The 121,896-nt window shown below is 45.4% G+C and overlaps 5 protein-coding genes across 12 annotated transcripts in view; 3 read left to right on the forward strand and 2 right to left on the reverse strand.

The window, feature by feature from the left end:
* The window catches only part of CCND3 (cyclin D3), an 81,409-nt gene extending 65,992 nt beyond the window's left edge, over positions 1-15,417 (forward strand). For all 3 annotated transcript variants that reach the window (XM_075910084.2, XM_006130428.5, XM_006130426.5), the window contains 3 exons: positions 6,081-6,240; positions 7,935-8,077; positions 14,909-15,417. In XM_075910084.2, the coding sequence (XP_075766199.1) occupies positions 6,081-6,240; positions 7,935-8,077; positions 14,909-15,079 (474 nt within the window). In that variant the 3' untranslated portion in view covers positions 15,080-15,417. The remainder of the gene's footprint in view (positions 1-6,080; positions 6,241-7,934; positions 8,078-14,908) is intronic.
* Positions 15,418-23,775: 8,358 nt separating this feature from the next.
* BYSL (bystin like) lies at positions 23,776-34,204 on the reverse strand. The gene is made up of 7 exons (XM_006130425.5): positions 33,825-34,204; positions 32,206-32,368; positions 30,599-30,737; positions 28,816-28,949; positions 27,366-27,526; positions 25,983-26,085; positions 23,776-24,481 (listed from the first exon to the last, which is right to left on the reverse strand). Exons 1-7 carry the CDS (start codon positions 34,111-34,113, stop codon positions 24,133-24,135), a joined length of 1,338 nt encoding a protein of 445 aa, XP_006130487.3. The 5' UTR covers positions 34,114-34,204; the 3' UTR covers positions 23,776-24,132.
* Positions 34,205-35,016: 812 nt separating this feature from the next.
* MED20 (mediator complex subunit 20) lies at positions 35,017-49,253 on the forward strand. 2 transcript variants are annotated; one of them, XM_006130439.5, is made up of 4 exons: positions 35,017-35,222; positions 38,390-38,544; positions 43,908-44,161; positions 46,391-49,253. In XM_006130439.5, the coding sequence occupies exons 1-4, from the start codon at positions 35,209-35,211 to the stop codon at positions 46,604-46,606; spliced, it is 639 nt and encodes a 212-aa protein (XP_006130501.4). In that variant the 5' UTR covers positions 35,017-35,208; the 3' UTR covers positions 46,607-49,253. The 2 variants fall into 2 exon arrangements, with proteins under 2 accessions (XP_006130501.4, XP_075766201.1); XM_075910086.2 differs by lacking the exon at positions 35,017-35,222 and having other exon boundaries at positions 38,409-38,544; positions 43,913-44,161.
* A 3,117-nt stretch (positions 49,254-52,370) lies between these two features.
* On the forward strand, positions 52,371-117,506 carry USP49 (ubiquitin specific peptidase 49). 5 transcript variants are annotated; one of them, XM_075910353.2, is made up of 8 exons: positions 52,371-52,945; positions 79,375-79,502; positions 92,872-93,019; positions 94,329-95,742; positions 98,765-98,969; positions 103,313-103,421; positions 106,025-106,230; positions 106,937-117,506. In XM_075910353.2, exons 4-8 carry the CDS (start codon positions 94,357-94,359, stop codon positions 107,125-107,127), a joined length of 2,097 nt encoding a protein of 698 aa, XP_075766468.1. In that variant the 5' UTR covers positions 52,371-52,945; positions 79,375-79,502; positions 92,872-93,019; positions 94,329-94,356; the 3' UTR covers positions 107,128-117,506. The 5 variants fall into 5 exon arrangements, with proteins under 5 accessions (XP_075766468.1, XP_075766470.1, XP_075766469.1 ...); XM_075910352.2 differs by lacking the exon at positions 52,371-52,945 and adding an exon at positions 53,071-53,137; XM_075910356.2 differs by lacking the exon at positions 52,371-52,945 and adding an exon at positions 53,071-53,137 and having other exon boundaries at positions 106,025-106,079; positions 106,937-107,109.
* TOMM6 (translocase of outer mitochondrial membrane 6) lies at positions 117,504-120,619 on the reverse strand. The gene is made up of 3 exons (XM_075910357.2): positions 120,459-120,619; positions 119,345-119,450; positions 117,504-117,851 (listed from the first exon to the last, which is right to left on the reverse strand). The coding sequence occupies exons 1-2, from the start codon at positions 120,578-120,580 to the stop codon at positions 119,354-119,356; spliced, it is 219 nt and encodes a 72-aa protein (XP_075766472.1). The 5' UTR covers positions 120,581-120,619; the 3' UTR covers positions 117,504-117,851; positions 119,345-119,353.
* Positions 120,620-121,896: the final 1,277 nt, after the last annotated feature.

Below are 121,896 nucleotides of genomic sequence, written 5' to 3' on the forward strand. Positions count from 1 at the left end.
TTTGTCCTGGCCATTCTGACTGCTACTTCTCCAGCCCTTGCAAAACCCATTCATAAGTCTTGAGCAAAAGAACTTGCTGGAGTTTCTGCTGTTTCTTCAGCCTAGGTGGCAGCAGTAACCTTTCTTCCTCCTCCTCTCTTCCCAGAATCCTATTTAACTGATGCTTTTCTCCAGCCGCCATCTTCAAAGAAAGCTCAGATCCTGCCATCTAGTATGGTACACTTGAGATCTTCTGAGCTTTGACCTTACTTGCTAGTCTGACTTCCTGACTGCAAGGCAACTGTGCTCAGAATTCACACGAGCTCCATACCCATTTCGGCATCAAAATAAGTGGCCAGATTTTCAGCAGAGCCTAGCACATTGGGTGCAGAACTTCTAAAAATCTATCTGCAGCTGTTAGGGTGAAGCCTGTGAAAATAAGGCACTTGGAGGGATAGAGATATTTTATGTAACACTATTTGGTGTGCATGGTGCTCTAGAGACCCATAGAAAGGCAGCTTGCTCTTTTGGTGGAGCAACTCTCTTAGCTCAAAGAGTCCCATCTTGTAAGGTGCCAACCATCCTCCACTTAAGCTCCCAAGCAGGGTTGCACCCTTAGATAACACAGTGAATGGTGCCAGCAGCCCAAAATGGGTAGAGATAGGGAAAGAGAGACAACAGTAGACTCTGGAAGTGGATGATTGCTTTTGGCAGAACATTTCCAAGCCAATGAGGCAAGTTTTGTTTAAAACTTGGGTGCAATTGATGCGACTGTCCTACGTCTGGGAAGCCGTAAGGGGGCAGAAATTGTTCCAGCTTTTGCCATAGACTTCAGCCTGAGCTCTGGTCCTTTGCAGGAGACAGAATCAACCCGTTAAGCAAAGTTTCCGAATTGCAAATGGACTTTCATGTTCTGCTCATTTCAGTAATTCTGCATCCGTTGCAAAGTAGGCTGGGTGACCACTGTCAGCTTTGGAGTCTTTTCCCACCCACTTTTTGAGTCAGCCGTAGAGGAAGGAGGTCAAAGCAGCTCAAACCTGCTGCTTCAGATGTCAAGTGTGGGGCTGCTGTGAAAAGTGAATTTAAAATGGTACTTTTCCGCTAACTTTAGTGACAAAAATTAGCATGAACTTTGTCTCCCGTTACTCCTGCTGAGCCAGCACAGTGATGCAAAAGCAAACTGGATTCCATTCCTCCTTGGGCATCTTGCTTCCTTACGTCCAGCCATTTAAACTTATGCAAACTCATCAAAGGCAATGAGGTTGCAAAAGTATTTCTGAGGATAGAATTTGACCTGCAGCATCATTATTGTGAATAAAGATCTGCAAGAAGGAAAGGACCCAGCTTGACAGTCAGATCCAGGTTGAGTTTGCAAGGCTGAAAATCAGTAGAAACCACTTTACACTAGGTTTGTGAATGGTTAACTAGTAAGCATCACACTTAATGGTTAACCGGTGGGGACTGGAGCAGGCTTGGCTGGAGCAATCTCCTTGCCCATCCTCCCTTTAATCGGTTTACCAGTTAAAGATTACGTTTAACCAGTTAACAAATTAAACAGGATTTTACATCCGTACGTTATGCATGTAGGCACAGTTCACTTGTGCTAGAAATCAGTGAGACACAATAAACACAGGGTCCCAGGAAGCTCTGTGTCAGAGTAGAACCACACTGTGGTGTCATCTTGGCAGGAGAAGAGGTGGTAACGTATAATAGAAACTGCCTTACTAAAACCAGTGCTGGAAGCAGCAGGTGGAGATCAGAAGAGCAGATTTGCTAGTGAAGGACCGATGGTGTGTGCTCTGCATGCATGGTAATCCTAGCCAAGTGGAGAGAGGTTCTGCACAGGGAATATTTTTGCAGGATCGGGGCCTGACTTTCTCCCACTATGCAGAGCTGCAGATGGACTCTGCAGGCTACAGAAACAAAAGACCATTTCCTATTTTTAATTATTTTTTTAAACCACTCCAAGTGAGTCAATTAGATGCCAAGGAAACTCCAGGAAAAGGATGTTTGTGATCTTGAGACCATTGTTGCATGGGTGTGCTGCTCTTCTCTCTGTTGCAGCCTTTTGTTCTGCTTCTTCTGGTGATTAAGAAATTCTGACATGCAGTTCAAAGGTGGAAGCCCAGGGAGGGGAGGGAGGGAAGAGAGAGAGTAGTGAGAAGTTGTTATTAGACGGGGTGGCGCGAAGCTTCCCTGTGCCCGATCCTTTGCAGTTCTGAGAGTCTGCTGCTCCAAGACTGTTTTGAGCGTCCCTGGGACAAGCTGCTTCTTTGTCCATCTTGAAAGGAGGGTTTGGCCAGATCAAGGTCCATGCTGCTGGGGGGGAGGGGCGGGAATAACCCTCCATGCGCTTTCAGACTGGGTGAGTTTCCATGTGCTACCCAGCTTTCTTAGCTTGGCTACAGTTTTTCCTGGCGGGAAGGGAATGATCTCCATGTGCCAAACATGCCCTGCAGTTGGGACAAGCTTCCTGTGCCTCTTGTTTGCAGTTGGCGTTTCTTGTGTCTTTTCGGTGCTGGGTGGGAGATCCCAGACTGACCATCTTTGGCTTCAGTCTCTTGTTAGTAGTGTCTTAGGCTACATCTACACTACGAGTTTTCTCAGCAAACAATATGCAAATGAGGGACTCCTATTTTCTACCGATCCATTTTTGCGCTGGAGTTTGTGCACAAAAACAAGCTGTGTGGACGTTCTCTTTTTGCGACAAAACCCCTTTTTCTGCAAGATCCTTATGCCCCAAAAAAAGAGGTTTACCAATCTTGCGGAAAAAGGGGTTTTGGTGCAAAAAGAAAACGTCCACACTGCTTGTTTTTGTGCACAAACTCCAGCGCAAAAACGGATCGGCAGAAAATATGCAAATAAGATGACAAATCAAGCAAATGAGTCCCTCATTTGCATATTTTTTGCCAAGAAAACTCATAGCGTAGACGTAGCCTTAGAGTTTAATGTCCCCTACGGACCATTAGGTGTTCTAGTCTGATCTCCTATGGCAGAGAATAACTCTGGTAACTTTTGTGTCAAGCCCAGTAGCTTGTTTGACTAAAGCGTATTTTGTTATCTGCTGAGCGAGTTTGCTTGCTTTCCCATCAGTGCCCTCCCCCCCCAAAGGGGCCTTGAGCCTGACCCGGTTGGTCTGCGTATCGGGGCAGGAGGCAGTGTCTCCGCTTCGCCTCACCCAGCCATCCTGGTGGCGTTGGCAAGAAAGGTGCTAATTGTTTGAACACCGATTTCCTAAGGAGCCAGCCATCAGCTGGTAAAAACTTTTGGTCGTGATTCCCTGGGGCTGTTCTAATTAGCGATGGCGACAGGAAGAGCTCTTTATCCCATTCCCAATCCCTGCACCCTGCAAAAGAGGCCTTTTCCTGGCTTCTCTTGCTGATCTTCAGCAACTCCAATCCCCTTTCTGTAGCCCAGCCCAATGTCAGTTCTATATTCTCCTGTAATTGGGTGCATCCCAAACGACCTTTACCTGTGATCTTTGAGGCCTGTCATCTGCCCTCCGTCTTCGACTTGCTCCTTGCTTTTCCTCGCCTTGTTTAATTGAAGACTGCATAGGAGACATTATCTCTCTGCATTTATTAGGAAGCTGAAGTTCTTATGTGCTGGGAAGATAGCCCATAAGCTGATCAGTGTTAAAGACCAGGCAATCCATCCATGGGCGCTTGGGAGGGAGAAACGGGACTCAATGCCCTAAAACGTCCCCGATTCTAGCAAAATACCATTCGCTGGCTGGAAATCGAGGTGGCCTTGCAGCCACAAAGTGATGACACTGTGCGCTGTGCCCACTGGGCGATTCGGAATAGGTTGAGCAATGCTGCTGTTTTAACAACTCAGAGCTGGTACAGTTGTGTAAGGGGAAAAGGTGGGGTTTGGTTTTTTTGGTTTTTTAAAATAAGCTAAGCCAGATCCTGCTGAAAAACCAATCTCACTTCTTCAAAACTGCATATGTCGGCAGAATTGGCTGCCTTGTCGGCTTCCTGGGGGGCAAAATTACCCCCCAAATCCAACGCCATTTAAAGGGCTTCTGGTCACGGGAGCTACACTTGGAAAAGGTGTGACCTGGTCAAGGCCAACTGATCTCACAAAGTTGAGACTCCACTTTATTGGTTGCACTTACGTGGCCTTCACCCTCATAATATCATGGTGCTTCACACAAGCTTTAATATACCTGCTTTAACAATCTTCCTCCGCCTCTCGGGACTGGCTGAGCACTGCTGCTCTCCCCGTTACAGCGGTCACCTTCCCTGCTGATGTGGCTATGGAACGAAACAGCCAGTTGTTTTAATAAAAGGAGGAAGTGACACCTAGTGGCTACAGGCGATCCCGGGTTCTGTTCCTGGCTCTGCCACAGACTTGCTGTGTGATCTCAAACAAGCGGTTTTGGCCTCTCTGTGCTTCACTTTCCCCCACTGCTGCAGGGATCGTGGTCAGCGAGCTCTTTGGGAGCTCTGTGGACAAGATCCTGAGAGGGGCGAGTAGCTGCCTCACCAGCTGAAATCAACGGGCGCGTGCTATGGCCCCGCACCTCTTGGGATCCAGCCCAGAGTGTGTGAAGTGCTTGGAGATGACTCAGGGAAGGAGCTATAGAAATGTTGCTGGTTAGCCTTAAACAGGGTTCCTGTCATTCTGTCTGCTATCTCGTCCGTTGCAACAGCCTCCCACGCTCCCAGTGATGTTTATGCGGGACAGCACAAAGGTGAGCGGAGATGGGAGTTAGGGATGTAAGAGTGTAGCCGTTTAAATGGGTAATCGATATGCATGAGCTTAACCAGACGGTTACACGCCAGCTCCTGGTCCCGCTCCTGGGGAGCCAGCTGCTGCCTCTCCCCAAGAGTGGGATGGCAGGCGGGAACAAGTATGTGCTGGGAGCCGGCTTAAAAGCTGGCTCCCTGCACACACCGGCTCCCGGCTGCCACCCTGTGCTGCTGACTCTGTATGAGAGTGCAGCATAGGGCAGCTGCTGGCTCCCCGGGGGTGGGACTGGCAGCTTGGAGACACTGGCTGCCAGCCCTGCTCCCGGGGAGCCAGGGTGTAACTGTGTAATCACTAACATTTTTAGTGGCTACACGGTTACAGTAATAACCGTTTTTTAACATCCTTAATGGTAGTGTCCATCTCTCCCCTAACCCCAAAAACAAGGGTGAATCATCCCTCGAACGAAATGCTGGTAGAGAGCCAGAGATGGGAACTCACCTGGCCACTTCCTGCAACATATAAATGAGAGGGGGGCTGTCATTTCAAATTGTCAAGGATCCTTTTTCTACTATGGCCTGAAGCCATCCTGCCGCAGGCTGGGAACTTGCCAGATCTTCAGAGCCACGTTGGGTCAAGTTGGTAGGACAAGAGACCCTTCCGGACAGGTGTCGGAGAAGTGGTGCGGTGACGGGGTTGTGCTCTTCTTTCTGAGTTGGTAGGGAGCCGGCGGCCCAGCTGGTGCTTGGGGGCATGGGGCTGTAAATAAATTCTGGGATTCTTATTCTGGTAAGATGCCCATTCCCATCAGTAGGGAGGTTAGGTGGAGGGAGGACTGAGCCACAGGGCCCTTGGGTCGGCTTGGTTTAGCTGTACGCTCATTTTGTATGTCTGCTTAAACTCCATCCGCTGCCAGATTTATTCAGGGCCTTGTAAATGACGGTGAGCTTTCTTAGATGCAGAACCCATCTGTACACAGTAGCCCGTTCGTGCTCGGCAGGGCACCTCCTGCAAGCCCAGAGGTAGGGTGCCCATCTCTGCTCCCAAGCGTGCTGCTAGACATTCTTGGAGCAGAGAGGGAGAGTGATCAGGCGGTCCCTACACCCTGGTTATTCTGCACCATCCCGTAGGTGCTATTGCAGTAAGTTTGCAAGACAAGGAAGCCTTTAGAGCTAGTGGACCTGAACAAGTAGAGGAGAGGCCTGTTACCAATGTGGGCACGGTCACAAAGTGGGGAGGGGAGGGACGGCATAGGTGAGTTTTGCAGGAGCTTTGCTTCCCCTCTGTCTGTCCTGCCTCCCAGCCTCTCCCCCGTGTGCTCAGCTCTCACTAACAATCTCAAAGCACTCTGCGTACAGAAAGGTCTGACCTATGTGTGTCCCGCTCCCACTCTGTTCCCCATGCAGGACTGTGAGTTGCTAGTTCTCGAGAAGCTAAAGTGGGACCTGGTGTCCGTGATCGCCAACGACTTCTTGGCTCACATCCTCCATCGGCTCCCTCTGCCTGCGGACAAGGTAGAGCTGGTGAAGAAGCACGCCCAGACCTTCATCGCCTTGTGCGCCACAGGTACGGGGCTGGGCATGGCAGAGCTGTCTTGCTGGGACTGGCCAGGCTAGTCCCAGCCGCCAGGGTGGGCTAGTGGTGACATCACAGGACTGGGAGCCGGAACACCTTGTTCTGATTTCTGCGTCTGCCATTCAGACTTGCTGGGTGACTGATTTCCAGACAGGATCTGCACCCTCATAAATCAAGGCCTGTAGCTTCTCCCTGTCTGAACAACTGGGGTGAGAACACATGGGGTTGCCAGCTAAAATCGCCTTAGGCCCTCGGCCGGAAGCCGCCCCAGAAAGGCAGAGCCTCAGCCAGGGTATCATTACAATGGCTAACGCCTGGCATGATGCAGTCAGCTCTCTGTTAAAGTTACCTGTGGTCCGCGTACAGCCAGGCCTCTGGTGTGGAGAGAGCCGCACACGCACACCCCTGCGGAGCGTGCGCGTCACATCTGCTGGGAGTTCTAATGCATGAAGCCAAAAGCCGGCGAGGGCAAAGTCTTGCTGGTGCTTCCTGAGGGCATGCAGCATTGCTGTCTGCTGGGTGCTCCCCAGTCTGGGTCTAACCAGCCAAGCAATGCGGTTTCCAGCACTTTCTCTGCGGACGCTGTTCCACAGGCTAAGAGAGCTCCATGCTTTCCTGACATCCAGCCAATGCAGGGAAGGGGGAACCTTTTTTGGGTCAGGGGCTGCTGACCCACAGAAAAATCAGTCGGGGCCACACACAAGTGAGAAACAAACAAACAAACAAAAAAAACCCTAACCCAAACCCACATTCATCTCACACCAGAGCTTGGTGGGGAGGGATAAGGCTAGTAGATTTTGTGGGCCCCCCTATGCTCTGGGGTGGGGCAAAAAATGGAGTTTGGTGTGTAGGAGGGGGCTGCTGGGAAGCAGGTTTGGGGTCTGGGCAGAAGGAGGATACAGGAGTAGGTTGCGGTTGGTGAATCTGGGAGGGTGCACAAGTGGAGTGGGTGTGTAGGGTCTGGCCAGGAAGGGGGTGGGGACACAGGGATGGAGCGCCAGCTCCCCATGCTGGGGGGAGTGCTGAATCTTGGGGGCCAGATTTGGCCTCCGGGCTGTAGGTTCCCCACGCCTGGCTTAGGACTTGCCTATATGTGGACTTACTCCAGAGCAGCTGTAGTGCTTTAAATTCACACTCTACCTTACTGCAGAATAACTTAGGGTACGTCTACACTGCATCCCTAGTTCGAACTAGGGATGCAAATGGAGACAACCGAAGTAGTTAATGAAGCGGGGATTTAAATATCCTGCGCTCCATTAACATGATCTCGCCGGTGCGCTAGTTTGGATCACAGCTGATTCGAACCAGGAAGCGCGCGCCGGGATGCGTTAGTTCAGACTAAAGCCCTTAGTCCGAACTAATGTTACTTCTCATTTTTTGAGGAGTGATTCGAACTAGCGCGCCAGTGAGATCATGTTAATGGAGCGCGGGATGTTTAAATCCCCGCTTCATTAACTACTTCGGTCGTCTCCATTTGCATCCCTAGTTCGAACTAGGGATGCAGTGTAGACGTACCCTTAGCTCTTAGTTTTACTCCTTGTTTGCTGGTCCTACCAACTGCATCACTCTACACCGTCCCTCTTCCTGCCTTGGACTTGCTAGTTTTCCAAGGCTGCTGCTGTAAGTAGCCCCATTCACAAGGGCCCTTGCTAACACTCCTTACCGTTCCCTGCTTGGCTTTGTAGATTACACCTTTGCTATGTACCCACCATCCATGATAGCCACAGGCAGCATTGGGGCGGCGATTCACGGCCTGTCTGTCTTAGCTGACTCTGTCTCCGATGAGGCACTCACCGAGATGCTGGCCAGCATTACCGGCACGGAGGTGGTGAGTACTGGTGTGGGGGCAGCATGGCACAGAGGGCTGGGAGTCAGGAGACAGAGGATGTGGTTACTGGACTCCCTGCGTGCCTGTGGGCATCCCAGTTCCCCGCTCCATGCCTCCGTGCCCTCTTCTGCGACGCCAGAACGATGCCCGTCCACCTATGGGAATGGCCCAGGGATCGTTAGCTGGAAAGAGCTTTAGAATGCAAAATAGCGTTCGTTAGCTCTGCCCCAGCCTGCCAAGCTCATCAGGCCAAGCTGCTGCTGTGCTGGAGTGGGGCGGCGAGGAGGAAGCTGTTGTGGGATAAAGAGCTGCAATCAAAGTGAGAAGGCAGCACAGGGGCTGAGTGATGATGCCAGGGAAGGTCTGTCCCCATCATCTTGTTGGTGGATCTAGAGGTGGGGATGACCCATGCCTGCATGTGCTCAGTACAAACCAAGCAGCAAATCTAGGGGGGCATGTGACTCCCCCTTTTCCCTCCTTCCACATCACCTGTGTCTAGAGGGTTCCAGGGAATTGTGCTTTTTTAAAGTCTCCCAGTATAGGGGCATGGGACGGATCTGCAGGCAGAGCAGAGGCTGCAGGCAGAGAAGGTGGTGTCAGGAGGGGCGTGGGATGGGGCTGCAGACAAAGAAGGGGGTGTCAGGTGGGGTGTGAGACAAGGCTGCAGGCAGAGAAGAGGCTGCATGCAGAGAAGGGGGCGTCAGGAGGGGCGTGGGACGGGGCTGCATGCAAAGAAGGAGGTGTCAGGAGGGGCATGAGATGGGGCTGCAGGCAGAGAAACGTGGCATCAGGAAAGGCCAGGCAGGGATCGGGGAAGTAGCTGCTCAAGCAGACAACTGCCAGGAGGTGTTACAGGCTGTCAGGGTCCAGGCCCTAAGTCTCAGGTAGCATGCTGCAGGGAGGGAGGGATAGTTCTCTCTCTCTCAGAATCAATGTGGGGCTTAGGTCGCCTTGATTCACCAGCCTCAGATAGAGGGGTGCTTCCCCCCCTTTTGTGACCTTTAAAAGTAAAGAAAGGACAGGGCCCTGCCATAATGGGATGCTATGAGTTTCAGCTCCCAGACTAAGTTGGCTACTTGCTGCCTAGTATCCAGGGTCTCCCTAAGTCCTGGCCCAGATTCCACAGTCATGGAAGGGATGCTGGCTATTCTGTCCCACCCACATATCCAGATTGTGGTAACCTTCCGTGTGTGTTTGTTATTGGCGTCCCCAGTCTCACCTAAGCATCTGGTTTCCCCGCCCCTAAGTGCTGCTTCAGCTTCCCTTGGGCATGACCCGCAGTCTGCTCCTTGTTCCCCGAATTACAATGCCAGGAGGGGCAGCCATGTGGCCTCCTGCAAACTGCTCTGTATGGCTGTCATCTCGTCAGCACCATCCCCTCCGCCCCAAGCACTCCTGAGACCAGCCCTAGCTTCTGATGATACTAAGCCGGGAAGGGTTGCAAGCGCTTTGGAAGAAAGGATCATTATTGAAAATGATCTGGACAAATTGGAGAAATGGTCTGAGGTAAACAGGATAAAGTTTAATAAGGATAAATGCAAAGTGTTCCACTTAGGGAGGTACCATCCGTTTCACAAACACAGAATGGGAAGCGACTGTCTAGGAAGGAGTACTGCAGAAAGGGATCTTGGTCTCATAGTGGGCCACAAGCGCAAACACGATTCTAGGATGCATTAACAGGAGTGTTGTGAGCAGGACAGGAGAAGTCATTCTTTTCTCTACTCTGTACTGATTAGGCCTCAGTTGGAGTATTGTGTCCAGTTCTGGGCACCACGTTTCAAGAAAGAGATGGAGAAATTAGAGAGGGTCCGGAGAAGAGCAACAAAAAATATTAAAAGTCTAGAAAACATGAGCTATGAGGAGAAACTGCAAGAATTGGGTTTTTTTAGTTTGAAAAAGAGAAAACTGATGGAACATGAGAGCAGTTTTCAAGTATCTAAAAACATGTTACAAGGAGAAGGGAGAAAAATCATTCTCCTCGACCTCTGGAGATAGGACAAGAAGCAATGGGCTTAAACTGCAGCAAAGGAGATTTAGTTTGGACGTTAGGAAAAACTTCCTGTCAGGGTGTTAAACACTGGAATAAATTGCCTAGGGAAACTGTGGAATCTCCATCACTGGAGATATTTAAGAGCAGGTTAGACAAACAGTCAAGGATGGTCTAGATCAGTGGTTCTTAACCTGGGGTGCAAGATGCCCTTTCTGGGGGTGAGAGACATGCTAGATTTTTATGCTATATCTTAGGTTTAAAGAACTGACCCACTTCAACAATTTTTAATAAGGTATGCGAGAACCAAAGGGGTGCAGGCTGCAGTAAGATTAAGAACCACTGGTCTAGATGGTGCTTGGTCCTGCCGTGAGGGCAGGGGACTGAACTCGATAACCACTCGAGTTCCCTTCCAGTTCTAGTGGTCTGTGATTCTCCACACACTGGGTTGGCTCGGAAAACTGAGGCTAGGCAGAGACTTTTTTTTTTTTTTCCTTTTTCCGAGGCTGTACAGTGCCTAGCACAATGGGCTCTGGGCGTGGGGCGGCAGCATAATACAAATAATTAGTAATAGTAATACATCATGCTGGCTCCTGTAGGCACAAGGGGCTGTGAAACTTCACTGCCCAACAGTAAACGGCAGGATATCCTGGGAGGAAAGATCCCTCTCCTCTCTGCTCCTTGCCCCAGTTACTTCCCCGACTCCAAGCTTGTAGCGAGGTGCGTGGCTGCTGAGTGCCGAGGTCTGTTCCCCGGCTGCCCTGTCGCGTGATGGCCGGGATCACTTTCTCCTTTTGTCCCGCATGAGGAGGCCTTTGAAAAGCAGACACAAAAGGGAGCCACCCGCTCACCTGAGCGGACAGGTGCTAACGGGATTGGGTTGACGGCGCTGGGTGGGGAACAGGCTGGGCAGCTGCTCACCTCGGCCAGTGTCCGATTGCTGCTGCTCCAAGCGTGGGCGGGACGGGAGCCAGACGGGGGTGGGGGGGCATTCCAGAACTCGGGAGAAAAGGCAGCCAGGCTGCACAGGGAGTCCTAAGGTGGGAATGAGGGGAACTGGTCTCTCAGCATCTTTAGGGAGAGGGTGGGAGGCTTTCACTAGGCTGGTTCTGGGGCCCTGGGTTCCATCAGCACTTGCTCTGAGCATGGGACCTCGGGAACCCTTGTTCCCCCCACGGCTCCTTTGATCCCCGCATCTGCCCAGGCTCCGAATGCTTGAACTCAGAGTTAGTTCCACTCCCCTTAGCAGCTCCGGGCTTTGGGAGGCTCGGGGCTGCCGTGAAGCCGGGAGAGGGAGAATTACAGCCTGGCATTGTCAGAGGGGGGCTCCCTTCATGTGCTCAGCGTTTTTTGTTGGAGCCTTTAAAAAGTAACTTGGAATTGCCTGCAGCCAGCTGCTTCCAAGCTGCTGCAGTGAATAGGGCCGCAGCTGAATGCTGCCCTGTGAGCAGAGTGAATTGAAGCCGGCGGAGGAGAACAGGTGGGAAGCAGAGGAGATTTCAAAGGCCTGCCAGGCGGAACACAAAGGAAAGATTAGAGGGCATTGGAGTCGCCAAGGCCCAAAGCTGTTACTAGGCTGCCTACCTTATGTAACCCCATCGGTCTCTGCACTGAACGCGGCCTTTTCTCCCAACCCCCTCCCCGTTTCCTTTGGCTTCACTACTGCTGCTCCACACCGCCCCTAACTTCAGGCCCTGTCTCCTGAACTTCCGCTACTGTTATTGAGTTTTGGTATTACTGTAGCATCGGGAGGCTCCTTACTGGGCTGACCGCCCCCCCTGCCCCCCCGTGCAAAGTGCTGTATAGACGCAAAGCAAAAAGATGGCCTCTGTCCCAAGGAACTTACTGTATAAGGCAGGGGTGCCCAACCCATTTAAGAAAGAGAGCTGAAACAGCAGCAGAAAAAATGCGAAGAGCCGTACCAGAATTGTCATGCAAAAAAAAAAAAAAGGAGGCTGCCCCGTTAAGAAACAAGCTTAGGCTTTTTGGCCATATCAGGCCCCCATTGATGGCCGCCATCTTGGGTGCCATTTTGAATTGCCGCCCCGGGGAGCTGGGGGTGGGTGGGGGCGCAGGAGCAGCTTTGTGAGCTGCACTTTTTGGGGGCGAAGAGCCGCATGTGGCTCATGAGCTGCAGGTTGGCCACCCCTGGTATAAGGGTACAACACGAGACCGCCATGTCCTCTCTAACCTTTCTTTGGGGAATTTCTGCTGGATGGAGCCGGTGGGGCGGGGAGGGGGGCAAGGATTCCATGCATGGATTCCTGGGTCCCAGCTCTGCCCGATTCCTGGGACTGGTCTCTTCCCCTCCCTGCAACTCAGTGTCTCCACTGCTGAAATAGAAGAGGATGATAACCTTCTTCGGTGAAGCTCGGTTCGTGAGTGCTGGTGATGCCCCCAGGGCATTGAGGACATGCGATGACTTGCCAGTACACAGACAACGCCGCGTGGCTTTGTTCTGCCTCGGCTCCCAGGCTGATCGATTCCTGCCTTGCGTATCTGTATAAGGGACTTGGGCCTCATGCATCTAATAGGCTCATTAATCCTGGTTGTAGTAAGACTTGCTCTTAAGCGTGTGACCAACAAGGAGCGAGGTGCTGCTACTCAACAGGTCTTTGATCTCTGGTAAACATGCCCCAGACAAGGTCTGATTGCGAACCTCCCCGTTTCCCTGCAGATAGACATTTCCTCCCCCTTTCCTGTAAGGCATGGGACCGGACCTCATATTTCCAAATAGGCATCTGGGGGAAGGTGACAGCCCTAGGTTCTGGGCTCCTTGCAGGGCAAGCATACTCAGCCTGCGTGCAAGGCCCCTCCCCAGAGTGAGAGAAACATTCCCTCTCCATGCCTAGACAGTCTGTAGCATCGCTGCCGAAATCACCCGCAAAGGGGCTGGTTGCGGCAGTGGCTTTTATGAGATGCAGACCTTTGTCTCGGTTCCTAGTAGCCCTAATAGCTGAATTCAGAGAGGCCACGAAGCCGCGGCAGCTTCTGGTGACTGCCGCCCTGGACTTGAAGAGGTGTCTCCCTGCCCATCCTCCCCCACCCCTGCCGTCCCAGACATGGTCTGCTGGCTGTCCCCTGTCCTCCTCCTGCCCTGGGTACAACGCAGCAGGGAACTAGCCAGGAGGGGGTTTAGAATGGCCGTTGCCGGGGCCCCGTGTACAGCTCTTTTTGCCTTGTTGCTGCGGGTAGAAGGCTAGAAGCTCTGCTTACTGGAAATGACTGGGGAAGGGGAGGTGGGTGTTGCTATTTTTGCTTGCCACATCCTCTGTAAGTTTCTAAGAACCAGTTGTGGATTCCTGGTAAGAGGTTCTATGTGTGACACAATCCCGTGAAGAGAGACGGCCCGGGGTCCAGCCCTGGCTCTGGCCAGAACCCCAGCCCGCCCCGATGCAAAATGCCACCATCTCTCATCAGACGCTGAGGGCAGCGGGCGACCTCTGCCCTTTACAGATGCGAGAGGCCCCAGGCTCGGCTGCATCTTGTGCAGGCTCGGGTGAGTCACTGCAATCTAGTGTCAAAGTGGAGGAGTTTCCTCATCCTGCTGCGGCTCTAGGGGGATTGTCTTCGACAGAGGTGGTGTTCTGCTAAGGCTGTTTCCTTTGCACCAAGCACTGCGTTGAGCCTGGAGGCCAGGAGATGCAGAGGTGGGCTCCCGGGGCATGAAGATTCTAGGGAACATAAGATGAAGCTCTCTGATGGTATAGAAAGTTTCAGAGCCTCTGAAGGCGCGTATTTCATCATGTAGCTATGCCTGCATCTTAACTCTGCAAAAGCTGATAGGATCACTCTGTAAGCCCGTGGTTAGATGCTTGCTTAAGAGAGGGGAGATCCTGGGGGTTTCCTGGTTCAATTCCTGCCTGCGTCCCTTTAGAAGAGGCTTGAATTAAGATGTCCTATTTCTCAGGTGACCAGTGATATGGGAAATTCCTGTTTTGATTGAGTTGGGGCTGGTTCTGCTTTGGGCAGGGGACTGGACTCAGTGACTCTTGAGGTCTCTTCCAGCCCTAGGATTCTAGGCTAGGTTGGCATGAGATAGCTGACTGGAGACTGGGAGATCTGGGTCTAACTTTCAAGGAAGGCATGGAGTTAAGATGCAAACTTTTCCCAAATGTTCTTCGCTTGACTAATTTTCCCCCAGCAGCACAGCTTGGCCCTCTGTAGGGAAGGAAGGAGCAAGCACTGTGGGTTTAACTTTACGGAAGGTGCTGGTTCCCATGGTGATTTGGGGCCCAACAAGAACTTAGGCAAACCTGTCAGGGAGTGAGCTCCGAAAGGAAGGAAATGGGAGAAAGAGCAGGCCCGTGGGCCATTGTTAGAAAGGCCGGGCGACTCCAGAAACAAGCATCTCTTGAAGGTCGGAAGAACTTCTCCGTGAGAGTAGGCTAACGGGTCTGCAGCCTGACAAGCCCATGTTAATAGAGGTAAATATGAGTGCAGAAGCTGTTTACTTCCCTTGAGAGAGGAAATGAAAGTGGGAAAAGCCATGCTATTGCAGAGAAGAAATGTCTAGGGAAATTACCTTTCCAGCATCTCCCAGTGGTCCAGGACAAGCTGCACCTCTCCTTAGTGCTCCATAAAAGTGACCTTTGTGAGAATCCAGCAGAGTGGGGAGAGGAGAGGGAGACGCTGCAGAGCACTTTCTTAGCGGGGGCCAAAGGATAAACTCAGATAATGAAGCTGGAGACGCTCTGTCTAGGCCTGAGCCCTGTCCATCCATGGAGATGGTCAGGCCTGAAACAGAGGCCAGCACCTGCTCAGAGACATCAGTAGGGCTGTCTGATTACTGAGTGTCAGAGTGGAATTCAAGCCTCCGGTCTTGTTTCTTTCCTGTCTCACAGGACTGCCTGAAAGCTTGTCAGGAGCAGATTGAAGCTGCCTTAGCCGAGGGCCTGAAACAGATTTCCCAGTCCCGACAGGAATACAGTTCCACCAAGAGTCCAGACTACCCGGCCAGCCAGGACCTCAACATGACCAGCACGCCTACAGACGTCACAGACATCAACCTGTGATGAACCCCCCTTCCCCTCAGTCACCCAGCCTCATGAGAATGGGACCTCGCGCTGAAGAGGGAGAGGCCTTGGGGGAACCTGCTGCCCACTAATTCCATCTGTCTGAAACATACCAGGACTCAGTCCACTCACTGGGGAGGTGGCAAGGACCTATCAGCTGTCCATCCAGTCACACCAGAAAGGGGTAGGAGGATAGACGGTGGTTGATTTCTCAAGGGGTTGTCTGGCAGGAGTTTGCTGCCCATACTGCTAACCTGCCTCACCAGATGGTAGCAGGGGGAAATGTTCATGTTGGGCAGGAATTAAAATACAGCGGGGGAGGAAGTGAGAGAGCCTAACTTCAGTTTTAAAGAGTTTTTCAGTTGGCATTTGTCTTAAACATAGTTGGTGCCCTGTTGCTGTTTTCTGTGTCCTAAGGTACCTCCACCTCAACTGCAGCCAACCCCTCTGTGCATGCACTCCATGCACGTTACATGAAGGGCTAGCTCTTATATTCTCTTGGCTTCTGTGATGAAGAAACATTCACCCAGTGACTTGTGCAGTGGAGTAGTCCTGAGTCTATGGTGGCTTGGTTTGGGACCAAGATGGGTTGATGGAGAGCCATACAGAGGGAAATAAGCAGGTGAATCCATCTCCTCGCTGCTCACCACCAGGCTGCTTGTGTTTTTCCCACTAGGAGGGAATAGCAGGGTTGTTTCTGTCACTATTCATTTTTTGCATTTGCTCTGTGCAAGCGCTCCATTTTAAGAACTGATACCTGAGGTAAAAGCCCTTGCAAGAAGAGGACCTTTTGTGTGGGGCGCACTGGGCATATGGTTGGCACTGTACTTACTGCATCTCACCTCCCTTAAATCCCCTTTGCTTTCAGCCATTCGACAAGGGAGGATGAAACGGAAGAATATTGGGCAACTTTTTGGCAGGAAACTGGGGGCTTGCTTCCCTCCCCACCTCCTTTCCAAACCAGTGCCTTTAGCATCCGTCCACAGGCCTCCATCAATCCGCTGAGCCTTCAGGGCTCTGCCTTAGAGAAGAGTTAGTTCAGACGCCACTCTGATGTTAAAGTATCTCATGAATGTGCTGCTATAGTCCTACATTTCTATGAACTCTTCCAGAGGGTCTCAAATCCAGCTGGAAAAATAAAAAGCAGGAGGGTGATAAAAAGAGAGGGGGGGGCAAATATAAAGTGTTTTTATGTGTTTTATATCCACGCACCCAAAATAGGCCATAAATACTTGCAAGCACTTATGGACCGAAAAAGATGTGTTAGTTTGTTGTTCCTGTTTTTAGGTTTTTTTTAAAGTTTTAAAAAAAATGCTGCTTTGATGAGAGCCTCTTACACATTACTATTTTATTAAAAGGCAGAAGCCAGCTGGACTTTTCGTCTGCTGAGATGGGAGGTACAACACTGCTGCTTTATATTGATTTCTGGGCCCTGGTGGCGTTTTACTCTGTGACTGTTGCCAGCCAGAGGGAGATGGTTGGGAAACGTCTCTCTGAGAATGCCACTGGAAACCAGAGTCTTTGTCAGGTGGATAAAGCTCAGGCTGCTTTTTACTTCCACCTCTGTCCCCCATCGTGCTTAGCCTGATTTGCCAAAAAGGAAAGCTGTCTGCCACTGGCTTCTGCTAGCTGTTAAAGGTAGGAGGGGATAGAGATTACCTGATGTTTGGGGGCTGTTTGTATAAAAGGAAAAATAAATATATATATATTAATGAGTTAATTTAAAAATAAAATTGTTTGTATTATCCATATGCAGAAATCCCAGTGCTGGGAAAATCAGATGAGAGCATATGATGTTGCAATAAAAGACTTTTAAAAAAAGTTAAAGCATCTGAAGTTTCCTTTAGAAAGACTGAGTCAGATTCGATTTCATTTTTTGAGAGCTGGAGAGGGGCATGGCCCTATATACAGAGATTGATCTAGCCTGGTTCTTATACTTCTAACAGAAAAAAACCAAAACATTAGGGCTACGTCTACATTGGCAACGAGTTCTTGCTCAAGAACACTGATGTTCTAATGCAATAAATCAGTGCTTCTTGCGCAAGAACTATGATGCTCCCGCTCAGGGATAAGCCCTCTTGTGCAAGTGTTATTGTGCAAGAGGCCAGTGTAGACAGGTAACATGAATTTCTTGTGCAAGAAAGCCCGATGGCTAAAATGGCCATCGGTGCTTTCTTGTGCAAGACAGCGTCTACACTGGCACGGATGCTTTTGCGCAAAAGCACATCTCTTGCACAAAAGCACAAGCCAGTGTAGACGCTCTCTTGCGCAAATACTTGAATGCAAAAACTTTTGCGTTTAAAAGTATATGTGCAAAGTCTTGCCAATGTAGACGTAGCCTAGCTGTCTCATCCTTTCTGATCCCCAATCCAGATTACTCCCCAGTGAAATGCAAGCGACCTTGTTCAGACGCACCTGGCTCCCTGGTGAGAGATACACAATTTGGCTCCTCAGCTGTGGGCTTGTTTGTTGGGTCCATGAAGTGGGTTGTTACTGGGGAAGCAGTGAGTTTGAAGGAGGCGGCACCAAGTGCCTGTAGGAGTCTCACGGAAGAAGGTAGAAAGCGGATGGGGAGGAGATGAGCAGGAGGTGGGTTAAGAGAAAAGTTGGGGAAGGAGGTTGGGTGGGCAAGGCAAAATCTTGAAGCTGAGAATTCAGCACAGGTGAGAGGGCAGATGGGGGTGGGGGAGAGATTTCAGTGGCGCATCCTGGCCTTAAATTCATTTGGGAAGTGGCTCAACTAAACCGGAAGTCTGTCTTTGAGACACTCCCCTACCCCATGATCAGAATCGCAGCAATAGGCCCTAGCAGGAGATACGGAGAACGCAGGAGGACTCAGACACTCCAGTAATGGAGGGCCCTTCATAACACGCAGGATTCTACCTTTCTACAGCCTGGAACAAATTCCAAGTCGGATCTTTTAACTTGCTTTCTGGATGCACCTGTCTGAGGCTTCACAACCCCCCTGCTGTAACGCCATGGATAGCTCCCCAGCTTGAGAATGGTAGCAATATATATTTAAAAGCTTTTATGGGGGGGCAGGATGCCTGGCTCAGGATGACAAAGCTGGTGGGCGCTTTGTTATCCATTATCAATTATCTACTGCCTTGCTGAAGTGCTCTTTGCCAAATGGTTTTCAATGCAGCGGATACAACTTAGAGCCCTAGTAGAATTCTACAACTGTTGCATTTGGAGGTGAAGTAGCAGAATTCCCCCAGGACGGGCGCTTGCTAAGGAAAGCAAATTCAAACGTCAGTAGGAGAGTCTCGAGTATCTATCTTACCTGCTTCTTATGGCTTTAAAGGAAGGAGATAAAATCCAGGAGAGTAGGAAAAGGGGCAGCTCGAAGTGGATGGGCTCCAGGCACGTTATCTAATTTCACAGCTTTTGGCTGAAAACATGAGTTAAAAAAGGCCCTTTCGTTGTCACCAGTCCTGCTGCGAGGTGAGCTGCAGGTGGCAGAAACATTATTCATGGTTAATACGGTAAGTCTGACACGGTCCCAGGAGCGAGGTGGAGTCTATCGCCAGCAGAATATTCAGCCAGCTTTCAGGGACGGGGCTAATTCCTTACACATGCCTGAAGGGCTGTACAGGTGTCACCGAGGGACTGACAGCTAGAGTAGCCATGGCGGAGGGCAGGATGTGGCGTGCAGAACCCTGAGTAGTGGCAACGCATAAGGAGGAAACCCAGCTTGACTCTCAGCCACCGCGCTGAGCTTGCAGGTTGTCACATTTCATGACACAGGGAAGGGAAGGAGCTTTGTACATGTACATTCTTGACCTGGACAAACCTGGAACCCCCACAGTGGCAGAGTCACTCTTCAGAGCTCCCAGGGGGTTGCAAGCTGACAGCTGAGGGGTGCCCGTCCCCCTATCTCAGGGCTACTCAACTTTGGAAGCCCCGGGGGCCACGATACCCACAGCACATGCCGAGGGCTGCAGCTTAAATGTGGTTTGCATGTGCATGCAAATATATATGCAAATATATGCAAATAGCTTTTCACACAATGCCCCGGCACTCCCAGCACCTCCTCCCTGGAGGCTAGAAACTCCCAGGGAGGAGGGGGACCCTGTACCCATCTCTTCCAGCCAGCCCGTCTGCTTGCATCTTTCAGTGCTTACCCCCACCCCCTGGGAGACGCCTCGCTGTTGTAGAGCGTGTTTCCAGTGGCAGCCATGTTCAAAGGCTGGCCTTTGAATCCCAATAGTTGGGCTTGGTCCTGCCTTAGGCAGAGGGCTGGACTTGATGTCCTCCTGAGGTCTCTTCCAGCATTATGATCCCACTCGCGGGCCGCGTGTCGAGCCCTGCGTGAACCCAAACTGCACCGCAGGCCGCAAACCAACGGGCCGCACGTTGAAGAGCCCTGCCCCATCCGGTGCTAAACAGCAGGAGGGGAAATCCCAGCTGCATGGGAGACGCTCCCGCCTGGAAAATGCTGAGTCACTGATGTAGAGCAATCCTAGCAGGGAGCATTTTGCAGGGGTGTGATCTTCCTGCACAGCTAGTGGGAGCAGCTCCCCGGGGAGGCGGAACGCCAGCAGGATCCCAGCTTGTCGCCGAGCAATCGCCCCCACAAGGCGCTAGTCTGACAGGAACTTTGGGCTGGAAAGCCAAGCAGAACATGCACTCACACGGCTTGGGAAGGGGTAGAATAGCTTGTGCTTTTTGAATGGCTCAGGGTGTCTAGCAACGCAGCTCCATAGGAGAGGGCACTAGGGCACACTGGAGGTGGGGGGGTGTTCGCTGGCTGGTCTGGCAGGAAAGGGCCCCACCACAGTGCGTCAGAGGGGAGCAGGCTGGAGAAAAGGGGTGCCGGGAGCTGGGTGCATGGCTGCGCTCTGGAGCGACTAGTGTGGAGCAGTCAGCACCACAAGCTGACACACGGCGATTTCCCCCACGCTTGGCTCTTTGCATTTGGGGATTTCCCCCCCTTCAAAGCCACCGCCGCCCCATGCTGCTTTCTCACACTCCCCTCCTCAGCCCGGCCTGCGGCCGTTGGGCGTACTTTCCACAGAGCGACGGGAGAGCCTTGCCCCTCTTGCTGGCGCAGAGGCTGATGTGGGGCTGGCTTAGCGCCGTGGTTCCTCCCTGCCCATTCTGACTGGGAACGGCTGAGCCCTCCAGCAACAAGAGAAACTTTTGTTTTGACCCATCGTGCTCTTCCCCAAAGGTCATGGCCCGGGGAACCTGGTATCCGCCCTGCAAGAGAGGGTCTTTCCTTCCCTCCTGCGCCAGCCCCTGGCCCAACGGGGCAGCCAGCAGCTCAAAGCACAGAATCCCTAGATGGTTGTTTCCTGTTCTCGGCACAGGTAACGGACTGGGGGGGAGGGAGAACAGGGGGTCCTCACAGCAGGTGATTCTACCAGGACATGCCCTGGCTGGCACCACAGCTGCCAGGTGTTAGCTCAAAGCATTTTTAAGCCTCCCTATTCCCTAGCAGATCTGCCCCTCCCACATAAGCGTAAGGCTCGGTGTGCTTGCAGGCAGAGGGGGAGTTAGCCAGCAGATGTATCCCACCCTTCCTCTTGCAGTCAGGTGAGGGCGAATATCCTCCCACTGCCCCATCTAGAGTAAGGGTTACACTGAGCCAGCTCCGACAGCTGGACTGCCTGCCCCATTTGTTTGCCTGCTGTGCTCCGCCACCTGGTGGAGGACCGGAGCTAGAGCAACTCAACTTCCTTGAGCTCAATAGGGCACCCAGCCTCTTTGCAGCAGCGAGAGCAGAGTTACCCATACAAGTAGCTTGCTTAATAGGCGAGGGCAGCGACTTTAAGCCTCCGTAAGACGTCAAGGCTACGTCTCCACAGCTGAGTTTCTGAGCAAAAACTGACGGAGGGTTCACACTACAAGTGCGTTTTTGCGCAAGGAAAAATACAGTAGATCGCCAGAAGACAGGGCTTTTTGTGCAAGTGTTACTCCTCTTTCCACGAGGAATAAGCCTTTTTGCACAAGAGCTCCTGCGCAAAAAGGTGTGCATGGACAGACCACAGGGATTTCTTGCTCAAGAAACCCATATCGGAAAAAACACAGGTACTCTGATGGCCATTCTTGCGCCGAAGCACATGGCAGTGCGGACGCGCTCTTGCGCAAGAAGCCTGCAGTGAAGATGTAGCCCAGCCTGCAGATCTACCTGCACGAGGACTGGACCCTGAATGTGCAGAGGACATAGGCCCGGTTCAACTTCTGTTAATTATTCCTAGGGCACTATTAAGTAGAGGCCTCACTCAGGGATCAGGCCCGGACCTCTGTGCCCCAGCTGCACGTTAGTACACTGGACCCTGGACAAAATAGGGGGTCAACAGTGAGGTGGCAACATTTCCAGAAGATACGAAACTGCACAAAAGTTAGTTAAATCCCAGGCAGCCTGTGAGGCATGACAAAAGGATCTCACAGAGCCAGGTGACTGGGCAACAAAAAAGCAAATGAAATTCAATGTTACTAAATGCTAGGTAATGTACACTGGAAAATATTATCCTAACTCTACATATAAAACGATGGAGTCTATATTAGCTGTTACCACGCAAGAGGGAAAGCTTGGAATCATTGTGGATAGTTCTCTGAAAACATCCACTCCATGTGCCACGGCAGTCAAAAAAAGCAAACAATGTTAGGCATCACTAAGAAAGGGATAGAGAAGAAGACAGAATATCTTATTGCCTCTGTATAAATCCATAGTAGGCCCATCTTGAATTCTGTGTACAGATGTGGTCGCCCCATCTCAAGGAAAAGACTATTAAAATTGGAAAAGGTTCAAAAAAGGGCAATAAAAATGATTAGGGGTTTGGAGCGGCTGCCATATGAGGAGAAATTAGTAAGACTGGGACTTTTCAGCAGGAAAAGAGACCAAAGGGGAAATGTGACAGAGGCCTATAAAATCAGGACTGGTGTGAGGAACATGAACAGACTCCTTCCCATAACACAAGAACTAGGGATCACCAAATGAAATGAATAGGCAGCAGGTTTAAAACAAAAGAAATACTTCGCACAATGCAGTTAACCTGTGGAACTCCCTGCCAGAGGATGCTGTGAAGGTCAAAACTATAACACAGCTTCAAAAAAGAGCTAGCTAAATTCATGGAGGACATGTCCATTTATGACTACTAGTAAGGATGAGCAGGGATGGAGTTCCTAGCCTCTGTCAGAAGCTGAGAATGAGCGACAGAGGAGGGATCACTTGAAGACTATCTGTTCTGTTCATTCCCTCTGGGGAATTTGGATTGGCCACTGTCAGCAGACAGGACACGGGACTTGATGGACTTTTGGGCTGACCCAGTGTGGCTGCTCTTAGGTTCCTCGCCCATTTTAGAACATATGGCCCATAGGCCGGATCTGGTTCGTGGCTTGCCTTGACTGGCTCGCTCTCCTTCCTCCTCAGCTCTCAGCTGCCACTGTGGCAGCCCCAGGAAACAGAGATAGAGGGCACTGCCGGCAGGAAAGGAGAACAGGTCCCTCTAAAGAAGTAACAGTTTTCAGGAGCCAATGGACATCAGTGGGAATTGGGGCTGTGTGGCAGCGCCCATCACCCTGCAGCCCTCAGTGGCTGAGTCAGATCAGCTAGGGGCCTCTGGCCTGGGAGCTAACAGTGCACATATCGTTTTGCTGGGGGTGTCCCACCGTCCATCCCGCCTGGGGGGTGAGGAGAGAAGCGGCTGCCAGTTGGCCGGGCGGAGAGAAGCAAAGCACCAACCTGCTTTCTGGCTCTCAGCACATCTACAGGAAAGGACGGGCGGCCGATGCAGGGTTAATACTTAAACAGGGGGCGACCCAAGGACCCAGAGAGGCAATCGCTGCCCCTTCATTACACCCGGAGTGGCCAAATGACAGCCCCGTGGTTTCACTGAGTGATGGTGCCCAGGAGTCCTGGCTCGGACATCTCCTGTCTGTGGCTTATTCCCAGCTGCCGCCCAGCCAACGTGCAGCACAGCTGCCGACTCCCTGCTTGCTTCTGGCTTCCTCTTGTCCCCGCCTCTCCTGGCTGTCAGTCACATTCCCGCTGCTCGCCTTTCCTGGAAGCGGCCCGGAGCAGCCTCCGTGTGAAGCTGGGTTAATTACAGAGCAGCTGGTTCCCCTGGGATCGTTCCTGCTAAATGCCACGGAGCGGACGGATGGGAGCGCTGCAAATCGAGCCGGCGTCTGCCTGCTAGCGAGCGGCTGCCCAGAGGGAGCCGGCTCTCTGCAAACAAACCCACGGCTCCCCTGGAGCTAAACACTCTGCAAGCGCATTACTCTTCCCGGCTGCAGAAGCATCTGGGCACCGACTACAACGCGGGCGGGGGAATGATGGATTCCGCTCACAGGGCAGAAACGGCTGCAGCTGCCAACCCAGACAGTGATCCTTCCCCGGGGCATCCCCTGCTAGCAAGCGAAACATACGTGGGAACGTGCGATCTCATTGCCTGCCACGCAGGGGAACCCCGGGCCGCCTGCAAATTTATCCTTGGTGCAATGAGGCGCAAGGCACAGAAGGCAGGGTCCCTGCCTGGAGAGAAAGGGAAAAGATCTTCATGCACCAAATGGATCGCTGTGTTAGAGGGGGGGGACTGGAGTAGATCACACAGGCCCTTACGCCCCATCTCTTACAGGGCGGAGGAGGATGGGGGGGGAAGGGGAGAGGGTGCTGCCCCCCCCCCCCCGAACATCCCTCTGAAAGGGCTGCACCTGTATCCCTTTCCATTCCATTCCATCAGACGCTCGGAATGCCCCAGGTTTTATTCTCAGACAGGAGCAGCCCCGTGCTTTCCCCCCTCCCAGAAGTGCCTGCTCGCATCAGGCCAGCCTCTGATCCGTGGAAGGCAGCTTCCCCCGCTCCCAAGGGAGGTCCAGCTGAAGAGCAGCGCTTGCTTCCACCCCTGGGCTACAAGGCAGGAGTGGCGGGATCTTAGTGACAGGCCCGCGCTCGCTTGTCCCGGCCCAAGGGCTAGCTCAGCCACTCGGCCTCATCCAGCGAAGGCAGCAGCGATGGTGCAAGGGATGACGCGCCAGGTAGTTCTGGGCCGCAGCGTCTCACAGCCAGCGTCCCCTCCGCAGTCCCCGCCTCTCGCCTCCCAGCCTCACTCCATCGCCACCGGCTGCTGCCCCTCCACGTCCCGCGACTTGGAGTTCGCCAGCTCCCGCCTGATCTCCGCTGAGATCTGCGGGTGGCAGTGGAACTTGAGCAGCTCCAGCAGGGACTCCTTCTGCTCCGAGGACAGGTCCTCCTTGTAGCGCTGGGTGAAGGTGAGCAGGCACTGGTGCCACAAGACGGGCAAGGTGCGCCGGTCCGCCCGGAAGGCCAGGAAGTGGAAGACCAGGGCGTCCACCACGCGGAAGGGCAGGGCGTACTTCTTGTCAATGAGGAGGCGCAGGAAGATGCTGTTGGCGCCGCTGTACTCCATCTCGGCGATTTTCAGCATGGCCGCACTGCGGAGGGAGAGCGAGTCCCAGTGGGTCGGGGGTCTTGGGGCAGGAGCTTTGTCTGTCACACTCCAGAGCTATGCCCATGGGGACTGCATTCGCTCTGTTACGTTGCATGACATATCTACTCTCCTGTGGTAACCCTAGGCGCGTGCCTCAGTTTCCCTTGGGACTGCCCCAATACCTCTAGATGGGGATGGCCATTCCAGGTACGACTCCTACCAAGGGAGGCTGCCCCAGTCCCAGCATGTGCACAGTGGCCCAGGCTTTCTGTAACATGAGCCTGAGAGGTGCAACCGGGTGACACCTTTGGGCAAAGGAGGCGGCGAGGCGGCCTGCAGGGCTGGGACCGGTTGCCGAGTGGGGGAATTGGTCTCCGCTGGCTTAGGATACAGGGATGGACTGTCCTGGCTGGTTCCTGGGCTGACAGCTCTGTGCTACACTGTATCCCTGTGAATTAATAACCCTTCTGCTCTCCCTGCCGGCTGAGAGTCATGTCTGGCTGGGGATGGGGGTGCACGGGATGGGGGGGCATCCCTTATCTGGCATTCCCAATGGGGCAGCTAGTGCTGGTTGCGGTAATGCTCCCTGGGTGGGCAGGGTTTGAACCCTGGGGTCCCCAGGCCTATGCCCTAACCCCTAGGCCAGTAGAGAACCCACCCCACCTCCCTACTTTAAGAGCATCACTTATCCAGCCTTCCTAATGGGGCAGCTGGTGGCTCCCCCACACTCCGTGACAGCCAGTGAGTGGGCAGGGGGTGGCTCTGGGCACCTTCCAACACCGTGCTGCCCCCAGGACCTCTTCAGGAGAGCCAGCTCTGCCCAGGGCTCCCCTGCTCCCAGTTCAGAGGGTGTTTGTGGCCGGAGCCTGGGACCAAGCAGCCTTCCAACTTCCCCACCAGCTCAACCGGGGCAGACCAGGCACCAGAAGGGGACTTGCGGAGCAGGCAGGACTCTCCTCCTCCCCCCGTCCCCGGCTTTCCCACTCAGCCACAGGCCCCTTAAACAGCAGCGCAATCTGCTCTCTAGCATCTGGCCATCTCGCTACATGCCCAGCTGTCTTGCTAGTGCTCTCCCCGCTTCCCTACCCTGGGGAGACAGTGGCAGTGAGGGTCTGATCCTGCATCGCCCCCCGCCGCCGCGGGTGCACATGGGGTAACCCAGCAGGGAGACGGCCTCCCTGCTAATCCTATGCTGCTGACCAGGAAACTCCCAGCTACTGGGAGTTCTTGGCCCAGCAGCATTCCAAGCGGAGGAGCCACTGGAATGGGGACCGCCCCCTGGGCAATGACGGAAGCGTGTGACTCGGGACAGGATGCTGCCCTGGGATGCGCTGTAGGGAGCAGCCTTGGGCCAGCGTAGGGACCTCATGCAGCTTTCCTAGGTGTGTGAAAGGCCAGAGAGGTTTTAGGGCAGAGCCGTGACCTTGTTATGGGACTCCCTGAGGAAAGAGAGAATCTATTCCCTCCCCAACCTTCCCCGAGGGCCCCCGCCCGCCCCGTGCTACCTGGAGTGAAGGACAGGGATGGAGCACTTCGCAAGGATGCTCCCAATGATGACGGCTTCCCGTAGCGTGCAGGTCCCGGACTCGCACAGGGGGATCAGGATCCCTAAAAGCAGACGGGGGGGAGCTTGACGATAATCCTCTGAACGCAAAGTGCTTGGACCTGCAGGGCTCAGAGCCAGAAGCCGACTGATCCCTCCCCCGTGCACGCCAACCTCCATGCCCATCTAGCCTGAGAGAACAACCCGCCCCCCGAGCATCCCTGGGCACCCACCCCTGAAAGGAGCAACGCCGATGGCTCAACAGGTTGCAGGAGGCCCAGGATGTGCTGCCCCCTCTCTCGTCCCTCCCACTCATCTCGGGCCAAGCTCATTCATGGATAGGACAGGTTGACACTCCGTAATCCGGACTTCTCTAGTCCGGCAACACCCCTGGTCCGGCATCGGCGGCGTGACCCCGTGGGGCCAGGAACACTGCGCGACTCGGGAAAGCGGCACGTGAAGTCCTGGGCTGCAGTGGGGTGCCCCAGGCAGCAGTGAGGCTGCTGGGCAGAGTGTGGAGTTCCCCTCCCTGGCGGCGGCAGAGCCATGGGGCAAAAGAGGAGCCTTAGGTGGCAGCAGAGCCCGAGGTGGGGGGGTGGGGGAGGGAAGCAGAGGCCCCGCCCTGGGGAGAATAGAGCTGAACACTGTGTATATTTGTGTGTACAAGTTGAACCTCCCTGGTCTGGCATCCTTGGGACCTACCTGGTCCGGGACCAATCCATTTTCCAGACCAGGGGAGGTCAATGCACCACAGCAGGGTGGCCAGGAGGAAAAGCAGAGACTGTAGTGCACTGACCTCCCCTGGTCTGGCAAATTTCCTGGTCCGGAACCAGTCAGGTCCCGAGGACGCCAGACCGGGAGGTTCAACCTGTACACACAAATATACATGGTGATCAGCTCCCCACTACAGGGAGTCCTGTCATGGATGGATCTCGCCCATCTCTGACAACCTAAGGGGGCTGGGCTAGTATTGGCAACACCGATACAGCTGGGGGTGCCAATCAAGTTTCCAGGAACGGACTATGATGATGACCCACCACATCAGCAGCTGCTGCCACCCAAGGTTTCTCCCCCTTGCTTGTTTTGCTCTCATTGTTTCCGCATCCTCCCTCTCTTTACTGCTGCTGTCCGACTCCGGAGAGCATTAGGGGCTGTTGCGTAAAGCTCTGGGCAAAATAAACAGTTCAAAGTGCTGAGGCTGGAAGGCCAAAGACAGCAAGTATGGAACTGAGTCCTCCACCCAGAATAGAACTCTTGAATACAGCTGTGAAACACGGAACACGACTACAGCCCAGCCGGCAAGCCAGACCCGCCCTCCTCTTCCTGCAACCTGGCTTCTTTCTACCTTTGAACCAGGCTCCCGGCTTGAACAAAGCCTTCTTCAAGGCCATGTAGAGGTGGAAATTGAGGCGCTTGTACTCGGCGATGTCATCCCTCACTCGCGGAAGCAGCACCAGGTTGTAGAAGCGCTGGGCCATCCTCTCCTTCAGGTTGGAGGAAAAGATCCTGGCAGGAACAAGGGAGGAGGGAATCAGATTAGGGTCTCAGCCTCCATCCCAGCCGCCCCAAAGTCCACAAGAAGCAGGTCCTAATATTCCAATCAGAGGGTCTGTTTCCCACCATGTACCTCGTGTGCTTGTGGGGGTTTTATTACCTGATCTTTGAAGCACCTGTTGAAGGCCAACCCGTGTTTCAGCGCATGACCCACACTGTTGAAATCTGGGCTAGACTGTGGTTGTTTAATGGTCAGGGCAGACCAGGAGAGGGTTCTGCACCTGACTCGCATGCCGGACAGGTCCTCCGGGCCTCATTTATAGAGCAGGAATATGCCCCTCCTTCCAAAGCAGGGAAGGCCCTGAGGGTCAGTTAAAGGGCTTGGAGATTTGTAGTGAAAAAGTGCTTCAAAGTGCATGACACTCTGCATTACCTGCCGGGCTTAGTATCCCTTCACATAATGTTAACCTGTGGAACTCCCTGCCAAAGGATGTTGTGAAGACCAGGACTTTAGCAGGGTTCAAAAAAAGAGAGCTAGATAAAGTCATGGAGGATAGGACCATCAATGACTGTTAAGCAGGGATGATGTCCCTACCCTATTTGTCAGAAGCTGGAAACGGGTGACAGGGGAGGGATCACTTGATAATCAATTCCCTGTTCTCTTCATTCCCTCTGGGGCACCAGGCACTGTCAGAAGACAGGATAGATGGACCTTTGGTCTGATTCTGTAGGGCCATTCTTATGTTCTTAGTATCAGAGTCCAGGGGAATCAAGGAAGTGACTAAGCTGGTCATCTGCCTATGAGATCAGACTCCAGCTACTGCTTCAAAGACTCTGGCCCTGTACTTGCCTGACAAGAAGATTGTGCATGGAGACTGCATTAGAGCTCTGAGTAAAACAGCCCGTATCATGTCACATTTTATAGTTTGGGATCGGAGCCTGCAACAGTGAAACAAGGACACTTCCAGCTGCCACATCTTCCGGTGTCTCGGGCTGCAGCTCTGCAGACAGCATGAGTGCCACATAAAAGGGCAGTTTCCTTAGGAGTGGTTCGAGCCACTGAAGGGAACAACCATGCTCTGGATCAAGGGTCAGCCTCTCTCCTCCCTCTCTAGCATCCAGGAAATGCCCGATGCACAGCCCAGGCATGGGACTCAAGGCAGGGAGCGGCTCTCTCCTCTGTCTTGCAGCTCAGGGGAGAGCCAGAGGCTGGTTTGGATTTCAGCGTGGTGGGGGGAGTTCGCGGCAAGCCCACTGTAAAACCCCCAATCCGTACGTTACCGCCAGCAATTCCCTCATACCTGGTTGCTTGATACATGGCAGCTGCAGTCCACGTCTCTGGCTCGGTGATGTAAAGGATCTGCTCCCAATTGGACAGCGCTGGGATGATTTTGAAGGCTTTAGGGAGCTTACCACTCCTGTATTTGGACAGCACCTTTGAAACAAGAAGCATGTGGCCTAGTGATCAGAACAGGGATCAGGCCCGCCGAGGACTGTCACTCACTGTGTGACTAACCAGCTCGGTTGCCTGAGAGATTCCTCATGGCTAGAACTCGCCCTGTGGCACATGGCCCCTGTTCCTCTCGTCAGGGCCCTCTAATACAGGGGTGGCCAACCCGCGAACCGCACGCGGCTCTTCAAAGGAAAAATTGCAGCTCCCGCACCCACGGCTGTTCTGCGTTCCCCTGCTCTGACCGTTTTTCCTTGTCTGGTCAGGGCGCTGCTTGGGGCAGTGAAATCTGATGCTGTGGCCGACAGAACTCTGCTTGGGCCACAGGCAGCTCTTAAGGGGCAGCGTTGGTTTTTTCCAACAACTTTCCGGCCAACAGCTGTTAAAGGGGCAGCGTGTTTTTTTTTTTTTTTTCCCCCTCTTCTCTCCTCCTCAACTTCTTTCCCTTGGCTCTTTGCACTGTATCCACCACTATTTTGGCTCTTTGTCTGCAACGGGTTGGCCACCCCTCCTCGAATACCTCACTCAGTCCAAAGCGAATTGAAACAGTTCCCTGCCAGGGTCCACTTTATCCCAGGCCCCAGTTCAGTCTCTCTCTCCTTAGATAGGCAATACCCAGCCATTGGGAGCTGGGTCCCAATTCAAAGCTGCGCTCTCGTCAAGCAAGTCTAGCTCTCTGGGCCCCAATCTGTCTCTCTTCCTTCTTAGGTAGCAAGGCCCCACCTCTCCTGCCTAGTGCTGGGTTCCAATTCCACAGCGACTCCCATGTTTCTCTGGCCGGCATTCAGCCTCCTACCTCTGACTTCTCAACTCCCACGGGGTCAGGGCCTTCTCGGCAAGAGCCCCTCCTTTACCATGCTTTCCTAATCTACCCCCTTCTCCGCAGCTTCCTGTTGCCCTTTATAGGAGAACCAGCTGGCCTCCTTCAGGTCCCATCAAAGCAGTTAACATGGCGGGGGCAGTGTGGAGCAGTTCTCAGGTTTGCCTGGCCCCTTAAGGGACAGGCCACCCTGTTACAGCGACCTTGAGAAATACAGTGACCATAGGAGAAACTGGCCTGCCTCAAAACTCTGGGGATGGGGAGGAGTAGCTACTGCTAAACTGCGTGAGATCCGGCGCGAAAGAGGCAGTGTAAACAGGGGTGATTTTATTGGAAAGCCTGGTGCACATTAACTAATCACACTGGAATTCCCTCTGTTCACAGGCTTCCACGCACCTTGGGGCTTCTGGACGCAAGAGAATTTTAAAAGCAGCTCGAATGTCCTGTCTTACCACCAGCTGAGCAGTAAAAACTCTCAACATAAGAGTGCAATTAACAGTCCCAGAGGTTTTTTTCCCCCCCGTATCTTGGATGTAATGACAGAAAGGATGGAAACCTCAGACCCTGCAGAAGGTGCCTCCTTATTGACCCTGACGCACTTTACAGAGACAGCTGTCATGTTCCGCCCCAGAGACGGCTGCATGTTAGCAGTGGGTGAAGATATTCTTCAGCACAAGCCATGAGGCTGAAGACACAAGCCATGACAACTGTGAATACTGGCCATGGGAACAGCTGAGCTTGGTTCAGTCTAGCTCCTGGCAGAGCTACAATGCGTTGAAGATGAATGCTGCTACACAAATGCGATTGCTCTTACTTCTCTGACACCCTTGTAGACCTCCAGCACCCGGGGGTCCAGCTGAGGCATGGGGTGGCCTGATATTTCTGACATCACGGTCTCCACCTCGGTCTGCTTCTCTGTAATCTTCTCCATGATGATATCAGCTAGCGTGAGCCTGGCAGATACAGGCGAAGGAATCAATGCAGAGCTGGTATTAGGCCTAGGACAGAATCAGCCTGTTCCTTGGCAAACCAACCTGCAAAGGTTGGTTACTGTGGAGGTCAAATTACAGAGGAGGTCAAGTTACAGTGGAGGAGGTCAAAGTTGGGTATTAGGAAAAACTATTTCCCTAGGAGGGTGGGGAAGCACTGGGATGGGTTCCCTAGGGAGGTGGTGGAATCTCCATCCCTAAAGGTGTTTAAGTCTCGGCTTGACAAAGCCCTGGCTGGGTTGATTTAGTTGGGTTGGTCCTGCTGTGGGCAGGAGGCAGGACTCCATGACTCCTGAGGTCTCTGCCAGCCCTGGAATTCTATGAAAGGCAGCAGGGCCTAAGAACAAAGCATTGCAGTAGGAATCAGAGCAGGGAGGTTCCACAACCTGCTCTGCTACTGCCCTGCCGGGTGACCTTGGGAAAATCTCTCCCCCTTTTGGTGCCTCTATTTCCACTCCCATCCTTTATCTGTCTTGTCTATGACGGGTATGTCTGTCTTTGGAATACAGGTACAGCGCCAAGCACCTGATCTCAGCAGGGCCTCTAGGCACTGCAGCAGCAACGGGCAACCTAAGCTACTGAGCAGGCCGCAGGAGTGGCCCTCCATCTCAGTGGGCCGCAAGAGTGTCGTAACCAATATAGCCTCCCGGGATAGGGTCATTTTGCTCACTGCGCTTGTGTACCTGGAATTCGCAGGGCATGCCGAATGAACCGTAGCAGGGTTTTGATTGGTTGCAGAGCGAGCGCACAGCTCTCGCAGCCAATGCTGTGTGCAACCAGCACACACCTCGCCTCACGTGCTCTTGTTTTAGGAGTGTGTCACGTTTGCAATACCGGCAGGGAAAAAAACCCGACGCCAACAGAAATTAGTGGGATCTGGCAACCCCGCGTATGGGCAATGGTAACAAAATATTTCATGGGTCATAGGCTGCCCACTGCTGCTCTCCAGCAATTGGAGTTACTATGGTTGGCCCCATGCATATGCCATGGAGAAGACATGCAGCATTATCTACCGTTTGGGCACAGGAGGGTCAGGAATCCTGAGTTTTATTCCTAATTCCGCCTCTGACTTGCCTTAAGAGGTTGGGCAAAAAACAATCCTCCCCTATGCCTCAGTTTCCCCAGCTGTGGAAGAGTGATGGACCTTCAACCAAACCCACCCTCTAGAATTCACGTAACCTCTTCAAAGCGCTGTTTTAAACTTCAATGCTATCCGAGTGCAGCGCAGTTGGGCCCAGTACAGAAACACTTACATCCCTTGGCTCAGGGGCAGTGTTCCAATTGTTTCCATCTATGTGCAGAATAAGTTTTATTGCGTGCACCGTGCCATGTGCGGATGTGCACCACCAATAGAAAACACAGGCTGGCTATAGGCCCTCTGCTAATCAGGGGGGCGACCTTTTAATTTCTCGCGATCGGGGTTGCTTCCTACCTTAGCGGAGGATTCTTGTTCATGAACATCTCAATAGCTCTCTCATCCTCAGGGTCCACCGTCACCTCCTCACAGTAATCTCCCTTTCCCATGGATGCAGCCTTCTCCAGCGCGGGCCACTCATCATCCTCTGCGTCAGAATCCCCATCGCGCAATCCGGACCCTGAAATAAACCACATCCTGTTAAGGTTGGACAAATAAGGGTGCAGAGCCAGTAGCTGGGTGGCCAGCGAGATTAATTTACAGCAGCTCCTTTCTAATGTAGACAACCACCCACTATAGGAAGGCAGACCAGGGATACCCAGGGGCAGTCCATCTGAAGGGGCAATCAGAATTTCCATCCAGGCCCAAAACGCGCTTCTCCTCTGCCAATTGCTTAAATAACTGCTGTGGCCAGCCAATAATGTTGGAGCACAGATGTGCAATTAAATATTACAGTGCATATTTCAAGCTTTATTAATTAAATAATTAAAAACAGTTTCAGGTCCTACATATGTGCATACCCGCCCCGCCCAGCCGCCTGTTTTTGAGGGGATTATAACCAGCATTCCCTGTAGCCTGTGCGCTTTTGCAGCTGCTCAGGAGGGATTCAAATGCCACCCAGCTGATTAGCAGAGCATCCACAGCTAGGTTGTGTGGTGCACATTCACATATACCTCGATGCCCATAAAAATGTATTTTGCACATGGATGGAAAAGATTAGAGGGTATAATGATTATGATGTGTGTGTTATACACACTGAACTTTATACTCAGACACAGACTCATCAGCTTTAATACAACTGCTCAGTTTTGCAAGATCACAGACTAGGGGCCATGCTGTAAAACGTATTTCGGTGACCAACTCCAATACCATTAAAAAGCTGGTCCTAAGTGACAAATAAACTGACTAATGCAATGTACTGTCATATGTACAATAAAAATATTATTTGGGACAGGAAATGAAGAACGTATTATCCAGGTGAAAGGATGGTTCACTGAATAGACTATGGCACTAAAACTCAAAAAACCTGGGTTCAGTTCCTAAGTCAGATTTCTTGTGTGACTTTGGGTAAGTCCCTAGATCTCTCTGTGCAGCTGTAGACTCTATTTGTCTCTAGTATCTCCGAGGTGCTGGTGTAACAGAACCAAACCTGGAACCTTTGGAATTTAGTGTGTGAGCCTCTACAGCTTCAGTTATAAACCAGCTGGCTCTCAGCTGAGGCTGTAGAGGAAACGTACTCTTCTTCTCCATAAGGGGCTCAGTGCCACTCCATGGGACAGTGAGACACGCCCAATCGGTGTGTGGGTTATCACTGTAAGGATAAGATCCCTTCATGATAGAGATGTCAGATACTGTAGTGATGGGGGCAGTTTAAGGATACATACAATGGATACAAGGGGGGGGGGGGATTTACGGAGGCAGGATGCCTTCCCATGAAAAAACTCAGACCAAGCTACAAGGTTAGCACACCTGTCCCTTTTGCTGTCTCATCCCAAAGGCAGCCGCCAGGGCAGCACAATGCCTCCTCCCACGACACCGGGACTTTTGTTTTAATCCGCTGTTCTTAGAGATCGCCCTGCGCTTCAATTCTCCGCCACAAACAACGGTAAGAGAATCAGCGCGGCTCCCCCACTCACCCAGCACCGTGGTCTTCTCCTTCTTCGCTTCGGTTCCCTTGCCTGGACAGTGCTCCGCCTCCAGCTCCTCCTGCTGGATCCGAGCCTGCTCCAGGATCCTCCGGGACAGCTTCTCATCCACGTACTGCTCCTCCTGCTCCCCACCGCCATGCTGCCCGCCCCTGCCTCGCCTCTTCACCCGCGTGGTGGGCCTCACCGAGTCCCCTTGTATAATCTGCTCGGCCAGGGGCAGGTTCCTGGCCGCCTCCCCTGCGCCCCCAGCGCCTCTCCGCCGCTTGACCTTAGGCATAGTGATCCCCCAGCGCTCTCCCCGCAACCTGCGGGAAGTGCACGTGTGCGGCCCGGCAGTGCGCGTCTTCGGAAGAGGGAGGGCGCATGCGCTCTTGGAACGTTGGGAGTCCTTCCGTTCCAAAATTGGCAACAGCGTAATGAACGCTTGTCGCCAGTCTCGGCTCTTAAAGGCGCAGGCGTGCTATTTTAGGGCGCCTTCTAGGAACCTCTCCCAAGGCAGAGCTGTCAATTCGAGGGAATCCTTCGTGCGACAGCGAGTTCCATTTTCAGAAGCAGCAGAGAGAAGGGGGATTTATTGACACACGGACTGGAGCCACCTATTAATGGGCATAAATTGCAGCAGCGGACGTTTAGGTTGGACATTAGGAAAAGCTTCCTAACTGTCAGGATGGTGAAACACTGGAATAAATTCTCTAGGGGGGTTGTAGAATCTCCATCACTGGAGATTTTTAAGAGCAGATTGCAGAAACATCTGTTATGGATAGTGCTTGGGCTTGCCATGAGGGCAGGGGACTGGACTGGATGACTTCTCAGGGTCCCTTCTAGTTTTAGTGTCTAGGATGCTATTAACTCCACTGAGATACATTAGCCTGGAACAACTTGGTGGCGGGGCAGGGGATATTGGTTACTTGGCTACATAATTCTTAGGGTCCTAGAATAGGATCAGCCCACACCAGAGTTCCATTGGGGCTCGTTAAAATCTTTTGCATCAGTGGTTAACATGCCCCTGGGCTCTTAAAACCTGATTTTACTCCAGCCCCTTCCTCCCCCCGTTTATATTTAGTGCCATCTGCTGCTCGCAGTCCTTGGGGACTAATCTGCCTCTAGGAGGAACTAGCTTTGTAATTCCCACCTACCGAGAGGCAGGGGGACTGGCCAGAGACTGGAGTCCTCCCCTCTTGCTGATATCATTTCCTGCTGGGTGCTTGACACAGCAGAGGGGTTGGAGCTAGCGAGTGTGCTTCCTCCACGGAGAGATACACCCCTAGCCAAGTCACTGCTGCAAGTATATTTTTAAACCGAGATAGTATCAGCTTGCCCTCGCCGTCTTGCATAGGGACCGGTCCAGCCCGACGTGAAGATTTCAAGAAGCATGGGAGTTACCTGGTGAGACGTTCTATGTCGCGTGGTTAAAAAGGATACATGTGGTTGGGTCCTGATTGGCTTGCCATTAATGCCACGGCGTGGGGTTTGCAGACGGGGGGGTCTGCAAGGAGCAGCTCTGCTTCGGCAGCTTTGATCTAGCATTGCACCGAATTGCGGGAGAGGGAGGGCTGAGGATTTGCAGCAGGGTGAGCTCATTGCGCTGAGCCCTAAGAGGTTAAGTCCTTAGGAGCTGCTCTGTGGCAGGAGGAGCTGACAGATGCGTTTTCAGGCTGCATTGATTCTTGCGGCTTCTCGAGCCTGTGTTGCAGTGGCTGGGGTTTGTCTTACTGTTGGAGCCAGCACCACTATCCTGCCTCACTAGGGATGCTAAATATTGTGTAATTCAATAGTTGTGTAAGCACATGAAATCTTAGAAGTTACACGATTATTCGATCGCCCCTGGGGGCGGGGGTGGCAGCGGCAGCCAGTGCTCTCCCAGCCCCACACCTGGGGAACCCCCTACTACCTCAGGCTGCTGCCTCTGTATCAGAGGCAGCACCAGGGGATGGCAGGCAGGAACAAGTTCACAAGGGAAGCCAGTTAAAAAACAGCTCCCTGCGCAGACCGGCTAGCTGCAGCCCCATGCTGCTGCCTCTAAGACGTAGGTAGCAGCGTGGGATGGCAGTAGCCCCTGTCCGTGTAGGGCGGGGGGGGGGGGTCTGAGTTCCCTGCAGACAGAGGCTGGTCTGCGACAGCAGGCCCTGTCCACGGAGAGCTTGGACCCTCCCCCCCAAAAAAAGGACAGGAGCTGCTGATGCAGACCAGCCTCTGTCCACGGCAAGCCCAGGGTGCCACGGACGGAGCCAACTTCACAGCAACCTCCCCTGCCTCTCCCACCCCCGCATTACTGCCGCTGATAGAGGCAGCAGCGCCGGGGGGAGGCAGCTCCACAGAGCTGGTGTTGGGGGGAACCTGCTTCTGGCTGGCCCCTCCTCTCTGCCTCTGTAGGAGGCAGCAAAGGGGGTCAGGTAGGTCCCCAGAGCCAGCACTCATGGGGAAGCTGCTTGAAAGCCTGCTCCCTGTGCGTATGGACTCCAACCTACCCCCCTCATCCTCTGCGCTGCATGTAGTCAACAAGATTAACCCATAAGTCCAGGCTTATTGGTTAATCGTGTAGTTGACTACGCATTGACATCCCTCATCGTCACATGTGGCCAGGTGGAAATAATGGGAGAAGGCACCCAGCAGAGAAGAACGTGGCTGAGGCCGGGTTCTTGCTTAGGCGTGTGAGGAAGATCAGAACAGTGATCCATCAAGCCCAGTGTCCTGTCTTCCAACAGTGGCCAATGCCAGGTGCCCAGAGGGAATAGGCAGAACAGGGAATCATCAGATAATCCCTCCCCTGTTGCCCGTTCCCAGCTTCTGACAAATGGAGCATGATTTTGCATCCCTGTCCGTCCTCACTAATAGCTATTGATGGACTTATCCTCTATGAACTTAGCTAGTTCTTTAGAACATGTTATAGACTTCCCCTTGACAACATCCTCTGGCAGGGAGTTCCACAGGTTGACTGGGTGTTGTCTGAAGAGAGACACCGCTGCTCAGGGAATGCAAAGAGGGAGGTGGGTTATGTTCTGACAGGGATCTAGCTAGGGCATGTTACCGACACGCTATGTCAATACTGCAGCTTGTAAAATAAACTAAAGGGATAACTGGTATTGCAGTCAGTATCAGGGGCACGGAGGGTATGTATTTAAAAACAGGAGACCAAGGATTTATACTACTTAAGCGGGAAACAGAATTGCTCCATGGATAATATGGGATCAAATGTGCTCTTGGTTATCTGGGTCTATCACTGTAACGGCAAAAATCTTGTGTAAAACAGATTCTTTTGTGTGATGCTCAGTTTATACGTTTATAGGGTGACAAGGAAAATTTACCTTTACAGTGTCCCGTCTGTCCTGGCATTTGGCACCCTTTGCTGTGGTACTGTGTGTGGTGCCAATACTTGCTGTGTCTGCCTTAGGGGGTCTCTTAAATGTCTGTTAACCATGGGATGTTTGAGCGGCCTAGAAGCCATATGCAAAGCTCTTTTATCCTTTTCTGGGTGTTCTAGCTTCCTTTGCAGGCATGGGTTCAAATCCTGCTTCGGAACGGTCTCTTTAATGATCAGCAGTTTTTCTAAAAGCAATGCTATAGCTCAAATAGAAGTATATGGGTTTGATGGAAGAATTACTCTATCATACTCTGTGATATGTTAGGTAGGAGGTCAGACTGGACTATCACAATGGTCTTTCTTGGCCTTGAAGTGCATGAGTCAAGTATGCAAGTACCCTACAGATCCAGCAACTCATATGTTGGCTTCTGATCTCTATTATAGACTTTATAAGTACGTTGACTGCTGAAATGGATTCAGACTTGGTTACCATGTCTTTCTATTAGGGATATTAAAAGGCAGTTAACTAGGTAACTGTGTAGCCGTTAACATTTTTTACCCGTTACACACTGTGGGCTCTGCAGTACTAATTTTATACTGCAGAGCAGGGGTGGTCAACCCGTTACAGACAAAGAACCAAAATAGTGGTCGATACAGTGCAAAGAGCCAAGGGAAAGAAGTTGTTGGGGGGGGGGGGGGGAACCGCTGCCCCTTTAACAGCCGTCGGCCGGAAAGTTGTTGAACCAAACCCCCCCCCCCAAAAAAAACCCCAACGCTGCCCCTTTAAGAGCTGCACGTGGCCCAGACAGGCTTCTGTTGGCCGCAGCGTCAGCTCTCGCTGTCCCAAGCGGCACCCTGACCAGACAAGGAAAAAGGTCAGAGCACGGGAATGCAGAACAGCCGCGGGTGCGAGAGCTGCAATTTTTCCTTTGAAGAGTCGCATGTGGCTCGCAAGCCGCGGGTTGGCCCCCCTTGCTGCAGAGACTGCAGTGCAGCTGGCTTCCAGCCCATACCTGCTCCCACCTACCACCCTGCTTCAGGGAGCTGGTTGCCACCCTGTGTTGCTGTATCTGTGTCAGAGGCTGCTATGCAGGGCAGCAGACGGCTCCTTGGAAGTGGGGCCAGGAGCTCGCAGTGCAGCCATTAAACTCACATGTATCAGGGAAACATTTAACTAGTTAAACTGTTCCATCCCTATTCTCCATATGTGAATACGGAATCTTTTCTGTTGCTTCCTTCTCTTCTATGATAGTGTGTCTCAGATGCCCGTGACGGAGGGAAAGAGCGTCCAGCAGACAGTTGAAATCCTAACAAGGAAATTGGAGCTACTGGGAGCGGAGAAACAAGGAACATTTTGTGTGGACTGTGAGACCTACCACACCGCTGCCTCCACCATTGGCAACCAAGGTCTGCATTGCATTGTATTTCATGGTGCAATCACAGAGGCATTCGACCCTGTGGAGTTTGCTAGAACTGATCATCGGGGTTGGTAGAAGTCAACGGGAGTAATGTTCAGGGAATTGCTCTCTTGTTTTCTTACAAAGACATTTAATGCCGGCTCTGAGGTTGAGTTTTAATCCCACCAATGCTTCCCCTCCCCTTCTTTTCTCCAGTTATTCTGTCCAGCATGTTACTACTGAAATAACTTAGTGGCAGCTGTAGGGCAGAAAATAGGGGCCAGATGCATGGGTTCTGTTCTCAGATCTGCCACACATTTGCCGTGTGTGCCTGGGCGAGTTATTGCCAGCTCCTGCATCTTTATTAAAAATGGCAATAACAATACTGACCCACCTCATGTGGGTTTGACTGCTGCTAGTAAAATGCTTGGTGCTCTTTGGCTGAAAGATGTTACGTAAACATTGAGGAGTCCTTTAACACTGTAAAGACAAACAGATTTATTTGGACACCCGCTTTTGTGGGTCAATCAGAGGCGTGGAGTCACTCCCCAAAAACGCTGTTAACACTTGAGTTGAGACCCACCTTAGACCTTCTAAGTGCACCTGTACTTAAGCTCCTGAAAACCAGGAAGTACAGAGTTACAGTACACACCATTCCTGCAGTCTTCATTCTGCCCTCTTCGAGTAAAGCCCCAAACCAGCTATTATAAATACAGTCACAACCTATCCCATGGGTACAAGGAAATGCTGGTCAATTATAACCATTAACAAGGATTTGTAGGTAGTGAATTTCCCTTGTTTTTTGAGGAAGGGGTGGCACTGAGGTGAGCATGACTGAGGGACAGAAAGAGTTTTCCTAGGGAGACCATACAGCGGTGTTGTGACTCTTTAAAGGGCGGGGAGGAGCTGTATCCTAGGAAACCCTTTCTTTAAAAACGTCTGGTTTAGACCCTGTTACCAGATTTGCCCAGTACTATAGGATATGCTCATTTATTAGGGTTACTCTTATGGGACTGGGGAAGGTTAACAGTTCTATCAGTGTGCTGCTTGTGCTTACTTGTGCTTACTCTCATATGGAGCTGAATTCTATTCCTGCTGCCAATTCCCTCTCCCACTGGAGCACTCCTGCAGGAATTAGGTTCCTCAGGATGGGGTTCTTCCCACCTTAGCAACACACACACACAGACACTCATACCCACTATCAGAGCATGCCTGAAAGGACTGGGTAATCAGCACTCACAAGCCGACCCCTCATATGTCCCTGGACTCAGCCAGATGGGTTAATAGCCATGCCACACTGCACTCTCATGAGCCTTTGGACTCAGTGGGCTGGATTAAACAGCACTTTAAGCTGCCTTCCTCATATGCTCCCAGGTTCAGCATCCCCTATCCCCACTTTCACCCCACAGTCCACTGGCAAACCACGTGATGAGCAAACCCCGACAGGATTTTGGGCACTACAGGGATCTGTAGGTTGGGTACAAGAAGCGTTGTTGCAGAGCGAATGGGGAAGCCGAAACAGCACCCCTTGAGGAAGCGTGAGCAAAAGAGAAAGAAAGAGAGAAGCAACCAGCTTAACAATGAAAATAATTTATTTTATATATATATATAGCGAGAGGGGGGGGGGGGGTGAGCCAAACACACATAAGTTACAATATTAAATCTAAATTGGAACTGATTACAAATGTTAGGGCTAGCTAACCATATAACAGTTTACATAGGGCAGAGTCAGGAGGCTAGGTTTAGAGATAGGTAGTTGGTGGGAGAGAGAGAGAGACCTCACCACTCCTTGGAGCTTGCACTGATCGGGGTTCCCAGATGATGATGGTAGCCGGGGGTCCAGAGGGCAGGAGACAAACAGAGCAGAGCCCCCAACATGATCGGAGAGGAGATGAAGAAGTTTCAATGGAACTGATGCAGTTTAAATCCAGGTATCAACAGTTTTTCTTGGGGCAGGGATAGGAGTTTTTATAGGGATAGGACAATAGAGACTGATCACCCCTGCTTATGGGTGATGTTCCTTGAGGAGCTCACAATGCAACTAGGCAGTTTCAGTATTTTGGATGTCAATAGGATCCTTACTAGAATTGGTCTGATAATGACTAATTTGGGTGTGAGCAGGCTTGGGTTCATTAGCATCTGGAGTAGAGATTTCCCATCAGGCAGTGCTTCTCTGCTTTCGGTAGCCCATAGTTCATTGCAGTTCCTGCTTTGGAAGAGCTGCTCTCCATTCTGTACGCTAATAAGTTCTATCGTCAATGCAGATGAGGCTGGGGTGTTTCCTTAACTAGTTTAGGTGTGTCTTCCCTGGCCTTTTCCTTGCTTTGTCTGATTCTAGCAGAGGCCATGGGGAAGGGGGGATGGTTTCCCATGAATGTCACTCCCTAGCTCCCCAAGAGCACAGGGCTGGTAGGTAACAACCCCTAATTCCTCATAATGCGTGACCATTTTTAAACTAGTGCAAAGTATGATACTGCAATACATAACCCCACCCACAGCCCCACTGCACTGGCAAGTGAATGAGAGTGAAGACTAGATTCAGTCCCTCCCCCTGTCTGCCTGCTCCACGAATGGACTAGGACAGTAAGCAGGTGTCCATATCAATGTTCCCTCTAATGTTTACATACATGTGCAGAATAAATTTTGTTATGCACACCAAGGCATGTGCAGATGTGCACCACCAGCAGAAACACATGCTGCTGCGTGGGCGCTTGGCGAATCAATGAGGCAGCCTTTAAATCTCTCCTGGGTGGCCGCCCAATTGCACAGCTTATAGGGAACACTGGCCCAGACTCTAGATCTGTTTGCAGCAGGTGCACCACAGGCAGGGCCTGCTCTGGTTGGGCTGAAGCAGCCCTTGTCAGTGTTGGGTGGGCACTCCAGCCTGGCCGGGACAGGCAGGGAGCTGCTCCAATCTGTCCTCTACCTGCCTCCTCTTTAATCGGTTAACCAGTTAACATCACATTTAACCGGTTAACCAATTAAATGGGATTTTACATCTCTATTAGCAGTCTGGCGCTATGAATTATTAAAGCAGAAAGAATACTAGAAATCCGACATACTCATCACTGCTCATGCTCTTTATTTGCATCCTGCCCTTCTCTCATCTTGGGCAGTGTAAATCAAAGTCCCTTTTGTGTCTACTCCGTTTCTGTCTCAGTGCCATAGGTTTTGGGGCTGAACGTACTGCAGGAATGGATCAGGGTTGATTTGTCTAAAAAAAATGTTTCCACTGGGATTTAAAAAGAAATTCCCATTTGTCTTAAATTTTGTAGATGTATTGGGAGGGTGCTTAGTTTTTCCCCAGGGCCTAAGTTTTGGCCCAAACATGAGTTGATGGCCCCCTTAAGGAGTAAAGTTGTTGAGTACTCGTGGTGGTGGGTCAGAATTTGGATCCATTTCTGTGGAATGTTAAAGGAATCCTGGCTCCAAGTACCACGGGTGGAAGGCATCCAGCATGTACTCTCTTTAGTAGGCACTAGCACATTTACCTGGGGTTGCTCAGGTCCTTACCTCCAGTAATTTTGGGGTTTTTTTGGAAATTAAAATGAAAATGTCCAGGCTTCATTTGAATCATTGCTCCTGGGTGGGGCTGGGGAGGAGGGGTTCAGGATAGAGGCTGCCCTGGGGAGAGGGGACAACCCCAGCCCTCTCTCACCGCAGCAGCTTGGGGCCAGGTGAGCAGCACCTTGCCATGGCCGCTGCAGCTCCTGGGGGCAGAGCCAGGGGAGGGGTGCATGTCCCCCACTTGGAGCAGGTCCAGGTTCATCTGCCTCCTGCGCTCCCCGACCAGACTGAGGAATGCAGCAAACTGTGCACTTTCCCCTTGCTCCCTGGTGAAGGGGAACAACCAGCAATGTTCTTGTAGGACGGAGCAGGGGGTTCAGCCCCTCCCTCTGACCTCTCTAAAAGGGTGTTTGGGGGTTGGGAACCTCAGGGCGGGGACAGTCCCAGATTGGGACGGGGGACACCCCCAGCCAGTCCCTTTCACCTGCTTGGTGATTCTTAAGAACATAAGAACGGCCATACTGGGTCAGACCAAAGGTCCATCCAGCCCAGTAGCCTGTCTGCCGACAGTGGCCAGCACCAGGTGCTCCAGAGGGGGTGGACCGAAGACCACGATCAAGCGATTTGTGTCATGCCATCTGTCTCCAGCCTCTGACAAACAGAGACCAGGGACACTATTCCTACCCCCTGGCTAATAGCCTTTTATGGACCTAACCGCCATGAATTTATCTAGCTTCTCTTTAAACTCTGTTACAGTCCTAGCCTTCACAGCCTCCTCTGGCAAGGAGTTCCACAGGTTGACTATGCGCTGTGTGAAGAAGAACTTTCGCTTATTAGTTTTAAACCTGCTACCCATTAATTTCATTTGGTGTCCTCTAGTCCTTATATTATGGGAACTAATTAATAACTTTTCTTTATTCACCCTCTTCACACCACATTCTGAGAAGCAATCCCATTCCAGACACATCCCATTTTCTTTTATCGTAACTTAAAGGAAGGTCAGGGTTTGGTTGTGCCAGGAAGTTGCATACCAAATTTGGTGATCCTAGCTCTTACCATTTAGGAGGTGTTCTTGAACAGACACACAAACAGGCAGATGGACAAACTCTCTCAAATCTAGAGTAGATTAAGTATCTTCAGTTCTCCCTCCCAGTAAAATATCCCATTTCCCAAATTGACGTACCTGTGTATGCTATATGTCTGCATTTACCAATTCACTCAGGGTGCGTCTATACTGTGGCACTAGCTCGAAATAAGCAATGCAATTTAAGCTATGCAAATTGCGTACCTTAGGTCGAGAGAGTCTACACAGCACCAAATTTCAAAATAGAGCGTTATTCCGACAAGTCCCTTAATCCTCGTGAAATGAGGTTTACCAGGATGTCAGAATAGTGCGCCTGTCATTTCGATTATATTTCGAAATATCGGGCTCGCTGTCAGGATGCTGAATAGCTATTTTAGGATACCGGAAGTATCCCAAAATAGCGCTACAGTGTAGACGTACCTTCAGAGGTAAAGTTAAAAGTCAAATGACTCTCTTGAGTAATTGGTGCAAGACATGTTTATAAATCTGAGGTTTGGGTTCATACATCTCAATGGGCACAGGAAATATGGAGATCAGGACATGCGCTGGAATGGCAGAAATGGTAATGTAGCCACCTGCGTGGTTTGTGTTTTGTTTTGAGATTCTGAAACAAACCCATGCATCCAGTGTCCAGAATCGCATTAAACATTCATGAGTAGTCCTGTAACAGCCTTTCCTTTTGTCCTCGTCTTCGTCGATTCTAACAGATGTTTCTTCTTGAAAGCATGCAAGAGAGAAGCAGCAGCATTGCTATAGTTAAAATACCGCTCCTCTCGTTCCAGGGCAGGCTGGCAAGCTGATGTACGTGATGCATAACTCTGAATATCCCCTCAGCTGCTTTGCTCTCTTTGAAAATGGTCCCTGCCTGATCGCAGATGCCAACTTTGATGTCCTCATGGTGAAACTGAAAGGCTTCTTCCAAAACGCCAAGGCAAACAAGATAGAGAGCCGGGGTACGCGGTACCAGTACTGTGATTTCTTGGTGAAGGTTGGCACTGTTGCCATGGGGCCCAGTGCCCGGGGAATATCTGTGGAGGTAAGACTGTTTGTTCTGCATTTCAGTCACTTCAAGGAACAGGCCAGGACACACCTGGCTCAGAATAAGGCCCCAGGGCAGCAAAGCGCTGAAGAAGATACTTCAGTCTCATGGACTTCAGGGCTAGTCCAATCCCCTGCCCTCATGGCAGGACCAAGTATTGTCTAGACCAGGGATGGGGACCCCTTTTTAGTCAGAAGCTGCTGACCCACAGAACAATCAGTCAGGCCACACACAAGTGATATGCAACTCCCACATGCACCCCTTCCTTGCCCACCTCACTGACCTGGCTCCTAAACAGAAACTAAAAAACCTGAAGAGCACGCAACTTGAGGCTCTGCTTGTGCTCCGGGAGGAGGAGGAGGGGGCATCGAAGTTCAGAAACTTGCTGTGAGGCTGGAGTGCTTACCCTGCTGCCGGGGGAATTGGAGAGCCTCACCGCGGGCCAGAGCAAAGTAAGCCAGAGGCCGGATTTGAGCCACCGGTTTCTCACCTCTGATCTAGATCATTCCTGACAGGTGTTTGGAGATTTTTAAGAGCAGTTTAGACAATGATGGAGATTCCATAACCTCACTAAGTAATTTATTCCAGTGCTTAACCACCCCAATAGGAAACTGGGAGGCGGGGCTGCAATCGCTGCTCTGGGCATGGGGTGGGAGTGGCTGGGAGTGGGGTGGTGGTGGGGGAGTCCCAGCCACTCCCTCCACCCCCGCCAGGCTTCTGTGCAATCACAGGCTCCTAGCGCCGATCATGGCTCCGCCTTCCAGCCGCTTCCCCCGCCCACACCAGGCTTCTGTCCAGTGTGGAGCTGGAAAAATAAGAGAATACTGGATATTGCACATGTTCAGTATTCTCTGATTTTTTTTTTTACTGGACAAAGAGCGCAAATACCGGACTGTCGGGTAGAATACCGGACACCTGGCAACCCTAAGCAGGGGTGACTGGTGAGTGAGCACGTGGGAGGCCACCAGCCACGTGACTCTTCCCCTCCCAACCCCACCCCAGCCCAGGGATGGTCTGGGACAACCCCCTTCTGCCCATGACACTCCCCCCTCTCTGTCCTGCTCCAGTCCCACCTGAGTGATGCCGCCCCGGAGACTAGCAGGGCTGGGGATTTGCTGCCCCCAGCACCGGGGTGGAGGGCTGTTCAAGCCAGGCTGGAGTGGGCCTCCCCACTCATTTCCCCCCCTTTAATTGGTTAACTGGTTAAACAATATGTTTAACCAGTTAACCAATTAAGTGAGATTTTACATCCCTAATCGAAACCTGCCTTTCAGCATTTCTGAGCAGTAGAAACAGAGATTAATCACAGCTTTATTATATCGCAGCAGATGAAACACTGCTGCCATAATAACTGCAGCATTTCTGTTGATCTTAGGTTGAGCAGATGCTTGATTTGTACCAGACTTGAGTTTGGGATCCAATCTGAGCAGCCGCTCGTGTTTTTAATTAAACAGTTTTTTTCCAAAGTGCATGTCTGGTCTTAACCCTACTTTACAAACAACACCCTCACCCCACCTCTGTTGAGTAAGGCAACGTGGGTACTTCAGAGGATATCATTTTTAAACGCCCATTGGTAGTGCATCATTCTTGTCAGCTGGCAGGGATGGTTTTGCTTGTGTTTTTTGTTTGTTTGGGTTTTTGTTGTTGTTGCAATAAGCGAATGTAATGCCTATGACAGCGGAGAAGTTGATAGCAGGTTCTAAGCAAGTTTCCACAGCTACCTGTTTGATTCCTTTTTACACACACACAATCTGCCTTACTTTTGACATGCAACATCCTCATTGTGCCAGACCTACTTCTGCCCTAGGCCTTTGAAACAAGGCCTTTCACCTCTGCAGACAAGTTCATTCACCTCCACTGTGCCCTCTAGCATCTCTGGGTCATAATTATGATACATGTGCAGTTCTCTGAAAACCTGTACTTCTCTCATCCTCATTCTTTTGTAGGTAAAAATAAGGCAAAGTCCTTGAATGTTTTCCAGAGTGCTGGCTCGTGGTTTAATTTTCCCCCTCTTTCGCTTATTTGACAAATAGAGCTTTTTAGTTTGCTTATGTGAGGAGACTGGTATATTACTTTTTCTGCAAAAGATGGAGGTGTTCGGTATCAGGGTTGAAACCACCTGTCTCTGAGTACATCCATATTTTTGGAAGGAGAGGAAAGTTAATTGTCTCCTGTGTGGCTACCGTCCGCTGCTCCGTGCTTCAGTGCTCCTGTTTCTCTTGCCAGGTGGAATACTGCCCATGTGTAGTAGCCAACGACTGCTGGAACCTGCTGATGGAGTTCATGCAAAGCTTCATGGGAAATCACACTCCTGGAATCCCGTCTGTGTTTGGCAATAAGCATGACAGCATCTATAGCCCGGGGGATACTATGGCTCAGTACATGGAACTGTTCAACAAGATCCGCAAACAGCAGCAGGTGCCAGTAGCTGGGATCAGATGAAAATTCCTTGAGACTTTTTTTGTTTCTTTTTTAAAGTGACAGTATCTTCTTTTTGGATTGTCCTCCGGGGTCAGGAGTCCCAGCTCAACCGTGTCCTAAAGAAGTCTTCCCCCTAACGGAAAACACCATTCATCTCCATATGGCTGGGGAAGAATCAGTTTTTCCTATCTCCAACTTTGGCCTCAAATATATTTGTATTTCATCTCTTATTTGTTGGTTAGCCTATTGACTCTGGTGTATCTCAGTGCAACAGAAATTCTTGATTCTGGGCATCAGTATTGTTCTGCAGAAGGAAGTAAAAAATCCAGCTGCGTGTGCACAGGCAGGGTTTATTGTCCCTCATTTTCTTTAGCTACTGACTGTTCAATGTGGGTTTTCTGGATATTCGTATGAAGCATTTGGGTACCACTTGAATAAAATAAAGGCTTATTTTCCTATAAGGATGTTAAGTCTTTTTATCCACCTTTTAATGACTCAACCAACCAACCAATCAATGGAGGTGCTAATGGTTCTTAACAGCATCTTGTAATTATTTGAACTATCTACTCGCTGTCTCTTTTTTTTTCTTCTCCCCCTCCCCACCTCCCCTTTCCTTATTTATTCTTGGATCTGGACTTCTTATACTCTGGCCATCTGAAGAAGTGGGTTGTGCCCATGAAAGCTCATGATACCATCTACATGTTTTGTTAGTCTTTAAAGTACTACTAGACTATTTGTTGTTTTTTAAGTTTTTCCTGTTACAGACTAACTCAGCTACCCCTCTGAAGCTTTTTATCCATTAAGGGTAGTCTGTGTTGTGTGTATGTGTGTGTGGATTTTTTTAACAAATGTCTTTAATTTTTCTCTGGTGCGGAAGTTACTTCTTAGCCGTTTTTGCTTTTGTTTTTATTGAAGAGGCTTTACACCTTTGATGGAAAAGAATTTCCTGTTGTGACAAAATCTCTGTGACCTCTTTGCTGTCCCCTTACAGTTCATCTTAACTTGCCATCATATTTTACAGCGCACCAACAGATTAAAATCTTCTGGCTCTCGATGAGAACAATGCTAATGGTCTTCTTGCAGGAGTCTATCTTCTGTTGACACAATGTATCTGTCACCCTACCTCATTGTTAGAAAGGTATCTGATAAAACTGATAGAGGTCCAGGTGCTTTAAATCTCTACTCACCTGTGAAATCCCATTGACTTGAGTTGGAACTATTAAGATTAATAAGGTAGATTTACTGCAGGGCTTGGATCTCATGTAGCAATGATTTACTTATCAGGATGGAGAGCTAATGAAATTTCCCTCCATTTAAATGATCTAAACAATGAGAAGCTTCCTGGCTGGTCTGTAAATTTCCTATCTCCTCCTTACATTTTTCTTTGGTGTGTGTTATTTGCTAAGTAGATAGCAATGTGGCTGTTTACCTTGGTTCTGCAGCTGCAAGACCTTTGTGTAGCTTTCCTGAAATGCCTTCCCAAAGAATTTCACAAATAAACAGCCATTAGGCAAGGATCTTCTCTGTTTAATTTCAGAATGCAGCATCTCTCAAATGAGCAGAACTACCCTGTCCCTGCAATCTACTCTTCCTGCTGAACTCCCATTGAGGTCACGGGGAATTCCATGCCCAGAGGCTTAGCAAGGCTGTTGCCCTTAAACTCTGTGCCTTATATCATTCTGGGTTTGCGCAAGTAGCCTGCGGGAACAAGCACATGGCTTCTTCTAAAAACAAAAGCAAAAACCAAACATGTTCTCCATCGCCAGCCCGTACACTGTAGCCCTCTGTCTAAAAAAGTAAACTGCAAAACTGATGTCTGGGACCTTAGTACACCTGCTGATTTGCCAGGCAAGCTGCAATTGGACAGGGTTTGGGGAAGAAGGTTGAGGATACATTTCTGGAGGATTGGAAAGAGGAGAGCTGTTTTGTTGCTTTGATGTACTGGTTGGCTGAGTTAGTTAATTCATTATGTGATTTAAATGTGATTGGGGGGGCTGAAGAATGGGGTAACAATTTTTTTTTGTCGGTAATTAATTGTTAGGGCACCTAGAGTTTGTATGGGCACTTTTTAATTTATTTAACTCTGAATAAGTTAAATAATGTGGCAGCGGGTCTCAGTAGGTCTGGTTGGATGATTCACAACAAACAGTATTTAAATACATTAGCCATTTAAATATATCAAGCACAGGGTGCTATTTTGGGGTTCAGTCTTGCAGCGCAAATGCACATTAGTCACCGAATCCCCTTGCTTGCGCTCTTCAGGGGAGAGTCTGGTGTGCAGCGCTTGCAAGCATGTGGCCACTAGCTCACAATTACGAAGATCTTTAACCAGAAAATTCTGCTCTCCAGACAGACCCTCTTCTCCAGCCTGCGTTCTTAAAAAAATGCTGTGGAATTGTGACAGGAAGATTGGGCACATCAAATATTGCAAATGTCACTCAATACAAAAAAGATTCTGATAAAATCCAGGCATTAGAAGAATTTAGAGAAGGAAAAATCAAAGGCTTTGGTTTGGGAGATTCCTTCTCTACTCATTAGTTCTTTTATCTTAGTACTTGCTTAATTGTATATTTGTGGTATCTACCTGATGAATGGACAGCAAGGTTGATCATGGTGCTTTCATTTTTTGCATTTCCACTGATGTAAGTAAAATATGCCTTTTTCCTAACTGTCTCTTTGTTGAAAGAAAATGGAGAGTGAATCTCATCAGGGGCTTGGGTTTGTTTTTCATTGCCCTTGACTTACCACAGTTTGCTCAATTTTTACTTTTAAAATAGGTCTGAGTACTTAGGCAGATGCCTTTTTGTGAGAGAAATGTCTTTGCTGGGTCTGGGTTAGGAGTGGGGGAGGGGGGAGATTTTTCTGTTCAAAAAGTGTCAATCAGAAGTTGCTTAGCTTTTCAGGATGATAATCTGCACAGCCTTTAAATCCGTTTTCATGGGGTTGAAGATAAGTTATAGTCCTGTTCTGAATTTTTAAATGAGCATACATCAATTTAAAATCTAAACCAGTATTTCAATTATTAGGGTACTGCATCTACTCCTAAAATACATGGACAGTTTTTATGATTTTATTGTCATTAAGGTTTTTTTTAAAAAAAATTCTCAACCCTATTATCTAGAAGAGGTGCACAAAAATTACTTTGTGGATAGTCGAAGTTCTGTGGAATGCAAAAATATAAAACGTTCCATTTTTTTTACTCCCAAGTACAATTTAGATGATGCTAACAAAACTAGGTGAATGTTCAACTTGGCTGTTTTTTTCAAGTTGATGTCTCTTCAACATGTAGATGAGTCTCAAATGAGTAGGTGTTCTACAGGTGTATTCTTGACAGAGCTTTTTTAATCAAAGAACGTTAAGGAGCCCTAATGCTGTTCGCCATTGTTCCTACTGTATATTCAAAGAATTAAGTTTATTTTAGTTCTATTTGTTTGAGCTGATTACTGTGCTTTTTAAATGTCTTGTTTTTCAATTTTTTTAGTTTAGTTTCAAATTTTTACTCCTATAAAGGGCCAAAATAATGGTTGGTTAAACTTCTTTTGACATAAAAGAAATTGCACCAAGGCTGAATTTGGCTACATGAGTTCACAGTCTTCGGTCCCACTCCAGAAGGAAAACTAAATAGAAGTTCAAATGCCAGTGTGGATCTCTGTTTAGGACCAGAGCCTAAACTTGATCAGAGGTGGGCCAAAGGTATTGGTATAAAGTCTGAAAGATTCCTGGAAGAAGTGAATTTTAAGGAGAGAGAGAACAAGGGAAGGGAGGTTGTTAGCAGACAGAAGCTCAATTCTCCTGATTTCCAAAGGGAATTTAAATGGCCTTTCCTTTATGTTGTTTTTTAAGTGTTTTGTGAAGTGATCTTTGGGATCCACATTGCCAGGAGATGGCTGGAGTTCTGCTCAAATGATTGTGCCTTGTTCAAGACTAGGGCATTGGGTCTCCTGATAGCAATGGGATGCTTTGAATGCAGCAAGCATACTTTCAGATGCACTGAGACGGTGAGGCACTACAAGGAGGTGAATCTTTGTTGCAACGTAAGCATGCAATGTGCACTTGTCCCATAACACAAACTGTCTGAAGAGGCAAAACAGTTGTTCGGGGGGCACATATAGCCAAACTGGGCTGTTATGGCTTAAGGCCTGGACGCTGCCTCAGACCGTGACATGATAACGACGTTGCTTCAAAATGTCATTGTGCTGCTTAAAAATGTGGCCTATTCAAATATACGATGTTGTTGAAATGCACTGCTACAACAACCTCTCACGGGGATTGTGGTTAAAACACCACCTGACTCTGGGCCAGTGCATAATCAAAGCAGAATGCGTTGGTATCAAGGGAGGACCCGCGTTAGAGGTGGAATCCTTGTTATCGCTGTGATGCTGCCTTGGTAGATGCTTTTGATAGAAAATGTCCGTCTCACTTGCTGCCACACTGTACCACACAGCTTCCATGGAAGAACACGCCTGCGCCACATACCTCACAACACAACTGCAGTCGCCCTGACTACCGCAGCTGTCCCCAAGGAGAGTGGGATCTCATCATGGCACAGGGCTGCTGTAATAGCAAGTGGTGTACTCGCGATGTGGTCCTATCCCTGGGTGTTCCCTTATGTGTTCAGGCTGACAGGGTGCTCTACAAGGATGCTGTGATGGAGTCTCCTGGCTTGTGCAGGGACTGGGGCCTCTGATAGTAGCTCCCCCCTGGCAGTGGTCCTTAGAGACAGCTATGTTTCCCATGGCTCTGGGACAGTGGCCTATGCCATCTCATCTTTGTCCCACGAGAGTGACCCATGTGATGGTGGTGCCTTGTGTGGCTCCAAGGCAGCGTCCCCATTAAATGGCAACACCTGGTGTGGCCCCCATCAGAGAGTCTGGAAGGGCCAGATGTGGTCCTGTGTCAGTGGCCGCAACTGACGTGACCCTGTGGCAGTGCCCCCATGCAATGGTGTTGCCTGAGATGGTCCCATAATAGTGGCCCTATGCACTGGTAGTGCCTGATGTGGCCCCATCACAGCAGCCCTATGCATTAGTGGTGCCAGATAGGGCCCTGTGCAGTGGTGGTACTGGATGTGGCCCCATTCAATGGTGGCATTGGACATGACTCTGTGGCAACTTCCCCGTGCAATGGTGGTGCCAGATGTGGCCCCATGGCAGCGCCCCCGGGCAATGGCGGTGCCAGACGTGGCTCCATGGCAGCGCCCCGTGCAATGGCGGTGCCGGACATGGCCCTGTGGCAGCAGCCCTGTGCAATGGCAGTGCCCCCGTGCAATGGCGGTGCCAGACGTGGCCCCATGGCAGCGCCCCCATGCAATGGCAGTGCTGGACGTGGCCCCGTGGCAGTGCCCCCCGTGCAATGGCGGTGCCGGACGTGGCCCCGTGGCAGCGCCCCCGTGCAATGGCGGTGCCGGACGTGGCCCCGTGGCAGCGCCCCCGTGCAATGGCGGTGCCGGACGTGGCCCCGTGGCAGCGCCCCCGTGCAATGGCGGTGCCGGACGTGGCCCCGTGGCAGCGCCCCCCGTGCAATGGCGGTGCCGGACGTGGCCCCGTGGCAGCGCCCCCCGTGCAATGGCAGTGCCGGACGTGGCCCCGTGGCAGCACCCCCGTGCAATGGCGGTGCCGGACGTGGCCCCGTGGCAGCACCCCCGTGCAATGGCGGTGCCGGATGTGGCCCCGTGGCAGTACCCCCGTGCAATGGCGGTGCCGGACGTGGCCCCGTGGCAGTGCCCCCCGTGGAATGGCGGTGCCGGACGTGGCCCCGTGGCAGTGCCCCCCGTGGAATGGCGGTGCCGGACGTGGCCCCGGGGCAGCGCCCCTTGTGGTGTCCCTGGCCCAGGGGGCTAGCTGGAGCCCTGTGCTGCTCCCTCTCCGCCCCAGCCTGCTGCTGCTCTGCCCAGGCGCAGCGCGTGGCCTGTAGCACACGACGCCCCTGCCCCTTTAAGAGTCTCTTTGTCTCTGAAACATCCTTATTTACCCTCGTGTGACTCAACCAAACTTCAGCCTGCGATTCACAAAGCCCAGCTACGTCACTGGCCCGGGGTGGGGCCATCGAGTCCCCGCCCCTCCGCCCTTCTCCCCCTCCCACTCCGCAGCGCAACTGCCGTAAGCCACTGAAGTGCCTCCCAGCCGGCTACGCAAGCGACGCACACTAGTCCCACGTTCAAAATCTCCCGCTACGCAAGCGGCGTAGGGCCGCGGAGAATGGACCAGCAAGCCCACGCAATTCACGTACTCTAGTAAAGAGTTCGCGGTCTGTGCCGCGCAAGTGGCCTAACACGCGGGAAAGCTTCCGCGGCGCTCGCTCGCGGGCGTACCGCGCCGAAGAAACCCGCCACGCCGCTCACGGGAGCGTTGCGAAGATGGCGTAAGTGGTGTCGGGGAATGGGGCGTACAGCGCTAGAGGAGGGCGGAGAAGGTTGAGTGTGTGGCGTGCGCTCCGACCAATGGCATCGGGGGGCGGGGCGAGGCTGGCGGCCAATGGGCGGGGAGGGGGCGGGGCCGGCCCCGGTTGGGGTGTCTCGCGCTCGGTGACAGCTCGCGCGTGCTGATGATGGCGGTAAATAAAGGGGTTGGGGGGGAGGGGGCATCTGACCCCCCCCGGGGGGAGGGGGGTTCACCCCCCGAGGCGGGCTGGAGGAAGGGGTTCAAGCCCCACACTGGGGCTGTGAGGGGGGGGTCTGCACCCTTATTAGGACGGGTCTGGGGGCTTCACGCCCCCCCAGGGGCTGGGTTCGGGGGCGCCTGACCCCCAGGGTGGGCGACTTCACCCCGAGGGGGGGCTGGGGGGTCAGGAGGGGTTTAACCCCAGTTTGGGGGTGAAGTATGAGGGAGCTTCACCCCTTATGGGAAAGCTGGGGGGGGGCTCTAACCCTCCCCTGGAGGCTGAGGGGATTGACCCCCAGTTCAGGGGGGAGGGATGTGAGGGGGCTTCCCCCCCCTGTGGAGGTTTTGGGGTACAGAGCAGGGCTGAGGGGTTGAACCCCCAATTTAAGGGGTGAAGTGGGAAGGGGCTTTACCCCCCCCCCGTGGGGAGCGTGGGGCGGTCTAACTCCATGGGGAGCTGGTTTCACCCCAGTTTTGGGGGGGGGGGTGAAGTGCTTCATTTCTCAATGGGGAAATGTGGATTTACTCCCCACGCCGGGGGGAGCGGAATGGCTTTATCCCCATGAGGGGAGGGGGCCGTTGGCGTTCACGCACAGGTGGGGGCTCCGGGGCTTTCATGCCCACAGTAGCAACTTGAGACAAGGAGAATGAGGAGGTCACCCACCACAGTGTGAGGTTGAGAAGAAGCTGATAATGGAGGCCAAGGGAGAGTTTATGGCCCTTTGGAGGCTAGGGCGAGGTTCAGCCTGAGAGTGATAAATGTGATGGGATGCGAGGCTTAGGGAGCACTCAGGGGAACGGACAGGTATGGTTAAGAGAGCTGAAATGGGCTGGATGATTGAAAATTAGTGGGTGTAGGTGCTGGAGGTGATGGGGACTTGGGCTCATATGTTACAAGGAAGTTTGGGGGCAAGTGTTGAAGAGAAAAGGTAGGTCAGGGAACAAGGCTGGATCAAGGGAGAGGTTGGGTTGGTGGTTAAGCAGTGATTGGGGCACTCTGTGATTGAAACAGTCAAAGAACAGGCGCTAACTATGAAGAGCCCAGTGCTGAGACTATGGCTAGAGAGAGAGAGAGAGAGAGATACCCTTGTTCCATTATGTGAACTGTGGGCACTGATGGGTTATGGTGGGGAGCAGTTGGAGGTCTTGGAGTGGTGACTGACAACAGGGTGGTAAGTAGCATGGTACAGAGGTGCAAATCCCTCTGTCTGCGGGAGGTAAGATCCCAAGCTACTCTTTTCCTTACTGTCAGTGTGATGTTAGCAACTTTCTTTTTGTTATACTGTTTTAAGAGCATAGTGCTGTAGGTTGACCTGTTGTTCTTCCTTAATCCCATTGCATTTTCCTCTTTCTGTAGCAATGCACTTGGGGTAGAGGGAAACAGTAAGGAAGAGAGAGAGGGGACTCATACTAAAAGAATGATTGAAATGGTTTTATCATTTTTTTTTCTTTTATTGTGTTCTAAATGTCCCCAGAAAGGTCTGGGGGAAGTTATGAAGATGGAACCATAAAAATCAAGATATTGAATGCCCTCAGGTCCCTTGTAGAATTGAGCTCTAATTGTGTAACAACTTTTCCTTAAATCCTTCTGGTTTATGGTAAACAGGATTTAAATTGTTGTGCTAATGCTGCTGTTTGAATACAGTAATTGTGAGGGTGAACATAGTAAAATGAGGGTGATGCTTTGTAAATAACAAATTCATATAATTTCATAACAACATTTAAAGTTCATTTGAATGGCCCACAAGATCCCCCTTTCTCTAAACAGAGCAATGGCAGAGTGTGTGTTGCGTGGTTTATAAATAAAATGATTAATTGAAATTTTATCCCAAACCCCAGTATATGCATACTAAGAGAAATAATTCTGTATTGTAGGGGGGAATAGACTAGATCCTCCTACTAGAGATCTGCAGTTCTAGCTCCAAACAGTAGTCCTTACTCACGTGTCCCATTGAAGTATCTGTGCTTGAGTAAATGTTGCAGGATAGAACACACAGTCTCTTTTTCTAACTACCATGATTTTATTCTCTATCTTCTAGAGGAGAGGGAACAAAAAATCTCTTTTGTTCACTTTGTTTGAAGTTTCCATCTGTTTTGTTTTATTTGGGAGGAGCGAGCATTAGGGTTGGAGGGGGGGAGTTGAGGTTGGAGGAATGAGTGTTTGCTGACAGGTTTTTAACAAAGAGAAATACAGTCTATTTGATTTAGCCTCTTGATACAAACTGTATGCTCCAAAAGCATTGCAGAGAGAGAGAAACTGAAATTAATAGGAGAGGGGCAGAATACTGGCAACTCCTTTTCTTTCTTTTGATTGTTACTGTCAGTCTTGAGAAGCCAGACTCATGTTTAAATCACATTTAAAATATAATTGCAACCTGGAGAATTGGCAGCAGCTTGAATGCGCCTCCCACAAACATGTACTTTTCCTCCATTCCCCTCTCCTCCCATTTGTAAAGAAAAGTAAACTCCAATTAAATCATGCTAAGTTTCTGGAGTGCTTTTTAAGAGATTTTAAGAATACATATTATTGGAAATACAAGAAGCTTAGTGTTCTTATAAATAAATTTGAAATTACAAATCCAATTTTAAAAGTTTGTGATATGCAAAGGTAGGATTATTTCAGGTCACCCTCCTTTTCATTTTATTTAGAAAATTTCAGATTTATTCTTTTGTTCAGAGGAGACAGTTTTGAAAATATTTATGTTGTCTGCCTTGCAGGAATCAACTTTTGTCCTGAAATCTGTCTTTAAATACATTTATACAATGTACTTATGTATGTATTTGCATACACAAACATGAGTAGATCTGCTCATTTTGAGAAATAGATATTTGCTATACAATGTTGTATAATCCCTTGGAAATGCAAACATGCTAATTTGTGAGCCTGAAAGAAATAATTCCTAATCTTAAAAAATGTTTGTTTATGAAAGAGTTCTGAGTTGTCTCATTAAAGAGTGTCAGCTTGCTTTGCGTTATATAGATGAAAGTTTAAAAAAAACCAACCCAATGTTTTTGTTTTAATAATCGGTTAGAGTTTAATTCAAGCCGCCAAAGTGAGTTTGCAAAATCTGTCCTTTTTGCATAGTGCTGCTTCACAGAATATAGATTAAGTTGCTTGCTGGGCCCTGAAGAGCTTGAAGTGAAGAGGTTTGATGTGCACTACTTACGCCTTACTTAAGACAAAATTCTAACTGACTTCAAAGGAAGTTTTTCTTAAGGAAATACAGATCCGTCCCATAGAGAGACTAGGCAAAAACTGAGGACCACACATTAGATTAAGGATGGTAAAGAGAGATGATTGGAATGGAAAATAAGCTTACAAGGATTCTGGAAAAAACCAGTTTAAAGGGTTATTTGGATGAGAAGAGAAGGTGCTTTTCGATGAAATAAGATGCTGTTCCAAGAAAAGGGAACAGCATGAATAAGGTTAGAGGATAGGGGTAGGAAAAAGATGAAAGGGGCAGTGGATTTTTGGAGGAGAAGCAGAAGGAATTTGAGCAGATAAATTTATGGATAGATGGGATCATGAATAGGAAAATCCTTCAGTTTGTGTAAATATAGTCATCCAAGTTCACCTTTGGTATAAATGGATATTACTTAACTGAAATATGTACAATTGCAGTCTGTTTAAAATAGTGGATAATTTGGCTCTGGTGCCTTGTACTTGATCTCTGTTGGTATATAGATAGGAGTGTGCTGTGACTTATTTGACACTGATCTCTTCAACACATTACTTTGGTTTTTTTAAACATTATTTATTATATGATATTTTTAATGCAGGAGTTTTTTGCGCTAAACTAAAGAAGGATTTCCTATCTGGTAAGTATCCAGCCTTTCTCCCTGGGTCATTTAGCCTTCATGTTTTCAGTTTCAAAGTTTTGGTGCATAAAGTTTCAAAGTTTTGGTGCTAAAGAACTAAAATCTGTTGACAGGTTATGTTCCACATGCTTTATTACCATTTGTTACTTTCTAGGTTTCACACAAATTATTCTGTCCCCTATCATGTGATTGAGTCCAGTTGAACTCTGGACAGGCACTGCATATGGCACAGTTACATATGAATTATTCCAGTTTTAGTTCTCTGTTGTGCAGTCCTCTTCTGTGCATCTTTTTTTTTAAAGGATTCATATGACTTGAGCAATAAAATAACACTTGAAATAACACACACATGTCAAACCCTTATTTTCACTTGCATTTCTCAAAATACATGTTGAACTTAGAATTCTCATTGGTTTCACCCTAAAAGGGAGTTCATAATTTTTTTTTCCATAAAAAATTGTTGGCAGGCTTTGAGTTCTGAATAAACTGTGTGAATCAGAAGTGAAATTTTTCATCAGTTGAAATTTTTTTCAGAATCTGTTTTCATGATTAGATTAAGAAATGGCTGTTTTAAAATTTGTCACTTCTGAATGAGACATGCAATTTTTTTTGTTTTAAGAAATTAGTTTTGAAAATAAAAAGCACAGGATTTTCAAATATTCACACCTGACTACTCACAGATACTTACTTACTGATGCTCTGTCTCCCACCCCCATCCCTTTTTCTTTCCTCTCCCTTCCCCTCTCCTATTTATTTCAGGTGTACACATCCCAAACTCATAACTCTGGTTATCTGAAGAAGTGGGCTGTGCCCACGAAAGCTCATTATACCATCTACATGTTTTGTTAGTCTATGAAGTGCTACCAGACCATTTGTTGTTTTTTTAACTCACAATGTGTAACTTTTCTCTGACTTAAGCATGCACCCAAGTGAGACATTCTAAATGTTCCCAAGGGCAGATGTTTGTTTTTGCAATTATTCTCACTAACAATTCTTGCTGATTTCACAAGTGGAAAAGGGGTGGTTTAGAACTGACAGTTTTTCAGATCTGTAGATATTTCTTGGCCTCAAACAGGTTTCATTCATTCTTTTATATAGAACTTTACCCTTTGACTCAGAACACTGCTCAACAATAAGTCTTTTACATTTTCTCCTTCTCAAATAATAGTTTGTTAAATGATTGGTTTTAACATTTTATAAGCTAATTTATTTAGCAGGTGTGCATCTGAGGATTAATTTTTGCAATAATTAAGCCATCTTTCACTGATTTCTGGGATGATTCAAATTAGAAGTGCTAGAGGATGTTGTGGTTGACAAGACATTTGCTGGCTGATTTTAAGAACTGATAAGGCTTGACTATGACTCATCTGATCTGGCCTGCAAGGCTTGGCCTGGTTAATACTTGGACTGGGGACCTCAAAGAGAAGTCTTTGAAATGTGTATCTTTTGTGAACCATATTGTTAATCACAGCCATAGGACTATTGCTGACAGAAAAAGCAGATTCTCATTTAGTTCAATATGTAGCCCTTCTGCTTCTGGGTGTGAAGGGCTCTGGTTCAATTTCTTGCTGCAATGGATTCCTCACAAATAAGGATAATCCTTCATTTGATGTTTGCTCACTTGGAATCCTTTCAGTATTCTGCACTGTCCACATCAGGCTTTGCAACTTTTTTTCCTTGCCAGAATTCACTTAATCAGTAGCTATTTTTATTAGTCATGGTTGAGGCAAAACATTTAAGAATATGACGTAAGAAATAAATCTGCATTGGCATGAGATGGAAAAAATTATGGATCTCCCATTCTAATTTATGTAATTCTTTAATGGTTTATGATTTTCCTGAGTTACTATTTTTTGAATGTCAGAGGGCTAGACATGTTAGCCTGTTTCAGCAAAAACAGCAATAAGTTCTATGATGCCTTAAAGACTAACAAACATATTTGAGCATAAGCTTTTGTGGGCTGGAGCCCATGTTGTCAGAAGCAAGTTCATGCATCTGATGAAGTAGACTTTAGCCCACGAAAGCTCATGCTCAAATACATTTGGTAGGCCAGGTCTATGCCACAGGGGAAGGTTAAATTAAGATATGCTATTCCCACTACATTAATTATGTAATTGGATCTACATACCTTAATTCAAGTTTCTGTGCTGTCTCCATAGGAGAGGTCCTCACTCTTCATGAGTAGCACGAGTACTGGTGCTAAAGGGACTGCCCTCTGAGTTCGATATAGCAGGTCTTTAGTAGACCCGCTAAATCTAACTCCAGAAGATTAACCATGGCAGTGTCAATTTTCTTTCTAGTGAAGTCAAGCCCTGATTCTTTAAGGTGCCACTGGACTTCTTGTTTTTTTCTTTTGAGTTGAAATTCCTCATGATTATTTTTAGGGCCCCTATGTGAGATTGTGTTTTTGAAAGTTTGAAGAATCACCTCTTTTTGAGGACTGATCATTAAGATAAATGCAGTTGTATCTTCTGACAAATATTTATTTACATGCATTGTAAAAAGGAAATTTATACACATTTTTTAAAGCCACAAAATATGTTGAAGTGACAGTAAGGATGAGACTTTAATTGCATAAAAATCAGGAAATTCTGAGAGAAAGTTTCGACAGCAATCTCAGCTCTTGCCATTTCTATCTGCTTGCCATGAAGGATCTTATTGTAAGCATACATGCAACAATGAGTAATGTAAATATTCAGCAAGTGCAATATAATGAAAAAGAACTACTGTTGCTCCAGTAAAAGTTGGTAATGATGCTGAAATGTATTTACCTACATTGCCAATTGCTGTAGGATTTATGTGCCTCATGTTATTTATAAATATAATTATTGTAAACCATACTATTTTAGCCCACTTGCCAATCTTTATTTCTTGATAAATTTATCCAGTGCATCGTTCACAAATTCATTAAAATTTAAAATTTTCTTGCTGTTAAATTCACTTTTCCATATAGCCTTCTATATGCATGTGTAGCATAGCATTGCATATAAATTTTGTGGATCATATACTGAGAGATCCTATTAGGGGACCAATTTATGGCTTTATGTTCTTCCAGGCATAGAAAAGCCTTAATGCAGCAGAATCTGTCAATACAATGCTGCAGCTTGAGAAAGGAAAGGTAGGCTTGTGAGAGCCTGTGCAGAGGATCCATGCCATGCAAGCTGAAGAGCATAGCTCTTGGTGTTTCACTGCAGAAAGCAAGATTTAGAGTGCAGTTTCAGGGCTGGAGATTGTGCACCGGTGTGGAACCACTGCTCTCTTTAACTTGATGTAGCACATTTGGTGGCTATCAAATTTTTTTTATCAAGTTTTTCTTTTTTTGGGTGGGGTGGGGAGAAGCTCAGACATTAACACCCTCAAAAATTTTTGTCTCAATTGCTTTATTGGTGACATACAAAGTAATTAACAGTTCACCCTTCTAAACACTTAGCCATTATGAATAGTCTATTAATTTGACTGAGGCATACTTTACAGAACAAAGTATTTTCCCCTTTATTTCAGTGAATGGAAGATCTCCCTTATTTATATAACAACTTAAAATATTTATTGTTTTTGAAAAGGATTGGCAGTGATGTACAATTGCTACTGATTAAACACAAAATAATACATTTTTAAAACAAATCCTAGTGTATTTAAAGGTTAAACGTACAGATTGTGTCATGTACATAGTGTATGTAATAAAAATACTTCCTATATTTTAGCACTTTATATGGCTGAATCAGAAAAATACTGTTATCCTAATTATGCAGATGAAAGTTGAGGCATAGTGCAATGACTTGCTTATTTATGTTCTAAAGTCAGAAACTGGTTCATTGCTAAACTAGAGCTACAACACCGAAATGGAGTAGAAAAGAGTGGTTTATTGGTGTGCTCACTGCCTCTGTATCAGTTAGAGGGAACAGTGGTCAAGGCCCATTAACAATGTTAGGAGGAGGGTAATTGGCTAATTGTCAGGAAGGGAAGGGGCTCAGTGCACCATCTCCACCTCTACCTCCCCTGTGCTGCTGCCTCTATCAGAGGTAGCAGCATGGGTAGAGGGCCAGGGGAGACTGCTGCGAAGCAGCCTCTCCCCACTGTCGGCCCAGGTTTGCCATGAGCAAAGGTTGCTCTGCATCCTGTGGAGCAGCCCCTGTCCAAAGGGGGTCCCAGTGGGGAGCTGGGACCCTCTGCGAACAGGGGCTGCTGCTAGAGCAGCCTGTGTCCGCAGCCAGCCCGAGCTGCCATGAATAGGGGCTGCTGCTGCAAAGCAGCTGCTGCCACAAAGCAACCTCTGTCCGTGGCGGCTCAGGTGAGCTGCTCTGACAGCTGCCCGTATCTGTGTGGGGTCCCAGCTTCCATCTGAAAAGTCTTTCCATTAAAAGTATTTGCGCAAGAGAACGTTAATACTGGCATATGCCTTTGCGCAAAAGATTTGCTTTTGAGCAAAAGCATCCGTGCCAGTGTAGACGCTCTCTTGTGCAAGAAAGCTCCGATGTCCATTTTAGCTATCGGGCTTTCTTGCACAAGAAATTAACATTGCTGTCTACACTGGCCCTCTTGCGCAAGAATACTTGTGCAAGAGGGCTTATCTCTGAGCGGGAGCGCCAGGGTATTTGTGCAAGAACCACTGATTTTGTACATTACAAAGTCAGCGTTCTTGCATAAATACTCGCGGCCAGTGTGTAGACAGGTGGCAAGATTTTGCGCAAAAGCATGCCAGTCTGGCTCTGTAGTTTAAACATGGTGGCTGCATCTAAAGTGGAGGTAGCTCCCAGATCTAGTGCAAGCTGGGATTGAGCACCTTCCCTTATCGACTAATGGTGTAGTTGATACAAATTGGATCAACTATACGATTAGCCAATTACCTAGCTCTTAACATTGATAATTGGCCTTGAGCACTGTTCCTGCTAACTTTTTCCATTCGCGTGTAGAATAAATTTTATGTGCATCAAGGCATGTACAGATGTGTGCCACCAATAAAAACATATGCTGCCATCTATGGGCACCTGTGGGCTCTCGGTGTGCAGCTGCCTGACAACCTGAATCTCTCCTGGGCAGTCATTCAAGTGTTCAGCTTACAGGGAACACTGATCTTGACCCTAGCCAGAAGTGCCACAAAACACATTTGAGAGGTAGTGTCCGGCTCCTGTTTTGCATTTGGCTACAGGGGTTTAAACTTGTTGCCCTTGTCTCTTAAGGAGCTGCCCTTCAGATGCTCTTCAGATTCTCTTAGATCTGGAGCCTAAATCAGTGAGGTCCAAACTGTGCACCTGTCAAAAGCAGGTGACAGTGTTTCCTTGGCTGCCTCCACCCTGTTCCTGACAGGCTACCTGGGAATTTGGTACACATAATATCAGAGTAATCCAGGAACAAATCACCATCAGAGAGGTGTACTCAATCCTTCTGTTTGAACATGGAACTGGTTCTCAGGAGAATGATTTACTGTAATTGAGCTGCATTTTAAATATGGGCTATGAAGAGTGTTTTGAAGTAGGACAGTGAGGAAATGTCACATGGGTATAACCAGACTGTTCTAGGCATGCGTGGTGGTATAGAAACTACCTTATTGTTGTGAGTGGAGAAAAAAATGTACCAAATAAGATTAACACCTGAAGGAGGCATAGGGAGAGATGAGGAGATAGATTTGAGCACTGGTATGCTGGAGAGAAGAATCTTGCATTTTTTTGCAGAAGGGAAGCTTGAAGTAGATGTTGGGAAGCCAGCAAAGGGATTTTGAGGTGATAATAGTCATATTTTGAGCCAAATATGAAAAAAACATGAAAAGAAAAAAAGGTGTTGGATGACTTGGAGAGAGGAAGTGATAGAAGTTTCTGTTTCCTAGCATTCCAACTGCAGAACATAATATATATCCCAAATTTGAAAAGTTAGGCTAGTTATTATATGAAGGATAGAATTTGGTTCTGCTTGCAGCATTACTGACTAACTACAAACCCAACTCTGTGATGGCAACTGTATCTTTTTTGACATCCATTTGACTAACTAGCAGTTTACACTTTTTAATAACTCATCTAACTTGTCTGTGGCTCGGTCTGCTTTACACACTTGTATTGGTGTTACCATGTTGCTCAGAGGTGTGAAAAATCCACACTCCTGATTGTCATTGGTATACTGGCCTGGCCCCCAATGTGGACAGTGCTGTGTCAGTGGGTGTTTTTCCAGTCAAAATAGCTACCACTTCTCATGGATGTAGATTAACTATGCTAATAAGAGAAGCTCTCCTCTTGACATTAGGAGTGTCCTTACTTAAGCACTGCAGTAGTGCAGCTGCACTAATGCAGCATTTTCACACAGGGCAGGTACACACACAAAACGTCTGGTACTCTAGTTGCAGGAAAAGTTGCTGTGGGGGAGGGCAACTATACAGGCTCAGGCGCTTGACAAGTTTAATCAGTGTTGTTTTACTAATTCAGGGGACAGTTAGAGTAAAAAGTGCCATGATGCCATGTTTCTTCTCTCTTCCACATACAATACCATAACTTTGAAGCCATGCCCGTTGGTATTTTAAAGACCTAAAACAGTTGTGTATTGTATTTAATTCTAACATTATCATTATATTCCTCATCTTTATTGCACCTCTTTACCCTTCCTTGCTTTCCTCCATTTTTCTCTTTTTTGTGACAGATTATTGTGTATCTTCTCTTTTTTCCACAAATGTCTCTTATTTTGCTCTGTTCTCACCATGCCCCATTTTTTTCTCCCCACAGTCCATTCTCTTCTTACCTATAGTTTCTCACTTGTTTTTTTTTCTTCTTCTCAATCACTGGCCTTTCTCAATTCCTTATTTTGTTTTTCTAACTTTTCCCATCATTTTTTCCCACCCAGCCATCCACGTTACTGCTTGGAAGTGTAACTAGATGTCTCCTAGTCAGAGGACTAAGTAATGTCAGCCACAGATTTAAGATGAAAGATAAGTGGCCCTATTCTTTATGCCCACGTAAGACAATAATCCTCGCTTGCTAGAGAGAAGGAAAGGGAGAGGGGCTGGGATTTGTTAGGTTTCTGTCTCTGGACCTGCTATGAGGCACTCTCTGTCTACTAGATATCTGATAAAATTTGAAACACCTCCCACGTCCCCCTTCTCACCTAGTCTGTCTTGGGGTGAAATGATGCAGTATAGGATAGCATTTGGAGAATTGCCAAATAACTGAAAATACAAATGTGTCCACACAAACCTTACTCATTCTGCAGTGAATTTATACCCCTTTCATAGTGGGTTATGTAATTCGTAATACTTGGCTAGTTAATTTTCAAGAAGGGAATGCATTGTGTTTGATGCACATCATTTTAAATAAAAAAAGTTAATATGTAAATAACCTCCCCACGTAGACAAGTCTTTAATCTGCTTCCTCTGGAACTTCCTGGCTGTTGAGGAGACAGACCTTTCACTACTTCTGTTATTGAACTTCTGCCCAGTGAACATCTCCAGTGCCTGCCTGTGGTGTGTGATAGCTTAACAAGCAGACGAGTGAAATAGACCTGATTCTTGTCGCTACCATTGTTGCCCATCCACTTCAGAATACCAGAGGTGAAAATGGACAAGTTGCACTGCAGCTTAGTAAAAGCAATATTGCTACCCCTACAAAAATTGGCTTAAAAATCATTATTTAAAAAAGAGTGAAAGAACCCCTCAGCATGTGCTTGCCTTCTCATTTTTGTGCATTTGGCTTATATTTTTAAGCTCTTCTCTCCAGTGTTAAGGGCTAAAACATTTTTTTTTAAGATTGAAGTTGAGAGTTATCTAGTCACATGCTTCCAGGAGCTGAGACTTATGAAAAGCCCACACCAAATATTTAACAAACAACGAATGATCCTGCAGCACCTTAGAGACTAACGAAAAATGTAGGTAGTATCATGAGCTTTCATGGGAACAACTCACCTCTGCCCACGAAAGCTCATGATACTATCTATGTTTTTTGTTAGTCTCTAAGGATCATTAGGTTTTTTTAAAGTTTTTTTTCCGTTACAGACTAACACGGCTACCACTCTGAAACTTTTAATCATACCAAATATTGTGAGAGCTGGCAAAACTGGTTGTGAACAGACACACTGGGCCTACAGGTTTCAGAACCCAGTACCAAGTTGTTTTATCTTTTCAACGGTAAGGGCCGTATATATATTTTATTCTTTCCTTCATCAGACTTTCCTTTTACTCACCTACCCAAAAAATGTAATGCACGGTTTTGATGGTACTTTCCTGGAATAGCTATCTACTTGCTCTAAGCAAGTAGAATTTTCAAGCTTCGCCAATAGATTGCATGGCTTGTGTGATGGAGAACTCTGAGCTCCCTGTGATGTAATTCTTTCTTTTTGTATTTGAAAACTCATTCTGGAAGTGCCTTGTGCCCAACTCACTGCATGGTGCAATATGAACTATAGTGCACATCCAGTGTTGGCATCATGGGACACAAGTGATGTCACCATAGAAATATTGCAAAGTAGTCAGAAGAAATTAGGAGGAGGCATGAAAATGTTTTACCAAGTGCAAAATTTTAAATTTGTTTTAAAATTATGTGATGTATGGAGACTGGAGCAGAGAGTATGGGTAAGGAGAAGTAGGAGTGGGAGAAAAAGGGCAGGAGAGGGTTTTATAGTTGATGTAGGGTGGATCCAGGACATTCTAATGTCGTTTGGCTTCAGAGGGGTAGCCGAGCCTGTTACAGGAAAAACTTATAAAACAACCGATAGGCTAGTAGCATCTTAAAGACTAACAAAACATGTCGATGGTATATGAGCTTTCGTGGGCACAACCCACTTCTTCAGATGACCGGAATAATAATGTTCTTTGGGGAATTGTTAACACATTCAAGTTTTCTCTAACCTATCAAAAACTTTGAAGATTGGAATGGTGGATCATCTGGATGATCTGTAAGGATGTGAGATGTCAGAGGGAGAGGAGAGAGAGGTTTGAAATGTTTTAGATTTGAAATAATAAAACTGCAGTTTTTAAAAAAACGGATCTCATCCTTATTAGAAATATCTCTTGGTTGTCCCAAAATGAGAGCTGCAATGTAGATAACAATCTTCACTTCTCAAATTCAGCTGGGTAACTAACTCTGAGCAAATGTGGGGCTTTCAGTTCCTTTGCAGTTACTGGTGTGCCCCCATTCCCACTGCATGACTATGCATATGTCATGTACTATGTTGGGTATGGTTTGTAGGAAATTTGATATAGAAAATGTAGTTGTATTTGCTTGCTTCAGTCATGTGAGCTGGCAGTATTGAAATATAGACCAATGGAGATGAGACAGGATATTGAAAACTTTAGAAGATGAGGCAACTAGTATGTGCCATAGAAACTGAAACAAAGTGGTAGATTTAATGTCAAGCTCCTTACTTTTGATGTTGTCACCCTGTAATAATTTTCAGATGACCTATGGTGAGTTCTTTGTGCAGTCATGTTGTAGACATCACGCATCACCATGCGGTATATATCAAAATGCAAAATAAAATGTGTTTTATCACATTGTACTCTGTTGCTGTTTATATTGAGAAAATTATAAATGTTGGGCAAAATGTGAACAAGTGATTAGTATCCTTCTCTGTGAGGAGAAATCGCAATGCTTTGTGCTGAGTGGTGTTCATCAGTTTTTGTTCACAGCATGGTAATGAGTATACATTATCTATAACACGTACAGTATATTGACAGCCAAAGATCAGTGTGTGAAATCTTTGAGAAAATGGAAAACTTGTTAGGGGCACCTCTTAAGCAGTCAAGACATTTTTAAGAAAGTCTATTAGATGGCTTTCATTAATTAGGAAATTATGAGATTCAGGGAGAAGTCTGTCATTTTTAGCTCTGAAATGCCAGAAGCCTTTTCCAGTACCTTTTATTTCTCCCCTGCAGAAGCTCTTGTGTCCCACACTACCTTCCTTGTATAATTCAACAGTATTTCCATATATAGAGAAAGAAAATTGATACATGTAGATGCAGGTATATCAGGGATAGTGTTTGTTGTTTCACCTGAAAATTTTCATGTATAACATACATGAACATAACATAACATGCTTTTTTCAGGTAAGCATCCTTTTTCATTTCAATGAGGAAAAACCACTGTCAGCCATACAAGAAACTGTTTTCTTTGTGTGAAATTTTTAAAAATCATGTAAGTTGTATCTAGACAATTGTAGGAAGTAAGGGAGGGGGATTTCTTTTTAAAATAAATGCCTTAATTTAGTCCATGATTTGTTTGATAGAAAAAGAAAATAGTACCGTTTAAGTATTATGGTAAATTAAGATTGTGATGTTAGGAAACCAAGCAGCCGTCTTCCCTCTTTATGGCCAGAGCAAAGAAAGCTTTTACACTGAACACTTTATCATGTGTGGCTGAATAAGAAATAAAGCATTCTCATAGTGAATATTTTGAAAAAAGAATTGATTTAATAAGGTAAATGCTTTAGTGTATTTGTGTTCTTTCAGTCTTTTCTGTGGAAGATCAAGTCAAGAATTATGGGCCACAGCTGTGTTCTTCCATTTAGAAGTTGTATAGAATATCAGCTGAGCCAATTAAAAATGGTGACCACAGCCTTATTCACTTTGAAAGACAGATCCGTACACTTGATCAAGAAGTGCTGCCTTGCAATCATATTCTCCCATTCAGTTTCAGTGGGTGGCATTAGATCTGATTAAGAAATACTGTCCTACAGTTGCATTCTCTCTACTCTCTTGTGCATACTATGAAAGGGAGAGCCTCAGAAGACATGTTCAAGGCTTTTATTTAAATAAAAAAGGGGGGAGCATTCTTGCAGCCTTTGTAAGTGGGTATGCAGATGACCTGACAGAAGTGCCATTTGGTCAGAAATATTAAATGAACGTCTTAAGAAAGGAAGAGCAGTCAGTGCTGGTTTGTGTTTCTGTTCCACTAACTGCTTTGTTCCCCAGACTCCTAAGAAGGATCAGTGGCTGTGATCCCATAGTCTCATCTCTCCGTTCCAATAGATTCATAATAGGTGTGTTGTCCTCCCCCCCTTTTTTTAAATTGTATTTTATATTGAAGCTTTTATTCTTTCTATAAATGTGATATGAATTGATTGGCTTCTTGACACTGGTTCTGCAGCCAAGTTTACTTACGAATAGAATTTTAAAATATCTTGGTTAGAATTTCACATATTATTGTATACTTAAGATACTCCAATTGAATTAAACAAAGACAGTAAAACTTAAAAAACAACTAATGGTCCTACAGACAGTGTTTTAAGGAAATTATCTGCATTTGTGGCTGACTTCTAACCAGAGCAATACCTGGTTTACTGAATTGAACTGTGATCTAGGAGAATAAATCATTTTTCATATACAGCTTTTGGGCAAATAAAACCTTTATTATATGCTAGCCTGTGTAGGCTTAAGAACAAATTAATTCACACTGTCTCTAATGTCTGTCTATTTTGCTACACATTTTCCCCTTAATATAAATCTGTCTTTAAGATAAGATTTTTGGCTTCATTTCCTGGTGTATTTTTTTTATTTATTTAATATAAACTCAGCTTTTCTTTGTGTGACAGATTCATTCTGTGTATCTGTGTCAGAATTTCAAATTTTACCTGTGTTGTAGTTTGTCCTTCAACATGTTTCTGGTGGCTGGTAGCTGGACTAAATTACAGGGTTTTTTGTTTTTTCTGGATGAATGTATGATTTGCAGCTTAAGAGGAATTAATTTGGTGCTGCACATGAGAGAACAGGGGTTTTTTTTTGAATTCTTACAAAGGTCTTTTAAATACTTCTTCCCTTGATTATTGTACCCTCATTTTGTGCATCAGGTCATGAATCTCTCAAACTCATTTATGCCTCTAAACACAGGGAGGCAAAACTCTTGGAAATAATCCTTTTGCTTGTTAGTATTTTTTTGCTTGTTTGATATGTTACTCTTCAGTCCAAAGAGATAGCTGCAGTTTTTACTTTGTTGAAAGGTTTCAGTTCTGTTACATGAAGCTGTTTACAATTTAAACACTGTCTGTAGTATTTGATTGTGGTTTTTCAATATGTTCCTGCTTAACTAAACTATATTGGCTCAAAGCTGCTTCTCTCCTTCCCATACATTACTGACGTGGCTTTTAAGCTTTGTTCTCCTTACTTGATACAGTCCAGAAAGTAAAAAGGATAGACCCCGCAACTCTTATTCACATGTATAATATTTACTGATTCAGATAATCCTATTTACTCATCTTGGCTCAGAATGAATGTTTTAAATAAATAATACTAGTCATTTTGGCAACAGAGATGTCTTGACTGAAAGTGTTAACTTTATGTAGTGTGTATTGTCACTGAGTATGGTCCTGAGTCTGAAAATCTTTTCTTGTATAAGGCACATACTTAATTTTTAGTTTGAGTATTACTGCTGCTTTCATTTTTTTATATTCTCCATCTTGTAATTCAATTTTTGGTTAAAAATGACAGGCATTTGAAGGATGAGGAGTTAGGAGTTGACTCCAATGCCTATTTGATCCCCCCCCCCCCCCCCCTCTAAACCACAAATTTTGCTGTCAGGCTAGTGGCCTGCCTCTGAATGCCCACAACATGTTGAGTATTTGTGATAATCTATATTCCTTAATGTTTAGAACATAACTTTAAAAAACTAATTCTGAGGGATGTCTTTGACCAGTTTCTGCCAAAATGGGAGTTGAAAAATAAATGTTTACAATGGAAATGCTATCACAGCTTTCTGTATAAAATTGTGTATGTTGCCAATAGGGGTCTGATCTCTTGAAACTAATACTCCTCAAAATCCATAAATGTGGGAAGAGGCAGAGCACTTTATAGGACTAGACCCCGTAGATTAAATTTTCTTTCCAGAATAGCAACTATCTCTTCCTGAAGAGGGTAAACGCATAATATCAGTTACAGATTTGGTTATACATTACATAGAACCGATGGCGTCCATTCAATCGTCTTTGAAATGTCAGCACCAAAATATGTCCATGATTGGGCAACACTAGTTGCTGTGGGATTTTTTTTTAATTGTATTTATTTATTTGCTGATTTATGAACAGAGAAAAATGAGATTGACACAATAGTGAAGAATGTTTTTAAAGAAGAGACAAATCAGTATTCAGTTAATCTATCTTTAAATACTTTTTTGGCTTACATTAAGTCAATCAGGGGTTTGCAGACAATGGGATAGAATTTCCAGGTGGCCCAGCTTCTTCCATGATCACTTGCTGAGTTCAGCGCAACCTGGAAACATGTATGGTAGCCTCTCTTCTTCACCTGGTCCTAGCTTTGCCCTTTGTGGTCCATGGTTAGCAGATATTGGGCTTTCTTTTTTCTTTTCTTTTTTTAATCTTTGAGGGGCATTTTTCTTTCTCAACTCCCTACTTTTCCTAATGCAGGGGTCGAAAAGGACTGAAGAATTTAGGGAGAAGCATTATTTATATGATTTTCACTGTTGTTCTCATTAACTGAGATAATTAGATTGACATCTAAAAGTATACTTATAATTCTTAGCTCAAACATAAGCAATTCCCTGTTGCTCAGATATCTCATCCCCACTCTGGATTTTAGGGGGAGCTCATCCTCTCTTGTCTCTCTCTGCTCTCCTATTCCTTATACCTTTAGAGTCTCTCTTTCCCTTTGTAGCCTGATTTTGCTCAGACCAGCTCACGTTGGTCTGTTGCTTCCTAGCCTTTACTTACACTTGAGGCAAGATGCCTGACTGCTTTCCTTCCCTGAAAAGTATTCTTTGCCCTCTTTGCTCTTGATGAGTCTCTTTTGTCACCCTTGTTTGCCTTATTGTTCCTTGGAAATGTCTTTTCCCCCTTCCCCTTGAGCCTTTATAAACCTCTTGCTTTAACTCCCAGTAGCTGGTCTCATTGGCTCAAGATTTGAGGTACCTGCTCAGAAGGCGGAGTTTCCTTCCCCTTCCATGGCTGCAGGCTGATTGGGGATGAGTGGTAGAAGCTATTACTCCTTCCTACCTGTCAACCACCATCCTTTTAGCAAATGACTGAAGAGAAGGGGCTCCAAGCTGTCACTGCTGAGCACAGACTGCAGCCCCACTGTTCTAGTGAAGTTGGAAATGCTCTGCTGGCGGGTGGGAGTGAAACTGAGAAGAAATTAATAAAATTGTGATCCCCTTGTGATTACCCATCACATTTAAAGCCTAAGTTAATATGGTGTTGGCAGGTCCGGTCTGTGTTCTACACACACATTCTGACTTGATGGAACATTACTCTTCTACTAAGTCACTGCATTGGTTTCCCATGAAATTCATCATCACAACATTAACTTTGAAGATGATGCAACAGTTAAACTCTTTATAATGCCTGACTGACCTGCTGCCTTTCTATATGCATGGTTGCCCTCTGAGATCTCTTGCACTATTGGCTTCCTGACAGCTCCCAGCTTTATATTGAAGTCTTTGAGATGCCATGCTTCCCAGCTGCTATTGCACTCCTTGAATTTGGAATTCATTGTCTGTGGAGGTTTGACATGGTCTGTTTATCTCTGTTTGTCAATCCAAACTCAAATTTCACTGGTTTCTTTTTACATACTCTAAGCTTTGCTTGTTACACTTTAGTCATCTGTTCTTATGAAAAGTGCTATATAAATCCAGTTTCTGTTACTGATTAGTTGAAGCCCATGAAGTGAAACTATTAGTTGACAAAATGTAAACGTACTTTACTCAGCATTACTCCATCATACTATGAGAATCCTCTTAATGCCACACTTATACTCTCAATGGTATTCAAATCTTATGAAATAAATGATGTCTGAGTGTGTTGGTATGGCTTCTGTTGCACAAAGCATGATCCCTTTCCATTAAACTGAATTAGATAGAAATATTTCCAGCTAAATGTTCTTTCAGTGGGTTTGACAACTGCAGTCTCATTTTTCCATTGACCTTAATTCTGAGTTGCAAAAACTTCTGTTTATTTTGTTTTAATAAGTGTAAGTTGTGTTAAATGCTTCAGGAATCAGTTGCAATGTGTACACACTTTGGAAATGGCTAAATAGAGGGGAAGGATGACCTTTGCAAATAGCAGCTTTGGCACTTCATCTAACAGGTGACAAGCCTTCATCCTTTTATGAATGCTGCTTATTCGGTTGTCCTAGAAATATATACATTTGAAATATAGGTACTGGTATTAGGAAAGAGTGCTGGTGAAAGGTATCAATATGACTAATAATGCTGAAGTCTTATATTCCCATTTTTCATAAGAACATAACCTAAGAACATAAGAACGTCCATACTGGGTCAGACCAAAGGTCCATCTAGCCCAGTAGCCTGTCCACCAGAGAGGGTGGACCGAAGACAATGATCAAGCGATTTGTCTTCTGCCATCCTTCTCCAGCATCTGACAGACAGAGGCCAGGGACACCATTTCTATCCCCTGGCTAATAGCCTTTTATGGACCTAACCTCCATGAAATTATCTAGCTTCTCTTTAAACTCTATTATAGTCCTAGCCTTTTGGAACTGATCCACGCTCAACTCTGTCAAAATCAGAAGAAGCTGAGGACACTTAACACCTTTGAATAGTTGCTTAGCATCTGATAGTATAGGATCTCACATAGCATAGAAAAAGTGCTACAAACTTCTCCCACTAATGCATCTGGAGAGAACCCCTCTGTGGGTGAGAGGGTAATTCTGTTTTTGATGTCTGCTTAAGCCTTGACTTCTTTGCTGAGATTCCCCTGTTGGTAGTTGTAGTTTTGTGAAGTGGAAATTTTTCTACTAGGAAACATGCTGAGAATTATTTAATTTTAGACTTTATTATTTAATATAAACAGTATTTCTATTAATATACAATAAAATAAAAATCTTTAAGAATCTATTGTAGGTTGGCAGCTGACAGGCTTTCTCAGTAGAAAAGAACCATTAACTTATTGAATGTGACTGCCAGGTCTTCAAGCCTCATGGAATTAGTTGTTCATTATGTTTTTAGGCAGATTGTAAGGGATAATAAAACAGACTGATGAGTGACAAGTAGCAGGTTGTGCTGGCTAGCCTTTTAACTCTGGGGGGGAATAGTGAATATTGTTTGTGTAGAAAAAGTTATTCTTGCTTTTCTAATGTTGTTTGGACTTGAGGAACATGGTTTCATTTTGGGGAGTGGGAGTTCCAAGCTTGAAAATGGTATTTAAGTACTTTGAGAAGTAGGAGCTGGGGAAAATGGTGGCATGCCTTTGCTTTTTTTTTAAAAAAAAACCCACATCTTTTTGAGCACATCTTTTATTTGAGCTTTGGAGAGGCTGAGACTTTTAAAGTCACTAAATATTTAATTGAGTCATTTATTTTGTGAAAATACAATGAATAAGAAATACTAAAAAAAATTCAGCTAAGCTTTAAAGCACTAATTCATAATACAGATTCAAAAATGACTTAGCTCAGAAGGTAAATCTATGTAATCCTGCCATTCAAGGGTTAATCTGTAATCAGACCAAGATTATAAGGATGTCTGTTTAGTTTAATTAGTTAAGAATAACAAGTACACCTTGAACTGAATATCTGTTTCCCAAAGGGTTTTTTCTTTTGAGAACATTTTTCATTTATGATGAAATAAAAAATGAAAATAACTGGTGACTATTTTTAAAGTGCAGGCTGAAGACATGAAACTGTAAAACTCTGCTTTTCACTTTGCTGTTGCATATGCCAAGTTTTGTTCATACACTTAGGTTTCCTCCTACTCACTATCCAGTGAGGAAAAACAAATATATGAATTTAGAGTAATAGGAAAGAAAGAGCACATTTAGTGAGTGTGAGAATTTCCTTTTGAGTGTGTCTACACTGCATACTTATTTCAAAATAAGCTATTCTGGAAGAGATACTCAGAAATAGCTTATTTTGAAATAGCGCGTCTACACTACAGGGAAGCCTCAAAATTAGTCCGAGGCAGGCTTCCCTAATATGGACGTGCTGCCTTGATTAGAATCCCAGGAGACACTGGGGAATAATTCGTTTTAATAGCCCTGGGAAGGAGCTATTTCGAAATAGAAGCAGCGGAGTGTCCACACTACTGCTATTCCAAAATAGCTGCATTGGAATAGGCGTTATTCCTCATGGAAAGAGATTTACAGAATTTATTTCAAAATAACGGAACTACTGTGTAGACACATTGTTATTTTGGAATAACACTGCTGTGTAGATGCACACTTTGGGTACAATATACACTTGAAAATGTGTTTGATGAAACCCGCTCCCCATCCTGCTGCCTTCTGAACTAGCTTGTTGAAAGTGGGACTGTGACATCACAATCAAATCACCTCGTTGCCTTTCCTCCTCTTCCTTTTCCAGCTTACCAGTCAGATGATGACATTAATTGAGTCAGTGAGCTCTAAAATTCTGACTGAGATCATCTGTTAAAATGACAGACACTACAGAATCAGACCTCAATCCATTTTAAATTGTTCAAGGAGTCCAATTGCTTGTGGTGGTATATCTGATACAAAGCTCTCATTTCCCTCCTTTCTGCTATATAATCACAAACATCTAGGTGTATTATTGAGGGGGATTCTTTCTCAGATCAATCTGTTATAAGCTTTCAGAGAGGATTCCACCCAAGCTAAGATAGACCCATAGTATACAGGCTAGGAAAACTGTATTGTCAGGCAGTCTGGAACAACAACAAAACAGGTCTGAACAAGTAACATTGTATTACTTTCCACCTACCAGACTATCTGCTGATAGGGAATCAAATTCTGTGTGCTTTGGGTGTCCAGACTGCCAGACCTGCAGCTGAAAATGAAAACTGGCTTGCTGCCTCAATTCCTTATAAATACCACGGAACAGTAGTTGCATTTGATTTTACACTTTCGTGTGCATGAGCTAGCTTAAATGGGGCACAATGGCTGAACAGAGCAAAAGGAGGAATTTAGTGAAGTGCCGGGCAAACCTCTGTCTTTCTAACTTTTTCAGGTTAATTAGAAAACTAAGGTAGGGCCTGTGTCAGGCATAGCAGTCAGTTCACCCAGGATTTTTAAGTGCAATTCAGATAAAATCCAAAGCCTCCCCTAGAGCGAGGAGATGTACAAAATCCATATAATATAGTGTTTTTCAGGCTTTATGCAAGTACATGGGAATGATGATGTTGGAGAAAAAAATTGACATCTAGGTTGTCCTGGACAAATTGTCAGTCATTTTCTTGTCCTTTATTTGCCAGTTCACAGTATGTCTTTTAAAAAAAAATTCTTGGAGGCTGTAAAAGAAGGCAGTGTGATTTCCCCCTCCTCCTGCTAAGGATTTTAAAAGAGAAATACCTTTATTACTTGGTAAATGGAGCAAAAGAGTTGGAAAAATTATTTAAATTACTGAGGATTTCTACTCTTGTGTATCTCTAACAGCATGTGCTGAAGGAAGGCATTGAAGCCCTTCTCTGTTTAAACATAGCAGATGTGACTCAGGAATACTTTATATATGTTTAATACTTAACTAGGTCTAATATGGGTTGTCTATTAGTTGTGGCTATGAAAACAATGTAACCAGTTGTCCCGTGGTAGTGTGGTGTTTGTTTATTATTTAAAAATAACGAGTCGTTGGTCCTGGAATGCTTATTTGGGTTATTAACTGACTGTGTATTTTATATGTTATATCAGCTGTGATGTTATTTTAGGAGATTAGTTAATAGTCTAAGATTTTGCCAAGATGAATGTGAATTAAAATGGAGGAAACCAGCAGAAAACTAGCCATAATTTTCCAAATCATCACCGTCTGGTATATCTTTTGTCTGTTGTGAAGAAATAAATTGATCCATACCTCAGCAATTAGTTGAATGTGTGGTCAGCACTGAGAGAGTTCTGTGTGGTCTCTTTTAGCTATAAGAAACAACCATCTCAGAGGTTTCTTTTATAACTCTGACATATACATATTTAAATACTACAGTAGTAAGTAATTACCTGTTATAACAGTTATTAGGGGATGAATTAAAACACTTTCTGGAGTAGGTCAAAATGTGTGGTATTCAAGAGGTTGAGGGTTTTGTTGTTGTGTTTCCAGTACAGGAAAATAGTTCCATCATCCTGTTAATGAATATTACTGACAAAAGAGCCAGAGGGATTCTGTGTGAATTTGTTCTTTGAGTGCCTGTGAGATCCTGAAGTATTTTAACATAATGCCTGAGCCATGAGAATTAACTTCAACTTTGAATGTACACTTAACACAGTTGATAACAAATGAAATTATTGATATCCACGTACATATCTGTCTTCCATATTTAAGATGTTGGCTTCTGCATTCTTAAAACATCTGTATGTTTTCTGTGGAAATCTAGAGGCCATGATTTAAAAAGTCATAGTAGCAAGGAAAACTGCACAATGCAGAAGTGGTATTATCCCCTTGTTATTTAGAAAGTGCTGAAAAATAACTTTAATTTCTCTAGACCAGGGGTTCCCAACCTTTTTCGGTCCCCATATTCCCTTGGCTTTTAGTAACCCTTCCTGTACCCCCTATTCAATATGAAAGGAAATAAATTCTAGACTCTAGAATCCACAACTTTTTTCACTAACACTACTACTTTTGGAATATTTCAATTAGGATAATCTAGTTATTTACCAAATATTCCCCGTACTGCCTTGACAAGCTTCTCGTACCCCCTGGGGGTACGCGTACCCCAGGTTGGGAACCCCTGCTCTAGACTCTACTGTTTTTAAAGCTTTTTGTTCGCTAGGATGTCCATCAAGAATTTGGGTTCTGACCTTGTAAACACTTAGGGGCATGCTTAATTTTATGCATGCAACTACTACCATCAGTTTGCAGGATTGGAGTTTTAGTAAATGTAGAGGGGGCAAAAGGTCATTTCTTTCAGTCTACACCTGGAAAGTTTTATTTTCACGCAGAAAAGTAAAACCTGGATAATGGGGGGGACTGAACTTAAGTTGTGTAAATTGGCAGTTACATTGACTGTTCTTTAGTGCAGTGACATGAATTTATACAACATGACATTCTGGTCCTATCTGCTTTGGTAATTACAATTTGGGGGTGTAACGGAAGGAGATATTCACAGAAGAAAATGTGTAGAAAACTTGAAGCTCTTAGGGAGAGGGACTGTCTTTTTGTTCTGTAATTGTGCAACAGCTAGTACAATGAGGACCTGGTCTGGGACTGGATCTGCTAGGTGTTAATACAAATCACAATTCTCAAAGAGGTGGGACTCTACGGTGGGGGCTTGTAGAGAAACTTTGTTTGCAATCAAGCTCTGCAGTGGTGTTGGCATAGGTTATGGAAATAGAAAACAGTGTTCTATCTCAAAACACCTTTTTGTATCAGATTCTGCTCATTTATCTCTTTTGAAGTCACTCTAGGTTAATATACAGTAACAGCAGAATTTTGTGCTTTGACTTTCCCCTTTAATCTCAGTCGTGGAGAGTATAGGAAACAAGTGAAATGTTTGTGTTTATTGCTTATTAAATATATCTGCATATATATCACAACTTGCAGACTACTCTGACCTGCCTCTCAACTTGATGCTGATTTTTAAAAACAAAACACCATAGAAGCCTATTACAATAAATGGAAAAAGTTTGCATTTGTGTTAGTGTTTTACGTATCTTAAATAGTAAATATTTTTAGGGTCAGTCATAATTTTGAGCCATTGCATCTGGAGGGGATCTCTTTCTGAACAAACAAAAAATGTTTCTTTTAGAATGTATTAAAGATTGCTTCCCAAAGCTCTGTAATTTGAGACTCTCCTTACATAGAGAAAAATTACCTAACTCATTAGTTCGAGTCAGAATAATTACTTGAAGGTTTAACTGGTGTAACCATCAAAATCTTGCCTGGCAGCCAGAGTTCTATATCATGGCTCACCGAATTCAACAGTCTTTGAGTTAAATGAAAAATTGAAAGTTAACATGGAGGTTGTGATATGAATGCAGTAAAACCTGCATGAAGTTCAAACGTAAGGCTAATTTGTAAGGCTGAATTTTCTGTTACTACTTTTGTAAGGAAAGTATTTGTACTGTACTATATAGATATGGCTAGTTAGTTTTTCCTTCTCCGAATGGTAGAAAATGGACAAAAACTAATTACAAGACTTGTAATATTGAATCTGAGCACACAAACTGTATCAGTGATCCTTTTTTCTCATAATACTTAGTTTTGTGTGTGCTTGATAGAATATTGGGTTGTGGTTTTAGTTTTCTCCCTTAAATCCCTTGTAGGATAGTTATTGCAGATGTAGTAGGTGGGAGGAACAAAGTGGAGGTACAAACCTTGCATTTTGTTATGAAGGGGTGGATGCACAGTGACTCGGATAACTGATATGTGGTGTTTGGTAGCAGTGAGCCACTTGCTTTAAGAGTCTAGCCTTATGGATCTGTGAGTCTTAGTTTGAAAGTAAGCTCCAACCTGGCTGATGAATGTGTTTATCTTGAAGTGTCACAGTAATAAAGACTGGCATCCCCTGAGATAGTTAGGTTCCAGCCTCTTAAAGCCTAGGAGATCTGAAAGGTGGTGATTTCTCCAGGAAAATAAAGGAGCAGACTCACGTCTGCAGCTTGTCCTCAGATTTGGGAACAAATCAACTCTCTCTTGTAAGCAATAAATGGGAGTTGGGCCTGTATCTCGTTGGCTCTGTGTCTACTGCAACAAGAAGCAGCATGGAGAAGTAAGCCATCTAAAAATAACTTAACAGCCTCCAGCATCAAAAGGTAATGCAGATTGGACCTTTCTAGTCCAGCACCCTCAGGACCTGACTGGTCCTGAACAAGGGGGTTTGCCAGACCAGGGGAGGTAGAGATCTCTCGTGAGGTTGCCAGCCCCTGGCAATGGCTGGCTGGGCGCCGCTGCTAGTTGGCTCGGCTTTCTGCCCTGCTGGTGAGACTACTCTGTCAGCCCCTTTGCTGCCAGGGCTCTCTGGTCCAGCAACATCCATGGTCTTGCTGGACCACGAATATTGCCAGGCCAGAGTGTCCTGGACCAGAGAGGTTTAGCATATATCATGAGAAGGGAGGTTAAATTTTGATTACTCAGCTAATTGTGTAGTCGGAATTTCTATCGACTACTTGATTAGTCAGTAAGAAGGGAAGGGTGCGGCTCTTGCTACGTTTCAAAGGCAGAGGCACAGCAGTCAGTACCCAGCACAAGCAGGGACTACTTCAGTCCCTGCTCACCCTGGGTTCCCTGCTGCGCCTCTGCCTCCCTTCTCAGGACCCGTGGTTCTTGCTACATTTCAAAAGCAGAGGTGCAGCTTCTGGGACCAGACGTGAGCTGGGACAGCTGAGTTCCAGCTCACCCCGGTTCCCTGCCTTGCCTCTGCCTCCTCTACCTCCCCACAGAGACTATGCTGGGGGGAACAGGCTTTTAAGTTATGTAGTGACTCCACTACCTGATGAGCATATGTTTATTGGGTAGTCAACTACTCAACTTGTTGTTTACATCCCTAATCATGAGTAGTTTCTGCCATGCAATGACCTAGCCTTATCGTGTTCTTCTCTTCCGTACAGGAAGTTGGCATGGATTGCTGTTAATTTTATTGGCCCATCCTCTGACTGGTCAGATTTGAAACTCTTTGATCCCTTTGGGAGTCTCCAGATCATAATGGACAATTAAGTTAGACTCCAGCTATGGCAAAGTGAGTTAATCAGATATTGAATCAACTAAAAGAACAGGCTTCTCTTTAAGAATTTCTCCTCTAAAATAGAAGAGCAATCTCATTAATATTAGTTCCAAGATCTATTGTAAGGCTACCTCCACCTTTTGGTTCCTACATTTATTTCTCTGCCTTCCAAAACCATTTATTTCTCTGTTTTTGCCTTATCGACTACATCTTTGCGTGCAAAATAGATGGAGACATTGTGTATGATGGAGTACAGGGAGTAGGCTCTTTAAGCGAAAGAACTTAATTAAAAACTTCAGAAATAGATCCTGAACTAGTGCTAACATTTTTGTATTACCCTCAAGAAGATCTGAGTTTCATTTCCGGTCTGAATTTCCCTCTTGGAAACTGTTCTGCAAGAGTCGTACATTCAGGCCTTGTTGACACTAGAAAGTGGTGTTGATATATTAACACTGGTAATTTCTCCTTGTGGAAACTCGTTTTATGCTGGTAAAAGAGATTTTGCCAGCATATCTGGTATCAGTTCCCTGAACAAAATAAGGGGTTGATTGGAAAATAGACTTTTTTGCCAGTATAACTGCATCTGCACTGGGGCTTTTGCCATCCTAGCTTTGTCAATTAGGGGTGTGTGTTATATTGTTCACATTCCTAAACGTAGTTATGCGGGCAAAACTTTAAGTGTAGACCAGACTTCAGTGTGCATTTTCATTATGTTAAACAGCAACTTCTGACTATGTGGGATAGTAATAGAGATGTAGCTGTGTTAGTCTGGTCTTGCTGAAACAACAGACAGGACTATCCAGGACTTTAAAGACTAACAAGATGGTTTATTAGGTGATGAGCTTTCATGAGCTTTGTAACCCATTACGAAGATAGCTTTCCCAATTATCACCCCTCATATCATTATCTCATAGACACTAACCTCCCCCCCCCCACACACCCTCTGTTCTAAAATCTGATTTGTCAATTTTATATGTGTTCACTTTTTTTTATTGTATCCCTTTGGTATATATGGTCATGCCAATTTTCTTCCACTATTTGATCTGAGGAGGTGGGTCTGGCCCACGAAAGCTCATCACCTAATAAACCATATAAACCTGCATAGTCTTGACTAAGTGGGAAGCATTTATGAGCTCCAGTAGGGCTTTAAAGAAGGTGTGAAGAAAATCTTTTGGGATCCTCAAGGATGCAGAGGCCCACTGCAAATAAGTGGGTGGGTGGGAAATAGCCCTGAGTATGGTGTCAGGAACCTGAAATTAAATGAGGGTGCAGGACTTGGCTGCAGGCATGATATACTTTTCCTTGTTCAGGAGGCTGTTAAGCTAGTTGACAAGTGGGGAAAAGTCTGGCTGGTACTTCATGTGGCCACAAATATTTTAAATCTGTGTAATTTCAGCATCATAAATTCATAGGGTCAGCAGAGCAGTGTGTCAGCCATGGGGAAAGGACTATAATCCTGATGGAGAGAATTCAGCCACCCATCTCTTAAAAAGTAACAGATGCCTTGTGGAAAACCCTGATAACAATTGCCCATAAGAACAGGGGTGGGCAACAGTTGTTGCAGGGGAGCCACTTAATTAATTTTGTCATGTGGTCATGGGCCGGCTCCATACCCAGAAGGGAGGGACCTTTGGCAGGAGGGGCGGGACTGGGGACTAGCTTCCCCTCAGAGTTATGTTTAAAAACACAGCAAAGAGCTCACAGCTCTTGGCTCTGCCGCTATCAAGTTGCCTGGCAGCCGCTTGGGACTGCTATGGCTATTTGAAAGGCTAGTGGCTTCAGCACCTGCAGGGGTAGTGCCACAGCTGTGAGCCATTTAAATTGGATACTGCTGCCTGAACCACAACATGGAAATTCGGTGGCACAGGCAACAGGATATAAATAGAAAGTGACCAGATGCAATCCATGGGTAAGATCAAAGTGTTAGGCAGGCTGGATTCAGCCCCCAGGTTTCATCTTACCTAGCCCTGCTTAAGAATAATTCTCTCTCTGTAATGTGTCTTCTGGGACTTTTTTTCTTCCTTCAGTAGGGATCTTAAGCAAAAAAAACCCCAAGATCTTTGTTTTAAAAATTCATCTGCTCCTGCTTCTGTTTCCCCACACACAGTCAGAATCCTTTGCTTATGATGACATAATTACTTAACCAATGTCAACTATGATCACACTAAGGTTTATGATTTCATGTGGGGATAAATAGCAGGAACAGAAGAATATTAAATATCCTGTTTGAATGCAAATATTCCTATGCATAAAGCAAAAAAGAGAAATACATAATTTTTGTTGAGGCCATTCTTATGTATCATAAGATGTCAGTCTTTATCTGAAAAATGGACATAGCTCTAAAAGGGTGTTTGGAACAATAGAGGTTGGTTAGCAGAGGGATAGCAATGCAAAATTGGTGTGCTGCTAAGTCTTTAAGAGGACTACATTGAAATGGATTTGAAAGCTAAAAAGATTTCCCCTTTTTCTTTTTGCTTTTGATTATTTGCAACACATACTGGCAGGTATGTTTCTAGTGGATATCAACTTTGGCCTATACCATAGCAGCTGTTTCAGTGGGAAAAGATGGGTTATGATATTGTACTCTTAGATTTAGACATTTCAGATATAAGCATTTATGAGCTTGAGTTTAGAGGTGTGATCTCTTGTTCCATGAAGATACTGGGCCTTTTTTTTTTATTTCAAATTTATCCTATTATAATAAAATAGCTAGAATTGTTTCAGAGACAGCAATCCTTTTGTTAAAGTACTCTCAGCTTGCAGAGTCTAAGCACAGAAGATGCTTTTCTTTTTTGTCCCTCATCTGACGCATTCTTCTAAAAGCTTTCTATGGCTCGTAAGCCTGTCATTTGCCTAAAGGAGTAAGCAGGTCATATTTTTATTAAAGTGGAAATTATCAGACAGTAGGGGGTATTTAACTGAATTCAGTCCTTTTCTAAGTCTATGTAATTTGCCAGAATCTTATGACTTACCATTTGTCTGATAGACGGGCATGATAATATACACTACTTGCCTGAAATGAGTTAACAGTTAACTAGCTTCATACCTGGAGAATGGAAGTTGAGAGTGTAAGTGAGGTCTGTTACTTATCTTTTAGTACCCCCAAAATCTGGTGTGTACTGTTTTCCAGCTTGTTTGTAAATGCACAGGGTCTTTGTATCTCTGTTCAGAATCTCTGTTCATATTTCAGAACTGAATCAATGATTATTCAGGAGGCTTAGCAGTGGAAGTTATTTACCTCTGCCATTGTGAGGCAGGTTTCATTTCTGTATCCCCATCTATCCTTTTCAAAATTATCTGTACTTTGTAGGGAAGGAGCACTGTTTCCAGAGTCCAACTGTGCCATCTAGAATTTAAGTCCACCCTTAGAGCCTTACTATGTCCTTTTCTTTAAGGAGTATATAATGTGTGGTGTTTGTTTAAAAAAAAACAAAAAAAAGACTAGGTTTAAAATTGATTTTTGGAATAGAGTGAAAAAAATCCCTGAATTTGAGTATCCACCCCCAACCTCTTCACTATTAGCTTTTTTTTCATACTGATTTGCATGAGTGGCTAAATTCTGCAGAGACTGTATTACTAATCTGAAATTCTCAGGTGGAAGTAAAATCGGAATTTTTTTTTCAGTTTGTATTGGTGATATTTATTTGAAAATGTGTTTCTAAGATGCCATCTTACTTCTCAGAGCAAATTTTTACAGCGTGATATGAACTCCCAGAAACATGGCTATAATGAACTCCTTTGAGTTAATAAAACAGAGTTTATTGTACAAGTCAGTATTAAGATTGAGTTTTAGTCCATCATTCTTGTGTTTATGGTTTCAGACTTAGGCTAACTCTTGAAAGAAAAATAATGTGCATTAGACTCCCAAGATTTGCTGACGTGTTTTGTACATTGAAATACTGAGTTAAGATAACACTTGAGTTTGTTGCAACTCAGAATAAATATAGAGAACTGGTCATCTTGAGGGCCTCTTTGTGTGTGTTGTTAGCAAAGTGTGTTTCAGAATGGCATAAACTTTCACATAAGAACGTCCATACTGGGTCAGACCAAAGGTTCATCTAGTTCAATATCCTGTCTTCTGACAGGTGCCCCAGAGCGAATGAACAGAACAGATAATCATCAATTGATCCACCCCCTGTTCCCTATTTCCAGCTTCTGACAAACAAGCTAGGGATACCATCACTGCCCATCTTGGCTAATGGCCATTGATGGACTTATCTTCCATGGATTTATCTAGTTCTTTTTGGACCTTGTTAAGGCCAAGATTTTAACAATATCCGTTGGCAAGAGTTTAACAGGTTGACTGTGCATTGTTTGAAGAAATATTCCTTAAGTTTGTTTTAAACCAGTAATCCATTTTTGTTGCCCTTTGCTGAACCTTTTCCAATTCCAATACATTGAATCTCTTAAATATGGGACTCTCTGGTCCACCAACATCTTTGGTCCAGCAGAGAGCCCTAGTGGCTGGGAGAGGGGGCCAGCTGGGGCTCCTATGGATGGAGTGTTCCCCTACCCCCTTCTGCTGTGTGGTTTGTTAGGCCTGTTTAGGCCTAGGGATATTAAATATTGATTAACTGATAGTCAACTAATCTAATGAATTCTTATTGGTTACTCGACTATTCTATAGTCTGCGGGGGCGGGTCTGGCAGCCAGTATGCTCCAGCCTCACTCCCAAAGAGCCCCCTTCCTGTCCACGCTGCTACCTCTGTATCAGAGGCAGCAGCATGGGGTGCCTGGCGGGAGCAGGACCATGAGGAAATCCAACTTAAAAACCAGCTCCCTTTGCAGACTGGCTGCCTGTCACCCTGCACTGCTGCCTCTGATACTGAGGAAGCAGTGTGGGGTGGCAGCAGCCCCTGTCTGCTGCTAAAATTACTGGCAATGGGGGGAAATGCGTATAGTCTATATTAACTAATAAGCTTTTGTTTACATCCCTAGTCAGGCCCACTGCTCCATGAGGCTGTTCCACTGTACTGCGGTGGGCTGCTCTGGCCCAATTGAGCAGTCAGTTAACTGCTTACCCAATAAGCATCACCCAGCATGGGTGATACTTACCAGGTAACCAGTTAACCCTTTACATCTCGAGCACGAAGACATCCTGAACTTTGGAGCTAGGGCCCCAGGCCTGGAATATTCCTGGAGACCAGGCACTGCAGGGCCATATGACTTGCTGCCTCTGAGTTTGCATGGTAATGAAGTTAGACTTACTGGCCTATAATTGCCAGGATCACGTCTGGAGCCCTTTTTAAAAAATCCATAGAGCTCAGCAAATATTGGGGAGGTTGAGTTTTATTTATCAGACTGTTTTGGTGGTTTTCTACTCTGAGCCACAGCAGCTACGTAATTCTCTGGCCCAATTGCCCTTCCTCTTTCAAAGATGCAATATATTCACAATCTTCTGACACACTCTTGCTAATGTGTAGGGTTTTTGTTTCCTCTTTATTTAATTTTTTTCTGTGGCAGTTGTATTAATTTGCCTCCAGGCCATTTACTTGATAACTTGTCATCTTGAATAGAGATAATCCAGCAGTCCTTGAAAATAGAGCAGACAGCTCTTGAGAAAATATGTTTTAGGTACAGACTAAAAAATTGTTAGGACTATTCCTTCTTGCTAGAGATGGTATTTGAAAGCTTAAGAATAGCAAGTAAGAGTCTAACTGGGAGAATGCATTTCTGTGCCAAGTGACTATTCCATGGACAAAGAAAAGCTGAAAAGAGCACTTGATTTTGAACTGAGCAGCCATGTAGTATGGGCACCAAGTCAGTAGATTATTCTGGTGTACAGTACAACAGTAATTTCAGGAAGATGGATCATAGTGTCTGAATAGGGAGAAGTAAGGTAGCACTAGCATTAGTTTGTCTCTCGGTATGTATAGCACTTCCTTCTCCTCAATGGAATGTCAGATTTACTCAACTGTTTATTAGTTTGTAATAGTTTCGCTCTCTAGTGGCTTGAGAACAAAATAGAAGCTATAAATTCTACTACTGTTGACTGCTATGAGAGACTTTCTTTTAGAAGTTTGTGACTTTTTGGAGCAGAAGTTTATGAATTCTTTTCCCCTTCCTTTGTGTATGCAGCTAGCAGATGATCCTATCTCTATCCGTGTGGCTGTGGTTTGTTGCACAAGAAGGGAATGTATCTAAATCAATCAATCGTCCATTTTATTTCTGTCCTCCGTCTCCTTTACTTGATTGACCTATGAACCAGGTTGATGGCTTCTTTTGTGTGTGGGAGAAGGGGGGGAGGGATAGAAGGCTCATGTCCATCGCTGCTTGGTCCAGAAGAACAGTTCATACCAATGTCAGGATAATGAGAACATACCTAATAATAATCCGGTGGTGTATTTTTGTTCATGCAGTCACATTACACTTGGGCATTAGAGGGGTGTAAGTAAGTTTAAGGCTAGAGTAGGAAAAAAACTAAGCACTATTGTAGTAGCATCCAAACTATAATAGAAAAAAACCCCTACTGTAACTGAAAAGGCTAATTTGTTATAAATACCAACAAGTGAAATGCATGCACACGTGCAAATGCTTTAAGCAAAATAATTCACTACATAAAACAATCTAGAGATCAATTTCACATGTGACCAATGAAAACACACTACCTTAGAGAGCTGGGCGTTTTCAGACAACATTCTCTTGCATCCTTTTTCTATAAGCGATGAAATAAGACCAAGCCAATCCAATCAGCAGACACAGCCATTCCGTTATTTCAAAATTAAATCAAAATAGCGGAGGTCTTATTTTGAAATTGGTAAACCTCATTCCACGAGGAATAACGCCAATTTCGAAATTGCTATTTCAAAATAAGTGCTGTGTAGACACTTATTTCGAAATAGGGGGCCTCCAGCCTTCCCAGGGTGCCCTGGTGGCCACTCTGGCCTCAACCAAGAACGCTCCTCTCCCTCCCCCCCTTCCCGGAGCCCTTAAAGGGGTCGAGACTGGCCACAGTGCCTGTGCCAGCTCCAAGCCTGCCAGCCTGGAGCCAGCAGTCATTGCCCCTGATCCAGTGGCACCAAAACATGAGCCAGTAAGCCACTGGCAGCCAGCCCTCCACTGCTCCCCAGGAGCAGTCTGCCAGCTCCCAGGAGCCTGCCAGGGCCCGGAGAAGGCAGGCGCCTTCCTGGTCTAGGGTGGAGATCATGGACCTTATTCAGATTTGGGGGGGATGCCCCCAACGTCCATGATCTCCGCACTAGATGGAGGAATGCAGCCGTCCATGGCAGGATAGCTGCCAGCCTGGCCACCCAAGGCCACATGCGAACCCAGGAGCAGGTTTGCATGAAAATCAAGTTGGTCTGGTGAGACCCCCAACCCTGAGCTTCCCCTTCCCCTTGCTTCCCCCTTCCAGCTCCCTCCTCTCAGGTTTCCCTGTCCCCTTTCCCACCCTCTCTCTTCCCTTCTCTCACCTCCTTTCCCCAGTCTCACCAGAGTTTCATTTCCCGCCGCCCCCCCCCCTTCCTGTTTTGTTATAAAGAGAGTTTGTGTTCATGAAAATACATGTTTCTTCTTCGAGTGGTCGCTCATGTCCATTCGAATAAGGTGTGCGTGCCGCTTGCACCGTCTCTTTGGAGTGTTTTCCCAAGCAGTACCCGTAGCGCTGGCAGGTCGCCCACTGGAGTGGCGCCGCTATAGCGGTGCATAAGTACCCCTGCCGGCGCTGCCCCTCAGTTTCTTCTTACTGCCCATGACGGTCGTTGGAGCGTATCTATCTTGTTTAGTTAATGGTTCCCGTTTCTAGTTAGAGTAGTTGTTTGTAAATAGTTAAAGTAGTTAGATAGTTAGAAAGTTCTTTGTTCTCCTTATCCCCTTCGGGGGTAAGGAATGCCAGAGCCGCAGGGCTTTAAGGCTTGTGCGGTATGTGCTAAGTTCATGCCTAAAGGAGACTCTCATGATAGCTGTCTAAAGTTAGCAGTACCGACGGGCGAGGGCTGGACACAGCCCCCCACCACAGTTTCAGCGCTGGGTCCTCTGCCGGAGCCCATTTCAGCTACATCGTTGGGACTGTACTTGGCGTCGACGCAGCCAGCACCGATGAAGACTAGACATGTGGCACCACCAACGGTACCACCAGCTCTAGTACCGGTACCGCTGTTGGCACCGCCAGCACCACTAACTCCAGCACTGATACAAGGTATTCCAGTACCAACACCTGTTTCGCTACCGACACTGTCTCTGTGGACCACGCCGCCACCATCCCTGTTGACGACACTGACACCTTCTAGGGACACGTCGATGGCACCGGCATCATCTATGCTGTCTACAGTAGCGCCCACGGCAGCACCAGTAGGGGCACCATCAGTTGGGCGGATGGACACTGCAGGGCCTTCCTCCCACCCAGCACAGAGTTCGGCACTGCATACGAAGTGCGGTGTGCCAACACCACAGCAGGGCACGGATACCGTTTTTCCTGTGCTGGCATCGGTACAACCTCCTCGCTATGCGCATGCAGGCAAGCCGGAGTCAATGGCCAGGTTCGCACCTCCAGTGGTATCGGTGTACTTGTCATCAGCCCCACCATGGCCTGCATCCGATTACTCCTCAGATTCCGATGCGGACTCAATAAGATTGGGATCCTCGAGGGCGTCATCGGAGCACAGATCCCGCTCTCGGCACCGACGGGATTGGCCTCACATACAACAAACCTGGCCTCCTCAACCTCAGTGGCAGTTCTGGATGCCGTGGGCATATCATCAAGGGCAGGGGCCTGTGCCTCCCTCCACGGCATCCAGTGTTTCGGGACACCGAGCGGCTCCGTCAGCATCTCTGTCGCGACCCCCTCCCTCGTCTCAGGGGAGTAGTGCTGTGGATGCCTTACAGCCTCAGTACCGGAGCCACCCCTGGCACCTGTGATAGTTGCCGAGTCAGTCCCCCACCCAAGCCTGACGCTGGACCCGGTGCTGCTGCAGGAGTCTTCCTCGTTGTCTTCTCCTGACGAGGTTTTAGCAGATCCGGCTCCAGCTATGCCAACGATGGATGCCAGGTCGCATCAAGAGTTGCTTTGCCGCCTAGCTTACAACCTTGGGGTCCCTGTGGAACTTGTGGTAGAAGAGATGGACCCCATGGTAGACATCCTGTCGGACAATGCTCCTGCCGCCTGGCTTTGCCTCTTAATAAGACGGTGGCTAAGATAATGAACGTCCTGTGGCAGACTCCGGCTTCCTTAGCTCGTACCTTAAAGGGGATCGAGAGGCGCTATTATGTCCCGCAGTCAGGACGCAAGCACTTGTATTCTCAGCCTGTCCCGGGGTCTTTGGTTGTCCAAGCTGCGGCACAAAAGGAAAGATTCCCACAGCCGGAGCAGTCCCCGAAGGCTAGGGAGCCCAAGTGCCTCAACCTCATGGGGCGTAAGGTATATGTCACCAGTGGTGTGCAACTCCGCATCGCGAATCAACAGGCTATGCTTAGCCGCTACGCCTACAATACGTGGTAAGGAATGGATAAGTTTAAGGACAAACTTCCCCCCGAGGCGCGTCAGGAATTTGCGGCTATGACCACTGAGGGCAGAACCATCGCCCACACAGCACTGCAGGCCTCCCTGGACGCGGTCGACTGTAGCCCGCACCATGGTGTCAGGGGTAGTTATGCGCTGTGGCGCCTGGCTCCAGATTTCTGGAATACCGACCGACATCCAGAATACCATACAGGACCTACCCTTCGAAGGGAAATCCTTGTTCTCGGAGCACACTGACTCTAGGCTCCATAGGCTCAATTTTCCTCCCATCGTTAAATATGGTCTCCAGATTGCAGATCAGGGACTTTGGTAGGTTGGTGTGGAGGAACCATGCAGCTCTCTCTGCTGTACATTTCCCATGAACAAATGGAGAACTTTCAGTTTCCTATCAGTCCAACACTCATCATCGCTGAATGATTCTCACACACGAGTTTATTTAAAAATAAAACTGTAGCCATTGCCATTGCCAAATCTCTCCAGATTTCTTCAATCTGTTTCCAAATATGTGACGCACACCGGAAAGGTACAGTACAAAGGATACTATATCCACATGTTCATTTATAAATATCTCTTACATCTAGTCACTGAAAACTACTTCTCAGATAGTCAGTAAATATTGTTATAGAAAAATTTTATTCGTTTTTGTGTGCTTTAATGTTAAGAGCTAAAGGAACTTTGTTCATTTCCTGCCCTAAATAATCACAAAAGGTTGCTCTCCTGTTTTACCCGAAGGGTGGGTATATTTCAGTGGTGGGTAAAATTTATGTTTTTAAAACATGGATGAGAAATATCTTGCTAATTCTATATGAACTGTCCACAGTAGTAAGTACTAAGGAATGGACAGTAAAAGTGAGATCCCTGCTGCAGCCCTTTACATTGGAGTAGTGTGTTAGGAGTCCCTTAGTGCAGGCATTGTGGAAGACAGCCTCACACTGAACCCTTCACAAACTCCAGCATGGAGGGTTGGGAGTAACCGGGCACATTGGGGGTGAGACACAACATTCCCTATAGCACTAGGGAGGTAGGGTCATCCCCCAAGTATGTCATCCAACTCTCTGTAGAATTGGCAAGTCTAGGGCGCAGCACTGGTTTGCGTCCCACACCATGTGGAAGGCGTTTCTTTAGCTCCTTCACTTTGCACTGCAGCACATACTGGTCATGACCCGCATTGGTCTTGTATCTTGACATGTGCTTGTATGTATCATAATTCCTATGTCTGGAGCGCACCTGGGAATAGATTGCCTCCTCTCCCCAAACACTGATGTGGTCCAGCACCTCAGCATGACTCCAAATAAGGGATCTCCTGGTGCATGGAGCAGGTATGGCCAGCTAGAAAGATGCACTGAGGACACACCACACATCACTGAGCAAACAGGAAGAAGGGAAAGGACAGGTCTGAGAGTTGGTCACCGAAGAGCAAGACAGTAGAGTTCAAACAGATGACCAGAGAGGCAAGAGCCCTTCACAAACATTGTGGGAAGGGTGCTGGAGGAGAGTCACGATGCAGTACTACAGTGATCCAGTGTCCATGCTAGCACCCCATCACTGTATCCAGAACGCAGCAAGCTCTATGCTTCTCATCCAGGTGGCTTACCTAGAGTGCAGCAACTGTGGGGCTTGTGTGCACTAAGTGCCTTACCAACGTTGACACCTTAAAAGCTACAGCGTGCAGTTTGTCAGTGTAGACTTGGCCTTAGTTTCTTTTGGAGATAGGGAGGGCATGTTTATGGAGCAATGCAGACTGTTCAGACACCCCAGCTGGATAGGCACATTGCTTTTTCTGCTTTTCAATTTTGACATGAAAAACCAATGTGGTGGAAGATGGAAACATTTAATTTGGTGACAGACGCCAAAGGAGGTGTATGTTTAAGCAGTTTTGAGTAAATAAAAACTGTTCGTTTTGTTGTCACTTCCCAAGCAGTTATATGTAATTGGTATATTCTCCTAAGCCTGCATTTACAAGACAACGTGGGAATATTACATGCAAAATCAAGGCTGTGTGCCGTGAATAACTTAATCTAGCTCTCCAAATGCCTATTTTGCTAAGTGACCAAAATTTTAAAAGAATAAAGTTCTTTTAAATAGCAGGGAATTTTACTAATTCACATGGGGAAAATAAAAGGAACTGACAGAAGCCTTGTAATTTGAACACTGATGGCATATTTTAATTATTAAACACTGTAGTGTGATGATGTATCTTATTTGTGCCTATTTTTCATTGTTGAAATGAACTGCCTGATGGGATTTCTTGCTTTCTTGGAAAGTTAGGATAATTTTTAAGCTTTTAAGAATACTGTCTTTTTTAAGTTGGTAAAGCACTTCACTGCTGTTTTATAATAAAAAAAATCTAGACACTGTTTGAACCAGTTTATTTCTGTTGTAGGGGCAATCCTGGGCGCACATGTGAAACTTAAGGGTTAAATTCCCAACACTGTCGCATATGGCAGTGAGCAGAATTGCAGATGTTTGATGATGCAACATAATTAGTATTCTTTTATGTAAATGAAGGTTGTCAATGTTACCATAGTATCTACTTTCTTTCAAGCTGGAATCAATGCCACTTAGTCTCACCAAGACTAGACAGGATTATTCCACATTTTTCAGACAAGATTTGGGAGGGAACAGAAGAAAGGAAAGAAAGACAGAGAAATAAATGGTGGTGGTGGGGAATCATTTGAACTGGCTATAAGTAGACCATATCCATTCATTCTTTGTTTTTCATTTTATTTCTGAAAGTGCCTTACCAGTTCTTTCTCATGTGTGAATGAAACAGCATAGTCAAAGTAAAAGGCACAGTGAAATCAGAACTGTTTTAAATAGCCAGGAAAAAAAATTTTGTTTAAGTATCTCCATTTTAGAGAGACAAACATTCGAAAGATTCCACTTCTATTGCTATTTTCACATGGAGGAGAACAAAAGACTGAGAGGCTTAACTTCTCCTAAAATATTCCATCTTTAATATGGTGATACTAATTAGAAGCTGGTAGTAAAGTTTAATTTAAACTTGCATAATACATGTAAGAGAACATAAAGTATATTTTTTTCATAGTCTTGTCAAATGTTCAATCTGCATACCATTTGTAGTTGGCTATTCTAGTGCTCATCATAAAACTCCTGGAAAGTATCATATTTCCTTCATTGCATTTCAGCTGTATTCCCCATAAAATGGCATTCTGAGTTTTGAAATAAGGCTTTCTATATGCCACTTCTATAACTGTGTTTGAAATGTGTAATCACTGTCCATAACCATGTTGCTAGTCTGGCTGGGTATTATTACTACTTGGTGTATTGAGGTACTGTGATCACACGATATGTATATGAGGTGAGATACTTTTCTTAATTATTGCAATAAATAACAATACCCTCTTTCTATCTTTACCTTTCTTCTTCCATCATGGACAGCATGCAGTTCACAATCTCCCGCTTCCTGTCTTCTTCCCATAATGCTTGTTTTATTTTAAAATCATCTACATTTGACTGTTCTCTGCTTATACATTTTTTTTTATGGAAAAGCTATAGGAAATGGAGTTTTTTCCTCCCAAAAATGGATAACTGCTCCATAGCCAAAATTAAAGTGGTCACAAGAGGTATATAATTTTGCTTAGTTTTCCTGTTGCGATTTTATTATGCCATATGGTAGATCATCCACTATGGAAAAACTTCTGAAGAGGAGGCTATGTGTGATCACTAGACTTACAGATAATCAGAAAAATGAAATTCTGAAGCACCATGACATTTCTTCACAGCCAAGTATTTGGGTTGTTAGGTGCATTAATGTTGTGGCTTCAAGCTAATTCTGTTCCTTGTTATGAAAGCATTCTCTGCCGTAGCTCTTACATTGAGGGGAATAATCATGTTCTAAAGCAGTTCTACTATTTTTTTTTTTTTAGTTTGTTTACATGTATCACAGGAATATTCTCTTTCTAGGGCTTTGAAGCTGTGCCGCTTTATGTGATGAAGACCTGAGTAGTAATTAAATTCCTGAAGAACTGCCAAGTCTGCTGTTGGCTGAAATGGGGATGTTCCAGGCTCTGGTCATTGAGTTGCGGAAAAAAGAATGTTTAAACATGACACAGTGAGTAGAGAATTGTATGTGTGTGCAATTGTATGTGTGTGCATGTATCCGGCTGACAAGTCTTCATCCCAATTTTTTTTCCCGTTTGTGTCAGATAACTGACTAGATTATACAAAAGAAACCATTTTCCTAGCATGAAGAACTCTCTGTGGTTGTGTTCTTTGTAAAAAAATAATTGAATCATTTATAAAACATATGAATATAGAAGACACAAGTAGAAGCATGTGGTTCTTTAGAATTCCAGTATCTCTCCTTTCCACTTTCTTCAACCAGGATATAAAAATGTGAGTAAATTGGTTGTCTTTTCTTTTATGTGCAGACACATTCAATTTTGCATTGTCAGAATGCACAAGTGGAAAATCCTGGCATTTATTTTCTACCTGCAATTTCTGTGTAAGGATGTAATATGCAAACAATTTAAAAAAATGCATTGACCTAAGTGTAGAAGTATAGAGGCAAATCTTTAACTGATGTAAATTCTTGTCGCCACATAGAAGTCAATACTGTTTATATCAGTTGAGCATTTATCCCACTTATATTGGTAGAGTAAGTCTGTGACCCATCGTGCTATAAGTTTTCCTTTAAATTAAAAGTTTGCTGAAGTGAAAGAAAAACAAAACAAATAAACCTGGTTCAAATACAGTTATACACAGGTTGCCATAATATGATTGCATAACCTACATAAGACCTATAAATGTGGTGATTGCATTCCATTTTTTATCATTGCTGAATTTTTATATTCAACTTCTGTGAAATATTTGAAACTCTTGCTTCTGCATCCTGCCTAACTCAGATAAAAAATATTACATGGTGGGAAATGGAAAACTTCAAGAGACAAGTAATGTGATATAGAGCCTTTACTTTCAGGTTTTCATTTCAAATCTAGCCCAGTTTGGTCATGACAGTTATTTGGCATCTGTGTAGCTTTTATGAAAAAAGTGGGTAATCTTAACCCAGTTCCTAGTGGATAGGCATATCACTAAAACATCTTCAAAATTTACCTCAAATTTGTCCGTTTAAGAGTGCAAGCATGTTGTCAGTTTGCACTGCCACTACCTGGGCTGTCGGCAGAAGCTGGATAGACAGTTTCACTCTTTGGAGTCTGTCAATTCAGTATCTTTCAGTGGTACTAAACATAGATTTTAAAAACTGCTGCCAGAGAGATTTGTCTGTGAAAGGAAATGCTGTCTTTGGAGTTAGCAAGACATGACTTGTCAGTATCTTTTTAGGTCTTTATCTCATTACAAAAGGCAAATGACTTTAAATTTGTCCTGTGGCTCTAAAGTCGTTTTTTCCTTTTTCTTGTAAGGTTAAAGCAGTGGAGACTTCTGTAAGACATGGATAGATGCAAACATGTTGGGCGGCTACGACTCGCCCAGGACCATTCTATCCTGAATCCCCAGAAATGGCACTGCAAGGACTGCAACACCACGGAATCTATATGGGCTTGTCTGAAATGCTCCCACGTGGCCTGTGGAAGGTACATTGAGGAACATGCACTTAAACACTTTGAAGAGACCAAGCATCCCTTGGCTATGGAAGTTCATGATCTCTATGTGTTTTGTTACCTTTGTGAAGACTATGTCTTGAATGATAACCCTGAGGGAGATTTGAAATTGTTAAGAAGCTCTCTGTCTGCTATTAGAATTCAAAAGCATGATCCATCATCAGCAAGAAGTGGTAGGACATTGCGATCAATGGCTTTAGGGGAGGATGTGTATAGCCATCAGAGGACCCCTCCGGGACAGCCTCAGATGCTCACTGCTCTCTGGCATAGGCGCCAGTCTTTGCTAGCAAAAGCACTGCGGACCTGGTTTGATAAGAGTTCTAGAGGCCGGCTAAAACTAGAACAAAAGAAACAAATGGAGGAACTGGAGAGAAAGAAGGAAGCAGCCAGGCAGAGGCGGCAAGAGATGAAACGGCGACTTTTGGAGGAACTGGCGAACACTCCTCCTAGAAAGAGTGCAAGACTTCTGTCTCATGTTCACAGAGAGAACTTGATTCCAAGGAAGTTTAGAGAAATAGCAGTAAGTTCCCCTACCTCAAGGCGAGTGCAAAGCAGCAAATTCAAACAGTTTTATTCCATCCGGCGTAAGCCCTTAATGACTCCTGGTGTGACTGGCTTAAGGAATCTGGGAAACACATGCTACATGAACTCAATCCTTCAAGTGCTAAGTCACCTCCAGAAGTTCAGAGAATGTTTTTTGACACTTGACCTCTGTGAAACTGAAGAACTCTTAGCCAAAACGGTAAATGGAAAGTCTAGAATGTCTGGCAAGTTGGCAAATGGATCTGCTGCTAATGAATCGGGGAAGAATGATAAAATGGGGTCATATGGCAGGCAAAGCTTGCCAATTGGCTTAAACGGTGGCTCCTCAATAAGCAGGAGTTTGGAACTAATACAGCCCAAGGAACCGAGTTCAAAGCACATTTCTCTCTGTCATGAGCTGCACACACTCTTCAGAGTCATGTGGTCTGGGAAGTGGGCATTAGTGTCTCCATTTGCCATGCTGCACTCCGTGTGGAGTTTGATTCCAGCATTTCGTGGCTATGATCAGCAGGATGCTCAGGAATTTCTCTGTGAGCTGTTAGACAAAGTGCAGCAGGAGTTGGAGTCAGAAGGAACAAAGCGCAGGATCCTCATCCCTTTCTCACAGAGGAAGCTCACCAAGCAGGTCCTGAAGGTGGTGAACACCATTTTTCACGGGCAGCTGCTCAGTCAGGTATGCACATAGCTCATCACTGAAACCAGCTGCAGCTTTCAGTGCCAGTGAGCAGAGGGTCTGTTTTTTGTGGAACCACCGGATGTTCAACAGCACTTAGGTGACTCTCTAAGGAAGATTGAATTACAGCACTGTAGTAGAGCTGTTAGGGGTCTATTGGCCTTTTCAACATAAACCCCACATTTGAAGGTATCAGAACGTAGCTGTGTTTTATAACTTTAAGATGATAGTTGCATATCAGATAGACGAGTCCTCGGCCCTAGTGCAAGTTGGTTTTTGTTTTACAAAACGTGTATACTTAATTTGGCTTTTTGTTTCTTTCTGTGCTTTAAAAGGGAAGGGTGTCATGGGGAAAGCGACAGAGACTCTAGTCTTAGCATGCCATTAAAAAAGAGCTTTTCTAAAAATGCATATTTGCAGGCATTTAGAAACTAATCCTGAGAGGTGCTGATCACTCATATCTCTACTGATTTCTGTGAGTTGCAAATGCGCCACATCTCTCAATAATTGGTCCTTTGGGTATGTGTTTTCCCTTGAGTCTTTCACATTACTGCCCAAGGGTCTGATAATAAAAGGTGTACTGAGTGTCTATTTAACCCTTCAACTACCATTGACTTTAAAGTACCATGAAAGTATTCAGCACTTTGCAAAGGATACTTTGCAGGATTGGGCCATAAAAATGAATATAAGAAACTATTATTATTACTGCCATTTTTCAGTGCTGCTTATCTTGAATTAGCATTAACAAGAAATGATGCGCATATTAATGGAGAGTATATCCTTTAGTCCTCTATTTAGAGGCGGGCTTTGGGTTTTCTGGAAAACAAGTGTTAATTTAAAACCATTGATTTTTGAAAGTTGTCTACTGTGCACATTCTCTTCATACCCTTTTCTGAATGCAGGACATTTAGTAAAAAAAATTTCATCCTAGTTGTTTAATAAGAGTTCAATACAGGTCTAGAGTCATAGATGTAGCTACAGTGTTAGACTTCTCTATTAACAACTCTTTATGGTAGGGGTGGGGAACCTCTGGCCCCTGGCTTGCCTGGATCTGGCCTCTGACGCTTGGAGCTCTCCTCCCCCCAGCATTGGAGAGCTTGTGCTGGTACTCAAGCCCCCCTTTATCCTACTGTGGGGATGGAGCACACAAATCTACTTGCTTGGGGTTGGGTTAGCCCCCGACCCAAGACAGGTTCCCCACCACTGCTTTATGAAGTGTTACGCAATAGCATTAGTATTGTTTGAGCTGTTATAGTATATTACTTACGTGTCTCCTGCCAAAAGGTTTATTCGATGTATGTTTCGATGCAACTCCCATTTGCACGTGCTGTCTTGCATCCAAGGTGTTCCCCCACTGTGCTTTACAACATTCTTTCATTAAGACTCCTCTGAGGCTTTAAAGTTTATGGATGGGTTAACTGAGGTACAGAATCTTGCCTAAAGTCTCTCATGGCCAGTGATGGAGCTGCAAATAAAACCCAGAATTCCTCCCTGAAGGTCTCTTGCTTTAACTGGTAGTCATTGCTTCAATTACATTTGCCCTTCAGTAAGTGAACATACCTCAACATCAAGAAATCTTGTTTTTCATAAAGGTCGTTTTCCAGGTTGGTAGACTGAGTGGAACCCAGAGTAACACCAAACCTGCTTGAATATACTCTCCTTCCCTTTCTCTCATTGTATCCTTCTGCCTGCTGCTGCCTTAGTTTTAGTGCTTAACTTTGCTGCAAATTGTTATTGTTCAGCACCATCTTGCAAGACATAAGGAACAGTAAACATTTGAACTCTCTCTTCCACCCACGCTCCCATGAGCATGAGTGATGTCATAGGACTAGTGCATAAAATAGGAACTGAAACTGACCATAGCAGAGAGAGTGAATATAGATAGTGAACAAACTAAAGAAATGGCAAGAAGAGGAGTGAGCCCTACATTAGCTGGGTGAAACCTTGTTAGGGGTTGAGTTAAAACACATTCAAACTGATGTGTGAATGTGCTCTTCCCTTAAGGGAATGGTTAGGGCTGAGGAGGGTTAGGGCTGAGGGGCCACACCTAAAACAAGGTCTAATAGAATCTACTCAGAAACTGTCACCAAGTGGGCAGTAGGGTTGCCAGATGGTTTCAACAAAAATACCAGACACTCCTGACATTACATCACCATCTACATTACATCTTATTTAGAAAATACCGGACCTTTATATTTTCTCATTTCTATTTTTGCAATTTGTTTCCCAAACAGAAAGCTCAAATACTGGACTGTCCGGTTCAAAACCAGACACCTGGCAACCATAGTGGACATGGAAGATGGGGGGAGAGGGTATCTGTGCGTTCCCCACTGAATACTGTGTATTGTGACTGGGAGGGATCAAGGGGTGTGTGAATGAGTGAGGGAAAGCAAGAGGGGGGGGCAGTCAGAGGCAAAAAGCAAGAAAACCAAGTGGTAGCTGGTAAGCCCAGTATGTGTGTGACTCTGATTTTTTTGGGGGGTCTGTTGCGTGTAAGCTAAGAAACTTGTTTTATTTTTGGTTCTTCCAGCATTCGGAAAAGCAGAATGTTATACGTTCCTTGTAAATAAATAAGATTGCATCAAATAAATACCTGACTACTACTGATTTCTCTTCCTAATGGGAATAGCTCCAGAGCCCTGAATTTTGACTAGACACTTGGGTTAAAAAGGAGTAATAGTATTAAAAAATAATTTAGAAGTATTTGAGACATGCATAATAATACTTAGCAGTTACATGGCAGTTTTCATCTGAGGATCTCCAAGCACACTACAAAGATAAATATCATCCCCATATAAGTCACAAAACTGCGGTAGAGAGGTTTAATGACTTGATCAAGATGAGTCATGGTCAGTACGGGAACACAACTTGCTTCCCTGGACTATCAGCCCAGTTCCCTGGTCACTGGACTGGATTGCCCCACTTGCATAACAATAATTCTTTGGCCCATGTGAATATAAATGCCTATACTATAGGTATGTGTATACATAACATCATTTGTGTATAAACCTTTCCTTTCCAGGTCACCTGCATAACATGCAACTACAAATCCAACACCATTGAGCCCTTCTGGGATCTTTCCCTGGAATTCCCTGAACGCTATCACTCTATTGAGAAAGGGATTGTCCCCGTTAACCAGACAGAGTGCATGCTGACAGAAATGTTGGCCAAGTTCACAGAAACAGAAGCTCTGGAAGGGAGGATATATGCGTGTGACCAATGTAACAGTAAGTGAAGTGCTGATGCTTTACCTGCAGCTTAGATACACTGTCCATTGTTCCTGGTAAGAGATGTTCATAGTGCACTTTTGTGTGGGGGTGTGAGAATTGGTACCTGGATGCATGTGTGAGAGGGAAGTGTGTTTGCTATATTTTTTAAAAAATGCACATCCTTCATCGCTACTCTGTTCTGATGCAGGTTCTTCCGCTTGATAGCTTCTGCAACTTCTGTGTACCAGTTCAGAATTGATCAGGTGCTCTTTTTATCATGTCTTACATTCAGCAGCACAGATTGCTAAGAATATATTTTGATGCACTTGGTTGCTTTTTCTGCCCCACTTAAAACAGTCACAGTAATTTTTTTGTGGGAGGGGGAAGTGTATTTGTGGAAGAAGACACACAAGGAAGATTATCATCTTTTCTTTTCTATCATGGCAGCGATGAACAAACTATCCTGGCTAGGTGCAAGTGAAAATGCTGCTTTGTCTGCAGGAGGCTCTCCCAGAGCTAAAAGTATTTTGTCGACAAATGTGCCAGCAAATAGCATTTACATATGCTGACTTCTAGCAACAGGGCTGTATTGTGTAGGCTTAACATTATGTCTCCCTCAGGAAACTATTATGTCTCCCTTAGAAAACTATTTTGAAATAACTCCCAAAATAACAATTTTGAAATAAGCTTATTCCCTGAGAAAAGCAGGAGTACAGATTTTGAAATAACCAGCCAATTATTTTGAAATAGTGGCTTGGTAGTGTGGACACTTTGTTTATTATTTTGAAATAAGCGGAGTTATTCCGAAATAACTCCCTAATGTAGACCAGGGCTCAGATGCTGTTGATGAGCATTTTTTGTCTCTGCAGCTGTAGCTTTCAGGCAGAGTGGGCCTTTTAGAACTAGGTTAGAGAGAAGAGGTGCTCATCTTTCTTTGTAACTAGTAGGTGTCTTTAGCAATGAGCTGAAATTGTTATTTGAATCGCAAATTAGTGTATTATCTCTTAAATGAAAGTGTGCATCTCGCTTCTCTTGGTTAGAATATCTCTCATTAACTTTCCTGGTGGTCTGAGCATTAAAAGGTTAGATGAGTACTGCAGAAAACATTCCAAGAATACTTGCTTACATTTTTGAATGAAGTCATTTTGAGCTTGTAAATAATCATGAGATTTAGTTATATTGGCACCTGTGTTCACCAAAACAGAATTTCAGATTCTCACATGTGGTTATTTCTGATAGCGTAATTGTATGTTCATCCAGTGGGGAGGAAATAGTGACTTATTTGACATATCGCGACTAATCAGTACAGCCGAAATAGCAAACGTTTGTGAGAAATGATTTGCAACCAGTATTTTTAATCAGAAATGTATTAAATACTTTCAAATAATCTGAGGAAAAAGCCATCTGGATGTGGATAGTCTGTAAGCAAAAGAGGAAGCTAATGTCATTAGATAAATTATTTGCTGTGAATCAGTCACACAATTTGTTCATTTTGGCTTGCATCTTAGCCTTGTTTTCTGCAGTTCTTGTTTGTGCAGACCAATGTACCAATGTACTGATGTAGGTGCTTTGTAGTTAAATCAGATAAGGAAGTATTAACTGGTGGGAGAAAAGGAAGCCAGAGCAGGAGGCAGCTGGTCCTACCAGTAGATGCCAAAAATCATTGGTGGTACTGTCTGTCAGAAGTGATTAAAGAGGAGGAGTACCCTATCTGTTCTGAATTGGTGCAGTGAGATGCAGAAATCCAATTAACAGGTACATTTCTGTTTGGAAGCTGTGGCTGTCACCTGTCCATTATTTTCTTTCTATAGCTGTGTCCCTGTGCCCTGAAGAAGGTTCCAATTAGGAACAAAATATTTTTTCACCTTGTATACCAGCTTCTGTTAATTTTTTAAATAATGGCTTTACCATGGAGTAAACTTGCTCCCTTATGCAGGCACACTTGCCTTCTGCCCTAACAGGACTTAATATCTTGTTGAAAGCTCTCCTCTCTAACTTGATTAATATGAATCTCTTCCTCCTCTCTCTACTGCCCCCTCCCACCAAGATAGATAGACCAATTAATCCTGCACTTCACTATCTATGCAGTATGATTAGTGGGTCAAATCAATATGTCAGTAGAGCAGTGCCAGATTTTGCAAACTGATAGTCGGTCCTTTTGGATGGAGGTAAAAAGGAAACTCTTGAAGACAGGAATGGATTGTATAATGTGTTGCATATAATGCTTAACCTCTAAAGGGATTACTAAAAAAAACACACACCCCTTTTGGTAATTCCTTCAAATTGAAAAGATTGTTTTAATATTTGCTGTTTTACCCCTTTTAAAAAAAAAGCAAAATGAAATATCTCACTTCAGTCTCCTGAGAGACCACGTATGCCACAAACATTTAAGATAGCCAACAAGCCAAAATTGGTTGGAATGCTGAGTTACAGAGGAGGCTGAGTTAGTAAAGGTCTCTGTATTCTCTTTATGGAAAAAATGAAACACACATTTCAGGACCTTTGCTTTCCATTGGTGAGGATGGGGTTGTTTGCTAGTTATATGTGATAGTGGCTTTTTATTTTATTTTTACATTGCAGTAAAACTATTTTCACTCCACCTCAGTTTGTTAGTAATTTGCTTAAACATAAAAATCACACTCCATTGGGAAAGATATAAATGTTGTTCTTTGTTTATGGTTAAACATGGGATGCAGAGCTTTTTATAAGGATTAATAATTAGAACGCTAGCAGAGTTAATAAAATAGATACAAAATCTGATATCCTTACTCTGTTTTTTTTTTTTTTAAAGTCCTGATGCAATAATGGCATCAATTTTGCCTGTGCAATTAAGCCACTCCGCACTGGACAGGGAAAGAGGGAAGGAAATAGTGAGGGAGGCATTGGACACCAATGGGCATAGTGGTTGATGAATTATGTTAGTAAAAATGGAGAGGCAATCATCAGGATTTGTCCTTTCATTGTAGTTTAATTCAAGCCTGTTTAAGATGAAGTATAAAGAACCCTTCTAGAATGTAGCTTTTTTATAATGTTGTCTCTTCTCTTCCCTCCCCTCCCCTGATAGAGCTACTTCCACCAGGTTTATTGGGACAGTTATGTTTTTAATTTCAAAACAAATCTCCTAGTCGATGCAGTGTTAATAGTGGCTAAGAATTCTTTTCATTCTTTCATTGTTAGCTCTCAAATTGCTTTTGTTGGTGGCAAAGTGTTGATTGTTGCATCTTCATTGTATTGTAATCTGTACTCTGCAGTGGTAGCTCCACTCAGGGCTGTAATGAATCACTCCAGTTAAAATAAATTATTCTGTTCTTGTTGATTGTACTTTATGGCATGGATTACAACACTCTGAAGTGAGAATCAATGCTCTGCAAACCTGGAGTTTAAGGCAGCGTGAGGGGCTAGTTCTTAATTTTATATTCCTGTAGTGAGCAAAATTTTACTTAAAAAATAGCAAATCAAATTTGACAGTGAATGGTTGTGGCAAGGAGAATTGAAGGACCAGTGTTTTAAATTGGCTTCACCCAAGCTCCATACCTTACAACCCCTTTGCTTTTATTCTCCCACTCTCACCTCCATTTTTTCCCCCTAGTGGACCACTACACTTGAAACTGCCTCTTTGATCCAGTCACCAGCCTTCACCCTTTTCTCCTTCAAGTAGCTTCTTAAAACACATTTTCCATATACCCTATGCATCTTATTGTCCTCTCTCCCAGGCACAAGTGAAAAATCTTCCACATGCACATATTGCTTAACCCACAGTAACCACGTGATCTTACAGTGGTAACCTTTGTCCTCAAATTTGTTGCAATTTCTTGTCATAACTTAAACTATCAGCTCTTCAGCACAGGGACACTCTCTTCTGTCTACCTGTAAAGCTTTGTAGACAGTTATGGTGCTGTACAAAACAAAATCCATAATGGTTTTTCAATGAATTGAGGACAGCCTAGCATTATTCAGCATTGAAACTAGAGCATTCAGCTCTATGGTACCAGTCTTATCTCTTATCAGCTCTGTTGTACATCCAGTGTGAAGCACCTTGAAACTGGTAACTGAAGGCATGAAGATTATAAACAGCTCAAAAATGTGAATTTGCACCTATTTTTAAATTATGTGGTTTCCCATTCCCATAAATCCATAGGGTTGGAATCCTCCTGCTTAGAAGTTGCAGATGCAGGTGTTGTAAGCAAAATTCCCTCTTCTGTACCTCTATCCTTATTCCCTTTGTATTTCACTGGTAAGTCTTTGTTATGAGTTGACCTGACTAAAAAAGGAGGAGGAAGGTTTGTGATGTTCCTCTTCCTCTTTTGAAGACAGGTTATAACCCAGCCTATGTTTTATGCCATTCTTAAACTTTTTTGTAGGCAAACGACGGAAGTCTTCTCCTAAACCTCTTGTTCTGAGTGAAGCTAAAAAGCAGTTAATGATCTACAGACTACCTCAGGTCCTCCGGCTGCACCTTAAACGATTCAGGTGAGCTTTGTGGGCTACAGGTAGGGTTTAGCAAGTGAAATAATTCCATGAAAGACAATGTGCTTCATTTTGGAAAGGAGTGGTTCATACTCACTATGAAATTCTCTCCTTTTTCTTCATAGAGCGAGCAAATGAAATCTTATATGCAGAAAATATTTAATTTGCAGCAAAGGAGGCTTGTGTACTCAGTGTAATGGCCTTATTAAGATGGGTAGCTTGCTCTGAACTGAAATCTCTGCTACAAGTCCGGGTTATGATTTCCCCAGCTCATGTGCACATGCTTACAAGTATAAATCATGATGCAACCACAGTAGCATGGGTTATAGTACAACTGAGCCATGTCTAGTACAAATTCACTTGAAACTGACGAGTATATACTCTGCTGAGCTCAGTCATGCTTCGTACTGCCACTACTCATGCTACTGCCACGGAACTGCTGTTTATACTTGAACTATCTTAATGAGAAGTAGTATGAAGGTGTATATACAAGCCGGAGAATCACATCCCTATCTTTGTAATGTGGATGTAGCCCTGATGTTTTTGCAACTACAAATACTGGTTAATTGATTAAGGATACTCATGTGTACTATATCAATACTTTGTGCAGTGCATTCAGTGCCTTCCTGAATTTGCAGTAGCCTGAAACAGCTCCAAAAGGTGTGAATTGATTCTTTTGATTCAATGGAGTTTCTGCTTATAACCATTTAGATGTCAACATTTAATATCTATTTAAGTGCTGATCAAAGCACGCAAAAAAAGATGTGGTTAATCATGAAAAGTTGCACTCTGTTATAACATCTCATTTTGGAAACACTGTAGTAGGTCTTCACCTATGGATCTTGTTCTCCTTGTTATTTATCTGACCTCTACTTTTGCCACTTCTAACTCATTGTTATAGGAAATGTATCTGTTGTTGTTCTTTCCCCCTCATAATGTAGCACATGTCTTTTGGATTAATAAACCCAGCAATAGTGTAATTGTTTTGGGGGAGTATCATATTTGGGGAAGTTTCTATTTGTAACTCTGAGTCGGCAACCTATGGCTCACTAGAGAGCTAGATATGGCTCTTCTGAAGCTTCAGCCCAGCCCACCATTGCTCCTCCCAGCAGCAGGGAGCTTGTGCTGGCTCTACAGTGGGCCTGGGCAAAACAGTCCGGCCACGGACACAGCAGGGAGCCCCCAGGCAACCTCCCCTGCATGGCCTACCCCCACACACCGCTCAGAAAAGCAGCTGCGGGGCATTTGTTTTTCACAAATTGTGAGCAGGGAGGGGAGAGGAACTGGTGCCTCATGGCTGCTACCACCCCAAGCACAATCTCATTGGCCATTTCTGGCCAATGGAAGCTGCCTGTTTCAAGAACAGGCAGCGCGCAAAGCACCAAACCTCCCTCCCCTCAGGCTCTTAGTCACCGAGCATATGGCCATGCAGCCTGGGAGACGGGGGAGGCTCCTGAGAAACATGCTGGTCTGCTGACCTGAAGTCTTACCGGTAAGTGTCCTGGCCAGAGCCTCTCCCTCCCCCACGTAACCCAAACCCTCTGCCCCCCTCCCGAGCCTATACCCCTTCCCACACACTTCACCTCAATCCCCTGCCCCAGATCACAATCCCCACTTAGGTAACAACTCATACCCCTGCCCTAGGTCACTACCCACACCCCAGCACTGTAATCCCCTACCCTAGGTCACAACTGCATCCTTCACCCAAACTCAGTGTCCCTACCCCTGCCATAAATAAAGACCAATGTTGAAACCTTTTGTGTCAGGAATAATATTTTACTTTATTTAAAAATGAAGCCTGGTCAACAAGCTCCCCATTTGGCCATAGCATCATAAACACCTCTGCACCCCCTCATACACCAACCCATAGCTCATACACCTGAACCCCCTGCCCTGAGCCCCTCATACCCCCATATTCCCAAACTTCTGCATCTCCAGTCCCATGCTACACTCCTGCACCCCCTTCCCCATACACCAACCCTGAGCTCATCATACACCTGAGCCACCTTCCCTGAGCCCCTCATACGCACATATCCTCTGCCCCCTGCCATAAAATTGACAGAAGACAGCCTGAATGAAGCTGGATTTGACCATTTATGATGTAAATGTTAAAGAAATGTGTGAAAAGATGGCAGCAGAAGTCCCATTAAATAAAGTCTGTGAGTACGTTTCATTTACGCTATTATTAATCATTGTCAATTATCAAGACTATTAAGTTGTATATTTTCAGCATGCAAATGGGCATTTTTATATGGCTCTTTGTTGACCACTTGTTCTGAATGTTGATGTAGTTTGGCTCTTTGGTTTGAAAAGGTTGCTGACCCCTGCTATAACTGAATCTGTAAGTGGTGCTCAGATACCACTTATACGGGGCTATCGTACATTTAGCATTTCCTGGAATTATTTCAAACTATAATAGACTTCGGAGTAGGAGCAAGAAGAAAAACATATTTTAACATCTGCCTTTCCCCAGCATTGAAGATGCTTCAAAATCTCTTAACAGATCCCCTCCCCATTCTCTCACAACCCCCTACAGCCTTATTTCTTTGTAAATCCCTTGAGTGTCTGGGGGGCGTTTATTTTGATTGCATGCATTTGTGTTGCAGGTGGTCTGGACGTAATCACCGTGAGAAGATTGGGGTCCATGTCCTCTTTGACCAGGTATTAAACATGGAACCTTACTGCTGCAGGGACTCTCTCTCCTCTCTTGACAAAGAGACCTTTGTCTATGACCTCTCCGCTGTGGTGATGCATCATGGTAAAGGGTTTGGCTCAGGACACTACACAGCATATTGCTACAACACAGAGGGAGGTGCGTGTGCCTTATTACTGGGGAAACAGATTTTAAAAGTCTGTTTAATATTGTGTTCCATAGACATAGTGTATTTTAAAGATTTATGGTCAGAGTTTTAAATAACATTCCTTGCCGTTCCGTAGCATGTATTTGTATAAGGGCCAAAGACTGCTTTTCCTTTCCCTTCTCTGTAGCTCACTGGGATTGCTTTAAAGCTTGCTTTGTAACATCAGTGTTTTATTCTCTTGTGCTAAATAACTTGATTGTGCTGCTCTGATTGGCATCTTTCTGATCTTACTTGAGATGGGGAGATAACATAGAAAATGTGCAGAAATTAGAGCTAGACTGTTCTTGAATAACATCCACAGTGTTTTTCTAATGCCTGAACACTTACCTCTTTCCACAGCATGAGTATTGATTCTACTCTTCCCTCCCTATTTATGGAGAAGGGAGAATTATAATTGTGAGGAGTTTTTTAGACTAGAATATAAAATCAGGTTACCGTTTAACCACATGGTGGGTACACTAGGTTAATAGCCTAGAAATGCTATAAAGGCCTACTAACCTGGAGTCTCTTCCCAAAGTGTCATCAGGTTAAAACACTTTTCTCCCCCTTCCCTGCCAAGTACTATTTCCTGTGATTTGTCTTTAGGGATTGTTTATCAGAGAATCAAAAGGATTGAAGTCCAGTTACTAATGTCCTCTTTCTTCCTTTGGTTCCTAGGTTTTTGGGTCCACTGCAATGATTCCAAACTGAATGTATGTAGTGTGGAGGAGGTGTGCAAAACCCAGGCCTACATTCTTTTTTACACACAAAGAACAGTGCAGGGCAATGCAGGAATCTCAGAAACACAACTCCAAGCTCAGGTGCCGTCCAAAAACAGCGATAAGGACAGAAGACTGACATTCCCATGATGGGAAGCATTAATAACTCAACTGACTCAGTTTTTTAAACCATTGGTGTTCACACATCTTTCCTCGTTGTAGGAATAAAGGCTTACTGCAGGAACAGATCAAATCACCATGTTTGCCATCCCAGGAAAAATATGCATCAGGCTGTGCAGTTCCATCATACAAAATTGTAGTCAGAATCTTTTTATTTTTAATTGGTAAACCACACTTTCCTCAAAACAGCCACAGATGCCTATTATTATTCCTTCGTATTTTAAACAAACTAAATAAGGAATGTAAAAGTAAGTACAACACATTCATTCAACCAGAATCCACACCTATCATACTCCCAAAATCGCTAGTAATTAATACTGGATTACAAAAATAATCTCAAGGGGGGAAAAAAGAGGTAAAGTAGAATTTCATTGAACCTTCATTCCTTTGTTGTCAGTTGTGTGTTCTGGTGTGAATCACTTAATCCAATCTCTTTCCACCTGTGTTTATCTGAAAGGCTTCAGTTTCCCAAAATATCTTGAATAAATGGAGTTGTACTTTTCCATAAAGCGTTCTTGCTGGAGTTTTCTAAGGCCCTTTGCCCTAGGAAAACATTCCACCAGGCCTTAATCACATTGTCTGTAACAGTACTGAAAACAGACTAGTACGGTTACAACACCTCCTACTGGTGTTGGAGGAAGGGATGAAGATGCCCATTATTGACGTCCATTGTCAACAATGGATCATTTTCTTAGCCTAAATATAGCAGTGGATACACATGTGGCAGTGTTTTTCTTTAACTGGATTGAATTGACTTGGAAATTTACTGTTTGGATATGGAATGTGAAACGTGGTTCTGCTCTGGAAAGAGATCATGTGAAAGTGGAACCTTCTGATGGATCGAGTCTGTTCCCTGTGCATGTTCAGAATCCTATCTGCAAACATGAGCAGAAAAATAAGTGCAAGGGTTTTATGGGGGGGTGCTACCAGACCAGTTTTTGTTTTATTTTATTTATTTTGTTTGTTTGTTTGTTGTTTTACTCGTTAGCACTACAGTGCCAACACCACTATAGAAAAGTGAGCTGGTTTTTGCTTCTTTTTTGTGCATAAAAAGAATTGCTTTTTCTACTTTCCAATCAGTTACACGTATACAGGTTTGTTGAAGACAATGAGATTGCACAGATGTTATAGAGGGTAGAATTAGGCCAACCACATCTTTATTTCAAGTGATAGCTTGGCGCTCAAGATCCAATTTGAGTTTGCAGAGGTGCAGACTTGTAAAAACATCTTCATACTTTGCAATCTGAGCTTGATATAGAAATCACTGACATGCAACAACACAGGACCTCACGGTGCCGTTTTGCGTCCCTTTTCTGAGTAGAACCACACTTGGAACATTTATTTAGCCTGAGGATTGTACTGTCCATCTTTAATTGTAGAAGAGATCAGACCTAAGAGTTTGAAAGAGATTCTCTTGTTCCCTGTGCAGTCAGTGTTGTGTGGTAGAAATGGCTAAGGTGGAAACATTTTAAAAATCCAGTGTGCCAATGGGACATTTTAAACCTCAAATATTTAAACTTGGAATCCAGGTTTAAAAAAAAAATCTTGAAATCATTGTTTTTTCTTTCCCTACTTCCTTTTATTCGTGCCAGCATTTGCCCATCACACACAAACGGAAGTGGCAGAGGCAGCCCATCCTATTGTTCTGAAGGATGGAGTAAGTTTGGAGTTAAGTTCCCTGAAGTAATACCCTTGCCTCTGCTGCCACTGCCAGACAATTAACCTGTTTTAGGGTATGTCTACACTGCAACACTTATTTTGAAATAACTTAGTCCACATCTACACAGCAGGCAGTTATTTTGAAATAGTCAAAATACTGTCAGGCTGGAGGACTTCTTACTCCAACTCCTGTAACCCTCAGGCTACGTCTACACTGGCATGATTTTCTGGAAATGCTTTTAACGGAAAAAGTTTTCCGTTAAAAGCATTTTTGGAAAAGCGTGTCTAGATTGGCAGGACGCTTTTCCGCAAAAGCACTTTTTGCGGAAAAGCGTCCGTGGCCAATCTAGATGCGCTTTTCTGCAAAAAAGCCCCGATCGCCATTTTCAAAACAAATCTCTGCTGTCTACACTGGCCCTTTTGCGCAAAAGTTTTTCAGAAAAAGACTTTTGCTCGAATGGGAGCAGCGTAATATTTCCGCAAAAGCACTGACAATCTTACATGAGATCGTCAGTGCTTTTGCGGAAATTCAAGCGGCCAGTGTAGACAGCTGGCAAGTTTTTCCGGAAAAGTGGCCAGTCTAGACACAGCCTCATTGTACAAGGAATGAGGGAAGTCGGAGGAAGAATGCTGTATTTCAAAATAAGTGCTGTATAGATGCTCCCTATTTCAAAATAAGCTACGTAATTGACATAGCTCAATTTGCGTAGCTTATTTCAAGTTAAGCAATGAATGCTCTTCTCCCGTGGATGGTTGTTAATCACTCTTAACAACCCAGAAGGGAGGGCGCAGTAAGGCAGGGTAGGCAAGAAACTCTTTTCCTGTAGCCAGTGTAAAGCCTGAGCATGTTTCCTCAAGAACACACTGGTCTTGCTTCACTATCCTGAGGAGTGGGAGTTGCTCAGGAATCAGTTTTCTCCTGCACGTCTGAGCTATGTGTTGCTTTGGAACCTATAATATTTGCCTGGTTTTGTTTTGCTCATAACTATTTTCAGAATTTTACTTTTACTCACTAGAGGCAAAGCAGTTTGAGGAAGTCCCAGAGGTGCTAATGAAATTCTTTTTTTGTTTGTTTTTGTTTTTTTAAAGCCTGATCTTGTAGCTAAGCTTGGAAGGATTTTTTTTGAATTCTTTTGAATTCTGACAGATATTTATTACTTAGGTATGTACTTTTTGGGGGGGGGAGGGGTGGAGGAGCACAACTCAAGGAAATAGAAACAAACTGCATAGATAGTAACAAAAAATTTAATGGGCCAAATTAAGACAGAATGTAAGCAGATTTAACTCCACTACATTCACTGTAGTCTGAATGTGGTCCATGGAATGTAAAAGTTGAGCTCCATAAGATTTTGAAACAAAATCATGCAGTTGTGATTATTAAATATTTATGAGCATAATTAGTTCTTTGATCATGCCAAAAGTACATACTTATTAATCCCAAAATGAAGTGCTAGAATATCTTTTTTTAAACTTTTTGGATCTAGGTAGAGGGACAAGGTGTTATTTTCCAAAGCACTGATTATCCTTCCAAGTCTACCAATATTTTAAAAATGAAATTGGATCAGTTATTTAATGGAAAACAGATTATTTGCTTTTAAACAGCAGATTCAGTTTACCATAAAGAGCGTAACTGGCATATTTACTTTCTGAAAACTCCTGCCGTGGGAACCCTGTTATAGAAAAAGTCTATGATATGAAGGCAAACCACTGTGCCGCATTACAATTGTTACTGCAGTGAGCCTAGACTTATCACTATGAATACTCATCTTTTGACTGAGTGTGTTGCATTAATATTTGAATTCAGGTAGTAATACAGTTGTCACTTGAATTGAATAAGTTGCAGAGAGGGAAGGGAGGCTGGAAGAAGGGGTGTACATTTAGCCATCAGTGCATCAGATTTCCCAAGCAGATTTGTAGCATTTGCTGTTGACATCTTTTGAGATTAGTGGCCTCTCCACATGACATTAACCCAGTAGTGCTGATGTGTGGAGAAATTGCAGTCAGGAAAAAATGACTTACCTTGGTAGGAAAGGAAATAATTATACTTTAAATTAAACTTGCTTTTTCCAACACTGTGAGGTTTCTGTAATATTTAGCTTTTATTTGGAAGCGATAGCGTATAGCATTTTTTATGCTGTTTGGTTTATATTTGTCTACTGCAGGCTTCTTTATACAAGCATTGCTCAGTGCTCCCGCTGTGGTGTACACTGTTTTATAGTGTCCTGGTTGCCAGAAATTCTGATTGGAAGTTACATGTCTAGGTCAATAAGATGAAAATGTTACTTGCAATTACAGTGAAGTCCACTTAAGTGAATGCTTGACAAAGTGTAACTGATAAAATCAATGTAATCCTATGAGTCAAATTACGCTCAGACACTGGCATAGATTTAAAGTAGCTTAACTGAAGTCAATTGAATTACTCCAGATTTAGGTCCCTATCCTGCAAACACATAACATAAATGGGACTACTTGAATCAAGCAGGCAGTCCCATTTATTGTAATAAGACTACTCGTGCTAAGTGTTGGCAGAATCAGGTCCTTAAATTGGTGTAACTGGGAGCAGAATTTGATCCTGTATTTGTAGCTAAAATTCTTGAATTTAAAAAAGAAAAAATTGTGGGAGTAGGCTAACATCTCAGTTCTTTTTAAAATGATTGGTTGAATAGGAGATTATGCCTTCTCTGAACCAGTTTATTAGTTTGATGGAAATCCTTTGCAAAAGGTCTTTGCTGCATATGCAAAAACAAGGATGTTGGTGACCAGATTTTGTAGGACCCTGGAGCAGCAACTCATGCAAGCCTTAAATCTTAGAGTGCTACAGTAGATGGAAAAAATAATTTGGCAACCTTTTTCAGTCCTACTTTTGCGCCCCTATGGCTTTCTAGGAGCCCAATCCTGTCATGTGAAGAGAGTCTCCTGAGAAGCGCTGTGCTGAGCAATGACCAAACCTAATGGGAATTGAATGTAATTGGCACCTTGCAAGATGGGACTCTAGATGTATAGGAAATTGCTGTAAATTAATGAATTAATTATACTAGTATGTATACATCACCTGAAATTTGGAGGCACCACCAACACCTCCCTAACATATTTATATCTTCAGAAAACCAGCTTTATTTCATTTAATTTTTTAAATATGAGAATCTTAAAATTTACAACGTCACAATCAGGTTAAATCCAAGGTCTGCTAAGGTAGTTGGAAAACATTGTTTTTGGCTAACTTCACTACTAGCAAATTAATTACAACTACTTCCTAATACATTACTCTTACTGCCTACACTGCCAAGTTAAACTATGCACTGGGCAAAGAGGCATTTCAGTGCAAAATATTGAAAGATGGTGTTTTTTTGTAGTCTGCTGACTAGAAGAACTCTAGTTTGGTGACTTCAAAAATTATCCCAGGTGAGGCAGTAGATGGAATCATGCATGGTAAACAGTCTGGGGCTGAACTGTCATCTTGAAATTGTTCCCTTTTGGGTGACAGTACCACCTCCACACAGTTAAACACTTCCAGACATCTTTAGTGTAGAAATAAAAATTGGAAATGGTAAAAATGTTAAATGTGTCCTATGGACTCGTAAGCAGAGATTATTTTTGTTTTTAACCAGCAAGGCTTCTAGAATAAATATTGTCTGTGCCCTACAGAAACTCTGTTTCTGATAGAATATGTTTAGTTACTAGTATGAGACACAAGCAAGTAAGTGGGTGTTGACTGATATCAAAATACCCTAGCATAAAATGGGAGAGGTCAACAGTATTACAGAATGAAAAATTTGAAGCGGGGGAGGGAGGGACGGGAGAGATATGGGACTGGGAAAGGGGTTAGTTTTACCTACTGATAAAGTTTTGTGAACTAATTTTTATATGATTAATTAAATTTGGTGCCTTGTATCCAATTACATTTTGCATGGGACCGAAAAGTTGGGAGTTTTAAAAGAATTTCCTCTCTCATCGTTCAAGTGGCAGATAAATCTGTATGTTTTTTACAAGTACTTTTCAGTATCATTGACATTTTTACATTTCATATCTGTATGTGAATGAAAAAAAGGTTCTTACCAGCAAGTTCAGAACTTCGTGTATTTTGGTGTCCATGTCTGAAATGTGTGTGTGTGTGTGTGTGTGTGTGTGTGAGATAACTCAAATGACTACTTATTCAAAAGCAGATCATGTTTTGGGTTTTTAAATTTTCTCAGGCCACTACCAATCAGGTCAGTAAAGTTATCCTCTCAAAGCAAGAACCTTATTTATAATAAGACCTGTGTTATATGAGGGATTAAAAACTCCACTTGTGGCATTTCGGTACAGCAGTAGGAGTTTTGGAAAGGCCTTTCTGATTTAAACATATTGACTGATAATTGGAGAATTATGAAGGAAAATAAAAAAATAGTTACCTTTGCCATGGTTCTATTTGCACAGGTTTACAGTTAGCAGTGTAGCAAACAATCCCACATGTGTGAGCTGAAAGATCTCAATGCAGGCAATACTGTGGTGTTTCATATGCAAGATGTAAGGTTGTTTAAGGTGGGTAAATAGCTCTACTTGAACAGTAGATGGTAAAATCCTAACACCTACTCTGAATGCTGCCTTTTTTGTGTCTAATCTCTGCACCTGGTTTGAGATCAGGCAAGAAGGAGCTGAGTAGGAATTTCTTGCCTGTGGAAATATAAAACCTCACTTGGGTGGGTTTTTGGTTTCTATTACATTAATATTGATATCCATTTATTTACAAGTGGGAATGTGAAGAAGCCTTCTAGCAAGTTTTTAAAATTGTAAAACCACAGCACAGTTTTCGTGATCAAAAACTGCATTTGTTAGTTACTTGTACCAATCTGTAATTAGTTGTCTTAGTTGATTTTGGGGGTATGCCATGGGCCATCCCTTTCATTGTGCTTATTTTATTTTGTGTGTATGTATGGGTTCCGGTTGTTCTAAGAATAATATGTATGGTTGGCCAAAATGCTTTCAAAAGGAATTTTTAAACTGGAACAAGTTGTCTTAAAAGTATTTTTCAACTTACATTTCCAAAAGGAAAAAGAAAAATGACCAGCCCAATGGGCCCGAGACTGACTTTAACCACTGTTAACTATTTATTATTTGAAGCTTGTGCGTGATACAGAATGCATTGTTGCTGTAGCAAAATGCTACAGCCTCAAGGGCACTGTCTGAACAGCCCATTTACTGAATTCTGTTCAAGTTGGAGTTTGTGATAGGGAAGGAGTACAAAACAACCCACTGACAAAGTTGATGTGACCACTGTAAAACGTTTTGGATTATATGTAGACGAGGCAGGGAAAGTTTAATGACAAAGTGATCTAGTGTGTCAATTGAATACTTTTTGTGTAGGTGGGTGGCTTGGCAGCAAAGGGAATAAAATCCAAGAATGGAATTTGATTAACAGCAAAATCCTAGCCATTGAGGGCCTGCAGCTTACTTTTTGTAGACTGAATGGTTGTGTATTTAATGGAAAACTGTTCCTTCTCTGAAACTATCCACTCATTTCTCTGAAAAAATTTTAAAAATATAAAGGGAGTCACCTGCTTAGATCCCACAATAGTCACTGTGTCAACCTGTTGTGACTACCAGGAGGTAAGAAAGGAATGAATAAACAGAACTACTAGCTTGCACTTGAATTTAATGTTTAAAAGTCATGGTTATGCATTTCAGGATAGAAAACTGTTCCCTTGGGGGGGAGAAACTCCTCTTTTCATGTTAAAATGAAACTCTGTAGAGAACTTTCTGGTGCTGTCTCTTTAGCTCAACAAGCAGAAAAACATTCTAGAGCCTGGGATGGAACAGAATTTAGTGCACTTGTCTTAAGAGCTTGTCTAGAGTGTGGGGTACTGTGTGCTCTGGGAGGGTAATTTCTGAAGTGTATTACTATGTTGCACATGAATGTGCCTGGTCTACACACATTTGTACCAGTATAATTTTTGGTGAGAATTGTGTAGTTTTGAGATTTTTTTTAAACAAATACAGCGATAGACCTTCCTCCATGTGGGTGTAGTTAATATTAGACAGAATGCTTAAACCACTATGTCTTATCCCCCTTCTCATTTGTGGAATAAACTGTGATAGAAGTACATATCAGTATAACAGCAGCCACACTGGAGTACCATTTAGCTATACTCTTAGGCTACGGCTACACTGCAGGCTTTTTGCACAGGTTCTTGCGCAAGTAAATTTACAGTAAAACGTCGGAACAGAGGGCTTCTTGCACAAGAGTTGTTCCTCTCTCCATGAGGAATAAGCCCTCTTGTGCACGAAGACAGTGTGGATGGGAACTGGGGTTTCTTGCGCAAGAAATGCCTATGGCTAAAATGGTCATCAGAGCTTTCTTGTGCAAGAGAGCATCCACACTGCCATGGATGCTCTTGCACAAGAGCTGTTCTTCCTGAAAAAAAGAATGCCTCTTGTGCAAAAACGGAGCCTCATTCATTATGCAAATGAGGTGGCAATATTCTACATTTAGCCTTATTTGCATTTTTTTCACAAGAGGGGGCAGTGTAGACATAGCCTTAGATTAAACCATTACAACCTTTGGGTGTAAACATGGCCTACAACTGTGTCAAAAGGGACAAGCTAGGGCCTTAGGTGAATGACTTTGCTAGGGTTTGCTGCACTCCAGTCTAGAATCTGTCCCTTAACTTAAATGGCCCACATGCACCCAGGCACCTTTCTGACTGGGTAAGTAGTGTCACCTTCAGTCCATCTAACGTCAGTACTGCTGACCTGGCAAGGTTATATATGTACACTCCTGCCTAATCTTATTGGAAAATTCTTATCACTTGACAGTACTACTCAGCCCAGCAATTAACATTCACATAGGAACAGAATTCCCCCTGCCTTAAAAACTATACAAAAATGTGAAAACAACTTTGAGTTAGTGTTTGAGGGGCCTCTCAGAGGCTGGCTGCTGCTGACCAAAAAGTAACTTTGAGCCTGGCACCACACACTGACCCATTTTCACTTAACTTTGGATAACTAAATGCCATAACTATTAGTGTTGGTTAAAGAGAGTTCATGAGGAAAAACGTAAAAAATAGCTAAATTGTTTGCCATACATAAAATCTCACTTGGTGTTTTTAATAATCTTCCTCTTTTTTAATGTTTTAAAATCCAATTTAAACATTCACAACAGCTAAACTTTGTTTGGAAATCCCCACTCAAATTTCTAACTTGTCTATGGAATAGTGATTGTTAGAATTTTGAAAAGCCCTTGGATTGGCCTAATTTTTCGACCATTAATTCAATAGGAATTGCACCATTGTTCTGTTTTAACTGCTCCTATTGAAGTCAAAGTACTCTTGAAAATCCCATTATAAAGTAATTCTTTGACTATTCCTGTATCCTAGTGCTTGGTAATCCTTGGAAGGCTGCTGTCCTAAATATTTGCAAAGGTGGGAAAGAACAGTTTTCTTTTAACTAAACGTTCTCTTGAAAGGGGAATTTAAGGATGGGTGCTTCTTTGCTGTCTCAATGTGAAGGAAAAAAAACTTGGCCAGGTTGTTGGCTTGGCCAGGGACTTGTATGGTGTCTTTAAGTGAAAGCTATGTGTAGCTGCAGGTGTGTGCTACCTGATCAATAATGGCATAAGCTGACTGACACCATACTCTAATACTGAACAAAACTATCTTAGCTGAAGGACTTTCAGAGGTGACAGCTGAGAATCCAACTAGTTGCTGGCTGCCAAGCCAGCTCAGTGCACAAATGTATTGAAGGACTGCTCCTAATCTTATGTAAGTTACACTATCTCTATTTCAGTCACAGGCTTATGAAGACAACATTCAGTAACTCATCATGATAGAATTAGGTATTAGAGCTGCATAACTTGGCCCAGGCCTGAACCCAAACCTTAGGAAGAAATTAGGGTGTTTATAATTTTTGCTTGCAGAGGATATGTTCTAGTTTAGTGAGACTTAATTTCACAATGTGCATCCTTTGCTGAATACTGAACTACTTGTTCTGAAAAACATAGGTAGAGATTACTTCCAATTAACTTAGTACTTGCTAAAGCTGCAAGTGGATTGTTTCCTCCAACTGCTCTGACAGGCCCTCACTTCTCCCCCATCAAAAAAATTAATCTACAGGCTGTGTGAGGTAGGACTCCTCTGAATACAGTAACAGATGAACTCATGCATAAAATTCCAAAGGATCTGAAGCCATGCTGCAGTGGTGCTGCATTATGCTCAGGGCCAGAACATGTGCTACTATTTGTGTAGCTGCAGCACAACAATGCACCTGACTAGAGCTAGAAAGTAGCACTGTTTCTGAGCATATCATCAATTTGACCTCCCATGGAATAGCCTTGCCACTAATAGCTGGATTCCAACAACTTCATGGTGGCAACTGCTAGAATAGTCCAAGGCACTAAAATGCTATGCAACACCAAACAGCTTCTTCCCCAAGTATAACATACAATCCTAATTCCTCCAAAAGAAATGCACCAGCTTTATCCTGTCTGAACATTATATGTGTACATTTCTGGTGGTTAGAGTTTACCTAGGGCTTCTTAAAATTTTATTTTCCCTTTGAATAAATAGCTGACAAGTCCTGCTTACAACACAGGATTGGGACTTGTTCCTCTTTTGGGTGTGAAATATGAATCATGTTTTTATGATTTTTGTAAATCTTTACTCTTTTTTACACCTTGTTTTGTAAACTGAAGTTTCCTATTAAAAGAATAAAAATCAGTGCAGTAGAATGTCATTATTTCACACACTTTACATAGACATACAGAATTAAGCTCAACATATAGCAGCTTCACAAGTCTTGAAAATATAACTGAATAATACACTGAGCTCAGTTGAGTGAACTGAACCTACAGCAAACATCTCAAGAGTTAAATAGTTTCTCACTTATCACTCTTCACTATGGAATGATAGCTATGCTTGAATTGAAATACTATTTTAGAGCTGCTGTTGAACTTTCAGGTACCTAGAACAAAAGCAACATACACCACACAATTCTTCATTTGGTCATGGCCACACTGGGATTGGAACCTCTTCAGACTTGATGCAGGTACAATTTATTCACAACTGCAATTAAATATCAGATAAAGCATGGGTTAGAGACAAGCGTGTGGCCTTTAGCATATTAAAAGGGCACTGGGTAATAAGTCACTCAGAGGTAATCATGTTTTCCCTAGAATACCAAGTTGTGAAACATCTTACAGTTCTCTTGATAATGCATGCAGGGTTCAGTTTTGTATGTGAACACTTTTAGGACACAAATACCTGTTTCATAGGGCCTACCTTTTTGCTTGTTTACCTGGTTAAGTAATTTGAACATTGCTGCCTTTTTGAAGGGCATTTCAAAGCTTTAAGATGACCTTAAATCAGTTGTTTGGTTGCCAAGGTTCACTATAATACCCATTATAGGGATGTTAACTAGCAGTTAATTAGCTCATCAAGTAGTTAATGGAATTTCCTATTAGGACAGGTAGTGTCAGCTCTCACTGGGTCTCAGCACAGTCTCCTGCTGCCACTCTGCATTTTTAAAAGGAAGCTGGCAGGAGAGGGCACTAGGTGAATCCCTGGTCCCAGGTCTAAGCATTCACACAAGCTTCCCTTTAAAAATGCAGTGGCAGCAAACAGGGTGGAGGGGGTGGGGTGTTTGTGCTGAGACCTAGGACCAGATATTCAGCCAGTATCCTTTCCAGCAGGCTTCCCTTTAAAAATGCAGGGGAGGGGGAAGAGAATAAGCAGGTAGTTGATAATGCTACCTGATAAGCTCCTGTTTATCAGGTAGTCGACTTTTCCTTTACATCCTTCATCCATTACTGACCATTCAGCTAGGTCAAGACTGTGCTCTACATGACATTCATCAGAAATTTAGATACCTAACAACCAGAGAAGGTATAACACTAATTGCATTCCAGTCATCTGAAGAACCGGGTTGTATCCACGAAAGCTCATACCACCATCTATATGTTGTTAGTCTTTAAGGTGCTGGTAGATTCATCAACTTTTACTAATTGCACCATAAGTGGCACTGTACAAAGACAAGAGCCCTATCCTGAGGCCTTGGCCAAAAAAAGTAGGAGTGAGCAAATCACACTAGTATAGTTTCAGCAAAGCCAGTGTGAAAAGGAGGCACTCAATCCACAGGAAGTGGGAAGCAGCTGATCACCCCAAAGGCTAGCATAAAGCAGTGGAGGGGGAACATCTACAAAGGAAATGGACACATTTATGCAAGTCTTTGAAACTGAGATAGTAGCTGCACAAGAGAATTCTTTAAAAGGTCCAAGGCCTCTAAGTCAGTTATACCTTCCATATATCTCCTCCTCAAAACCTAGGAACTGCACTTCTAGGATCCATTGCATGGATCTCATCAAACTTTTGAATAGTCAGGTAGGACTTGACTACAGCCATTTTTTTTTCTCATGTGGAAGACCATGTACTGCAGTCTTCTAATGGCTTCCCATATCCATTACTGCCCTTTTATCCAAATTCTTAATTGATTAGTTTGTCCCCTTTTGTTGTTCAAATAATAAGGTTGTATTACTACACCTTTACAATGTCATACTTACTGGTAATTGCTATGCAACTGGTGGAGGAGACATCAAATCAATGTCTGTTAAGTTTCGGGCTACCCAGACTCCGGCAGCAAAAAGTCCAACGTTGACTATGAGGTTTCTGAAAAATACAGAGCCAGTTAGATTTGTTGAACGTGGTGTTGTCCAGTCTACAATGAAGTATTTATCTAGAATACTAACTGTAAATGTACAGCAACACTTTCAGCACTGACTGCTTTAAAACAATAACCAATATTAGATCTCATTGCCAAACATACACTATAGCTGGATGAAGCAACAATTTCAGTTTTGAGGGAGAGGAATTTCCCGGTTTTTGTTGCCTTCTCAGGACTTCTATTCAGAAACATTCTGGCTATGCCTAGACTGGCATGACTTTCCACAAATGCTTTTAACAGAAAAGTCTCCCATTAAGAGCATTTGCGGAAAAGAGCATCTAGATTGGCATGGATGCTTTACTGCAAAAGCATCCATGGCCAATCTAGAAGCGCTTTTGGGCAAAAAAGCCCCGATCACCATGTTCGCGATCGGGGCTTTTTTACACAAAACAAATCTGAGCTGCCTACACTGGCCCTTTTGCGCAAAAGGACTTTTGCATGCAGGAGCAGCATCGTATTTCCACAAGAAGCACTGATTTCTAACATGAGAGCGTCAGTGTTCCTGCGGAAATTCAAGTGGCCAGTGTAGACAGCTGGCAAGTTTTTGCAGAAAAGCAGCTGCCAGTCTAGACCCAGCCTCTGTGTTTCCCGTTTCATCCCCTATTAAGGACACGATCGGTGTGGAAACAGGATTTTGCCTGAATTCTTGTTTTCCCCGCCTCTCCCGAGGTAACCATGTGCTGCCCCACTTCAGGCAAGCAGCATTATGCCTGGGGGGAGGGAGGGAGGGAGGGATACCAGCAGGCTCGGAGCTTTTCACATGCAGCGAACAGGATTTAAATAGCCGCGGGAGCGGGCCCCTAGCAGTGGGGGAGGGAAGGACCCGCCCTTCTCCGCCTCCCCCCCCCGCATCCCGGTCACGGCCCCAGGGGCGCGTGGCCTCCCCGCCGCGGGGGGGCTGTCACGGTCCCGGGGGGGGGTCTCTCCCAAGCAGCCCGCCCCCCCGGGGGCACCTGCGGAAGTCGTTCCTGTCGGCGGCGAAGCGGAAGGCGCCCCGCAACCAGTCCCGCAGCCGCTGCCGGGGGGACCCGGGGCTCCGGCTGTCGCTGCCTCCCGCCTGCCCGCCCGGCGCCATGGCTGCTCCGCGTGGGAGCGAGGGGCGGAGATAAAGCGTCACATCCTGTCAGGGCGCGGTCTCAGCACGTCACTTCCGTCAAGGAGGCCGACGCGGGAAAAGCGGCGTGCGAGCGCGTGGCGGCCTGGGGCCTGACCGCATGCGCAGTGGCCCTGCAGGCGCCGCCTTCGGAATACTCGGCCCTTCAGGCGCGTTCCCTGAGCAGAGCGCGAGCCTTGGGCACAGGGCAGAGTGATGTGCAACATGCAAGTGCCTGCTCGTGCAATCCCAGGGTGCAGAACAACAGACCCCGTGCAACATCACAGTGTGCAACATCACAGTGTGCACGTGCCCATGCAATCCCAGTGTGCCGAGTACCAGGCCCCGTGCAATGTCACAATGTGCAAGTGCCCGTGCAATCCTAGTGTGCCGAGTGCCAGGCCCCGTGCAACACTCTGGCTGTGTCTAGAGACTGGCAAGTTTTTCCGCAAAATCATCTGATTTTGCAGAAAAACTTGCCAGTTGTCTACACTGGCCACTTGAATTTCCGGAAAAGCACTGACGATCTCCTGTAAAATCATCAGTGCTTTTCCGGAAATACTATGCTGCTCCCATTTGGGCAAAAGTCTTTTTCCAAAAGACATTTGCACGAAAGGGCCAGTGTAGACAGCATAGTACTGTTTTCCGCAAAAAAGCCCCAATCACAAAAAAGGAGATCCTGCCAATCTAGACGCGCTTTTCTGAAAATGCTTTTAACGGAAAACTTTTCCGTTAAAAGCATTTTCGGAAATTCATGCCAGTCTAGACGCAGCCTCCGTGTGCAACATCACAACATGCAAGTGCCTATGCAATCCCCTTGTGAATTCTCCGTATGGTGCATTGTGGGATGGCTTTGGAGAGCCAGAAACAGTTGCTGTGAGCAATGCAGTATCTACACAGCCTCTGCTTTTACATCACTACGTTGACTGTGCCTCTTGGGGCGGTGGAGTGATTAAGGCGCTAGCGGGTAAGTTATATCGGTGGGAGCAAAATTTGAGTGTCGCTATTTACGTCATTAAGTCAACACAGGGTGCCCGACAGCCTTCGCCAGGGTTCTGGCAGTGATTTAAAGGCTTGGGGCTCCAGCCGCTGCCACTGAAGAGGTGGCGGTGTCCAGGAGTCCTGGGACCTTTTAAATTGCTGGGAGGGGGACGGGTGTCGTTCCCCACCCCACCCCGCACCTCATCAACAGGCCTGGGTCCACATAAGCTGCTTCATGTAAAGCTAACTCTGCAGCACAGACGAGGACTCAGACTGAGCATCCCGCCCAGGATGTAAGGGACACTTCTATTTGCAAT

The sequence above is a fragment of the Pelodiscus sinensis genome, chromosome 27 (assembly GCF_052426305.1).
Source record: "Pelodiscus sinensis isolate ZL-2025 chromosome 27, ASM5242630v1, whole genome shotgun sequence".
Lineage (NCBI taxonomy): Eukaryota > Metazoa > Chordata > Testudines > Trionychidae > Pelodiscus > Pelodiscus sinensis.

What these genes read in the sequence shown, in the direction of transcription:
- BYSL (XM_006130425.5), bottom strand. Translation starts at nt 34,113, where the DNA reads ATGCCTAAGGTCAAGCGGCGGAGAGGCGCTGGGGGCGCAGGGGAGGCG. An exon ending in TCTACAAGGGTGTCAGAGAA is followed by an intron (nt 28,950 to 30,598) that starts GTAAGAGCAATC and finishes CTTGTTTCAAAG; the next exon opens with GTGCTGTCCAAATACAGGAG. An exon ending in ATCCCTGTCCTTCACTCCAG is followed by an intron (nt 24,482 to 25,982) that starts GTAGCACGGGGC and finishes CTCCCTCCGCAG; the next exon opens with TGCGGCCATGCTGAAAATCG.
- TOMM6 (XM_075910357.2), bottom strand. Translation starts at nt 120,580, where the DNA reads ATGGCGCCGGGCGGGCAGGCGGGAGGCAGCGACAGCCGGAGCCCCGGG. An exon ending in GACAGGAACGACTTCCGCAG is followed by an intron (nt 119,451 to 120,458) that starts GTGCCCCCGGGG and finishes TGTATTTTTCAG; the next exon opens with AAACCTCATAGTCAACGTTG.
- USP49 (XM_075910353.2), top strand. Translation starts at nt 94,357, where the DNA reads ATGGATAGATGCAAACATGTTGGGCGGCTACGACTCGCCCAGGACCAT. An exon ending in CTGCACCTTAAACGATTCAG is followed by an intron (nt 103,422 to 106,024) that starts GTGAGCTTTGTG and finishes TTTGTGTTGCAG; the next exon opens with GTGGTCTGGACGTAATCACC. An exon ending in TTGCTACAACACAGAGGGAG is followed by an intron (nt 106,231 to 106,936) that starts GTGCGTGTGCCT and finishes TTTGGTTCCTAG; the next exon opens with GTTTTTGGGTCCACTGCAAT.
- MED20 (XM_006130439.5), top strand. An exon ending in CTCCACCATTGGCAACCAAG is followed by an intron (nt 38,545 to 43,907) that starts GTCTGCATTGCA and finishes CTCTCGTTCCAG; the next exon opens with GGCAGGCTGGCAAGCTGATG. An exon ending in CCCGGGGAATATCTGTGGAG is followed by an intron (nt 44,162 to 46,390) that starts GTAAGACTGTTT and finishes TTCTCTTGCCAG; the next exon opens with GTGGAATACTGCCCATGTGT.